The sequence below is a fragment of the Hakea prostrata genome, chromosome 4, assembly GCF_041222555.1.
Source record: "Hakea prostrata isolate BN-2017 chromosome 4, UWA_Hpros_2, whole genome shotgun sequence".
Classification (NCBI taxonomy): Eukaryota; Viridiplantae; Streptophyta; class Magnoliopsida; order Proteales; family Proteaceae; genus Hakea; species Hakea prostrata.
Window position 1 is genome coordinate 34,255,198 of NC_142603.1, and position 136,574 is coordinate 34,391,771.

Genomic DNA, 136,574 nt, shown 5'->3' on the forward strand with positions numbered 1-136,574 from the left:
CTCCGGATGACCACATCTTGCACACATCTGATCAACATAAGGAATTCTTTCCTTCAAATTTGCACCTATAGCAATTCCCCTGCTGTTGCCCTCCACATAAATGAACTAACTTTAGGAGTAGTGTGACAATTCCAGATGGCCTACCACACTGCTGTAGGCGTTGCTTGCCACTTGTTTATTCTTGAAGAGGAGGGCCAAAAGTTAGCTTCTAGAGTTTGTTCATCCTTCAACATGAGGTAGGCTGATTTAACAAAATATCTTCCATCATTTGACATCCCCCAGGTAAGCTTATCAACAACTGGAAAGTGGGGTAATTTAATTTTCAAAATTGCTCTAGCTGTTGTGCTATCAAAAATTTATGTTATCAAGTGAGTATTCCAAGATCTATAAGCCTCATTAATTAACTCCTCCACCCTTTCCACCCTACAGTCATCTGGCTTTTGTTGATTAACTTTAAACCTTGGTAATGATGGTACCCATGCATCCTCCCATATTTGGATTTGAGATCTAGTACCCACTAACCAAATTAATCCTTTTTTGAATACATTCCTCCCTTCTAAAATACTCCTCCAACCCCATGATGGGGACTGACCCAGTTGAGCCTCCAAGAAAGAACTACCTGAGAAGTAGATTGATTTCATAAAAATTGCCCATTCAGTATTTGGCTGTTCAAATAACCTCCAGGCAGCTTTTGACAATAGAGCCAAATTATGCAAGTATGGATCCCTCACTCCTATACCACCTTTGCTCTTAGGTTGTGAGAGTTTCTCCCATGCCAACCAATGTGCCGTACTTTTCGCTACATCACCTCCCCAAAAAAATCTACTAGCCTGCTTCTTTGATTTTTGGTGTATTGCTTGAGGTAACTTAAAGTGTGCAGCAGTAAAATTGGTTGTAGGGAGAGAAACTGACTTTAGTAATGTTTCCCTACCTGCATGAGTAAGAAATTGCTGAGACCAGCCCATCATCTTTGCTGAGCATCGATCACTTAAAGCATGAAACAAATTAACTTTATCAACTCCAATTGATGTTGGAAGCCCCAAATACTTAATCTTCTTGCTGTTCATAGGAATTTTCAGAATCCTACTAATCCACCTTCTGAATTTGGCTACCACATTTGGATTATACACAATTGCAGATTTTGTTACGTTAACCTATTGTCCACTGCATTATAGAAAGTACTCAAGCTATCTCTTATATTGAAAACCTCTTTAATGTTCAACGTGGTGAATAGAAGGGTGTCATCAGCAAATAGGAGATGTGTGAGTGGAGGTGCTCTGTCCCGAATCCTCAAACCTTTTATATTACCTGCATTTTCAGCACTAGATAATAAATTACTCAATCCCTAGGAACATATTAGGAAAAGTGTAGGGGACAGTGGGTCACCTTGTCTTAATCCTCTTGAAGAAATAAGACTACAAAGTTGTGCACCATTCACCATAATGTATATGAAACCATAGTCACACACAACATTGTTAGCTGAATGAACTTCTAGCAAAATCCCAATTTCTCCATCATTTTTTCTAAGAAGCACCACTCGACCCAATCATAATCTCGCCTCATATCAAGTTTGATAGCTAGAGCTCCTTTTTTTTTTTTGCTTTCTCCTGTTCTTAATTGCATGAAATTCCTCATGAGCAGTAAAGATGTTATCTAATATAAGTCATTGAGGGACAAAGGCTGATTGAGTAGGAGTGATAATGCCAGGGAGCAGCCATTTGAGTCGATTAGCCAAAAGTTTAGGGATAACCTTTGTTGCCACTCCAATAAAACTGATAGGCATGTATTGAGAGATTCCTTCTGGTTGTGCACATTTTGGAATGAGGCAAATTAAGGTACTATTGCTATCCGGAGGTAACACACCTAATTGAAAGAAATTAACCACAAAAGAGCACAACTCGGGAGCAATTAGAGATTTCTGAAAGAAAAGTGCAGATTATCCATCCATACCAGGGCTTTTGTTCGATCCAAGTTGAAAAAGAATGTCTTTAATTTCCTTTTGGGTAGGGGTTCTAATGAGCATATTATTATCTTCTATACTGATTTGCCCAAGTGTGTAAAATATACCTCATTCATAGCTTCCATATTCACCCCTTCCGATTGAATAATCTGGTTGTAGTAGGTTGAAATCTCCTCGTACACTTGATTTTCATTCGCTGTCCATGAGCCATCCTCCCAACGCAGCTACAGAATTCTATTTGAGCTTCTCCTCTTAAGGGTGCTGGCATGGAAGAAGGATGTGTTCTTATCGCCATGTTTGAGCCATTCTACTCTGGATTTTTCAGCCCACAACTGCTCCTCACATGCTAAGCATTCAGCAAATTATGTTTCTATTAATTTTTCTTCATCCACTTGAGCTTGTTGAACAGCTTTGCCTTGTAACTTTCTCAAGCTATCCTCCAAACTTTTCATTTTATTTTCAATAAATTCAAAAATCTCTATATTCCAATGTGACAGTTCAGTGGCACAGAAAGAAAGTTCGACAATAAAGAAGTACCAGTGATGTGTGATGCCTTATGCCAAGTATCTGTAATTACCCACTGACAATCATGATGCCTTAACTAAATTGAGTGGAAACGAAACGGTCTTATACCCCTTGATGGTCTCCTATGTGTGTCAATTAGGAGCAAGCTATAATCTGATCCCAGTGCCGGTTGAACAAACACAGCAGCTTCTGGGAATTGTGTCCTCCATGTTGCAGTGGCCATAGCCCTATCTAGCCGAATTCGAATGTTCTCTTCACGATGTCTTCTATTTGACCAGGTGTAGATTGGTCCATGTGCACCAATGTCCATTAGTCTACATGCCTTTGCACGAAAATTATGGACATCTCGTGCTCCCACTTGATTACCTCCACTTATTTCCTACCAACTAAGAAAGGAATTGAAATCCCCACAACATAGCCACTTATCATCTCTACTTTGACCCAGCTGAATACGTTTTTCCCAAACTCTTTGACGATAATCTTTTCTAGGATCTCCATATACTCCGGTGAAGTAGAAGTATTCCTTTCCTATGGTAATATGACAATCAATAAATCTCTGTGTTGCTTGTAGGATAGTGAGAGAGACAGATGATTTCCAAAGTAGGCCCAAACCTCCTGCTTTCCCCACCTCATCTACAAAGAAGCATTCATTAAAGTGTAGCTTTCTTCATATACTTTCTAGTTTTACCAAATTGATTTTTGTTTCCATCAAGAAAACCATTTCCAGATTATCCTTTTTAGAGAATTTCTTCAAAACATGAACTGCCAAAGGCTTCCCCAAACCCTTGCAATCCCAGGAATATATCTTCATTGTCTCCCATGGGCCAGTTCTCCTTCTGGGCCCACAGGTTTATCTCCTAAAAAAGGACTGGCTTGGACAGTCACACCTTCTTCAAGCAATGCTACATCAGCAGCTTTCACATTCCTTCTCATCCTCTTGGTAGTAGTCTTTGGTTGCAAGTGTTCTCCTACAGTTTTCGGTTTTCTAACCCGAGTAGAATGACTCCTTTGCAGCACTGAGAGTGATTGGACCGGTTCCATGTGCAAAGGTTGGACAGGGGTATTAGGGGTAAGAGTTGAATGGTGCTCCAAGGGTTGGACTTTTTATGGTATGAGGGGTGAGAAGTGAATGGGCTAGGCTAACCAATGGATCAATTATAGATAGAGCCAAAGGGTTTGAAATTGGTGGTGCCTCAATCAGTTGGGGTTAAGGATTAGGCATAGTTGGTTGGTGAGAAAAAGATGTGTCACTTAGATGGGGAGAGGTTTGGAGATAAGCTTTGAAGCAGCGATAGGAGCACGCTAGAATCAGGGTTTTGCTGCTCATTGATATGGTTTGCTTTTTGCAGTAGTTGGGACAAAAGTTTTGTTACATGCAGCTGGTTTTGTTGGTTAGGAGCAAGTAGAATGTCTCCCAATTCCTTTTTGGATCCGGTGGCGTTCATGGATGGAGGTTGTGATGGGGCAGTAGTAGGAGTGGCAGTTTGGGTATGAGGCATCGAGTGAAAAGAAAATTATTGGTTTGATTTGGTTGGTAGGTGATTACCTGCACTGCAAATGGATAATGGCTACTGTACAGCAGTTGTCAGGTGTCCTGGTTGCAGAGATTGTCGCATTGTGGATATCACACGCGTGAGTGAAACTGTGGTCTCCTGGTTCTCAAGGCACTAATCTTTCCCATCTTCGACTCCGGCAGACGAAGAACTCGACCCAATCGCCGCTGATTTATCAGCAGCGGCCTTCTGCCTCCTTACAAAAATTTTTGAATCTATAAATTTTAGTTGTGCTACACCTACCAATAACCGTTGGTCTGTAGGTGGTGCCCGAAGTGTTGTGAAGTGTCGAAGGGGAGAGGCAGATACACGAGCTCCTGATTCATTACCTTCCCTTGGGACATCAAATAACATCAGACATCGGCTATCTTCATGATCTAATTTTCCACAAATAGAGCAGTGCAATGGCAACTTCTCATACTTAACAATAATCTTTGTGACACTTCCACACTCTCTACAGTGGGATTGAAGCCTTAAGAGGGCGCTGAACATCTATTATCACTCTATAACAAAAGTACTGGACCTTGTTCCTAGCTAGATAGCCTTGAATCTGAAAGGCAATAATCGATTCTCCCACTTTTAAACAAAACTATAATGCCAACTCTAGAGAAATTAGATCAAAGGGAACCCCATGTAACTGAATCCAAAAAGGTGAGTGAGTAAACAACCATTCACCTTCTTGCTTCCAAGGTTCTAATACTACCAGATTACCTCCCGCTGCCCACGGCCTTTCATTCATCACATTTTCCAAATCCTGCAGGTGGGGATGCCAAATGAAAGAATATTTCTATCCAAGATAGCATAGATCGACTAAAAACACCTTAGTATGATAATGACACAGTATGATGATGAACATATCTTCTTTAGGATCCATTGGAGACGAAGCGCAGTGGAATATCTTCTTTTGTCTCCCACTAGGAACGAACTTGAGGTGGAAGTTGATTCTATGATCAACTTGATGTTAGATCTTCACCTCTAGACTCCTCCCTATTCACTGGCTTGATGGTATAACCTCTCTGAACTAACATAGAGAATATTGTGATAATTATTACGGTTTAGAGGAGGGACCTAGCATCCTTTATATAGGCAAATCCGTTAGATCGTCCATCAAGATCTAACGGTCCCTATTAGCCCACACTAGCCAGTCCATATAAGAGTATAAGAAACCAAATCAAAGTGTAACACAATCAATGAAGCCCATCTTATATGGAATATTCAATTAATATTCTAACATTCTCCCACTTGGGCTATATTGATTGTGACACTGTTGAGTAAAACAAAACTTCTCTTTTTGTTTTAAGAAAACATTTAAAAAAAAACATGTTGAAAACATTTTGACCTTTTATGTGCACAACTTTATATTGGTCTGAGGATAATCCTAAAACTCAATCCCTTCACATAGAGCCTTAAGTACCGAATCATGGCAGTGATTACATCTTTTAAGCAACACAAGACCATCCATGGTCACAAATACTCTTAACTCTATTGAAAATGGATGCAATATGGTAGTGTAGCAACTAATGACACTTTATAGAAATCCTCATGTGTGATTTCGTTGTCAGTCCAAATCTCTCACTTTATGATTCCCACGAACCTGACTCAATGCCACGAGAGAATATACTTTACGGTTCCCAAGAACCTGTGACTCAATGCCACGAAAGTATGTACATTATGGTTCGAACCTATGACTAGATATAGACTTCCTTATTATTCACTTAATATTCTAACATAAACGACCATTCGCCTTCTTGCTTCCAAGGTTCTAATACTACCAAATTACCTCCCACTGCCCACGGCCTTTCATTCATCACATTTTCCAAATCCTGCAGGTGGTGAAACTTGAAAGAGAAGATTTGGGGTTGTAGTTCATCTACCTCCACTGGAAGACGGGTATTCCGTGTCACATCCCCCCAGTCGGTACCCTAACTGGCATACCCGAGTGTGTGATCCACAGCCCCGAAGATCAAGTATCGAGGAAATCATCCTCCCGCATATGCAATAACATAATCATGAACAGATAAAATCAAGTGTAATATTATAAATAAAAGATCTAATTAGAAACATATATCAGTGTAATTAGAGTGCAGAAAATGATACCCAGATGTAAGCACATCAAAAAGAACTAGAGTGAGGCGGAAACTCACTCCACAGTTACAGCGGAATGTAGCACGTAAGTCTAAAAAGAATTACAACTGGTTCTAAAGAAAAATAAGGAAAGAAAATCAAACTGAACTACGAGTTTTCTATCCTATAGATAACATCTTCAAAGTAATGGACTTCATCAATCCAACAGAGATGTTCCAACTCTACGTTACGCCTAATCATAGTACCCAACTTGATCGCTCGAGGGATCATCAGTGTGATCTTCATAGTTGCTAGTACTTTGCGTGTAGTACCCTTCATCAGCTTGCGCTTCATTGTACTGTCCTTCATAGTAGTCAGTACCTGTGGAATAATCTAACCAAAAAGATTGCACAAAAAGGAGTGAGTTCGAATGAACTCAGCAAGGCAAGTTAACTCATAACAACATAAATAACATACAGCAGAACATAACAAGATGCAATGCAATATGAAACAAATAATGTATGGTTGGGGGTTAAGTCACCACTCTCTCACATCACCATTGGTCTAAGTATTGGCGCATGTCAAGGTTAAGCCTAGCCCAATGCAAGTCATCTACTCAGTTACATCAACTCAGCTCCAGATACGTCCATTCCTCCCCTCTCAGGATCCTTTCCGGTATCCTTCACACTAGAGTCAGCGTACTCCCTCTCGGACTACGGACTCATCAACCCTATAGGTCATCCACATATAGTAAACGGGAAGCTCTCATGTCCTCTCACGGGTTGGTTACCGGTCTTGAGCGCCCATGAGCCCAAGTCTATCCATATGCAACCCTACCCATAAATGGCCCCCACAATGTGATTCTCGTCCTCTCATGGATATAACTCACCGGTCTCAAGCGCCCATGAATCCCCATTGCTGCCACGGGTCGTTCGGTCTCAATACCCTTCCGAATCGGGTCTGATATAATGGCAACATCCTAACCAAACACTGATAGATAGCCCTAGGTATGACAACCAATGATTCAGGAAAGCGTTGATGGGCATCTTCAAAGAACATCCCATACTATTCCCTCCGATGTCCAAGGACAGAAGTGTCAAAAGGACACCTCTCAATCCCAAACCATACCTAATCAAACACATTCTCAAATCAGTTATGACATACAAAATCAACAACTCATCATACAAAGAGAATGTAAAAGCATAATCCAATCATTAATTCATATAGAGTAATAAGCATTTCTTATAATCTTGAATAATGAAAAAGAAGACATAAGTGAAGTGCTACTGTACTTACAGTAGTACATCAGAAGTATAAAATACAAGAACAGTAAATAAACTCAGAGTTTCTTAAAGTAGAAACTAAAGAGTACGTGATCTATGTTATTATGAAATAACTGTCCTTACCTTGATTATCGTCGAAGATAATCCAAAGATCAAAGAGAGAGGCTCCAAACTTAGCAATTAAACCCCTAACAATCATAGATATAAAATTAGGAAAGATGCCTAAAATATCAGAGAGCAAACGAATCAAACTGAGCAAAAAACAAAGCTACTGACTTCATTGGTCGATTGATTGGTCTACTGACCCAGTCGACCAATCAGTCGACCAACAGAGTCAGTACAAAGCAAATACATGAATTCTGATCCAAAACTCAATCTACAGGGTTCAGAACTTCACGAAACTTGGAGGAAAACTATAGGATAGTATTCTAACACTAAGGGAGTAAAGATCGGGCACTAATAATGATAAAAAAAACATTACCTTCAAATTAAAATCATGGTTTCCCCAATTGGGTGAAAACCCTAGAATTCGATGAAAATAAACTATGGAACTCAAAGAAAAGACAAGGAATGATTTAGATCTCATCCAAGAAAAAGGTAATCAGAATCAAATACAAGTACGTCATGAAAATTAGATTCGGTCAGCTAAGAAATTAGATCCATAAGAAGAACTAGGGTTTCAAACGGATCTTACAAGAATTAGGGTTGAGATCTCTATGCTGATCATAAACCCTAAAGAAAGAATGAGATCATGGAAGAGATGGTTGCAAGAATGCATCATCTTCTTCCCAATCTCAGTCAAGAACAAGATCGAAGAAAGAATAAATTACAATACAGAAGAGATACTAACCTTAGACTGACAGATCAGAGATGAGAGGCTTCAGATCTTGCAGAGGAATCTTCGAAATCACCGAAGAGGTTTCAAAAGAGTCTTCCCACGTTCTCAGAGTGTTTTGGAGGCAGAGGATACTAAGAAACACGAAGTGTGTTTAAATAGAGAGTGAAAAACCCTAAAATTGGAGTTTCTCGGATTTAACACACCATTGGTCGAATGCTTGGTCGACTGGCTCAGTCGACCAATCAGGTCAGCAAAGTTCAAACAGGGAATTGGATGATCAAATGAACACTAAACCTCAAGGGCTTTTGCACACACATCAAGTGACATACCTAGTGTGTAGAAATGCCTTCGAACCAAGTCAGATAATACTCCAAGTCCTTCAACTAATCTCATCTTCAGATAGGTGCAGCTTTCTTTCCAAATCTGCATAGACTTTCAAGATTGGAACACCAACATCAACATCCATGGGTTCAAAGTCAAACTTCATATCTTCTACTGAGATGGCCCACAGTTGGCTTCTTCCTTTACTCCGGGTCTTCGAACCTAAAAACAACCGGGTTTCTGGGTCAAGGTTAGGGTTAGGATAGCGCTGGATTTCACATTCCAGATCCGAGTTAATTCCTCTATTACTGTCTGTTTTTTGAAGGGACAGCCTGGTAGAACATAACCAGCAAGAGTAAGGGAACGAGTTCTTGCTATTGTTGTCTCCAACACGTCATCTACAATCACCGCTTCATCATCGTCGGGAGGTTCACCCTCTGGCTAGATATGACTCCATGACCGGTTTTCTTCAGGTTCCATATTAGGAAGGTAAGGAACAGTAACAATGAAAAGGAAAGTTTAGAAACACTCACAAATAGGAGAAATCACTCATAACATTAGATATTCTATAGGTTCAATTTTTCTATAGTATATGTAGTTGTTTTCATCTGAAAGTAATTGAAACTTAGGTTAGTATCAACTCAAAGATGATATTCTAATTCCAAATTGCAGGGACTGGTATAGCATGGAAGGGAGGATGCATAGCAACAAAACATGGAGTTGTGTAATCTCATTTGGTTCTTTGTCATATTTATGATTCTGCTGGATAGATAACAATGTATTTGGATAAAAATTTTGTAATTTAGTAAGATTACTGGGTGAGAATTGTTCAACAAATTTACAAGGTCCTACTTTGGTCTGCTTTAAAATAGTCTGAAGTTGTGTAATCCATGCCTTTAGTGTGCAGGAGGAATCCTTACACCTAATTACTACAACATCTACATTAACTATGTTTTCCAATATCGAATTGTTCAATCTAATTTTTCTTTATCTTTAAAGTGCAAAGAGCTGTTAAAACTGATTAATAAATTAACTAGTTGTATTCCAATTAGCTGTTCAAACCACTTTTTTTTTGTTGCTCCTGCAGTTGAGGATGTCTACTTTCCTTGCATTTTGCATTAGATTTATAAACGCAATACTCATGGATGAGGCTCTTCCAACTCATGAAATGTACAAAGAAATATTGGTTTTCAGTTCATGCGCCCTCTTTCTCATTAACAACCTCACTAGCAACATCTATCTCATGGGCTACTAGGGTGTTTGTTGAGAAAATACTTGCCTTTCATTTTCTTACTGGCAATGGAAAGTTGCATCAAATTTCCCTATGCTTTAAAGTACACACTTAGATGTGATAATGTGAAGAATTAAGATGAAAAGACAGCAGAAAAAAAAATGAAAATGCAGCAGCACTTTTTTGACAGAATCCAATTTTATCCATAGAATACATTCTGTCAAAGCGCCTGGGCAATGCTCTTGAACTCCTGCAAGCAAGACTGAAGTATCTTCTAGTGCTTATGAAGGGATTGGTGTTCATTCTCAAAGGAATCAATTGCACCAGGTGCCACAAACATATCTATGAATTTATCATCATTCACAGCAAACAAATCCAAGTTTCAAACATGATGTGGTAAACATGGATGTGCCCATTTAACTATTTAAGGGCTTCAAAAATTGGTAGTTTTCAGCCAAGGTGAATAAGGAAGCAGCTTAGGAATTGCTAAAAATTCCATAATAAAAGAATGGGTTTCATACCATAACAAAGCCGAAACAGTATACTGAACTGTGCCATTTTTTCATACCGATTTTATACCATTTTCATACCATACCATTTTTTGAAATGCTTTTTTCATATCGTACCGTATAATTTTGGTACTGTACAGTTTCGGTATGAGGTTTTCAAATTCAATTCCGTACTAAATTACCGGTACCGTATTGAATCAACACCCTTACCTTGGGGTGCATCCTCTTTATTAATCTCCTGTCCACTTTCACTCGAATCATCCCCAACTAATCTTCCTGATCTAGTATGCATGTTGGCTTTTTTTTATCAAGTTTCCCATAGATTGGTGCCAATTGTTGTTCCAAAATCCTACTCGACAGTGTAAGTAAACGAACTTGCAAAAACATGTTCGACCGGATTGGTCGAGTATCGCCTCCGACAATCAAGTTAATGAAATACCCAACTTTGGATGAACAAAGAAGGTTGCAAATAGTAGGAAGCTAGTTGGTATGATTCAAACTCACACAACGTTCTCTAGCTTCATATAGAGTTTATCTATCATGTGCTGCTTGTGTTTAGGTCATCGAATCCAATTAGGACTCTTTAATGAAAACTCTTTCTTGCCATAGTCTTTTAATCATTACATATTTGATCGTGACTCTATTTCAAAGTCTTTGGAAGGTAGTTGAATTCTACAATGGCAAGCGTATCAGTCGTTTGTGGTCCGACCACACTTGGTTGAACCACATTGAACCTAGTCGGTCCATATCAACCCGGTTTGGTTACGATCAACTATAACACATGATAACCTAGTTAAAGTGATTAGTTTAGTTATTTGGGTTAATAATGCATCATTATTTATGGACTTCCTATGTTTAGAGACCCAAAACATGGTTGCGGATTTTTATGAAAGTTGAATATAATTACTAATTTTTATAACGGGTTAAATTAATAAGTAAAGATAACTACTTTCTCTTAAGTGTAGTTATATAAAGGTATTATGGTCACCAAGCCAAATATAATATTATTCTCTCTAACTCCCATCATTAAAGAGAAATAGAGAAATTCAAGAGATCTTATCAAACGGAGGATTTACATTCTAGGCTTGGAAGATCAACGATCTCTAGTAAATCTCATTCAATTTCATGGATCCATGTTAATTTTCAAACTAAATACTTTTTGATGATTTGACACGTTTGATTTTGTGTCAAATTTATATTTAACAATTTATCCCCAAACTGCTTTTGAAGAACAAACATACCAAATAAAGCACAAATTATATATACCCCTGAATCTACAAACTATTATGTTTACACCCTAAGAATTTATTTTATTGTGTAACACCATCTATGTTTTAGATTCTATATCAATTGCATCCCTACTACTAGAATAATATAATTAATTGATGACTAACCATTATTATATTTTTAAATTTCCCATTTACCTTCAAATGTGTTTTGATTTTCATGAGAAGAGGAAAGAGAAAAAAAAAAAGCAACAAAAAAAAAAAAAAAAAAAAAGAAAGAAGGGAGGGTGAAGATCAACAACAACTAATGGAACCTCTACCCTGACGAATAGAGAATTATGTTCACCTCACACCTCTAAAGCACTCATTTATGAAAGGGTCCACCTCTGAGAACTGACAAAGTAGACTAGAAAATGGGCATTTTCCTAAACATGTTGTGAAGGAGAATGGGAGAGCACATCCCTCTATCCTTTGGGGTAAAGAATCCCAACCATCTGATGATATAAAGAAATAGTCACCATATGTTAACAAATTTTGATGGAATAAAGTAATAATCACCATATGTTAACAAAATTTGATGTTACCCTAAAGTTTTGATTGCAAAATATAGATAAAATATCTAAAAAGAGAAGCCCGAGGGAAAACTCACTTGGCAAATGACCAACATTTTTGCAGAAGAAGTTAAAGTTCAAATTCCCTTAGAGCTAGAGGTAAAGCCTTGCCTTATATCTAAATTATGCATAATATGTAATGGTGTAAACGGACCGGATTTGGATTAGATAGTGGTAGTACTATATCCGTATCCTATTATTTTCTGACGGATTCAGATATATCCTATTGGCTTTTGGTGGATTCAGTCAGATTGGGATGATAATTGGATAATTATTTTCTTAAGTAAATTATTTTAAATGGGCATGACTACAAATTGAATACAAAATTTTGACTACCTATTTACATATTTACCATCTTATTTGTGAAAGCTAGGCTTGAAAAGAATTTAACAACTTTGGTAGCTATTTTAGTAGAAAATCTAGAAAATTAGTCTTGTATCATAAGTAAAAAATTTATAAAATAAAAAAATTAAATCTAAATAAATAACGTAATAAGAAAGGGTATTATCATATCTGTATTCTATTAGTAACCAAACAGGTTTAGATACCCTTAAAGGATGCTGATGCAAATTTAGAAGCAAATTTTAGTTATCCATTTACACCTTTAATAACTAATAACAGGTACATTAAGGAATAGTACCGAAGGTGTGTGCCCGCTTGCCTTAATGTAATTTCCCACCGAAAAAAAAAAAAAAAACTCTCAAAATAAATAGATAAATAGATAAAAAATATTTAGAAAAAAGAAAAGAAATAAGAGAGATAAAATCGCATCACGGCCTGTCTGACGTGTGTGATAATGCTCGTGACCTAGTCTGCATAAAGCCACCGACTCGTGAGCCCGATTTCTTTCTCCAAATAACTTCCCCAGGGGATCTCGTTTTCCTCTGCTTTCCTCTACCTTCTCCCCTCCGTTGCTCCGCACTACTTTCTTTCCCAGCGCAAGGCTAGTCTAGGTTTTCTGATACTTGACCAAATTTTGGATTGTTATTGATTGAGGTAAGTGGGTTTTCCCTTTCCTTTTATCGTTTCTCTTGTCTCTTCTCTCTGCAGCTTTCTGTATGTCCATCGATTGTTTGAACGGAACACAGCCATAGTACACCTTTAGTCTGTTGTTGCAATCAATTTGATCGATCAAGTGCTATTATTCGTTGTTGTAGAACTGTAAACCAAGCTATTTTTCTTTTGAATTAAAATTCTCGCTGTCCCATCTTCGGTGGTTATTTAAGATTATATTTTTGTATGTGTTTGTCTGTAACATTTTTTGGTAACCAATCCTTTCATTCAAAAGGGCTGGCAAGGGAACAAGAGTACAAAGTTTTTGTCTGAAAGTTTATGTGGAAGATTTTTGCAGTTGGGTTTTATGACTTCAGCTCGTACCTAGGGCAGTCGTGCAAATGTGTAATAAATTTGATTTTTTGTGAAACGTCTATTGACTTTATTTTAGTTGTGCATCACTAGCGACCTAATACGATTTTAACTTTAGAACATTAATGATAACATAAAAACTGGGGCACATAGGATCTCCAAGCTTCAACCTTGCTTATTTGATTTCCCGAAAGTTGATAGGAAATGCAATCTTTTATGTAATTAATTAAAAGAAAATTTCAGTCCAGAAATGCTCAGGCCTTCAGTAATGAGCTAATTGATCCGTCTTATGGATGTTGATTCTCAACTAATCCTATTTTAAGTTGGTCATACTTGCATGTTGGGTTTGACACTTAGGAGCTTCGAAGTCGTACTAGTAAACCTGCTGCTGGTTTTTTTTTTTTTTTTTTTTTTTTTTTTTGGTATCTCAAGCATGGAGGGCCAAAAGTTAAAAACAACCCAAAAGATATATCGGAGCCTTACCCAACACATCAAAGGAAATCCAAGGCATGGTGCCTGTCTAATATCTTTGCCTGTATGGTCAGCAATAGAGTATTGAGATGGGTTTGTACATTCCTTACCCGTGCTGCAGTTTTGCCATCCAGTGTCAAATTCTGGAAACCTTTCAGAATGATTAATGCATGTAGTCTCATGAATTCTAGATTAGCCCACTTGATGAGCCTATGAGTAATAGAAATGTGGTAATCGTTGGTATTTTCTTCCTCCTGCTCACTACGTCCTTCGTGTTGGAATTTTGGACATCTTTCTTGATGTTTTTTGCATGTAGCCTCATGAATTCAAGATCAGTCTACTTGATGAGATAGTGTTGCTTCCTGCTAGCTACATCCTTCTTCATGTTGGAATTTCGGACATCTTTCTTGATGTTTTTTGCATGTAGCCTAATGAACAGTCTACTTGATGAGATACTGTTGCTACCTGCTTATTTGAAAATTGAAAGTGTTTGAGGTTAAATGGAAGCAACAACAATTATGCAATATATGGAGATTGTATGGAATGTTTATTTTTAATTATAATTTAGTATGTAACTTCCCTTTTGGTTGTTGGTTGGGGCTTGCTTGTCAACTTGATTTTCATGTCATATGGCTCCATTCATTCTTTTTCATTAGCTAACTCTAAATCTGATTCCTAGAGCTTCACCAATCTGATGAATATGGCTATATGGGTAGTGCATGATATTAGGTATCCTCTATAAGAAACCTTGGAGGGTTCAAATTATAGGCTGATTAATTAGTAATGGTTCAACTGTGAGCATTTCTAAGGAATGATCGGGTCATTGACTGATTAACGCAGTATGTTGACCATATGCCATGGTTGTCAAGGTGAGGCTAGGCGATAGAGGGCAATGAAAACCAAGGCGACACCAAGCAAGGTGACACCAGGTTGCTTTGACCCAAAAATGGGCCTAGGCAACAGGGCGGAAGCTTTGACAACCTTGCCATATGGTTGATGACATTGTGCAGGATTATATGTGTAACTTGATACTTTGCAACTTGAGGTGGAAAAATGTGGGGTACAGACTAACAGAAACAATTTCTGCAATCAAATTGGACAAAGGAAACGGTGGAAATTTGTTCCAGTGTTTTTGAAGCTTGAATCTAGATTTGAATTACTTGAAAAGCCTAGTCAATTTTATTTAATTAAGAAATTAATGAAGCAAGAGGAACAAGTATCTTTTCACACTGTTTGCATAGCCAAAAAAGCGGCGGATAGGTCCTTGTTAAATTGTTTTGGTGCACGTACTAAAAGAGACTGTATGCTTTTTGGAATGGATGGATCAAGCAATCTAATTTGTTTATTTTAGGTTGGGATATAGCCGTAAAGTGCTTGTGACCTCTATTTCTAGTATGGTTTTTTCCTTGTCCTTGTAATTTTGGACTGTTGTAAGCTATATTTACAATGGGAAACAATTGTCCAAACTTGCAAAACATATCCTGATCACAGTTGGTCCAGAGCCCCTTCAGAAGCATTGTCCCAAAACTATGTGAATTTTGCACAACTTTTTCAACCCCTAATGGTTACAAAGAAAATGTGATAGTATCAACTTCATTTGTTGCATGTAGCTAATAAGTTTGTGTTACATTTATCAAAGTTGATGCATTTTATGTTTTTGCAATTTTTATTTATTCTGGATGTTGCTGTTTATGTTATTGAAATGTACAGTTCCATAATTCTTAATTATATAGGAATGTCTTACAAAGAAACAAATTTTCTTCTTTTCTTCAATAGGTGGTAGGTCAATGTTTCTGTTGATTAAGTGCTCTAGAAATAATCAAGGTACCTTGATCAACTCAAACATATCTCCCTATTGGCAAACGTGGCATGGTCGATGTTGAATGATTTTCCCAATGGATCTAAATGCCTCCCCATTACCTGAAGAAGATGATGAAGGGGTCTATGAAGATCTCGAAGATCGCATTGCAGGAGGACTTGCAGTGGAAGAACATGTAGAGACTGCGGTTGAAACCTTACGCAGGGTACTTCTCTATCTTTCTTTATCTTTGTGGAGATAGATGACATAATTATGTGTTGGGATGTTGAGTATGCCCAACTTCCTTCCATTCTGCCTTTGCTAATCTAAAAGTAAAAACTAATAGAAATTCTTGTTAAATGGCCCATTGCTTCAATGGTTGTATAAATATGTTTTTAGCTAATTATTGGTGAAATTATTTTTGTTTTTCTTTGAGGATTACTACTGTAGTTTAAACTTCCTGGCTAAAAGGCGAATTACTTTGTGGCATTGAATATATTCTACTTTTGTGTCTGTACTCTATAGTGGTCTGAAATATACAAGATGTTCCTTTAAAGTTTGTGCTCTACATTCTAGACCATCAGCTATTCATAAGATACGTTCTTTAGGTTTTCAAACTGGCTGTTGCTTTGATGATTTTATTAGTAGATTCTTATTATTGTTTCTATTACTGTTTTTTTTTTTTTTGCAGTTCAGTTCTTTTAATTGTTTAACTATTTCCGACACATGCCATGGTATTCTTCCTCTTAATATATTGGTGACACAGGATAAGGATGCTGATCACAAAATGATATACGGGGGAATTTTTAGACTTATACCTCAAAACAAAATGGAAATTAGGTATTTTACTGCATTAGTGGGGGGAAAAAAAGAGAAAGAAAAGAAATGGAAATATTCTCTGTGGCTCAAAAATATCTGAAACACAACTTAGAAATAGCAAGAGGAGATTGTTAGAAAGAAAAATGAGGAAAGAAGATTGTCTTGAGCCTCATAGAGATGTAATATTCCTATATAAATCCACCATTGGGGCTCCTTGTTCAGAAGAATCAACTATTAGTTTTAACAGCTGGATTTGTCTTTCAAGTCTGGAAATCGATAGAAATGGTTGCTCTCTTGATTTAAATTTTGGAATGATTGTCTCCTCCACCATGGGGCAGGAATAGGTGTCAGGATGGTATTTGGAACATGCTAAAACCCTAGAGGTGGTTTGTCAACCATAGGATGGTGGGTGAGCCGTCCTTTATGGGTAGAGAAACTCTTAGTCCATGACTTATGTTTCTTTATTGAAGAAACACGTGTACGTTGATGGGGAGGGGTGGGTAAACAACAAAAGAAAAAGGAAAAAGGAAAACATAATTGGAAAAAACAGGCTAGGATGTTTTCCCTTTGGATACTGGAATCTTAGAAGAATGAAAATTTCTTCGTCTCGTGATGTTTGAACACCAATATAGTTGCTACAATGGAATAAGAGCTCGGTTGGAACCAATCTAAAAGCTAAACCTACAGATTTCTCGGTTTGGTAGAAAACTGAAATGAGTTAAGAGCTGTAGTTGGATTTGACTTGTTTTCGAGCAGTTTTGACCAAATGTCCAAACATTTTGAGCAAAACACTTACATGAGTTCACTTGTGGAAACTGAGCAAACCATGACAGTCACTATATAAGTGTCATTTGTCCCTGTAGGCACTTAATTTTTGTCAAATATTATTACAGTAAATGTGTGTATATTTGAGTCTCATCTTTTAAATATTTCATGCATAAATAAGCAAAAGATCCCATGTGTATAAAAATTGTTAAAAGATCAAATTACTGAAGGATAGAAGGTCTACCCCTAGTTCATGAACAGAAACTGGATTTTTAGTGGAAGGTGGAAATTATAACTTCATGAAGTTGTGATATTCTTAAATCTAATAACTTCATGAATCTTAACATGGTAAAATGTTGCTAAAAACCTTAAGTGCAGTAAAATATTTATTCTTTTTGATGTCTAAAAAGATATCTTCGTCTGGAGTAACTTTGACAGAATTTGTTGTCGTTAGAATCAAATGATGAGCTTCTTTCTTTTTAAACATAAAGTCTACAGATGGTTCAGAAGTGATTTCATTTGTTTTATTCTCAGAGCCAGTTGAGCTAGGTGCAATGCCTATAACGATTAGGATATTTGCCAATTGCCATTGATTGAACATCTTCCTTTTCAATTTCCTTTTTGATGAATGTGATATAACAGGCTGGTCAATGTAGTGCTAGGTTGATAGAGGATCAACTAGGAGCCAGTTCTTCCAGGATCCAATCAGAACCAAACTCAAATTGGGAAAATCTGGGTTAGGGAGTTGTAAAACTGAAGAACTGGGGATTTGGAGTATTTGGTAGGAATTAGGGGTGAGGGTTTGGATTGAGTGTAGGGAAGGGTAAATGGTACGTAGACCCAAATATGGGCTGAAATTGATAATTGGATTGTGTGATTTGGAAATTTGGTGATGTAAGCAAGGCCTACCCCCATTCTCGAACCAGGTAATTGGCCCCAAGAACCAAGCCTATTGGCGCACCAAGTGAGCTGGCCGAACTCTACAAGGGGTAGTTTGGTCTCTTTCCCACCCCTTTTGAACTCTAAAATGGTCCAGTAATTTTTCCAACTTTTTTATGAGTCCATATCCACTTTTTTTTTTTTTTAATTGGGCTAGTATTTAGAATCCTACTCAGAGATGGAGTCCCAATTGGAATCAATTTTAAAGTAATATTCCTTTTGGATAATTATGTATTAATTTTGAAAGTAGTTTTTTTTTCCCTTTTTCTTTTCAAGATTCCTTTTTAGTGGTTACTTATTTGTTGAGTTGTAAAGGGGATCCTACTAAGGAGAAGTCCCTAGGTGAGTCCAATTTAGTTTCCTTGATTGAATCCAAGTCTTTCCCTCCAAGTGTACTGCTATTTAAAGGCCCCACAATTCAGTTAAAGATTAATAATAATTCAAGACTTGGAGTCGTGGGAAGCTAGCCACGACGTGGGTTGAGGAATTGAGTTATTCAGCATGGTTCTTCATTTTTGTGAGCTTAGTGTCAGTCCTCTTCAACTCAAATTCAGAAGTCAGTCTTTCCCCCACAAGTTCCATCCCAACCCTCTCGCCAACCCAAATCCCCTTCTGTACTCCATCATGGCCCCCTCCCCCCTTATATGAATCTTGTAGCAGTAAGCCCCCACCCTTCTCCTTCATCCTAGCCATTGCGGCAGCAAGCCCCACCTCTCCCCTCCATTGCCTTCCCTTTCTTGATCTCGGGGCAGAAAAGAAAGTCAGAAAAGAAGAAAGAAAGAAAAGGAAAAGAAACGAAAGAAAGAATAAATAAAGAAAGAAAGAAAGAAAGAAAGAAGAAAGATCAAGAAAGAAGTAGTAGTTTCCAAGATCCATTCAAGAATTCAAGAACCCATTCAAGATCAGCCAAGAGCCTTAAAACACCCCCATAGCCTTATCCATTCATCCCTAAACCCTCCCTTGACCCAACTGTAGGATTCCCTTTCCCACCCAATCCTACCTAGGGTGATCCTATTACCAAATAAACATCCCATCTTGGGTTTTGTTAAAACCTTAATTTACCCTAGCCCTTTCCTAATTCACCCCATCCCATCTAGGTTTTGTTAATCAAACTCTCTCCATATCTCTTCCTGAAACCCTAACCAACCCAATTTCTATCCCATCTTAGTGATTGTTGAAACCCTAATCGTCACCTATTCCATCCCACATAATCCTCAACTGCAGTTGTTAGTCATTGGTTGTCCTGGATTAACCCTAATTTTAGGGTAAATTGATCAAGTGCCATATCCCTAGAATTTGGGTTACATCCGTACTACAAAAAATCACCCAAATTTTAGTGAAAATTGGCGATATTTTGATGTTTCTCTAAGTGGCAAGATGAAACCTAGGTCGAAAATGAGAAATCTCAAAAATCGCCAATTGATTGTTTGTGTCAATTTCTAGGCGATATATCTTCGAGGATATGATTATAAAAGGCAGCACAAGGTCGACATTTCGCTTCATTTGGGTGAAATTTCGACCTTGCCAAAAACAAGTCATTGATCCACTTAGGCACAATACTTGGTATTGAGATGATGGGATGACTATGTACTTGCCTACACTTGTGTAGTTGTACATGATATATACTTGACTACTTGTAGAATGAATTTTAGTTGTTTTCTTTTTTCTTGCTGTTTAATGAAGCTCTCTATGTTCTCCTGCATTATTTGCATATTTACATTGGTTTAAATTGATGTTCTAGACTTCCAGTTTCACCTGCGTACAATTGGGCATGTGCCGATCAAGAACACCACTTTAGGTTAGCTTTCAGGAAAAAATAACACTCCTAGAATGTTTATTGGCCTCAAATTAGGCTAGACACCAAAGAACCAGCCCAAAATGACCCTAAATACCCTTTAAAACTGGGTGGAGGGGGAAAAATTCCATTGAAGCATTTCCAAATTTTGTGACAAATTGCCGAAATTTTGCAGTTTCGGTAGTTTAGCTAGGTGGGATGTGATATGTTTCGCCGAAATGTCGCACTATGGTTACATCATTAGGTCTTCCTAATGAAAACTAGTAAATCCTAAGGTATTTGGTTTGTTTTTGCTTGAAATCATCATTTTAGTGGCAAACTTGATGCAAAACAGCATTTTGTTGGGTTACTGTGCCACCTAGAAGGGGTACATGTGCTATCACCCATCTACCAGGAAATTAGTGTCATTGCTCGGGAATTTGGGGCTAATTTCTCAACCTATGAACATGTTCCCTGGTAGGGGGAGTCTATAAGTGAAGAGATGCCTCTTATTGTCCCATTGTTAGATGTATATCTAATGGGGGGACATAATACAAAGAAACATATTACGTTTTGATGGCCTACATGGATGACAGTCAACACTAGGAGTGATGATGTAGTAGGCAAACTAGAAGCCTGTTAGGGGGCATATTTTAAAGTTAAAGGTCTGGAGAAGCTTTGAGAATTTCTTGGGATCAAGATTAATCATTTTGATCAAGGTCTCGTTCTCTCTTTTTCTGTGTGAAGAAAGTACACAAATGATCTCTTACCTGACCCTGGAAATTTGGGATGCAATTGTTGGACCAAACACTCATTTAACAAAAATGATGGAGGACCAATAGATAAGGGCTGATATCAAGGACTGTTTGGCTCTCTCATTTATCTGTCTCACACTTTGCCAGATATAGGGGACTTTTGGAAAGGTTTAGAGATTGTAACAAGGATCATTTTGTGGTCTTTATTGATTACAGGAAAAGCCTATGGTGGAGTCCCTAGAGAGTTAACCTGGCAAGTACTAGAGAAGAGAAATGTGTCGAGTAAATACAAAGACATAGTTAAAGACATGTATTGATGTGCCTCAATGGATTGAGGGCCAGCAACCAGGATCTAGGCAAGAACTGGTTTTAGACCAGGTGATGTAACACAAGGTCAGGGTTAGCCTTCCAGGATCCTCTTAATTAGAACCAGCAGCAAATTATGGTTTAAACCCTTGCTGTTTGGGTTGAAACCTCAGTGAACAGCAGCTGTTTTACTCAAACTACTGTGTGGATAAGGCTAACTCCTTGCTGTACTTCAGTTTCAGATGTGGGATTAGGTTTACGTATAAGGGGGCTTGCAGCTTGGGATCGGTGATACCAAGGTTCGGCTGCTGCTGTTTTGGACTTCAGAGCTGAATATATAAGTTAGGGCTAAAAGGATGCTGCTGTAGGCATGGTTGTCAAAGCATTTGTCTAGGCGACAAAGCGGTTTTTCAACCACTTAATTGACGCCTAATTTGCAAGGAACTTCAAGGCCCAAGGTGACAGAACCTATTTTTTGCTCCGGGGCGGCCCGGACCCCTGCCCGCTCACTGGGGAGCGAGACCCCCTGTGCCCGTTAGCAACAAATGTGAAGCATAAGCCATACTCAACATTAAGAATCAATGAATTAGTAAATGCCTAGGCGGACGCTTTGACAACCATGGTTTGATGAGATGAACTTATGTTTGTGTTCTTTTTTTGAATAATTTTTCATAATTATGATTCTTGAATGCTTTTTTTTTGGGGATGATTGTGATTATTGAATATTTGTTTAGCTTATTATAGAAAATAATTGTATTGAAAATTTTTGACCCAACCACTTTGGTTGCCTTATTGCCTCCTAGGTGTTGCTTTGTCGCCTAATCGCCCTGGCAGAGTCCCAATCGCTTTGGTGGCCTTGCTGCCTTGACAACCATGGCTGTAGTGTTTCAATTGCGCTTTGGAAGGGTCTGTAGTTAGATTGTTTTATTATTTCAGGTCTAAGTCTAATAAGTTTATGTCAGTCCTGGATGGATTAGGATGTGTTTGAAGAGTGCTATAGGGTTTGGGATTCTTGGCATTGAGTGGAGGAGAAGTGGTGGGGATGCTAATCCTGAAAAGGTTTAGGGTTTTTTGGTAGTTATGAGAGTCTCGGTGGAACTAGGGTTAGGGTTAGACTAGGGTCTGGGTTGGTCCGATTGGGCTGAAATTGGGAGCGTTGGTCACTAGGGTTAAGGGAATGATGTTCCCAAAGTTTGGGAGGGATCCAATGGTTAGATTGCCGTTGAATTTTAGGCCTAGGTAAAACCCGTATTGTAGAAAAATTTCTGAAAAGTATAAAGGGGGGGGGTGATAAGGGCATTAGGGTTATGGGTTTAGGGTTTGGGAGGGGTGGCTAAGGGTAGGCAAGGGGCTGGGTTGTGCTTGATGGGGAAGGACACTTGAAAGCTGCTATAAGTTTAAAAATCTTGGACTGCTGCAAGCTGGAAGAAGATGAAGAATAATTGCATAGAACTCTCAAATTCTACCATGGGCCTCCTAGTTAGACTGCGATTCCATTCCCTCAAGTTCAGATTCTTTATTAATTCAGCGCCCCCAATAATGGGGGAGGGGCAGGCTTTTATAGTCTTACAACTTAGGCAATTTGACTAAAGACTCAAACTGGGCACCTTATCTATGGAGGATTCCCTTTACAAAGGACTCAACTAGTTAATAACGAGAGGACTCAACTACTTAATAACGAAAGAACTCGACCAATTAATAAAAAAGGACTCTTAAAGAAACCCTAACTAGAGTCTTACATAAGATACCTTGAAGCATGGTTGTCAAAGCTTCTGCATAGGCGCGCCTTGGCAGCCGCCTAGACGTGTAGGCTCATCTTTGGATCAAGGCAACTTGGTGTCGCCTTGGTTTTCATTCCCCTCTATTGCCTTGCCTCGCCTTGTTGCCTTGACAACCATGCCTTAAAGGGTTCAAATGACGAACTCTGAGAAGGAGGCCTTTTTTTGAAAGTTGAACTCTTAACTCAGAGTCTTACGTAGATTGTGACTCTGTTATAACTCACAAACAGTAATCCCAATAAGAAAATAAAGATAGATCCATGACCTTTGGATCAATGGGTTTTTAGTGAGATCATTCTTGAGCCCCAAAAGGCCTGAAAAATGACCAAAATACCCCAGGGGCATCCAGCCAGCTTTATATTGGGCCTTTTGGGTATGGGTTTCGGGCCCAATTATAGGGGGCTCAACCTTGTTCCGATTACTTGGTCTACTTGGGATAATTTCACTCATACTTGTTGTGGTTTTCTTATTCTTTTTTTTTTTTTTGGGGGGGGGGGTGTTGTGGTGGTGGTGGGAGGGGGTTTTGTATTTTGCGATATGAGCTTTGATGGATGAAATCTGTTGTAAAGGCATGGTTCAAAATCTAGTAAATCCAAATTTTGCTCTAGGTGAACTCCTATAAATACCCCCTACAAGCCAGACTCTCATTTGCTTTTAACCAACTGGGGACTTGCATGACTTACCTAACCTTTTTAGTTCCTAAGTTGCCCTTGCCCTTTAATTGATATTTAGCTTGCAACTAATTTAATTCCTTGAAATATTTAGCCCAATAACCATATTTGTCAAGGCGTTGCCTAGTCCTCACCAATGCACTGCTTAGGTGTCCAGGCTGATTTACAGGGGCCTATACGGTTGGTGCCTTACTGTAGGCTGCCTTGCACTAGTTTAATTAGGGTGGGTACAAAATTTGGCATTTTATTTATGCCAAATATCATATAAGAGATTATTTTATATTTGATATTTCATTTACTTAAGATTTTGTTCATCGACAAGAAAATATTTCCTATTAGAATCCAATAAAAATGGTTCAAAAATAGAACTCCAAAAGATAAGAAGCTCGACCCCCCAGGTATGGTCTAACTATGTAAAAAAAGAAATGAAGGGGGAAGGGGCATGCACACTTATATCGCCATACTCGCCTCGACAATGCCTTAGGCACCTCTTTATTGCCTAACCGCTTCAACTATGCCAATGACCCGAGAAAAATAGATAACTTTAACTGAATTACTTCCATGAACATCTAAATAGGGTGGATGAAGTGGAGAGGTACGTCCAAGGTCTTGTGTGATCGGCTTATTCCATTAAAGCTTGAAGGAAAATTTTATAGGACCGTTTTTTGACTAGCAATGATTTATGGTGCAATGTGTTGGGCTATAAAAAAGTATCATATAGATAAACTCAATTTAGTAGATATGAGGATGCTAAGATGGATGAGTGGCAAAACTAGAAAGGATAAGATAATGAATGATCATATTAGAGTTGGTTTGGGAGTTGCTCCCATAATTGATAAGTTTCGAGAAAGTCGTTTGAGGTGGCATGCCCACATTCAACAGAGACCTATAAATGCCCTTGTATGGAGAACTGATATAATCCAGATTGAAGGGACTAGAAAAGCTAGGGTTAGACCTAAGATAACCTTAAGAGAAGTGGTGAGAAAGGATATGCATAGCTTAGGCCTTGTATCTAGCATGGCCTCAAATAGAACTGATTGGATGGCAATAATCCATGTAGCCGACCCCATTTAGTTGGGACAAGGCTTATTATTGTTGTTGTTGTATAACAGACTATCATCTAATCAATTTTTCTTCCTGTAATTAAAAACATAAATAATTTACCCAAAAACAATAAAATAAAAGCATAATAGACAAAACACAACTCCAATATCATAATGAATTTGTTGTAGGAAAATTCGGTAGCTGATTGCTTTGAAGTTAATAATACATACTGTCAGCATGTCCTCAAGAATCTAGAGGTTATCTCAATATGTGGATGCAATGCCATGCTGAATTTCAATTTAAGTACCCAAGATTTTCAAGAGGCTACTAAAAATGTGACGTAAACTTAGGATCTTGATCTGATACAATTAGAACAGATTCATAGAAAACATTGGAGATTGAGGTATTGAGAATGAACTGAAATAAGCAGGTAGCTAGAAAACCTAAACTGACAATGCAAAAAGCATTGTCACTAGGCATAATACTGCTAACCAATGAATACCAGAAGGAAGAATAAATCATTTAAGATTCTTATTCCAAGAAAAAAACCAAAAGATAAAGGGTTAATTTCCTTAGGCTCTTCTTGGATACAGTTTAAGGTTTATGATTACTTGACCTATAAATACAAAATGGATTATCTGGTATGATTTATGACGACTGTTTCTATTTAAAATATATCGATTTAACCATAAATTCATAAATAGATTGAGGGTTGTTTATGATTCATCACCATAAACTGTTTTGTTTTGTTTTGTTTATGTGGATACAATTAATGAACATGTGTAGATATACTACTACTTAAGCAGGGGTAAAATGATAAAATTACCAAAAATTAGAACAACACGTTGCTTTTTTTTTTCTCTCTCTCTCTCTCTCTCTCTCTCCCCCAACCTCCACGTTACTCCCATCTCCATTTCAATAATATTTTGAGGGTATCAAAACTAGAACAAACCAGTAAAAGTGAACGAAAACCAAAACTAAACCATAAACATACAAAAAAAAGAAAACAAAACCAGACCAAATATAAACTGATGATACATAATATATTATTCACCAAGCTATACCAACCCTATTTCTTATTATGTTTAATACCAACCCTATTTCTTGTTATGTAATATATTATGTTTAATAGTTATCAAATGATTATAGTTTATCACTCAAAAACCTATTATCACATTTGATCATTCATAAATAGGTTGTAAACATAAACATAAATTATGCCAGAGAGATTTTTATTAAAGATACTACTTAAAGATGTTTATACAGTTGTATGTATAATCCTGCTATTCGAAAATGTGTGTTGACTTTGACTTAGGGACAACATTCTAAAATAACTAGAAATAGAGTCTCTTTAATGATGGTGTCGTAATATGGATGGGTACAATATCATGGGCATGTTGGTACTGTTGCATTTTTTGATAGCTTATCAGGTACACAGGCACTAGAAAATTTTACATGTAACATGCAATAACCATGCACTGGGGCACTGGTTCTGTGATTTCTCACTCCAAAAACTGAATAGTTGGCTATTTATGCCGCCCCCCCGGATTTTTTTTTTTGCACAGATGCATAACTGGAGCAGTCATCAAATTATTTGTCTTCCCTTTTATTAATTGTTGTTATCTTAGTGCTTTATTGTTGATTTTGGTCTCATTTCTTTAGGAACGTGAAGAACGACGCCAAAAATTGAAAAGGGAATACCAGGATGAGGGCCCAAAACCCTCTTTTCAGCAGCCTATTATGGATCCAATTCAAACTAAAAGACCTAGACCTTATGACAGGTTCCAGCCTCCTTCTGGTAGGTTTATATTTTAATTATTTTTTGGAGATGTACCCTTCATATTCCTGTATGATTCCATAGTAAAATGTATGAGTGGAATCTTTCATGTTATTAATGTCTTAAGGAATATTTGATGATAATAGATGATTCAATGTTTTTGTTTGGACATATTATTGGATATAGCTACACATTGTCCATGTTTATGCTTGTTGCAGATTTTCTCACTCAAAGTTGAAACTGGTGGCTCTTGCTTGTTTAATTGTAGAATCTATATACATAGTGAGGTGCTAGAATTTGAAATGGATGGTTCTATATTTGCTTTCCCCCCTCATGAAACTGATGATTGTTGCAATGGGAAGATTCTATTTACATTGATAAGGGTGTTGGTGTCAGAATTGGATTCGGATATTAAGTTACTAGATCTGATAGAACCTATAGGTGGACAATCTAGGGACATTGTACAATAATTAGGAAAACGCATATGAGAACTAAATTCCTTGATTTATTGGATTGTCGAAATTTGAGTTGGATTCCAATTGTAATCACTGTACAAAATTCGACCGAATCATTCAAAAATTTCGCACTTTTGAAACCTTGAAATGAAACTTTGGGTGACCCAAAATAAAATCCCAAGTTTCGATCAAAACCATCGAAATTTTGTGAAAATCTGAGACTTTTTCATGCAAGTTTTGTAGGTTTCCCAAATTTTGATTTTTTTTGTTTCTTTCATGTTTCCCAAATACCACGACGAATACCCCCTCCATTAGGACATCCCTATCCAAATTGCATATTCCCTCAGACTGGTTATCTTAGGCATGTTGATGATTAGACTTGTAAAGCTACAATTGTTGATTACCTTGACAACCATAGGCATAAAATATCATGGGATGTTTATGTTTGTTGGTTGGAGAAGAGGATGTTATATCACGGAATGGATCCACCGTGGCACTCCTCTTGGCATTGAGTTGTACTTTCCTTTTATTGTCAGTTACTTTGTATTTGATGTTTTGAACTTTAGAAGTTATATATTGAATGTTATGTACTTAAGTAGTTTAAGTTTATAGTGTACTTTTAGGACAATTCTACATTGATGTTATGGACATTGAATGACATATCTACTTTGATTTTTTTAACAAAATACACGTGCCAATGTGTTCCTTATACTCTAGTTAGCTTAATTGCAGAGTCCCACCCTAAAATATTACATAAAACTTATTGAAATTTGATGTCGAAAATTGCACGAAAAAATCCTAAGTTTCCTTGAAATTTCTTAGTTTCCCATTTTCATTTGGTTGAAACTTGAGTTTCCCTTGAATTTTTTTCTATGATTGTAATGAATTGTTAATGGTTGATGATGCATATGTAGTGAACAAAATCTTCATTGTCATTGTTTAGCTTCTATCATTTATTTCATATTTAAATTATGAAACTGGTCAACATATCTCCTCTCCAGTTCTTTATCTACCTCAACTACTTTTACACTTATTTGCCTTTATTTTACAGGCTGGGTGGATTGCCCTCCTTTTGGCAATTGCATAGACAACATAATCCCTTCTAAAGTTCCTCTTGGCGAATCTTTCAATGCCTCTGTCGCTCCTGGTAAAAGATACTCCATCAGACAAGTGATTCATAAACAAAAAGCGGCAGGTAGAGAGGTAATGCAGCTGTTCTAGAGTGGTTGGACCAATATTTCTTGTTTTGGAAAACCAAGCCTAAACAATACCTGCTGAACCCAGCTTTCTCCACCAACAAGGGTTGATAGGTTTATTGGGGTTTATTTTTAACTTATATCCTTTTATTTTTTTACTTTTACTAGGTTATTTAGGAGGTGGAGTGTGATTTCATTGTAGTCTTAAGAGTTTGGCTAGGAATTATTGTTCCTTAGGTTCCTTTTCTTTATATAATTGGATGTAACCAATGAAGAGAATGAATCGAATGAACTTATTGAGTTGAGTTGAAGTACTTTGACATATTGGAGCCGAGAATAGACTCTGTGTGTTGCTTTCTCTCTCTCTCTCTCTCTCTGTATCTCTTTTCCATGATCAATTTCCTTATTGTAGTTTGTTTCTCTTCCTGTCCTTCCCTAGTGTTACCCATAGCTAACCATAACCACCTATTGAATTCCCTTTTGGCTTAGTTAGAATCTTCCTTACCGTGTCTGACCCTAACCTTGAGTATTACTCATAGAATCTCCACTGGTTCTATGTGTTAGTGCCAGGCCTAGTCCCCCTACCCCTCTCTTATCATCCTGGCGATTGTCATTGGGTCTCCATTGGTGTGTAATTAGGTGGTCTTTTCCTTATTGAACTACTCTTAAATTCTGGCACCAACAGAGATCTGGAGTTCTCCATTGAAGAAATCTGTTTTCTGCCTCAATTGTCTCTGGAGGTTGGACAAGCTTTGTCCCTATTTTAATGCCCTTTAGTATTTTTTACTGAGTTTACCCCTCCTTGTTAATTGTTATCCTTATTTCCTTTTTATTCGTTATTTTTTCATTTTCAATTTTATCCATATTCGATAAATGCTAATCCCTGCTGATGCAGATCCAGCACCAAATTAGCGTACTTCCCTTTGAAAACAACCTACAGTTGATAAGTATGGCGTTGGGCCTTTGGTTAATACATGTATGTGGTCATGGGCCTACCCTTTGGGCCGAAAAGTTTAGCATCTAGGTCGAGTACAAAAATTGAATAGTTTATTTATTTATTTGTGTGTGTGTGTGTGTGGGGGGGGGATGACTAGGTTAGTCTATTAGTTTAATTGGTGGAATTATGTTAAGTTCTGCCCAACTTAAGTTACAAGGGCAGAATAGTCTTTCTCTTATGTTTTATCAATTTTAATAGTCTGAATCAGTTTCCACTTTTCTAGTTTAAATTAGTTTTCAAGTCCTACTTTCAGTAGAACTTCTTATGTAAGGCTATAAATAATCCCCCATCAATTAGATTAGAGGCAGATTTCAGTATTGAATGATAAGCTTCCCTTCGAGCACTTTGTGTGTGTTTTAGTTATTGGTTCTGTTGATTAGTTTGAAGATCCTAGCATTTGGAGTTCTGGTTCTGTCTATTAGTTTGAAGATCCAAACCCTAGGAAGATTCTAGGGTACCCTAGGAAGATTCTAGGGTGAAATCAAGCCTACACACCTACAACTGGTTGAAGAACAGATTTCAACCTTCATTTTCCATCCTCAAGGCTTCATCCAGGTATCTAGCTGCCTAGACTCCATTTCCCTTCTCTAATCACATCTCTTTTCTATTTTTCTTGAATTTTCTTTATTTCTTCTAGTTCCTAGTACGTCTGAAATTTCAAGATCAGATCTTTGCCAACCTTGCCGTTAGATCTGTCCCAAACTTTAGGTGTATCATCCTCCCTCAACCTGACCCTACTGACCTTAGATCCCAGTTCAATCCCATTCTGACCATTCGATTTTAAGATATAAATATTTCTTTTTGAATTTTTGTACTTCCCTAAACCCCAAAACAAGATCTCTGTCTTCTTATTTCGCCATCCAAACTCAGCCAAACTTGGGCAATTATATCCCTATATTATTACCTACATTCCCTCCAAGTTCAGCTTACAATCCATTCTGACGCTTATAGACCCCACCTTCTCATCTCTGGGAAATTTACCTCATTACTGTCATGATGGGCCAATTATCCTTGATACCATAAATATCATTTAAGAGTGTATGATCTTTTCCCAAAAAGCCCTTACTTAACATTTTCTCTAAGAACCAAACTGAGGAAATCCATTCTTACCAGGAAAATCATCCCATCACAGCTCATATCACAATTAACCCCCCATATTCTGCAATCAAAATTTCAAGAAACCCTTTCTTGGTCCCATATGAGATGGTTCTCTTTAGACAGGATGTTGGAAGAAGTGCCCCTCATTAAAGTTGTGCATCACCTCAGACAGCATCAAAATCACACTTGAGGAAAAAAAATCTTACCATCAAAAGCCTAGCAGAGGTGAAAGGATTAACCAGTTTCCTGTAATACAGTGTCCTAAACACCAGAACTGATACAATGGTTTATCAACCATTGGATGCTCTTGCATTGTATATAAAATCTGACATCCTGGGAATTGAGAGAAGATTATGCAATTGGTGACCCTCTTTCTATGGTTTGTAGTAACAAACTAACCAATGACTTGCAACCTTGTAAAATGGCAATTGCTTTTTGACCAAATAAGAATCAATTGCTTGAGAGAAACCCAACTTGTCTGTACCCAGTCTACCAGATTCTTTTTTGAGTTTTCTTCCATAAAAATTCCAGGACTTTCACTGTTTGCAAACCATTATGTTATACTGTTTCTGTACCTAGTTTTAGCTATGCTCAACTGTCCTGGCTTGTTTTCCTTGAGTATCTGTTAGGGATCACCCGATCCAGAAGATGCAGGGATCTAAAGGGGTTTAATTCAAGGTTGCTGATAATGGGTGATATAGACTAGTCATTTAGGGCTTATTTTAATGGAAATAAACCTTGGGGGTGGGTTATATGTAGTGGGACTTTAATTCTATGCATTTACTTTGTATTTGGCCAATTTAATAAATCCTAAACTACGGGTAGAGAGTAGGAACACGAGATTCACTTCACTAGTTAAGGTACAATCCTGTTATTAAATTTGTTTCTTTCATTTACTTTTAGTTTCTTAGTTATGTTTTTAGTTGTACTCCTAGTAGGCCTAATTAAAGTCTTGCTACGATTTTATTAGGAATTGGAATCTAGTTGCTTTTCTTTGTTTGTCTAGCCATTAGGCTATATATATGCAATCATGCCTTAGTCTTGTTCAAATTTTGAGTAAACATAATTAGAGTTGCTTTCTTTTGGTAAGTGTTTGTCCTGCGAGAGGATGGGCTGTGAGAGCTTGGACTAGGTGGTCAGATGATCCACTTATTTCCCCTTCCGTCATTTTAATAGACCCTCCATTCCATCCTTTATTATGTGAATTGAGTTGAGAACAAGTTGCTGCATCATCACTGGTTGCTTTTCTCCATTAATCATCTACTGTTACTATTGAAGATCTAAACCAGTTGCTTGGCTTTGTTTCTATTTTCCTGCTTCAACTTCCACTGTGGCACTTGATACTTGAGATCTTGCTAGTGGTTTCTACTAATATTAGGGGCAAAGAAACTTCTAGCAGAATCTTGTCCATCCAACAACAATTCGAGTCAGATATGCTGGTTGAGGTCCAAGGAAACCAAGGTCTTTAAGACCAACTTGTGGGACAAAATGGGTTCGGTTTTTGTGAGTTCGGTTTTAGGTTTATAGGATGGGCTTGATGGGGTGCCTTAGGGCTAGGTTGAAATAATAATGGTGTTTTATTGAATGAATTGGTATCAGAAGATGGAATCAAATGGGTTGATAGAGGTTAGAAGGCAGTCAAAATATAGGGATGGGATGGTTTATTGAGATGGGTGATATGCGATGAATTCTTTAGAATTAGAATTTTAGGGTTTATAGGTTTCAGAACAGGGTGAAACTTGGATCAAGTGCAGGGTTAGTGGTGTAGGTTATGCTCACCAAGTAATGTAGGTTTTCAAGTGGTTGGTTTGGGAGTATGGAGTATTTTTGTTTTAGGATCAGGTAATTTGGGTTTTCCACGAAGTGGTTGATGCAGAGTCATCACCATTTTAGCTTCCTTCCATAAAATATTGTGTTGGATTGGTTCATATATGTATTTGGACTTTGATTCCTTGGGTTTACTTTGTAATTCACCAATTCAATGGACCTAAAATATGGGTGGAGAATTAGTTATGGTATTTATTTTATTAATTTGGTTAAGTGTCCTATTTTAGATATTTCCTTTATTATTTAATTTTCCTAGTCAATTTAGGTTACTTGATAGGTTAAGGATTAGGTTAGGCCTTTGCTTTTAAGCATAGGAGTCTATTATGGAGTCGGTTTCTAATTTTGAGTTTTAATTTGAGTTTGAAACTATGTTAACCAATGGGGCTATGATTATAGATGTAATTGCTCAGTTGAACCATGAATTGATGAAATTAGTTTTGAGTTTTGTTTATTGCTGCTGGTGACATACAATGATATAACACATGTCCCCCTTCTCTATGTTTCCTTCTTATGTGATTTCCTATCTTCTCTCTCTCTTTTCTTCTCCCATGAATATAATTTCTCATTCAACTTGATGGTAAGTTCAGTTATCCGTAGCCCCAATTTTTCTTTATGTTCTTCTGAACTTCTAAATTCCCCAAGCCTAAATTTCTCTTGACATGACATAGAATATAACTGGACCAATAGACCCTGAGGAGGGGTGTGAAAATGGCCAAAATACCCCTTAGGGCATTTGGCCAGACTTGGCTGCCACATGCCCAGGGGATTGTTTTGGGCCTCCTTGGGCTTGCTGACCCTGGTTACATCACTAGTTCCACTGAAATTCTCATTACTCCCAAAGCCTAAACCCTTTTAGCAGTAGTATCCCCACCCCTACACTACCTTCAATCCAAACCCTAGCCCTAACTAAGAGTCCTAAACACAATAGAATACCAAATTTTACTTGGAAAAATTCTGCAATTGCAGATTGTTTAAAACAGAATATTTTCGTATGTTTTTTGACTTAATCCTGTCCTAAATATACAGCTAGACCTATCCAGACCTAGATCCAAGAGGTGGGAACCCAATCAGACCCAGCTGCATGGCTCCTTGAGTGTTTTGAGTGAAATTCAGCTGCTCTCCTTTGAGATTTCAACCCAAAACAGCAGGCTTTTAGTCCCAAAGTGCTGCTGGTTTTATTTTAGAGGATCCTGAAGACTGGCCCAGGCCTTGGGTTACATTAAGGGTAGTGGGGAGGTTGTGTATGAAGTTATGATGGACTTGAATGGGGGTTATGGAGATTTGGAGGGAAGTAGGGATCAGCCAGGGGTATTACCATATTAGGGCTTCTATAAATTGGGGGGTGGGGAAGGTTGATGAAAAGTGGGGTGCTTTGAGCTTACCTTGATGGAGTGGCCCTGTCTTTGAGCATGGGATAGGAGGAATACCAAGGTTCAAAGCATCCATGATACGATAGGATACTAGCCTATACATTCCATATTGCGTACAACTGATATGATACATATCGATACGTCTTCCTTTTTGGGCCCCCCCCCCTTTTTTAAAGGGCACATATTGGATTGCACTAAAATGCATTGTCAATATGATATAATACTTGATACGAGATGATATATCTCCTAAAATCACTTGGCTGATATGATATTTGATACTGATACTTTAAACCTTGATTGTAGGTATAATCCTTAGCCACAGCCGGATCTTGGATATCTCTCCAAGATCCTGAATTTAACCCACCTTGGATATTTATCAATCTTAACTTGATCAGTTAAATATCTCAAAGAGAAGCAGCAAAAGCTGAATGCAAATATCAAATAATTAGTGTATTCTTCCCCTCAATTTTTTTTTGTTGGGGGGGGGGGGGGTGTGTGTTGTGGTTTGGTGGGTGTGTTTACCTATTGGTGGCTGAAGATCCGTACATTGAGCCTCGTCCTTTGAATAGGACTTGAATAGATGACATAAATTGAAATTCCTAAACTTTTGACACTTTCAAACACTGATACAACCCCTAAATCATGGAGGCTGTTGAAGTTTGGGCCATTACTGTTCACGAGAATAGTGTTATGCCATTATTCCTTGTTTCCTTTTTAGATATGCTACTCTTTCTAATGTAGGAATCTTGCTACACAAGTTTTGGTAGTTTCTAGAAAACATAGTTTCTATTTTCTATTAGTTACTAATTTTAGAACTTTCATTTTTCAATACTTTCTATTTTAGACAGATTTTAGGAGTAAGAAGACTAGAAAATTCTGTCCGTAAGTTGTACTCTTTATTTCTTTTTTTAGAGGGTAAGATGGCTTGCTTCTCAAGTTGTAATCTAGACTATTGATATCTATAAATAATAGGCTGCGATTCTAGGAGTGCTAAGCTAGAATCGCAGGCTTATATGATTCCTATCAATTCTTCTTCTTTCTTCTTTCTTCTTGTTATTGCACTGTTTTGGTTGATTAAAGTTTATTTTCTAACATAGTATCAGAGCTTTTTAAATCAAAACAGTGTTGTTCTCAAGTATTCTCTTTTGAAATTCTCTTTTGGTTTTCCTTGGTGCGCAGCCACCTACTGCTGCAACTAATATATTGTTAGATCAAGTGTTAATGTAAATTGATATGCCCCACCTATTACCCATTTGGAAGATCCTAGAACTTGGATTATATTCTGATATTTTTTTTATCCCCTTCGTTAGCCTTTTGTTTTTGCATACTGCAGTTTTTTGTTCTACCCTATTCTGTTCTGCACTCTGCAAAATTTATTTTATGATTCTTCTTCAAGTTCTGGGTTGCTGGTTCATGAGTTTATACTACAGATTGTGGGATCTTTTGCTGGTTTCTGAAGATTTATTTGGGATGGCTACTGGTTTATATGGTTTGCTTCTTTGATGACTTATGAAGGACTCAAATAATACCTATCCATGCTATTAACAACCCAGGGAATCTAGGTGAAGATTGGCTGTAAGTTTTAGTTTGCAATCCTTTACATGATGGTTCCTACACAAGTTTTTTTTGGGGTCTTCTCTAAGTTTTGATCTACCTAATATTTAATCCTTGGGCAGCTGTTTCCTTTTTATATGATAAGGGATGTGATTTACCTATCTGGCTGTGTTTGCATCTCAACTACTGGTTTATAACCTACGATCCTATTCAATGTTTCATGCGAATCCCTGGGCAACTGTTTCCCTATTTCGTGGGTGGAATTGATTTTCTGCAAGTTTTTTTTCCATAAAGACTTGTGCCTACTTTGTTTGATGAGAGGCGACCCGTTGAAGCTAAGCTAATAGTTTCAGCCTCTTGTTGATGACTGAATTGGACCAGGCAACCAAGTATTCCAAATGATTTAAAAAACACAAGGTCCCATTAGGGAAGAATAACACATCAAGATTGACAACGTACATTGGTGACAACTTCTAATCTAGATGGAAACTATTACTGATGTCTGTATCGTTAGCAGCTCCCACACCAGAAGGTGCTACTCCTTTGTATCCTCTTGCTTAGTTCCTTCGTGGGCTACCTTTTACTCTTTCTCCTGGAGCTTATGTTAAAACATAACTTTCCCATGATGGTAAGGATTCTTTTCAAACGAAATGGACTATCAGGATGGCTGACAGGAAGCAAAGCAGGGAGAGACGACCAGCAGGAAGGGCTATTGACCAAAGGCACAAGTGATTAAATAAGTTATAAAATCTTTCTAACTAGAAGATATAGAGAGAGAAGGTTACGAGTGCAGTCGCTTATGCGATTGGGGACAGAGGTCTGGGTAGGGATGGAAAGCCTAGGCTGGTTCAGGTTCTTGGACTAGGCTGGGTAGGGTGGCTAAATACCTATTGGATTAGCTGAATGCCCTTTCGCGAAAAAGCGAGGTTATTCCAGTTGCTTCCTCCTTATGTTCGTTCGTTCTATTCTTTTCCTATTTAGGTTGCCAATTAACTCTGAGTCCCAATTTTCTTTGACTTGGGGCAGCTTAGCCCCAAATAACCCAGACAACATAAATTAAAAGTGGCAGTAATTGGTTATCTGCCATTGATCATCTTTAAATGTTGGTGCTAAAATTGCCGGAGGCTTTGAACCGTAATCTTCACACCAAATCACTCAGATCTGGATCGATTTGGTTTGCTCCACATTGAATCAATCTCTCGTTCTTGGAAAATAGAACACCAGTGAGAAACGGAGCCAATCGTCTTGATCGGCGTTGCGTCTCCGACGATCTAGTCAGAAATGAAGACAATGCTTCCGAGCTCGAAAGAGCTTCTGAGGTGCTCTAATGGTGTTGAATCTGAAAAATACTGGTGTTTAGATTGATCTGAGAGACTTACCTTTGACGAGTTCATCATCCCTTTTATATACAGATTTCCCGCCTATCTTGCTTTTAACTGTGACCGTCGGATAGTAGTAGCATAGGATTGAATGGCTATGATTAGGCCTTCCTCCAAGTTCTTGGGCGGACCCATAGATTGCTTTATTTGATTAATTAAAACCAACTGAATTGTCATTAAACCGGAGCGAACCGGCCTGAACTGGGATCAGGATATTTTAGTCACAACACGAGCCCCCAAACCTACTGATCAGGTTGAACTTGTATGAGACTCTGGTTAGGAGGTTTGAATCTTTCTTTCAAATAATTCCAGAATATTGTGTTTGTCGCAATCTCGTAGATTTCATCAGAATCATCCAACTAGAAAATCTGAATGTTCTTTTGGATGAGACTCTGAAGGATAAAACTTCTATGCTTGAAGACATACAGTCAGAAAGGAAAATATTTGAACTAGAAAAGAAGAGAATTCATGATGAACATCAAGTTGTCCTTAGTTTAGTTACCTCATCAATGGAGGAGGCAGGAGATAATCCAGCTTTCCTTGGATTCCGCAAGAATGTAGTGAAGGTCTGTTCTGATCAAATCTTTTCTGAGGTTCCGAAGATTTGTCCCAATTTTGATTTCATGCTACTTCCCCCAGAGTTCCTCCCATCCATAAATTTTTTTGATCTTAGGAATTTAAAGCATCCAGATTCTGAAAGTTTTTTCAGGAGATGCGAATGATGAAGATGATATGGACTCTGAAAAATAAGAAACTGCCAGCTCTGGTTATAGCTATTCCTCTAATGATGATGATGATGATGGGTCTCCTCCAGAAGGTGACAAGAATGCTGCCATTGACAACGATCCTCCAGTTGACCCTCCTGTTTAAGAACATGCTCCTCCTTGCTTTCAATATACCTTTTTATAAATCTTTTGATGTAATGGTCTTGACTCTATTGATTTTTTTTTCCTTTTTGATCAACAGAGTTTCTCTTTCTTTTCTCTTTTGTCCTTGTAACTTTGATTAAACAGTATTTTGAAGAGAATCTCAACAATCTTTAACTTGCTACACATATGAAGTTTCAAGAAATCCTCTTGACCAGCTCCTGTGACTATGATCAGTTAGGCTGCCTCGGAAGGCTGGCGAATGATCCATGATCAGCTAGCATAATCAAGCCTTGGAAGACTAGCTTACTAGAGCCTGACTTTGGAAACCGGGATCACCCTCGGAAGGAATGATCTTGGGTCAGCTTTAGAAAGCATGATCAGAAAATTGGTTCGATGAAAAAGACCTTTTGCGCAATTTGAAGAAGAATCTTTTGGTGACAACGGTAGATAGAAATAATTTCTTCAAGAATATCAGAAAATTCTGCTCCCTTTCTATTGATTATACTTCTTGAGGTGAATTACATTCCATGGCTGCCTCAAACAGCTTCCATGAACATCCTTGAGCCAATATGTGTTTTTGCTCACAATCTTTGTTATCACATATGGTCCTTCCCAGTTTGCGGAGAGCTTTCCACAATTTCTCTGGTCTGATGCTGATTTTTTCCTCAAGACCAAATCTCCAACTTTAAAAGATTTAGGCCTGACACGAGCATTATAGTATGCCGCTGTTCTCCTCTGGTACTCTATATTTCGATATAGAGCCTTCTCCTTAACTTCATCCAAAAACTCTAGATTCACCCTCAGTCCCTCTTCGTTAGTTACTGGATCGAACCTCTCTGATCTATTTGACCTAACCATTACCTCTACTGAAGCCAAGGCCTCGGATCCATATGCCAACTTAAAAGGTGTTTCTCCCGTTGGTGTTCTGACTGTAGTTCTATATGCCCATAACACATGAGGTAACTCATCAACCCATAGGCTGTTTGCTTCATCCAACCTTCTTTTGATTCCCTGTAAGAGAGTTTTGTTAGTTATCTCGATCTGACCATTGCATTGAGGATATGCCACAGAAGAGTTTTTGTATTCGATGTGGTAATTTGCGTAGAATTCCTTGAACCTTTCATTGTCAAACTGAGTTCCGTGATCTGTTAATAAGACTTTTGGCAGACCATATTTGAAGATGACCTTATTTCTGTAAAATTGCTCAATTTGATTTGTTGTAGTTTTGGCTAAAGCTTCTGCCTCCACCCACTTTGTAAAATAATCAATTGCAGCTATCACAAATTTTCTTCCTCCAGATGCAACAGGAAATGGACCAAGTAAATCCATCCCCCATATTGCAAATGTTATGGGATTGAGAATTGATGTCAGTTGTTCTGTTGGTTGGTTCTGGATTGGAGCATGAATTTGGCACTGATGGCATCTCCTTACATATTCAGTTACTTCAGCTTGCATCCGTGGCCAATAGAACCCTTGCCTCAAAATTTTATAGGCCAAAGCTTTTTTGCCTAGATGACTCCCACAGATTCCCTCATGAACCTCTGTTAAAGCATATTGTGCATTGGATGGTCCTAAACACTTCAAAAGTGGCCCATAAATTGTTCTTTTATACAATAGTTCATTTTTTAGAATAAACTTTGTAGCTCTTCTTTTCAACGTTCTAGCTTTTTCTCTATCTTCAGGAAGAAAATCTTCTTTAAGGTATTATATAATGGGATCCATCCAAGATACATCTGTATCAATTTCCATTATCTCTGGCTCCAAATGTGCCGGAATATCCAGCTCTTCGATATATACAGCTTGTGGTAGAGAAGTAAATTTGGCAGATGCTAACTTCGCTAGAGAATCTGCCATCGTGTTCTGATTTCTGGGTATTCTCATAATTGAGAATTGTTGGAACCACCCCTTACAATCTATCGCCTTCTTAAGATAACTGATCATCCTGTCATCCTTTTCTTCATATACTCCTGTAATTTGGCTGACCACCAGCTCAGAATCACTTTTAACTTCGATGTTTTGCACACACAAGTATTTGGCCAATCGCAATCCCGCAATGAGGGCCTCATACTCTGCTTCATTATTTGAAGCTCGAAAGTTGAATCGAAGAGCACTTTGAATTACAAATCCAGATGGACTTTGTAAAATCACCCCTGCTCCTGATCTCTGAGAATGACTTGATCCGTCCACATGAAGAATCCACCTAGTAGATACTTCACTGGAACTTCCCTGATCTTCCAGTAATGAAACACTTTCAGCAATAAAGTCCGCTAGAACTTGTACCTTTATCGCAGTTCTGGGTTTATAATCTATATCATGTTCTGTCAATTCTACTGCCTAGGACACCATTCTTTTAGCAAGGTTAGGTTTATGCAATATTTTCTTTAAAGGCCAATTGGTAAGAACAATAATTGGATGAACCTGAAAATAGGGCCTGAGCTTTCTGGCCGCTATTATCAAAGCTAAGGCCTGCTTTTCAAATTCTGGATATCTAGATTCGGCATCTAACAATGTATGACTTACAAAGTAGATAGGATTTTGGATCGTACCTTCTTCTTGAATTAATACTGCACTCACTGCCACCTTTGAAGAAGATAAATATATTTGCAAGGTTTCTCCTAATACCGACCGGGATAGAACTGGTGGACTGGTCAACCTTCTCTTTAATTCTTTAAATGAACTCTAACAGTCTTCTGACCATCTAAATTCATTAAGTGCATTTAGATTTTTTAACGCCTTGAAAAAAGGTGAACACTTATCTCCGGATCTGGAAATAAACTTGCTCAATGCTGCAACTTTCCCTGTCAGACTTTGGATTTCCTTCATATTGCTGGGTGTTGGCATATCCAGGATGGCCTTAATTTTTTCTGGATTCGCCTCAATACCTCTATGTGTGACCATATAGCCCAGAAATTTTCAAGATGAAACTCCAAATGCACACTTCTCAGGGTTAAGCCTCATCCATTTCCTTCTGGGTACATCGAAGCATTCTTTTAAATCAGTGAGATGATCAGATCTGAATTGACTTTTTACGAGAAGATCATCAACATAAACTTCCATGTTCCTCCCGATCTGATCAGCAAACAACTTATTCATTGCCCTCTGATATGTTGCCCCAGCATTTTTTAATCCGAAAGGCATAACCTTGTAACAATAGCTTTCTCGATTCGTCATAAATGCCGTGTGAGGTTGGTCCTCTTTCTTCATAAGAACCTGATTATAGCCAGAATAGGCATCCATAAAACTTAACATTTGCTGACCTGAGCTGGCATCAATCAGCTGATCAATTCGCGGCAAAGGATAACAATCCTTGGGACAAGCCTTGTTCAGATCAGTATAATCCATGCACATTCTCCACTTGCCATTATGTTTCTTCACCATTACAACATTTGCCAACCATTTGGGACATTCAATTTGCTCAATAAACTTTGACTTCTTGAGCTTTTCCACTTCGACCTTAATTGCATCATGCTTTTCTGATGAGAAATTTCGTCTCCTCTGTTTTACCGATTTAGCAGTGTTGTCAATCCAGAGACAGTGCTCCGCAACTTCCTTGCTTAAACCTAGCATATCCTGTGCTGACCAGGCAAAGACATCTGCATTTATTCGAAGAAATTCTTTCAACAGGTCCTTGTCTTGATTGGTCTGATCAGTTCAAATCATGGTTCCTCTGTCTGGATTTTCGAGATCAAAAGAGATTTTTTCTAATTTCTCCACTGGTTCTCCTCTCTGAATTTTTTCTTCGTCCCTATTATCCATAACTTAGCATATTTGATTACACCGGGTTGTCAATTTTGCAATGTTCGCCGGTTTGTTCATGATCAGAAATTTTAACAAATGATCGTCCGTCAAACCTCTGAACATAGCATCATAAGCTACTGCTTCATTCAAGTTCTTTATCTGAATTGATTCTTGATTGAATCTCTTCATATAACTTCGAACTGATTCCCCTGACTTCTGGCGAATTGCAGCCAAATTATCCACCGTTTTGCTACTTTTCATGCTGCTTTGGAATCTTGATAAGAATATTTTTGTCAAGTCTCTGAAATCTCTAATGAATCTGGTAACAGACTGAAAAACCAAGTTGTTGCAGGACCTTTCAATGACGATGGAAAGGATGGACACTTTAAAACATTAGAATTACCTGCCGACATCATAACAGAATTGAACTGAGCCAAGTGTTCCAACGGATCTGAGCTTCCATCATACATTGTAAACACTGGAAGTTTGAAATTACGCGGCAATGGTGCTGACATGATGTCTTTAGAAAATGGATTTTGATTCATTGCCTCTTCCACCTTTTCTCCACTGTCTTTATTCGTCAATCGCTGAATTTGATCGTCCAGGATACAAAATCTCTTACTGATTTCAGATCCATGAACTTCAGATCTTTGCTACCTTTTGATCGCCTTGTTTCTCTCTTATCTCTCTGATCTCCAAGAGTTTTACTCTTTTTACTTTGAATGTGGCTTAATCGATCATCCTTAGATAATCCTTGATCTTCCGATTCCAGAGGAATGTAATTTGGATCCGCACTTTCTCCTGATCCCTCCCTGAGAATTGATCTCCTTTGGCTTTCTCTTGACCTCTGTATCCGAGGATTTGGTACAGAAATCGCCTCAACTTGGGAAAGAGTACGAGATCTTTTGGCTAGTGAGATCAGAACTCTTCCTCTGGTTGAACTCGAACTTGCTTGATGAACGATCTCATCAGATTTTACGTTTCAAGTATTTGATGTTGCATACTCTCAAATTGTTCAGTGATTTGATTCGGATCTAGTTCCAAATGAGAAGCAGCCAGTGTATCTGCGAGTTGTTTTTCCTGTTTTTAAAAATCTCAGCAGGATGAGGTGAGCGATCTTCCGTCATTCTTTGCTTTTGCTGAGTCTGGCATTGTTGGAATTTGCAGTGTTGGAACTGTTTGTCTTGTTCTTCTCTTCGGATTAACTTTCCTCGGCTCCTTTTGGCTTACTTCTGCCATTTCAACCGGTAGTGTTTCTTCCCGCTCAGGCGATTGAGCCATGACCTCTGTTCTGAACTTGTTAAAGCTTTTTCCCACAGACGGCGCCAAATGTTGGTGCTAAAATTGCCGGAGGCTTTGAACCGTAACCTTCGCACCAAATCACTCAGATCTGGATCGATCTGGTTTGCTCCACATTGAATCAATCTCTCGTTCCTGGAAAATAGAACACCAGTGAGAAACGGAGCCGATCGTCTTGATCGGCGTCGCATCTCCGACGATCTAGTCAGAAATGAAGACAATGCTTCCGAGCTCGAAAGAGCTTCTAAGGTGCTCTAATGATGTTGAATCAGAAAAGTACTGGTGTTTAGATTGATCTGAGAGACTTACCTTTGACGAGTTCATCATCCCTTTTATATATAGATTTCCCGCCTATCTTTTTGTAACTGTGACCGTCGGATAGTAGCATAGGATTGAATGGCTATGATTAGGCCTTCCTCCAAGTTCTTGGGCGGACCCATAGATTGCTTTATTTGATTAATTAAAACCAACTGTAAAAATAATCTAGCGAGCAGATGGATCTCAAACTTGGATCAAATGGAGGACTTGGGTTGGTTATATTATTCTGTCAAGCTGAGGTGTATGTGATGGTTGGTTCTTCAGTTGGACTGCAAATAGAAAGTAATGGAGTAGAGAAGAAAGAAGGTTAAATAAAGATAAGGGGACGAGGATGAAATCTCAGAAAAATCAGTCTTGAAGAAGGGGAAGAAGGAGAAGAATACTCATAAGAAGAACAATAGAAGAGGAGAGACAGGGGCTGCAAACGCCCATTGCTAAAGCTTCAATTCATCTTTTCTTTGTAGTCAATAAGTCTTTTTTTTTGGGGGGGGGGCAATGTAAGGGCCTATTTATAGCTTGGCTAAAGCTTTACAAGAAATAAAAACTTAGTAAAGTGAAAATAGAAACTAATATCCTGGTAACTAGTGACAATATAATCTTATGGATTACCAAAAAAAGACAATAAATCTTAGGGAAATAGAAAGTAATTAAAATTAGAAACTACTAAGCTTTATATTTCAACCACATGCGTAAATAACTAAAATAGAAACTAAACTAAGGTCCTAAATCTCCCAAGAATAAAATCTTCCTAAAATCTGATCTTGGACCTCACAAATCTTCAATGAAGCATTATCAATATATACCAAATAAAGGAATGTGACACTGTTCATGTGAATGGTGCTTTGGCCTTTTCTCTTCACGTTTTCTTCTATTGTGGCAATCCTGGTTGACTGGTCAAAATTGTAGAGCAAGGGGACGTTCTATTATGACTAGTTGACTGGTTTGAACTGGCGTCCAATGTTGGTTTGAATTGGTCCTAGCTTGTTGTCCTACACCAGAAAGTTAAGGTCTTAATGGTGGAAAGGATTTGTGGAATTATGAAGGGGAAGGTGATATGAGATGGTATGAATAAACCCAACAGGTTTGTGGGGTGCAGGGGAAGAAGGGGTTTTAATCAGTACAAAAGATTTAAGGACACCTGTTCAAATGAGAGGTTCCAGTGGCAACACTAACACAGCTGTTTGAATAGAAGATGGTCTCAGCTTGAGGGTTCCCTTCCAGGAGCACAAACAATTCAATGTTGGCTTTTTCAATCAGCAACAGCAGTTTACAAGCTCCAGTAAAGGTAGTGCAAACAAGGGAAACAATAGGAAATCAACTTGGCTGACGGAAGGGATAAAGAAATTTTGTCGGCAAGGTTCCTCTAGCATAGGTGTTTACAACACAGCTAGGCCCTAGGCTTCTTATCACTCAGCAAGTACAAGAGAATAATCTCAAAGCAAAGCTTCGGTTATCAGTTCATCAAATTGTTTGCAGGTGGAGGTTAAGTTTGGTCTTACATATTATGAAGCTGTGGTACTCTCACTCCAAATGATGTAGGAAATAGGAACTACTAATTCTAACAAGGAACTCACTTTGCTGAGAAATAAGACTGATCATCAACACTTTTTAAATACTTATAGTAACTAGGACTCAATAATAATTGGAAAAAAAAAAAACAAAAAAAAACATTGACTCTTTAAGTCAATTGGGTTTCTTCAAATTTGGTTTGAAATTAGGGTCTCAAGAGCTGTGATTTCTGGTGCTTGGCTGGTGAAATTTTGATGTAACTTGGATTGAAGGTCAATGGCAGTGAGGGGGCTTCTGTGGCTGTAGTTTAGTGCAATTCTGGCAGCTGGTTATGCTTTCATGATGTTTCTTGATTTTATGCCAAGAAGGCAGTGATGTGTAAATCGTAGCATATAAGTGGTAACACCCGAATTTGAACCAGCCAACTGTTTCAGATTCAAGCCTTACCAAACCAAACTGCAGGGAAGTCTTTTACCTTTTTCCGTCTAGCTGAATACTGCATCAGAGAGAGAGAGAGAGAGAGAACATATTGCTGCTTTAACTTTCAAGCCAATGTGTGTTCATTCTCAACAGTAACTTACGTAACTGTTCTATTTATGTGAAAAATGAACTCGTTAGAGTGATTTCTTGCACACTTTCTGGCTTTGTTATGACACATTCTTTCAAATTGGAATCCAAATGGAAACACTAGTTAATAGTACAAGTTAATGTTGAATTGATTACTCAAGATTAAACAAACTATTGGTCATGGTAGAAGATCTCGTTCTCGAGCGAGATTTCGCCACTCTGAAAAAACGAGATCTCGACCATCTCGGAGAGATCTTGGTCGGGATGTGTGATTTTTTTGGCGTCAACTTGGTAGCCCATCTTGATGGGGTTTAGGGTCCCAGTTGGACTTAAACTTGGCATTTAGCCTATTTAAGGTCTTTTGAACACGTTGATGGCTTTGGATTTGTGAGGAAACAACTCTAAATATGATTTTTAAGTCTATTCATAGTGTGAAACTGAAATGTTGTAGGATTAGAGAATGCAAGATTATATATGCAATGTAGAACTTTTAAGGCATATAAATGAAAAGCAAGTGTATTAAATACATCAAATAACTTAAATGTCATCAAAATTCCATCCACATAAGTATCACAATCTCGACTTTCGAGAATAAAATAATAAAATTATACAACCATTAGAAGTTCTACATAAGTCATTAATTCATAAGTTCATAAAACAAGCAAAGAATGATTGATCTTCCTTTGATGTTGTAGATGTGCTAAGAATAGTTGCAAGTGAAAATTCAGCTGAAATCCACAAAAATTCCTACGAAAATTGAGAGTTCCAGTGAGATATGGCGAGATCTGGCAAGATATGGCGAGATCTTGAGCGAGATATCCCATTTCACTGAACTCGATCTGTATCTCGTCTTGGTTTATGAAAAAATCGAGATATCTCATGAGATCTCCCACCATGCTATTGGTAACCTTTGCAAAATAGGCCTTTAGGATTCCTCTTTCCACTTGAAAATCTAAATTGAAGGGACTGGCGGGAGTGGATCCTGCATAGGACCACTTGCTTTGCTAAGCTACAAAAAGATTGTTCATGTTGGCAACTTTGCATAAGTCTGACCTCTATTGCAATGCTTTATTGTTTTCCTTACTTCCAGGGGTATCTATTAGTGCTGTTAAATTCAGTCCACTAGTTTTCCAAAGTAAACTTTAATTATATTTTATTCTAAACTTCAATTATTGTTTTGCGATTTTTAATATTCATTTCATTCTAAACTTTAATTATTGTTGTGCGATGTCTAAGTTCCATTTCATTCTTTGTCAGTGCTCTTTTTTTGGGTGGCATATGAAAATGCTTTAGTAGCTTTCTAGGTATTATAGAAACTTTACTGACAAATGATGCCACCATTTGTTAACTGTTTTGAGTTTCATTGAAAGGTTTCTTTGTCATGTTAAATGTTATTAGTTATCCAGTTCACTTTGGGATTGGCATCTCAGTTCTGTTAACCTTAACTTTATTATGCTTTCTGCAGCTTGGTCTAGTTATTGATTTGACCAACACTACTAGATACTATTCACCGGCAGAGTTTAAGAAACAAGGTATTAAGCATGTTAAGGTGAGAATAAAGTGCTTTACAAATATGTTCCTTATTTTTATTATTAAATCTGGTCAATTTAACTGATTGAAGTCCTAAAATTTGTTTTCTCATGTAGATTGCATGTAAAGGAAGGGATTCTGTGCCTGATAATGAGTCTGTAAATTACTTTGTCTATGAGGTGAGGCTCTTTGGTCCTTGTGTTCTTTTCCTTCCCCCCCTCCCTTTATTTTTAATCCATAATATGGCCTATGTTTTGATAGAGCAAGATTTATTAGTCTAGGATCCAGTCCAGGATCTGATCTCTTGAAGGTGTCTCAGTTAGGGTCAAACTCTTGGGGTAAGAGTTAAGTTTCTAATATGTGTTTTAAGTCTTCCAGGGATGGCTACATCAACAAATAACAAGCCTAATTCTGCTGGACAAAATTGGCAGCAAAGAATGGAGGATTGATGGAAGTTAGGGTTATGGCTTCAAAGAGGGAAAACCAGGATTTCATGGGGTTTGGCTGATCAGAAAGGAAACACATTTTGTTTGAGTTCTTCACAGGGGTATAGGGAGGCTTGAACAGAAGTATTGAGGTCCTTTGATGGCTCTTTTAGGCTGTAGATGCTCGGACGGCTTAGAAAAGGTTTTTTTTTTTTTTTGGTTTGGTGGGGGGGGGGGGGTGTGAAGTGGTTAGGTTTGGATCTGATATAAACCTGTTGATGAGAATACTGACAGTAGTGATCTTGAATGAACAACTATAGGGAGCAAAGCAAATCAGTGGCATCATCCAGGCTTCCCACACCGATGCGTCAATTGGATCAAATGTCAATCCCTCAGGCCTCAATTGAGCACAAGACAAAATCTTCATGTGTTGACAAAAGTTGTGGGGCAGCAGCTTTAAGAGTAGTTCTCTAACGTCCTGTGAGTTAATGAGGAGCCGAGAAATTTGTTTATTTATTAGGATCAAAAGGCCCAAAGCCTATTCAGCTTAGGAGTTGAAGTGCCCTAACTAGTTCGCTTACCATACGCCGTGTCCCCATGAAAACCATGAGGAGTGGTAATGTGAATGTGGTTGACGCCCCCCCCCCCCCCCCAACCAATAATTGGGTCCCAATCTGGCCAATCCAAGTCATTTTCAGCCCCCTTTTTTTTTGTGTGTGAAGTGGTTAGGTTTGGATCTGATATAAACCTGTTGACGAGAATACTGACAGCAGTGAGCTTGAATGAACAACAATAGGGAGCAAAGCAAATCAGTGGCACCATCCAGGCTTCCCACACTGATGTGTCAATTGGATCAAATGTCAATCCCTCAGGCCTCAATTGAGCACAAGCATTTGTTGAAGGGCAGCTTTAATGGAACCTCTTGGGCTTCTTACTAACAAATAACTAGGGCTGTAAATGGATAACCGAAATCCGCTTCCGAATTTGTATCTATATCCATTTAGGGGCATCCGAATCCGTCCGATTACCAATAGGATGTGGATATGGTAATACCCCTTTCCCACCGATTATTATTCGATCAATTAAATTATCCAGTTAAGTTACTTTGTTGGATTTCTTTTCTTATTTTTATAAATTTTAACTTTAAAATATGTGAATATTTTTCTAGATTTTCTATTAAATAAATACAAAGGAAAATCAATAGTGAAAAAATGTAAGAAAATCGAAGACAAAAAAAGAGTAGACAAATGAAAGTTGCTATTTTATTAAATTTCAAGCCCAACCCTCATAATTAAAATGGTAAAGATGTCAATGGATAGTCGAAAACTTGTATCCAATGTGTATTTGTACCCATTTCAAATCATAGTTGTTACGACGACGAGGCAATGCGAGGCGGTTTAGGCTAGTTGAGGCGATGAGTCTACGAGGCGCCCTCTGAGGCGCTTGAGGCGCTTTTGAGGCGGTTGAGGCATTTTAAGTGAAATTTTTAGTGTACATCTCATACACTTTAATGCATTATAAATCTATAATATCTTATATAATAAAAAAAAACTAATATTAGGTTACCTCAAGTCATCCAACATACTACGGTTACACATAGTAGGTCCTAAATAAAGTTCTAGTATCATACTATCAATAACAATTGAATTCAAGAATCAAGATACGATAAAATGGGACTAAATAGTAAACACATAGATGCATAAGCAAAACAAGTAGACAACATACCTTCATTAAACGTCACCAACACCAGCACCACCTACAACTCCACCTCCTCCAGCACCTACAGCTCCACCTCCTCTACATTCCGCTCTAGCCAAATGTCCTCATAGTAGAAGAAGAAAATAAATAAAGCATATAGCCAAATATCTAAATAGAAAGTTTTAAATATTTAAGCAAACAATCCCACTTATATCTAAATTCTAAAGTCCAAATCCCAAAAATAACAAAATATTCATATCCAAAATTCCCAATAGAAAAGTGTAAGTCAATTAGTTATAATCATCATCAAGCAAATTGGTAGCAAGTGGGAGATCTTCTCGAGGTTCTTGTCCTAGACCTCAAACCATAATCATCTACAATGTTTTCATCATCATGCAAATCTTCCACTTCTTCCATGTCTCCATCAGACTCAGAGAATTATGTTCCTCAACCACCCTATCCAATGACCTGCGACGTGAGTAACAAATATTAACTCCAGCGGATGTTGATTCACTTGGTGACCTCTCCTTGGTCTGTTCTAGCCCTCAAGTTATGCAGATGCCCCCATAGGTTTATCAACAATGCTCTAAGTAAGATGACCCTCAGGATGGACTATATCATCAAGCTGACTAACCATCCACTCATTGCTCCAGTCAAGCTCATCAAGGAGTAGTGAATCATAATTTCTACTCTGTAATCACCTTTCATTGAACCTTTCTTGAAGATGGCAATTGTACTGAATAAAAACTAGATCATTCAACCGCTCATGTTCCATCCTATTCCTCTTTTTGGTGTGAATTTGAATTTATAAGCAATTGAAAAGAATCCCAAGGCATTCTTCTAGAATTTAAACTTAAAAGTATTTTAAATACTTAAATCACTTAATACTTACAAACTCAAATGTGCTCCAATTCCGTTCACAACCAGAGGAGGAACAACAAAGGCTTAGTATCCTGTGTGCAATTCTTTTAAGCTCAAAAGCATTTCCTCTATCTGTATCCCACCATGTAACTATAGTATTAAAAAAATAGATTAACATAAAAGCTAGAGTTATAAACCAAATAACTAAAACTAAAAATAAAAAACATATAAGTAAAAACTTACGAGGACTCATAGTTGTACGCTCTTTGATAGCCATACTTTTGGAGAAAGGACCTCATTTTCTTGTATTCACTTGCCTGGTGCAATACCTTATCTTATAGATGTACATCAGGCACTAGTCTTCCAACAACTTCATTGGAAGAAGTTTGGAGAGAACTCTTCAACTCACAATCATTTACAACATTTAAATTGTAAAACTTCCCAGGATTCAAAAATAAGGTTGCACCATATAGAGGTCTCTCCGTCTAACACTCCCATCGCCTATCAATTATTTGTATGACTTTCTTCTAAAGTCGTTCTTTGCCTCCTAAATTGTCCTTTATTCTTCTCTTAGCCTCTTGCATGGCTACAAACATTTCAGGCAAATGCGGGTCTTTCATTAGCATCTACAATCCTCAATACAATCATTAGAGGTTGTGATGCTCTAATGCAATCCTCCACACCATGCCAAAATGCTGTAGAAAATGTTGTTTCAGCTACTCTCTTCCCTGCTTCTATCTTGGACAAATTGGATTGTGTCCACTCCTCACAAATGAATAAGTGCCTTAAGTCATCCTTGTGTTTCAATAAGCTTTGCAGTGTCAAGAATGAAGTGGCAAATCTAGTTATTGCAGACCTCTCAAGATCCTTGCCATTTATCTTTTGTCTTAAAGCCTCCATCAATCTTGTGTGCCTATACATGAAAATGGTTATTCTCTTCCCCTGAATTGTCACCTTCTTATATTGTTTCAAATTCCCAATGTCCTCTAGCATCAAATTAAGACAATGGGCTACACAGGGAGTCCAATATAATGTAGTCCTCTTCTCTATTAATAATGCCCTTGCTGCTTTGTAATTTGAGGCATTATCAGTCACCATTTGAACTACATGTTCTTCCCCAATTTCTTCAACTTTGTTATCCAATAATTGAAAGAACATTTTTGCATCTTGCACATGATTAGGTGCATCCACAGATCCAAGGAAAAATGTTCCCTCTGGACAATTGACAAGAAAATTAATGAGGTGCCTACCCTTTTTGTGAGTCTACCTATCAGACATGAGTGTGCATCTAAATATCTTCCAATACCTTTCATAACTTTTCCTAATCTCCATTGTTCTTTCTTTTGCATTCTTCAATAAAGGCACCCTGACTTCATGGTAAGTTGGGGGCTTATACCTAGACCATGTTGTGCGACAAACTCGATCACCACCTTAAAGCTTTTAGCTTTAATTGCATTGAATGGAATGCCACATTAGTACATCCAATCAGCGATGTGGTTATCCACTCGTTTCTTTTCTTCCTCAGATCTCATTCTATTCAAGATTGTTGTTTGAGTAGCACCCTTTGCCCTCCTTTCATCAACAACTTCTTCAGGAGTGCGTCTAACATGCATATCCATAGGACCACTTACTGGTACCTTATTGAGGCCACTTTTCAATCTCTTTGATGCAGTCCCAAAGCTTGGTTTCTTGGAGCACATCTTAGACCCAACACTAGGAAATGTCCCTCCTTTAGTAGAGGCAAGAGTAGGATGTTCTTATCCAATTACTTGTTGAACTTGAATATCATCATACTCATTATCCCAATCAGTAACAATTGCCCTCTTTTTATTTTTCATTAGCATTGCATTCATCTCTTGGGCAATTGCTGCAGTGGTCTTGGTGCACTTCACAACATCCCCATATCCACCCACTAGAGTTGCTTCAATCTTCTAATTCCTCCTTTAAGATCTTTGTTGCACAAAGTGCACCTGAGTGTATTCCTTATCAGTCACATCTGGCCAATACCCAACTTCCACCCTGGGTCATTTGACTTGGCCTTTCTTTTTGGGTCTTTCGAGGGATCATAACTAGCTTCACCCTCACTAGCAATAGCCGCCGAATTATTAGAGGCCATTATAAATAACTTGGAAATATCTACAAATAAAAAACATGAAACACATACATATAAATAGCAATATTCTCAATGTTATAATTAGAGGAAGAGAATATAATTGCACTCAGAAATAATGTGTACTAATAAAAACTGAAATTTCAGCTTCTAATTAATCTGACAAGAAAACAGAATGTATATATCATGTACTACACACCATATAGATCATGAACTCAAGTAGTTAAGTACACTACTATTGTGATTTTGCTCAACAAAAAGAGCAGAAAAGAGAAAAATTATCACCTTTTCAGACAAAATAAAATGAGAGAAATACAAGCTTACGGATTAATTTCAAGCAACAGGAATCAGAACTCAGTAGAAGCTTACAAGATTGTCTCTTTAGTTGGTTATAAGTTATAACACTATTAATGGTGTTTAAAGAGAAACATAGTTAAAAAAAAAAGGAGTTCGCCGGAGACATACCGTCGCCTGAGAAGACGGTGTACAAACACCCAAAAGTCGCTGGATTTTATTGCAAATGGAGTACTGAATCTACTGATTTTGTTAAGGTTGTTAGCCTTAACAAAATAAAAAAAAGGAAAAGGAAAGGAAAAGAAGTAGAGTTAGAGAAGTAGTGCCAACCTTCGTGGCTTCTCCTGAGATGAATAGTGCCACTGCAACTTGAATTAGTTCACTATGGTAGTTTGGTGCTGCAACTCAAGCTACGGAGGGAGGTTTGTACAAGTTGGGTAATGAAAATTAGTTCCGTCAGCGTCAAAGGAAGAAACAAGGAGAGAAAAAAGAGACACTTACTAGTTATTGCATGCAATTGGAGAGAGGGATGGTCGCCGACGATTGCAGAGAGGGATGAGAGAAGCCGAGAGGATGAGGAGCTCCATTTGTTGCTGTGAGATTATGGGTTCTTTCGATTGTCTTAACTTTGCAATTTTTGGTTTTTATTTTTTTTCTTTCAACCAAATGGCAATGGATATGATTCCATGTATCACAGATTCACAATATCTTTTAATTGATGTGTAATCTAATCAATGAAGACCTTTAGATTAATATCAGATGTCTTTATATTATAGGCCATTGATTTGGCATCTTTTTTTACAAAAATAATAATTAAAAAAAACCAATAAGTCGGTCGCCTTGGGGTCTAAGGCATCCGAGGTGCCTGAGGCAATGCCTCAGACATTGAGATGACCAACTTATTGACTTCCAATGAGGCGACGTTCACCTTATAGCCCTCGAGGGTGCTCGGATGCCTAAGCAACGCCTTAACAACTATGATCCAAATATCATCTGAATATGATTAATCCATCCAATATTGTCTGAGTCCGTACAATGAAGTGTCATCCTAATAGGAGCTATGACCATGTCGGTGCTGCTTTCCCTTTCCCTCCCCCTTCCCCATCCCCCTTTTAGGTGTAGGTCATCGGGCGGCCACGCTGTGCTTCCCCACTATGATCCGCATCTTATGTGGCATACATAAAGTGACTCTCCCCAATGTATCTCTGGGGACAACTATCTCTGGTAATGAAACCGGTATATGCTCTTGAAGGCATCTTCCTGTAACACCATGACTATTGTCGTTGTCGCCACCATCATCCCCATCTCCTGCAATCTCATTGTCATCCTTACCATCAACATCATCACCACCATCATCATGATGTGTTAGACTTGGAGCAAGGGTGTTATTTGGATCCTCTAAACCGAGTGTCAAAGGCACAAACTCATCGTTGTGTGTGCTATGGGCCGTCATCTAATCCTCATCCACAATTGGCTGCCTCCTTTGTGTGTGCCTACCCATCGTGAGATGCCATGAATGCATCGACATCACCCTTGTCCTTCACCAATCAATGAGGGAATCCTCACCATCTGACTCCACCTTGAAGATGTTGGCGAGGTCGATGATGTCTTGCAACCCCTTACCTTCTGCTTGTTCCTTGGCTTGCTGCGGCTTCAACCTAAGGTTGTAGTGGATGAAGACTAGATCATTTAGGTGCTGGCTCCCCAATCTTGTCCTCTTCGAACGGATCAAGTTGAATGTTACTCCAATTTCTTATGCACCTAGAGGTGGAGCAAGTGTGGGAGAGGACCTTGATCACCAGTCTCCTAAGGTTTGCTACACTCAGAGCCATACAAAACCCACCACTCAACTGCATTATGACAAAAACATTAAGTTAATACTTAACATGTAATCTATTAATTTGAGAAATAATAATAATTCATTTAATTTGGGTCAGTGTTATCCGATCCCCTAATAACAGTATCTGAACTAAAGGACCCAAATGTGTCCCTAAAAATCTTTATCTATAATCATTTGTAATGATGGTTAGCTAAATTCTTTCAACAATCAAATGCAAGTCCAAAGTCTTGATTCCCTACTATCTCACCGCATTGTTACATAATAACTGGAGCATTGAATCCGGCTCAAACTTCGCAACACCTTGCATCACGCCTCAAGCAGGTCCATGTCCAACCCTAAGGGTCTCTGTACTGATATTTGGGGTTGAGATAATAGGTTGCATAATTCATAAACTCGTTGCCAATGAGGCAACAACCCACGATATTTACTTACTAGCCTTATGTAGTGGATGCATAAGATGTTGGGTCCATTGTTTATCAATGATGGATAGGAAATCCTGGCAGCCTCTCGTGTTTGCTTTCTCTATGGCAGTCTTCATGAGCTGAATGAGTGCATATAGGTGGGGCATAGTGGGCCCCTTCTTGGAGGAGTGCACCATATGTAAGACCTTTATAATGGGCTCCATAGTCTGCAAAACTAGCTCCACCTGTCTCCAGAAATCATTCGATGAAATGGTGTGTTGTGCAACATGCACATTTTGGATTATGAATTAGACAAACACGTTAAAATTTACTTATCTAATCTGGTTCCTCTTCAATCAAACCTCTCTTGGGATGCAAACATCATTCTGGGCCCTGTCGTCTTCTCCATTATACTGTTGAGGGCATAATTTGTAGAGAATCTCGTCAGATCAGGTCGCACTAGCCACCCTCGCTTGTTCACCTCATCATGCTGGGAGCGTAGATATGATTATATATGAAATTCGTAATCTATATTGCCTTTTCCACTATGCCTTAGACAATTTTGTCCTTCCCAATATGCTTCAACATGAGTTGACACAGTGGGCGTAGACCATTTTGACCTTCCCAATATCCTTCAACATGAGCTGACACCGTGGACTCCACAAGGTGTCCAAAATAGATTATACTCAGTGACCTCATCATCATCTTTCCCGCCTTTTTAAAGTTGGATCCATTATCAGTGACAATTTGCACAATATCCTCTTGCCCAATCTCCTCCACCATGTCCTATAGGAGTCCAAAGATATATATGTGGTCTTTCACACTACTAGTAGCATTTAGAAATCTGAAGAATACAATCCTCCTATCACAATGCACTATGAAGTTGATGATGAAATTTTTCTTCGGACCGGTCCATCCATCAGACATAATGGTGCATTTGTATGTCTGCCAAAAGAGTCCCATATCCCTAATATATGCCTCCAACTCCTCTTGCTGTGCCAGGAAGGTGGTCTTGACCTCTTTAGGGGTGGGGCCAGCGCATCCAGGGCCTGCCGATGCAATGGCGTCTATCATTTTCTTGTAGGGCTGAAAAAATCGCCAAAATACCCTTGGGTACTCAGCCAGCTTTGGATTGGGCCTTTTGGGTCTGAGTTTTGGGCCCAATTATAGAGGGGTTCAACCTTGTTCATCAGTTGGGTTTTCTTCTTTCTAATAGCATGTATTAGGATGACAATTTGAAATTGAAATATGAATTGCGTTTATGGTTTGAGAGAGCCTTTGTGGTTGTATGCGAGTGCACTCTTCTTTCCCCATGTTCCTCTCCCCCTGCCAAAACGACAAAAGTAAGAAAGTGGAAAAAAAAATCAAAACCAACTGCCAAAAAAAAAAAAAACAAGGTGGAAATTTTTGTTTTTCAATCTACTATTATGATTTCCGTCTTCCATTCTTCTAAATTATCCTTCCGTTGTGAAAGCCCATCATAGCAGACTCTTCGAAGTTCTGAACTAGCTCTCCCTCTTGGGGATTTGAGTGGATTAGCGTAAAAGAAGATAAACTTTGCTCCTAGTCATTCCAATGCCATCCTCATCCCCAAGAGAGCATTTTTTGGGGGCAACAATGTGCAGATTCATGGAAATTGAGGCAGAAACAGCAGCAGTGGTGGTGCTGGTGGTGGAAACATAGGGTGTGTTAGATTGAAGTTGAAGAAAAAGTTTGTATTGTAATTTTATATCTGTTGTTTTAGTATAGGCTAGTGTTTTCCTTTCTGGCAAAAATGCAACAGCAAGCTAACATGGTTTTTAGTAATTTAGCTAATGGAAGGAGTCCAACTGCAACTTTGTCAAATTTCAGGGGGATTATTATTACTTGTCCCAATATTTTTATTATAATAGACGTTAGATCTGATCATCCTATTCATATCCAACGTAACGTAACTTGGGGTTATCTCTAAAGCATCATGGTTAACTACTGCTTCAGTTTAACGTTACATTTTACCAAACTTGTGCCCTTCTAACATTTTCACTACTGCTTCATTTTAATGATATCTGATCATCTGAGTATTTGGAATTTCTATCAGGTCTTCCAGTTTTTTTCCCGCCAGAAACAATCAAAAAAGCGGCATATTCTTGTCCATTGTACTCATGGGCATAATCGGACGGGCTATATGATTGTTCATTATCTTATGCGTTCACAACAGATTTCTGTTACAGAGGTAAGCGACATTTTTTTCCTTCTTGTTCTTTCTTTGCATATTCTGTCGATAAGTATGTTTTTTTAACGATTTGAGGTTGCTTTCTCTGCAGGCAATACAAAGATTTGCTAGTGCTCGTCCACCAGGAATATATAAACAAGACTACATTGATAAATTATACACTTTCTATCATGAAAGGAAACCTGAAACGGTCATTTGCCCACCAACCCCAGAGTGGAAGGGAGCTTCTGGTTTTGACCTGAATGGTGAAGCCATCCCAGATGAGGATGACGATGGTGCTATAGCTGTTTCTTTGCATGTATGCACTATTGATAGATTAACTAAGTTCCTTTTTCATTTTGTGCTTTTATTGGAAGTCTCAGTTAGGATGGATAAACATATGCGTTTAATAATGTCAAGATGTATTTGTTTATTTTATTCTTGTTAGAATTTTAGCACCAGTAATCAACCTAGGGACTGAACGAAAACTTAGAAAAGAAGAAGTATAGAAGAAGACTGAAGAAGAAGAGAAGAAGGGAGAGAGCTTGCATGTATGTTCTGGCTCTCCCTTGGTGCTTTATTTTTAGTGTAAAATCAAGTCTTAGTTTAGGAAAGTTTCCTAAATTGAGTTACAGCAAAAAGAGAATTACATGTTGCATAGAATCTCCCAAATCTACTAAAAAAGAATCTATCCTAGGGAGATTACTTGTTAACCAAACAATAAGAAAAATAGAAAGTAACCAATATAGAAAGCAACTAAAATAGAAAGTATGAAAATTAATAATAATCTGAAAATAGAAATTAAGTAGAAAAGTAAACTTTGATTCTCCAAAACTTGTGCACCGAGCTTACTTTGCAAAGTAGAAACTTGTGCACTAAGGTTGCTGCTCCATAACTTGCACACCAAGGCAGGAGATCCATAACTTGCACAAATCTTAACACCTGTAATCAACCTACGGACTGAACGAAAACTTAGAAAAGAAGAAGAAGAATCGAAGAAGACTGAAGAAGAAGAGAAGGAGGGAGAGGCTTGCATGTATGTACTGGCTCTCCCTTGGTACTTTATTTATAATGTAAAATCAAGTCTTAGTTTAGGAAAGTTTCCTAAACTGAGTTGCAACAAAAAGAGAATTACATGTTGCATAGAATCTCCCAAATAATACTAAAAAGAATACTTCCCTAGGGAGGTTACTTGACAACCAAGCAATAAGAAAAATAGAAAGTAACCAAAATAGAAAGCTACTAAAATAGAAAGTATGAAAATTAATAATAATCTGAAAATATAAACTCTGTAAAGTAGAAACTTATGCACTAAGGTTGTTGCTCCATAACTTGCGTACCAAGGCAGCAGATTCATAACTTGCACAAATCTCGACAATTCTTTATGCATGTACATGCTTGAGATGTCGAAGTAACTATATCTATCAATCTATGCATGAAATCTTCCAAAATAATTGTTTGGACTTGTGGAAATCAAATTTATTAATCATAGGTGAGATGGCAAGTGAGTGATAGTTTTTTGTAAGTTGATTTTCTATTAAATAATTCATAGGTTGGTGTTGGGAAAACTATGTCAAACATAGAAGGGCTATTTAAGCCGTGAAAGCCAATGGACTGGCATTTGCAGTTTATCCGTTTCTTAAGGTTGCAAACTTCTTTTAAGTTTATACAATTTTACCAATTGATAATTATTTCTTTATAGTAGGACGATCACGTAGAAAGTGAAGTAATGACAAGTGATGATGTCCTTGGGGATGCAATACCCGCAGACCAGCAAGATGCAATGCGACAATTCTGTTATCACACTCTCAAATTGGTTGCTGGGGTAGGCCCTTCTACGATTTCTGTCTTTAACTTGTTTTAGTTTGTAGATTCAAGGATTGTGTTGTCAGTTATTTCTTCTTATGTTATTGTTTTTCTCTGGGGTGTTTGTGGCCTGGTGGATGGAATGTAATTGGCCCAGCTGTTTGCCCATGGCTGAAGCCTTTTCCTTTTGTCTCACTATTATTCATTGAATCCCATCCCTTCTTCAGCATCATTCACCACCATAATTGTATTACTTTTTGTGTCCAGTTGCCACCAGTTAAGACATATTTCATCCTATGATTTGTTAACAGAATGTTTGTTTGATTGCTACCTATGTTTATATATGCTTCTTCTGATCATTAGGCAAAACGGATGTTGCAATTTCCAGGCTCGCATCCAGTATCTCTTAACAGGTTTGACTTTATACATCCTTATTTGTTATGATGATTTACTTACTCAGTTTTGGTGACACGAATTAAATTTCATGTCTGGGTCGATATGGCATTTATTACAGGCAAAATGAGAATGGTTGGTCTCTGCTTATATTTTGGATACTGTTTAGTACAATATATATTAAGTTCTCCTTTATTCACATAGTGGAACTCATTATTCATCTTTTGAATCCAGACTTTAGCTCGCTAATCATTCATCTATTGATACTACATGTTTGATATGTGCGATTTAGCCTTTTAGATGCACACATGCCATTTGTTGATTAATTGTAAGGAACTTCCTAAAGGGTTGTCCTGGTCAAACTTGAGGAATTATTTTCTCTGTAGTGGATAATACTATGTATATAGCTTTAGTTGTTTGAGTCTGCCTGCTAGTTTCTTGCTAATGGATCTTTGTTTTACCACTACCCCAGCGGAACCTTCCTCACCTAAGAAAAGGGAAAGCAAAATTATATCCCATGGCAAATTTTTTTTTGGGGGTGGGGGGAATTGAGAAATCAATATGGAATGTGATAGTTTGCATTAACGAATTAGTTTGAAGGGGTAAAAGTAGTTTTTTTACCTTTTTTTTTTTTTTTTTTTACTGTCAGTTACTTGAATGTCAAGCTAGATGTCTCGGGTTTAAGATGGTAATGATATGTTTCTAAGTTTCCTATATAATTAGTTCCAGAAACATGGATATAGGTCTGACATGTTTCTATTTTGTTATATGATCAGTTTAGGATAGTTCCCAAAACTGAACCTGTTGTTAATATTTATGTGATGCATGTGGAGGAGATCTGCAATTCTGCACCTTTTCCATCTCCTCACTTATTCTTCTCCATTCTCCCCTCTCGTCCCTCCATCTCTTCTTTTTTTATATTGTATTGTTGGTTGCTGTTGTATGGTATCAGAGCTTTGAAGTCTGAATCTCTGGTCCTGTGTCAAGATAGCAGCCCGAAGTTTTGAGTCTTCTTTTGGTTTTTCTCCTTTTACCAATGGCAGCAGTTGCTGCTTACTGTTATTACTTCTGAATCAGGCAGTAGAAAATATAAAGAAGTGAAACTTCAAGGTCTGGTTCTGTATCTGCCTTATGCCTGTGACAGTTCAATCTATGATTTTTCTTTTTTTGAAACCCTGCTCTGTCATCGAGTCTCATCATGGTGCTGAGATTTGCTGAGTTTTTTGAAGGCTTACTCTACTACATGTTGGAACTTGGAGGAAACCTAATTTAAGCCGTGTCTTACTCTGAATTCTTTTCAAGAAATACCACCCAATAACCCCTGAAAGTTTGATGTTCTTCTGCAGTCTGAAATCTGCATTCAGGTGCCATTATTCTGGCTCAATGAATTTGTGTTCTTTGGGATTTATTCTTTTACTGTTACCGGTACTTTGCATTTAGTTACTTGGCTATTAACAACCTTTGTTGGTTTAGTTGTCTTTGCATTGCTTCTTCCCGTGTTCTCTGATTTATTTCTTCTAGGTCTGCATCGTCATGGCTGATTCAAAGTCCTCAACTGATATGGTGAATGTGCAAATTACCTCATCAAACTCAGTGGTGTATCTAGTTGACTAATTATCTATTATCGGCCCATGCTATTAATGCCGATACTCATCCAAAGGGGAAAATTAAGTATATAAAGGAGAGTCCTCCCAAACTTGATCTCAGGGATATGAAGACTATTGCTTCTTATGATGACTGGGTGCGTGAAAACTCTATCTTTAAGATCTTGTTGTGGAACAGTGTTAACCTAACATTTAAGGCTAATGTGACGTTTCGCACATTGGTTAAGAGAGTCTAAGAACATCGTTATGAAAGTTATTTACAGGACAAAGATACTACCCTCCCCTTATGAACTCTATGAGATTTTGTTTTTCAGTTTTCTCAAGGGAACAACTGTCTTAATGATTATTTCAGTACTTATAAGGAAGGGGTACCTTGAGGAACCATGGATGTATCAGCCCGACAACTAAACTCAACCGATTGAAACAACAATCAGCAGAATTTTATGTGGCAAAATTTCTGTGTGGTTTGCATCCTAATTATCAAGGAGTGAAAAGCCAGCTACTTACTGGAGAGAAGGTGCCTTCCCTCAATGAGTTCTACTCTCAAATAGTGCGAAATTTCAGCAAAATTTTGGGAATGTTCTGTGGTTGAAATCACCCCCCCAATGTTTTGGGTGGGTATTTGATGTCCCTTTTGGCTGGTTTTTGGTGTCTAGCCAATTTGAGGCCAATAAACACGCTGAGAGTGTTCTTGATCGGCACATGTTTGGCTGTATGTGGGCGAAACTACAAGTCTAGAACATAAATTTAAACCAGTTTAAATATGCAAATGATGCAAGAGAAGTACAGAACACAGAGAGCTTCATTAAATTGCAAGAAAAAGACCTAAAATTCAATATACAACTAATTATACAAAAGTAGTCAAGTATATATCATGTACAACAAGTACAACTATACAGGTGTACAATATAAAAGAAGAATAACCTAAGCTATTTTGCTACCTAATGTGCTATGGTGGCTCCACCTCCACCATCTCAATGCCAAGTTCTTTGCCTCAGTGGATTCATCCCCTCTCTTGAGACCAAGTGTGTTGCTATGATGAATTCGTCCAATCGGTTTACTAGTCATCCCATGACATGTTTTGCTTATGGTTGTTGAGGTGGTTACAAACTGCAGCTTTGTAGCCCACGCCATCTAGAAGTGCAAGACAAGTTCAATCTGGAGGGAAATGCGAATAGGGATACGGAAGAGGCTTTGCTGGGTGTGGTGGTGGTGGTGCTGGTGCTGGTGCATATGGTGGTGGTAGACCCCATCCGAAGTACTCCACTACTTCAGATGTCCCTGAGGCCGAGCCCAACCCATAGATACTTCAGATGTACCGTAATGTCCATGACCGAGAGGGACACTAGCCTATAACCATAAGCTCCATAAGTAGATATGGAGCCTCTAGAGTTATCCAAGCTCATGGATCCATCACAATGCCCATAGTGTGAACTCTTGGAAGACTTACTTGTACCATCATGTCCATGAGTTGGAGGGACAACATCAGGACCATAAACCCAACAAGTAGATGTGGAGGGTACAAACTCATCCAAGCTCAAGGATCCCATTGCTCCCACCAAGCTGTCCGTTGGGTTTATAGGACTATATGATCGGGTGTCATCACCATAGCCATGCTTGTGCGGCTTCTCCTGCTCGTCCCCTTCCGACTGTAGGTCGTTGTACAACCACGATGTCCCTCTCCACCATGTTCCTGATCCTAGGTGGCATATGTGAAGTGAGACACCCTAGTGAATATCGGGGGGGGGGGGCAGCATTATCTTTGGTAATGGAGCAAGCAAAAGCTCATGAGGTCCTCCACCACCATGACCACATCATCATCCCCATCATCTCCAGTATCATGATCCTCATCATCACCACCACCACTGCCATCATCATCAGAATGCCTTTGAGTTAGATTGGGAGCATATCATATGGGTAATCGTTGCGCTTGCCAGATGCAATCATCCAATCCTCATCCACTATACCAGTTGCCTCGTATACATGTGCCTGCCCATTTGGAGATGCCATGAAATCATCCACATATACCCCTGCAACTCGGGAAAGCTTTGGGTTAGGCCTGCCTTTAGGCTGGTCCAACACCGGCCCACCCCTGTCCATCAACTTCGTGAGAGGATCTTGATCCTCTGCATCCATCTTGAAGATATTGTTGAGGTTGATGTCCTGCAGCCTATTCCCTGCCGTGCTGTATCTTCAACCTCATGTTGTGGTGGCTAAACAGTAGATCATTGGGGGCACTGACTCTCTAACCTATTCCTCCTCTTGGAGTGGATCATGCTAAATGTACTCTAGTTCCTCTAGCACCTAGAGGCAGAGAAAGTTAGGGAGAGGATCTAGATTGCTAGTTTCCTGAGGTTGGCTGCACACCACTCAACTGCATTATCACAAAAGCATTAAGTTAATAGTGTAATACTTCACTTATAATCTACTTAGCTGTAAATAATAATAATGTATCTAACTTGGATCTGCGTTTTCTTATCCCCTAATTGAAGTGTTTGAATACCCAAATGCGTTTCTAAATGGCCAAGGTTGTCAAGGTGACCAAAGTGGTTGGGGCTCCGCCTAGGCGGCAATAAGGCGACCAAAGTGGTTGGGTCAAATTTTTTCAGTGCGACTACTTTTAAGCTTATATATTTCTATTATAAGCTAAACAAACATTCAAGAATTACTTTCATCTAAAAAAAACAAGCATTCAAGAATCATAATTATGAAAGATCATTCAAAAAAGAACACAAGCATAAGTTCATCTTATCAAACATTATAACATACAACTATAAACTATATCAAATTATAAGTATGAAAATAAAAGTAGTATTTTACATTTTTACTTATCTCTATGATAGTGTGTGGCTAAATAAGTGCCTTATTCATTTAATGATTCATTGATTCTCGATTCCGAAATGACTAACTATTAAGTTTGTATACGACTTTGTAAAATAAAATTTGATTTTTAAAAAAATCAAGAAAAAATATTATTATGTACAAAATGTCAAAAAGGTGGCCGTTTTGGCGTCTAGGCGGCAATAAGGTGCACAAGGAGACAAAGCCGTAGCAATTAGGTGAAAAGCAGAAAAAAGCGCATGCTAACAAAGGGGTTCAAAACAAGGCGGTTCAAAAACCTCGGATGCTTTGACAACCATATAAATAGCTTTATCTACAATCATTTGTAATGATGGTTAGCTAAATTTTTTTCAAAAGTCAAATGCAAGTCCTAGGTCAAAGTCCTTGGTATCTCATCTCGTTGTGGCAAAATGATTGGACTATCGGTCGGTTCCAACTAAGTAATCACCTACATTATTGCATTGAGCAGGTCTGTGTCCAGTTCACTATACTGATATTCACAAACTTACAGTTAGACTTACGATTTAATAAATTACCAATACCTGCAACCAACAGCCCATAATAATTAATTATCGGCGTGATGTAGCAGATGCAAAAGATGATCGGTCCATTGTTTATTAACAATCCTTAAGTAACCTTGGCAGCCTTTGGGGTTTGCTCTCTGTATGGAAACCTTTATAAGCTCAATGGCTACATACATGTGGGACACGGTGGGCCCACTCAAGGAAGAGTCCATCATACACAAGACCTTTATTATTGGCTCCAAGATCTGCAACACAATCCCAACATTTCTCCAGAAATCGTCAGATGAGATGGTGGCTTGTGCCTCGTGCCCATTTGGGGTGCTGAATTATGACAAACACATTAAGTTAGTACTTATAATTTGTAAAATGAAATAATTATATGTGATTTACTTATCTAACATGGGTCCAACCCAATCAAAGCACTCTTGGGTTGCAAACATGGATCGTAGGCCTGATTTCTCTCTTATATGCTACTAATGGTGAAGAAATTCGTATTGAAACTCGTCGGACTGGGTCACACCAAGTCACCTCTACATGATTGCCTCATCATGTCCAAAGCTAGATTATGATTATAAATGAAATTTTGTACGCGTCTAACCTTCTCCACTACGTTATGGACAATGTTGATCTTTCCAATGTCCAACATGAGATCAATACAATGGGCTGCACAGGGTGTCCAAAAAAGATGATACACAGGTGAACTCATTAACACTTTACTTGCCTTCTTAAAGTTGAAGCCATTGTTTGTGACAATTTGGAAAACATTCTTCTTACCCACCTCATCTGCCACATCTTGTGGGAGACTAAGGATATATTTGTGGTCTTTCACATGACTAGTAGCTTCTATAGATCTCAAAAATACTGTCCTCTTATCACAAAACACTATTGATGATGGGCTTTCTTGTCAGACCGGTCCATCCATTAGATATAATGGTGCATCTATAAGTATCCCAGAAGGGTGTTATACCCTTGATGTATTATTGCAGCTCCTCCTCCTGGGTGAGGTTGGTGGTCATCACCTCTTCAGGGGTGGGGCCCTTATATCCAAGACTTGGCTCTGTAATAGTATCTATCATATGCTTGTGGTGTGGACCCTGAGCTTGGTTTGTTGGAATGGAATTGTAGAGCATCCATTTTGCCATTGCACTTTTTAATCTTTTTACCCATGCTCTTCTATGCACCTGTTATCTTGGCTACTTAGCCCATTCTTCCTGAAAACATCAACAACTTGCTTTAGGATCGGGTCCCAACGTCGTGGATAATCACATGGTGTTGGATCTACTAGAGGAGTAACCCTTTGACTCTGTGATCTACTAAACATGCCATAAATACCATCCCTTCCCTTAGATCCAAATACTCCAGCCTAGAGGGACCAACTCCTGTTGCTCTTGCTCTAGCCCTCTCCTGCTCCTAATGGTGCGATGCCTTGCTCTCTATCATCGCCCACCTCAACTCCCTCTCCTCTAACTGGCTGCCAACATCAGCGGGGTTAACATCCTTATCAAATTTCGAATCAACCCTATGTGCTGAAGGTTCCTGACTGCCTCATCAAGTGCTCTTGACTCTCCTCTTCTTTCTTCTTCCGCTTCCCTCTTTCTATCTCCTTGACTGCCTTCACTACCTCTGCATTGGTCTTAGTGCATGTAGCCACATCCTTCCAACTCCTAGTGATGTGTGCTTTGAACCTGTTGATGCTATTTGATTTAACCTCTTACATAGAAATTACATTATGTTTTGTTCTTGTTTCATCAATGACCACACAATATTGTTATGCGTGGTCAACCTTCTCTTTTATTGCCAGTCTTTGTGGTTGTCCCTACTGTCCACCCTATGAACCACCTTTCCTCCTACTCCCACTTGCAAACTTGATAATGGTTGCTTCCAAAATGATTGTCCATGTCACTGAACAACAACAACAACAATAAGCCTTGTCCCAACTAAATGGCGTCGGCTACATGGATTCTTGCCTTCCAATCAGTTCTGTTTGAGGTCATGCTTGATACAATTTGGATTATATCACTTCTCCGTACATGGGCATTTATGGGTCTCCGTTGAACATGGCCGTGACACCTCAAACGACTTTCCCGAAGCTTATCACTTATGGGAGGAAGTCCCAGACCAACTCTAATATGATAATCTCTTATCTTATCCTTCCTAGTTTTTCCACTCATCCATCTTAGTATCCTCATTTCTGCTACACTAAGATTATCTATATGATTCTTTTTTAATAGTCTAACATTCTGCATTGTACATGATAACTGGTCGAACGATGGTCCTAATAGAATTTTCCTTTAAGCTTTAATGGAATACGCCGATCACACAACACCCCAGACGCACCTCTCACCGTCTCAACTTCATCCACCCTATTTTAATTCTTTGGGAAACACCATCCTCTAAATCACCTCTTTTACTTATGATTGAACCTAGTTACCTAAAACATTCACTCTGAAGGATCTCCTTATCATCTAGTATGAAGTATCACCACCTCATCGTCTACCTGATCATGACTAAAGTTACAAACTAGATATTCCGTCTTTGTTCTATTTGGTTTAAAGCCTTTTGATTTCAAAATTGCTCTCCATGATTCTAATTTGGTATTAATTCCCACAGTGTCTCATCAATCAACACAATATCATCAGCAAAAAACATACACCAAGGGACCTCATCTTGAATGTCTTTGGTTAATTCATCCATGATAGGACCTTCTCAAACCTGAATCTGAGTCCTATCGTTAGCTTACTATTGACGATGGAAGAATACAGAAACAATACAAACAACAATAGTATATAACTCTTATAGATGATCATTCATTGTTTCAGAACCAGTAGAACAACAGATTAACAATGGAGTTATCGCTTGGTGAATACAAAATACTACTAATACCTATTGCAACTACAAACTGAATAATAACCTAAGAATTAAAGCAAAGGCTAGGTAACATAACCAGCTGCATAACCAGAGCTTCCCGAGAAGTCTTCCTTCTCCCACAAGCACAGCTTGTCTTTACTAATTTTCTCCTCCCCCCTCTCTACTCTCCCTCATTACCCCCATATATCCCTTCTTCCATTCTCTCAAACAAAGTCTAACAAACTCTCCTCTCTTATCCAATGTTCTGTTGCCACCTGGCCTGTCATTTCTGTCCCTTAACTCATAACAGAATGGTGGTGGCTGTCTACTAATGGATTGCCACTTGTCCTTCCCCTGTACTGGTTGCTGGTGTAGCTACATTCTCCCCTGTTTCAGCCGATGCTACTGCTGTCTTCCCCTGTTTACCTTGGGTTTGTATACCTGAATAACTAGGGTCTTATCAATCCATTACAAGTGCAAGTAGATATGGGCTTAAAGTTGATCCTTGATGTAAAACCTTTTCCCTATTTTATATAATTATTTATATTTTTTGATAAATATTTTAATAATTTTTTTAAAAAATAATTATTTATTGGGTGCAAAAATATTTGGACTCTGTGAAACTGTAGAAAGGCTAATGGAGTTCCGCATATATATATATATATATTCCATCACCATACAAAACATATATCATGTAAATCTGTTGTATATTTATTGCAGGAAAATACAACTTTTGATGCCTGAAAACAAATAAATTACTTTGTGAAAAAAATTCTGGCACCATGAGCTCGTAGATTGGCCTGCAGTCATCCAACACCATTGTAGCATTCATTTTGTCAAAAATAAGTTTGGAGTAGAGTGGTTACCTTTGAGATGAAGATGTCCAAGAATTGAGCGAAACATTGCTTGATCGATGCGATGCACATTTTTGCCGGCAAGAATCAAGCAAGGACCACCCCCAAATGTCGAAGATTGATGGAAAAATGGCATGAATCACCAAAGCTCTGGGAGCACTCTTGAATTTTTGGCAAAATGAACTAGAAGTTTGTCGAAAACATTTGGGAATATTGGTTTCACCACTTACCGAAATATCGCCAAGTTTCGTCGATTTTTCATACCATGTTCTTGATTTAATCATTTGGTTACTACTCCTCCTAGGTCTTCTTTTGCTATCTTTGTTGCTGATCTAGGAAGAGGATCTCTTATAGACCGTGGATGGTCAAGTGACTGTGGTCATGATTCTAGTGGACAGGTTTTTGGTGTATAGCAATTTGATAAGTAACATAACTAGGAGGACACCCCCAACCCCCCGGAAGGCTGAAAGAAGGCCCACCATCCAGTAGTCTTTTGGTTTTTTACTTTTTATTCTCGCCTATGCTTTGGGAGGTATCCAGTAATCTTTTTGTTTCATTTTCACCTTTCCTCGCCCCCCCCCCCCCCCAAAAAAAAAAAAAAAAAAACCCACAAGAAAAAGGAAACAAATAATGATAGTTTTTCAATTAAATTGACATTTTTTATGTATCTACGGTTCTACATTGATATCTCATGTATTACTTTTTTGTTCAGATTCTGAGCTTATTTTACCCTTTAAAGAGGTTAAAGAAGTCAAAGAGAGTGGTTTTCTTTGTACCTTAAGCCCAAAAGGGAAGATCCAAGACCCAAGACCCATATAATTTTTTATTTGAAATAGGCTATAGCGGTTTGATAATGGTTGGTGATGGTCTCAAAATCGATCCAACTCGAACCCAAACCATTAGTTAACTCGAACCCAGCCGCATCAAACCGAAACCGAGTCGAAATCGCTCTTTTGCAATGGTCCGTGTTTGGGGTCTGGTGTTTTCAGCCGAAACCATTAAACCCATACCAAAACTGCCCAAACCTTGTTGACACCCCTAGTTTTACAGTTGCACTTGTGCTACATCTGTGCTAAGATTTAGGTTGAGTTTTTGTTTTGGATATGCACTCAATTCAGTTTCCTAATATAACATACTAATGCTCATTTTGTTACACTTATCTTTTTCTTTTGATTAATTTTCAAGCTTCTAATGTATAGTTGTGTTCTAATGATTCCCTGTAAATCAATCATGTAAGAGACATCTGTATATTTGAGTGATTTACTAGAATCTGTGCATTTGTTATATGTGATTCAGGGACAATTTACAGTTATTAAGGCAACGGTATTACTATGCGACATGGAAAGCTGATGGGACACGCTACATGATGCTTCTAACATATGATGGATGTTACTTGATTGATAGAAACTTCTGTTTTCGAAGGGTGCAAATGCGGTTTCCAACAAGAAGCACAAATGAGGTACTAAATTGATGGCCTGGCGGACTTAAATTTATGTTATGTAATGGAGAGTTGTGCCTAACATAACTTGTAGCATTTTCCTTTTAAGGGTGTAGCGGAGAAGACTCACAACTTAACATTACTTGATGGTGAGATGGTAATCGACACTCTTCCAGATACCCAGAAGCAGGAGAGAAGATACTTGATATATGATATGATGGCAATTAATGGGGTATCTATTGTAGAGGTTAGATATATCCATATAAATTCTCTCTGACAAATGTCTCTGAATTAACAAAGGCTGTTTCACAGGAATGGGTTTAAAACAGTAAATGGCTTTTTGAGTCTTGGTATTATGTAATTTAAGTGTTCTTTTCAAAGATTTCTCTCTTTCCTTTTTGATGATTATCATGTTAGCTGCTTTTTGTGCTTTAATTACAAAGTATAAGGTTTAATCCTCTAAATATCATGCAGCGGCCCTTCTATGAAAGGTGGAAGATGCTTGAAAAAGAAGTGATTGAACCTCGAAATGTTGAACGGCAGCATATACATCATAGTAGATATCATTACTACAGATATGACCTGGAACCATTCAGAGTATGTTGTAGAACCAGAATTATACGACCAACTGATGTGGTGTTCATTCCCAACTTTATCCGTTATTAATGGGGATTATTGACTGCCAATTGAATCAGGTGAGGAGAAAGGACTTTTGGTTGCTATCTACAGTTAACAAAGTTTTGAAGGAATTTATCCCCAGGCTATCACATGATGCAGATGGTCTTATCTTTCAGGTATTAATCATATATTTTGGCATCAATCAATACCTTGGTGTAAAATACATATAGTCATACATACACATATGTGGTCTGTAGGTGTGGATTAAGATTGCATGATCTATTCCTGTACACACAGAAATTGTAGCTCCCAGCTCATTTTGTTGCATGAAGACTGATTTCTGGACCCTGCTTTTTCATAATTTATTGAACTGCAATGTATATATTAACACAGATGTGGCGTTCCTTTTTTGAAATTACTACTCCCAGGAAGCGACTAATTTTGAACTATGATTGTCAGGCCCGATACATAGGCATGCATATTGGGACTTCACATGCCACATAGTTACTTTTGAAATTACTACAGCATGCTTGCTTTCCTAATCCTAGGATCTGTTTACATAAATGGTAAGGACTAGTATGGGATGAGGATATCAAGAAGAGATGACTAGTTTAGTTCTCTAGCTTACCAAATGAACATCAAATATAGTGGCTTGGAAGACTATACTATTCACAATGGAACCAATTTTCATACATATATGGGGAAAATTATGATGTCCAAAGCAAGGATTGTAGTTTCAATTTTGAGGCCCGTTTCGACCAAGTCGTGCAAAATTTTGGCGAAATGTTAGGTCTGGCTACCTGTCAAAACCACCGAAACCTTGATGTTTTGCTCGAAATTTAGGTGAAATCTGGGAAGGTTTCGGTAGGAGTTTCATCCCCCAGTTTTGGGGGGTCTTTGAGGTTATTTTGGGCTGATTTTTGGTGCCTAGCTTAATTTGTAACAAGAAAACACACTGGGAGTGCTATTTTGGTCTAAAACATCACTTAAAGTAGTGTTTCTTGATCAGCACATGCCCGGGCTGTATGCAGGCGAAACTGGAAGTCAGGAACATGATTTTAAACCAATGTAAATTTGCAAATGATGCAAGAGAACTCATAGATTTTCCCTTATTTGCAAAAAAAAAAGACAACTAAAATTCAGTATACACTAACTATCAAGTAGTAAAGTATATATGATGTACAACAAGTATAACTATGAAGGGGTAGAATATGAAAGAAGAATAACCTCAGCTATGCTGCCGCTTGATGTGCTATGGATGCTCCTCCTCCATCATCTCAATTCCAAGTATTATGCCTCGGTGGATCCATCCCCTTTCTTGGGACCAGGTGTATCGCTATGATCATCTCGTCATGTCAGTTTACCCATCCCATGACATGTTATGTTGATGGTTGTCGAGGTAGTCACAAACTGCACCTCTGTAGGTCGCGTCATTAGAAAGTGCAAGAATAGTTTTGGAGGGTAATGAGAATAGGGATATGGAAGAGGCTTTGTTGGTTGGGATGGTGCTGGTAACTATAGTGGTGGCATACTGTATCTAAAGAATTCCTCCACAACTTCGGTAGTCCTCGAGTCCTAGCCCGATCCATAATCATTTAAATTGCCACTGGAAGGGATATTCGTACCATTATGTCCATGATCGGGGGGGGGGGACACCATAAGTACCATAACCATAAGCCCCATAAGTAGACTCATCCAAGCTCATGGATCCATCATTGTGCCCATAGCATGATCTCTTGGAAGACATACCTGAATCATCATGTCCATGAGCAGAGGGACCCCATAAGGACCATAAGCCCCATAAGTGGATGTGGAGCCTATAGATTCATCCAAGCTCATGGATCCCATTGCTCCTACAAGCTGTCTGTCAAATCTATAGGACAATACGATCAGTATAATTTGTACGATTGAGTGTCAATCACCATAACCATTTTTGTGCTGCTTCCCCTGGCCCTTCCCCTTTTAGCAGTAGGTTGTAGTACGATAACGATCATACTCACCACCATGATCTTGATCTTGGGTGGCATGTGTGAAATGAGACTTCCCAGTGTATCTCAGGGAGAGGGGGGGGGGCATATTTGTCTCTAGTAATGGAATAGGTAAACACTCCTTAAGTCATCCACCACCATTACCATCGTCATCATCCCCATCACCTCCAGTTTGCTTCAATGGATGGATCAACTGCCTATGCTACTAGATTTGTTATTGATGCTGGGTAAACTGTTTAACCTATTGCATAATCAACAATTGATTCAACTAATGAACAAACTATTGAACCAATAAGTAGGTAGGCTCTTCATCTCTACCATGAGCATTGGGCTATTGATCATGCTCATCGGGTTGAGAATCTTCATCCTGAGTAGCGTTGAAAACCTAAACTCTATAGGGCGGTTGCCGCTTTCAAGCTTGCAAATTGTACAATCCTCATCATTGGCACCACCATCATCATCATCACTAGAAGAATGCCTCTGGAGTCGACTGGGAGCAAGCGTCTCATCTGGAGTGTCATCACGTGTGCCAAGTACCATCATCCAATCCTCATCCACTGTACTAGCTGCCTCCTGTGCATGTGCGTGCTCATCTTGAGATGCCATGAAATCATCCACATCAACCCCCACAACTTGAGAAAGCTTTGGGTCAGTCAGGCCTCCCTCTAGGCTGGTTTAACATCGGATCACCCCTGTCCATCAACCTCTGAGTAGGGGATCTTGATCGTTTGCATCCACCTCAAAGACATTGTAGAGGTCGATGTCTTGCACCCTGCCCTCAACCTATTCCCTTGCAAGTTGTATCTTCAACTTCATGTTGTAGTGGCAAAACACTAGATCATTGAGGCGTTGGCTCCCCAACCTGTTCCTCCTCTTTCCATAAAGAATTCACCATTCAGTTGTATTATCGCAAAAACATTAAATACTTAATTAACTTAAACATATAATATACTTATTTGTAAAATGTAATAATAATAATAATAATAATAATAATGATGATGATGATGCGTCTAACCTGGATCAGCGTTTTCTCATCCCCTAATAGCAACATTTGACCTGGACCCAAATGTGTCCTAAACTGCTTTATCTACAATCATTTGTAATGATGGTTAACTAAGCTCTTTTTCAAAATCAAATGCAAGTCCCAAGTTAGAAATCCTTGCTTTCTCACTTCGTTGTGGCAAAATGATTGGAACATCGAGTTCGGCTCCAACGTTGTAGTCACCTACATCACGACATCGAAGAGGTCCATGTCCAACCCCAAATTGTTTGCCATACTGATATTTGGGGTTGAGACAATAGGCTGCATAATTCACAAACTCATAGTTAGAGTTAGGATTGAATGAATTATCAATACCTACAAGCCAACAATCCACGATAATTGCTTCGCGGCTTGATGTAGCTGATGCGGGGGGGGGGGGGGGGCCCATCCCGCCTGTGTGGGGTGGGTTTTTTATGCAGATAAGATGATCGGTCCATCGTTTATGCAACATGGATCTCGGGCCCGACTCTTCCCACGACCTCGGGGCGGTGAATCATCGTGCACCTCTACATGTTCGCCTCATCATGTCCAGAGCCGTATTATGTTTGTAAATGAAATTTGTTTCCTCTCTAACCCTTTCCATTGTGTTGTGGACAATGTTGGTATTCCCAGTGTCCTTCAACATAAGGTTGATATACCTGAAGTGTGTGCACCCAATCTGTGCATTAAATGTATAATGGGTTGCATAGGGTGTCCAAAAGAGATGATACTCATATGAACTCATCAACACCTCACCCACCTTCTTAAAGTTGGAGCCATTTTCTATGAGAATCTGCACAACATTCGTCTTACCAACCTCATCCACCACATCCTGTAGAAGACTAAGGATATATTAGCATCCACAAATCTTAAATATGTTGTGGTCTTGTCACAATACACTATGAAGTTGATGATGGACTTTCTCGTTGGACTAGTCCATCCATCATACATAATGGTGCATCCATAAGTATCCCAAAAGGGTCTCATACCCTTGATGTATTATTGCAACTCCTCTATGTAAGGCAGATGATCATTACCTGTTTAGGGGTGGGGTGCTCATATCTAGGATCAGCCTTTGGAATAGTCTTTATCATATGCTTTATAGTATGGACTTTTGAGTTGTGTTTTTGCTGGAATTGTAGAGCATCCACTTTGCCAATGCACTTTTAACCTTTTTACACCCACTCTTCCATGCACCTATTATCTTTGGCTGCTTGGCCCTCTTTTTCCTAAAAACATCAGGATCCTGCTCTAGGATCTAGTCTTGACGATGTGGATAATCGCATGGTGTTAGAGTTGCTGGAGGAGTGACCCTCTAACTCTATGATCTACTAAACATGCCATAAATACCACCTCTCCCCCTGATTCAGATGTTGTAGCCCCTGCAACCCTAGATGGACCAGCTCCTGATTTGTTAATGCGATGCTTTGCTTTTTGCCATCGCTCGCCTCAAATCCCTCTCCTCCTGATCTCTTCCCACATCAACAGGTTCAACATCCTGATAAGATTTTGAATCAACCTTGTATGATGACAGTCATTGCATTGCATCATCTAGTGTTGTATCCACTCTCCTTTTCTCCTTTCTTCTTCCCCTTCGCTCTCTTTAACTCCTTGATTGCCTTCACTACATTTGGATGGGCCTCCGTGCATGTGGCCACATCCTTTGAACTCCCGATGATGCAACCCTTGAACCTATTGATGCCCCCCTGAGTTTAATTCCTTCCACATAAATTACATTTTGTTTTGTTCTTGTTTCCATCTATAGCCACACAATACTACCATTTTAGGTCAACCCTCCCTCCTACTGCTTGTCTCTATGGCTGTCCCTGGCCATTCTATCCACCCTGTGGTTGTGAACCACTTGACTTTGACACCCACTAGTTGACATGATGATTGCATAAGTCATTGATCAACACCAAAATAATTTTCTCTAGACAATGAAACAATCATGTACCTAGCTAGCGATTTTTTCCTTGCCCATGTATTTTTTTTCTTTTTAGTATAAATTGAATTTTAAAAAACTTTTGGGTAAGAAAATAGACTGCCCATACCAAAATTGGAGATGAAAAGGTCAGCCCTTGAAAAACACTTATATGGCTATTCCATAATTTTCTAACTTTTTTTCTCTATTTTTTCTATTTTTCCATAGTTATTTTTATTTTGTAAGTATTCTATTAATTATATATTGGGTGGAAAAATATTTTGACTCTGTAAAACCGTAGATCGGCCTATGGAGTTCCACATCTGTTTATTCCATTAACATATAAGACATATCATGTAAATCTGTTGCATCTTTAGTATAGGAAAATACAATTTTTGACGTCCAAAAAAAAAAAATAAGTTACTTTGTGAAAAAAAAAAAAAAAAAAGATTTTGACACTGAGAGTTTGTAAATTGGCCCATGGTGTTTAACATACTTTAAACTGATGCCCATCTGACAATATTCTAGCATTTATTTTATAAAAATAAGTTTGGAGAACAATGGCTACCTCTGAGATAAAGATCTCCAAGAATCGAGCAAAATGCTGCTTGATTGATGCGATGCACGTGATTGCTGGCAAGAATCACACTAGATGGCAAAAATACTAAGAATCACAAAAACCAGATGAGAGAAGCTTTGGATGCTTGAGTTGAACTATCACTAAAATGAGGTGAAAGTTTGACTAATGCTTGTATAAAAGGTGAGAATTTGGCAATAAAGTGCTGAAAAAAAAAATGAATAAAGGGCAATATATCGCCAAAAACAGGGAATGTCACTTTTGCTAGATAGTTTCGTGCTGCTACTTGGCGATACATCGAAATTTTGCCAATATTTCTTGCCATGGTTTCGACTTGGCTAAAAATGAAATTTCTTTGGTCGAAACTTGGTACTTTTCAAGCAAGGTTTCGATCCTAGGTTTTGGGACTTATATGGCCTTCATTTAATCTGATTTCTTGCCTCCTACCTATTTAAAGAAAAATAAACACAACGAAATTAGTAGTTTGCCCATAAAAACCATTGAAAATTTATCATCAATACTGGACAAATGACAGTACCGAGAAGTAAAAATTGTATTGTATGCAAGTATAGAATCATCAGCATATATAAATTGTTTGAATGATTACATATACAACAAGTCAAAAAAGTACAATGACCAACTAGCAACCACAATGTCCTAGACTTCAATTCTATGCTAAGTGCTTGCCTAGAACTGGTGGGTCTATCCCCTGTCTATAGTAGTACTCTGAGTACTGGATGAAAGCTGATCATGATATTTTGCCCATGAAGTTATCCATGAATTGAGGCACTGCATTTCTATGGGTGGAATGATCCACATACTGTAGATATTCAGTTGCATGAACTTTTCCCCCCTAAGTTCCGACAAATTTTCAGCCTTTTCCCCCACGTTTCAAGAAGTTTTGACAAATGAATTATTGATTTTGGGGTGAAACAGAGTTTGAAATCACAAAGTCATGCCAAAAAATGATTTGGTAGTTGAAACTCTAAGGGCGCAACTTGGCGGAAGCTATCAAAACGTATGCAATTTTGTAGATTTTGAGAGGTTTCGACCATTTCGGTGGAAATTTTGACCGTTTCAGTTCAAAACCTGGTTTTTTTTCCTTTTAATCCACCCACATTTTGTCTCTTTTTTTCAAAAACCGAAATTTTGGTCGAAATTTCTGTGATTCCGACTGAAATTTTTACCATGGTCCAAGGAAAAAGAAACTCTATGTAACATGAAAGTAGGCAAGACAAAAGTTCTATGTGAAATCCCCAATGGAACTATGGTAGACCTTAGTAAACCTTTGGGGTAACTTGGTTGACCAAGCTGTTTTATAAGATTATGAAAATGAGGAAAATGCCAAATGAATGGAGGAAAGCATCATGGCCTTATTTCACAAAAATTAAAAGTATGTTCGAAGAGGCAACAACTGTAGAGTTAATGAGTCATACCATGAAATATGGGAGAGGGTAACTGAAACCTGTTTGAAAAAAAAAAGAAAGAAAAAGCAAGAGCAGTACGGTTTTATACGAAGAGATCTACGATTGAATTCGTTTTCTTCATTAGGAGACTATAAAAAGGTATAGAAAGAAAGATCTTCAAATGGTCTTTATTGACAATTAGCCTAGGATAGAGTTCCTAAGAAGTTAATCTCGTCAGTACTGAAAAAGAGAAAGTTTTAAGTACGCAGCTAAGGATATGTTTGATGTTTCATTGGCGAGTGTAAGAACAGGTGGGAGCCGAAGTGGTGAATTCCCGAATACGATTGGGTTGCAACTAGTTTTAAGCCTTATATTTTATTTGCACGTATCATGGATGATTTTACCTAGAGACACTCAAGATGAGGTTCCTTGGTGTAATGTTTTTCTGTTTATGGGACACAAGTAGGGATTTTTGTTGAGTTAGAACTATGGACATTAACTTTGAATCAAAAGGTTTTAAACTAGTTAGAACAATTACCAATTTGAGCAAAGACAAAATTTCTAGTGCATTACTTTGATCATGCTTGAATAGTTAATGAGGTGGTGAAGGTTGATGAGAAGGAAATTTTGCAAAGCAATTATTTTAAGTGCCTTGGCTCAATCATAAACAATTGAAGTGATATAAAGGATGATGTTTCTCAAAAAAATTAAAATAGGATACATGATGTGGACAGGTGTGTCCAAGGTTGGTTTGTTCACATGTTCCTTTAAAACTCAAAAAGGAAAATTTTATAGGATTGTTGTACGACCAACTATAATGTATGATGTAGAGTGTTAGGCTACTAAGAAGCATTATATAGATATACTGAGTGTAGAAAAAATGAGGATGTTGAGATGGATGAGTGACAAAACCAAGGAGGAAAAAGTAAGCACTAATCATATTAGAGCTGGTATGGAAGTAACTCCAGTAGATGATAAGCTTCAAAAAAGTCGTTTGAGGTAGCATGGCAATGTCCACTGGAGGTCTTTAATGCCCCTATACGGGGGAGTGATTTGGGCAAGATTGAAGGAACTAGAAAAGGTAACAGCAGACCTAAAGTAACATTAGAAAAGTGGTGAGAAAAGATATGCATGGCTTAGGCCTCATATCCGGTGTGGCCTTGAATAGAGCTGATAGCTGATTGGAAGGTAGGGATTCATGTGTCCAACTCCATTTAGTTGGTGTGTATCATATAAATGGTAAGTTTTTACTTAAATGAACTAATGAAGAACAAACTTAGTAAATATTACGGTTCTCATTAAAGTCAAAAGATGTAAATACTAATGAAAGATATTGACGTAGTTGTATTAGAGACAATGTTCTAGTATGGCTGTGTATGTATAAGTTGAGAAGTCCACTATAGAGCAGTAGGCATTGGGAATGAATCTGGGTAGTTATATTATTGATGGGGCTTTAGATTTTATCCTGTTTCGCTCCTATTAGCCTAACTTCTTAGCCCCTAAAATTAAAACAAAGGAGTAGATGTTAAGTTGTTGAGTTTAATTAGGACATCAAATAGATTGCAAGAGTTCTGTTTGGATAATGAATTTATTTACATTATCGAGTCTGTGTGGATATGTGTGGAGTCTTTGCATGAGCCAGTATTGGAATTTTAGGTGGTCTTTAAGTGTTTGATGTCCTTCTGATACATTTGAGGTGATTTGTACAAGGAAAGTGTTTTTTAAGAATTCTGATGTAGTTGACGCTTTCCTGGGCCTGATTAGTTTGTCCTAACTGATACAGGGTTAAGCATATCTCTTCTCTCTTGATTTTAATTTATAATTTTGTATCTAAGAATATATATCCTTTTGTGTCCTCCCTTTTTCTTCTGCCTGAGTTCCGACTCCAACTAGGAATTTTCAGAAACTTTAAATTTAACCATTATACGTCAATTTTATTTCCACCCATAGCAATTGATCTCTTCTGTGCACAGTCTTACAGAATTTTGAAAACTCTTTTTTCTCTACCATAAAGTCTGGTTTCAGTTTTAGTCTTTTCAAGTGCTGATTTCCTTACTGAAGCTATTTAACCCTTTCAACTGAATTCTGTTTTGATCTTCGATTAGTCCATCTAATCTGTAACTTACCAATGTTACTCGGTGTCCCTGTGATTTGTATCTTATGAGACACAGTCCATTCCAGGTAATATAAAGGAGCATGTCCTGGAATGGTTACAAGATAAAATTACCCTTGTTAGCAATTCTAGTGCACATATTTCAACTTTCCCCCTCCCTCAAGTTGGGGCATGGATGTCACACATGCCCTACTTTGACACATTAAACAGTTTATTATCTAAACCTTTAGTGAAGACATCAACTAACAGATCTGCAGACTAGACAAATGTAATGCAAATCAGTTCCTGATCCAGTTTCTTTTTGAGGAAATGGTGTTCAATCTCTACATGCTAGACTGAATTGTTAGCAATACTGAGTGAATTTGTTATCACAGTAAATCACCATAAGAATAGTAAGGGTAGCCAGCTCTTTCAACCATTCCTGAAGCCAGATTAACTCATAGATGTCATCACAAATGGCGTGTGATTCAGCTACTGCGCTTGACTGAGCAACGACAGGTTGTTTATTGCTTAGCCAAATAACTAAGTTACCTTTCAACGAAAGTTTTGTAACTAAATGTGGACAGTTTAGCATCAAGAGAGCTGGTTCACTCAGAACCAGTGAAGATTTCCAGTTCAAGATGATCATGAGCTAGTAGAAGGGTAGATTTCATATATTGTAATATAGAGTTAACATCCTCTGACTGTGAAGTATAATGGTCATGCATCTTTTGACAAACGATGCTAAAAATAACAGAATGTCCAGTCAAGTGGGGATACAGTGAAATGGAGCAACCGCTGTATTCCAGTTATTACAAAGCTTGAAGTCACAGCATCTTCATATTGATTGTTGAGATCCTCCAAATGGTTTTGAAACACATATGGAGAATAAGGTAGATGATAGTCTCACAAACTCATTGTTCTTTGGACCAGTAAATGATTAAAGGTTCGTAACAACAGGCTTCATGTTCTTCTTTGTCAACTTCCCTGCGCATGGTTCTTCAAGTGAAAGCCAAAGCAAAGGGAAAGAAAATGGCTTGCACACCTTTAAAATTAGCTGGGGAACTTTTTTGATACCTGGGAAACTGAGTAGTTTCACAAGCAGGCAGAAGGCACCCGCAATCTAGTGGATCTACTACTTGGGAAGTGATAGATGTAGGGAGAGTTTTTCATAATTTTGTTTTGCATGAATGCATTATTGATTTTTGTTTTGGGCTAAGAGTGCATATTGGGAGTCTGATGTTGCTCTGTAGTCCTACATAGACTCTATCTACTGTGGAAGCCCCATTTGGAGCTCATGAGGTTCTTGCCCTGCATCATTGGACAAAGCGTAGCTGCACTGAGTTCAGTTCATTATTTGATTCCTCCACTCCTTTTTTTCTTCTAGACACGCTGTGGACGGTAAATGTTTCTTTCCTTGATAAATGTTCTACCTTATTGAAATAAAACAGGGATTTATGTCACAAAGCAGCATAGTGCAGGTAGTGCGTTAATATTCAAATTCTGTTATAACTTCTGGATGAGTACTTAGTTTTCGTTGCCTCTTGCTATTTTACATTACTAAGATGTAGTAGACTTTTGACTACTTTCTTGGATTGCAACTTCAATTGTCACAACTAATAGTTCAATTCAATACTAGAGATTACTAGAGCATTCATTAAACTTAACCCTTTGTTTGGTTTTATTGTTGACCTTCTCTGCCAGGGATGGGATGATCCTTACGTTCCTCGTACCCATGAAGGTCTTTTGAAGTGGAAATACCCTGAAATGAACTCGGTTGATTTTCTTTTTGAGGTTTGTTCTGTTGACCTTATCAAGTTATGCTCAGCATTGCTCTGGGATAGACAGTTCACCTCTCTGTTTTATGTTGCCTAACTATAAAGAGGTTCATGTTTGGACAGGTGGAAAATGAAGATAGACAGTTACTTTATCTTCATGAACGAGGAAATAGGAAGCTAATGGAAGGAAATCGAGTTGCATTTGAAGGTGGATGTGAATTTTCTTCAATTCCTTGTAATTTTTAGAAAGCAAGCTTTATATAGCTAAGAAGATTGGTGTTTATGATTGACAGCATAATATGTTTCTCTTTGTGGACTCCCGTAGCTAATATTCAGCTTCATTCCCTGTATATTACAGGTGAATCAGATCCCTCTGCATTTTCAGGGAAGATCATAGAATGTTCATGGAATTCTGAGGATAATGTGTGGGTATGTATGCGCATTAGGGTAGACAAATCAACACCAAATGACTTCAATACCTATAAGAAGGTACATAACATCACATTTTCTAAGTTTGTATGTTAAGCATGACTTGGGTATTGCACTAAGCTCTGCTTGTTTGGTCAAGGACAGGTGATGCGAAGCATAAAGGACAACATCACAGAAGAGGTCTTGTTAAATGAAATTGGTGGGATTGTTCGCCTACCCATGTATGCAGACAGGATTCGAAATGATAGCAAAGCTGCCCAATTGCACCACCAACACTCAAACTCAGCTCGTCGAAGATGAAAATTGAACAGGATTGGTATTGCAGAAAATAGTGACGATGCTGCACTGATATAGAAAAGTGTAATTAGTATTTCAATTTATACCCCTAGTTGTAGTCTTAAGATGTGCGCTCACGCTGGTGAGTTGCTTGCATGATTGGTTACAATGCAAGCCTGATTGTTGTCCTTTCCTGTTGGTGTGTTTAGATTTTGAGCTAACCTTTCTTTCAGTAGTGATGGCGATTGCAAGATTAGTTAAGAATCTGTTTCATCAATTAGCATGAAGTCTCGGTTCTGTACGTCTCTCCATAAAAAAATATCTATGGTAGGAAGACGTTTCACGCAACCAGAATAGGCTTCCTGTGCAGCTCACCTTGTGTACGTTTTCACAGAGAAGGGTGTGGTTTTAGACAAAAGTGGAATTTGTTTTTCAAGAGTTTGTGCATGTTTCACCACTACCTCAAATGATCTGTCGCAGCAACCTATGGATTGAGGTATTGATTTTGCCAATCCCTGGCTGATTAAGATCGGGTGTTGAATCAAGGATCACTTCTGAAAAGCATTCGTTTACCAAAAAAACAAATTCTGAAAAGCATTTCCAATTTTAATAAAAACTATTGTCAGAACCGAATCATTGGAATCATTACAGGCGGATTTGAATTGGTATTTGCATCGGAGCTGGTAGTTAATTTCTGATAGAGGTTCATCTCTCTTTATACTTCTAATAGACGTCCATGCTTGTACTCCAAATTTGTTGAGAGTTGTTAGATTGGAATGATGTCAGCTTCCTTACATGTTTTCTGCTCTCTTGGTATGACTAGATTTCATAGATTGATGGTTATAGTTCAGGCGTGTAATAGAGTGTATGGTTAAACCTGTTGTCTTAAGGTTAAAATAACTTGAGGAACTGTTTTCCCTAGATGGTGAATTTGTATTACAAAGAAGGAAAACCCTACTATGAACGGGTTTCAATTGTTGTGTACATGAGCGTGACATGACATGACGATGTTTGAAAGAAGATAAGAGCAGACTCTTTTCACTTCCAGCATGGCCTTGTCATAAGGAAGAAGAAAGAACTAATATACCCAAACATCAGCTTCGGTTGCTATGATTGATTAGATCTGAAATGTCACCATTCTCACCTTAAAGCATCGCCTTTCAAATATTAAGCTATAGGAGGGAGTTTCTTCAATTTTTTTTTGTTTGATACTGAATAAAAGCTTAATATTAGTTATAATTGCAAATACACAAAGTAGTAGGATCTATTACAGCTAGTGTCTTCTGATGGGATGCTTGTTTAGGTGAGCCATGCATATTTAGTAAACCCTTTAGCTATTTCTTCTATTATAGTTCATTGGGACGCCATTGCTAGTGTGGTTTGAGTTATAGAGTTGGCTTGCTATCAGTCCTTCTCCCCATGGCTGATTGGCTTCTAAGTCCTCAATTTATGAGTTGCCAAATAGTTTTTGTTGTAATAACTTAAATATTAGTTTAGGAACATTATTGTGTCCCCAGGTGGCGTTGCACCATTTGGGTGGACTGCAAATTGAGACTTCCACACACTGGGGGTGAGTGTATTAGGATGTGGTATCGCTCTTATTTGTGATAGGGCTTATTAGCCGCATCCACTTAGTTGATTTGTCAAACCCGCGGCTTGTGAGACACAATGAATCTCCATTACTTGAAATTTTTTCACCATTCACATGAAGGATATCCACCACTGCCCACAAATCTCGCATAGTGGAGACACCGCCATGGCGAGCTTCCGATTGGTCCGCATTTATGAGTTGCCAAAAGAATAACTTAAATTTGAGGTGGGGGGTTGTTTTTAAAAATTTCCCCCCGGGAGTGAGAGTTTTGAGGATGAGGTACTCCCTATTGAGGTGATTCGATTGATGTTGTCACATTTAGGTTGGAGATAAAAAATTGAGGTTTTGAGGGAGGTACTCCCCGGATTGAGTTGATGTTGTCACTTGGGCTATTGTTGAATTTCTCTCCCACATCTTTGTATCCTGCAGTTGATAATTTCGGTGTTTTGGATTTTTAATCCATGGGTCAAACCAAAATGATGTATTCCTTCCATTTCCTACCTTCCTCCGTACCATTTTCTCAAGTTCAGGTAATATTCCGCAAATGTTGTTCCATGTCCATGACCCCTTTCTTTTCATAACCTTCGGATCGAACATTGATGTGTTTGGGAAGTATTTTGCTTTCATGGTCTGTACCCACAAAGTGTCTGGATTCTTGAGCGTTCTCCATCCTTGCTTGAGTTGCAAAGCCTTGTTTATGTCTTCCATTTTCTTAAATCGCAACCCTCCATTTTCTTTTTGTTGACAACACCATTCCCATGTGTTTTTCCTTTGTCGGATTCCCTAACCAAAATTTTTGGCATAGTGAATCGATTTTTTTACATAGCATTACTTGGAAATTTGAAACACTGCATGTGGTATAGGGATTGTGTTTGAAGAACAGATTAGAGCAAGACTCCTCTTCCTGCAAAAGATAGACTTGACACCTTCCACTTGGCCATTTTTTGCTTCATTTTGTTGATGATGAACTGAAGATTTTTTGTTTTGGATTGGCCATGAATCAATTTGGTGCCTAGGTAAATTGAGTCATTTCTCATCTCATTGATTCCCAATGTTGATATGATCACATGCTTTTCATCTGAGGGGACATTTCTACTAAAGTAGGCCCCACTTTTTTCCAAGTTGATTACTTGATATGTGATGTCGGAAAAAAGTTCAAGCACAGCCTTAAGGGCAAGGCATCTTCCTTTTCCACCCGAAAGTGTCGTCAGCAAAAAAAAGATGAGAAATCTCAGGAGCTCTTCTAGCAACCTTGATACCCTTAAAGAGATTGAGGGCTTTATATTCAGTCAGCAGTCTAGACAAAATCTCAATAATGAACAAAAAGAGATACAGACTTAGGGGGCATCCTTGATGCAACCCTCGAGTTCTGGAGAACCAGAAGTACAGGTTGGCATTATGTTTGGAAAAAGAAGCACTAGAGATTAGAAATTGAATGAGTGAACACCATTTCTAGTCAAAACCCATAAAATAAAAAAATTTTGTCAACACATTCCATTCCACCCTATCATAAGCTTTTGACATGTCAAGCTTGAGGGCCACATACCTAGTCTTCTCTCTCGTTTTTCTCATGAAATGGAAAATTTCTTGTGCTAACATAATGTTATCCGAAATTTGTCTGTTTTCCACAAACACTCCTTGACACGGGGAGATGAAATTATTCAAAATAGGTTTCAGTCTTCGAGCCAAGATTTTTGCTACAACTTTGTAGCTCACATTACAGAGACTGATAGGCCTAAAGTCACCAACTAATCTTGCTCCTTTTTAGGAATGAAGCAAAGGAGTGTGTGGTTTGCTCCGAAGGGAAGGGAGGAATTGTTAAAGAACATTTTGACAAAATCAAAGAGATCATTACTAATTAAATCCCAATGCTTTTGATAAAAAAAAAAAGAAGAAAGCATTAAACCCATCCATTCCTGGTGCTTTATGAGGATCTAAGGAAAAAACAATCTTCTTGATTTCCTCCAAAGATGGGGTCCTCGAGATCCCATCCAAAGTGACACTACTGGTCATATTCGGAAAGAGGCATTCAATAAATGATGGGTCCAAGGGTTTTGAAGATGTGAACAAGGTTTGCATGTAAGTAGAAAATGCATATGCAATTTCAAAGACTCACTAGTTTACCATTGTGTTCAATATTCACAATTTTCCCCTATGGATATGGATTTTCGAGGAGAGGTGATAGTACCTGATATTTAGGTCTCCATCCATGATGTACTTGCCTCTTGATTTTTGAAAGAAAAAATGTTCCTCTGCTTCAAGTGCCCTTGAAAGAGCCTGCTTTTTGGCTATGATTCTATCCTAGTCTGGTTTTGGTAGATTCTCCATAACCTCAGTTTCCTCAGAAATATTGTGAAAAATGTTATCAATATTCCCAAACACAGATTTATTCCAATGACGTAGGAATTGAGACAAATTAGCAAGCTTACCATTAAAAGAGATATTACCTTCACTTACCCATGCTTGTTCGACTGCTTGTTTCAAACTGGGGTGACATAGCCATGCATTTCGGAAGTGAAACAGTTTCCTTCCTTGAGGAATCGGGTTATGGTCGGACCTAGTTGCCGATAATTTTTTCAGGCTGGCATTGGGAAAGAGGGCAATCCATGAAGGGGTAACCCAACATCTATCTAATTTTTCTTTGACTAGATGGGGTGGTTTTTGTTTATTTAACTATGTGAAGAACGGGCCTAGGGGTGCAATTTCTTGTAAATCCAGGCTGCAAAGAAGATTTTGAAGTGCAGGAAGGGCGGGGGATGGTTTGAAAAGGCTTCCCAATTTATCCTCCGGATTCATGACTTCATTGAAATCTCCTAGAAGGATTATCGGTTTGGACACGGATTGGATAAATGAGTGAAGAAGTTCCCAAAACATTTTTCCAGTGGCATAGGTAGGAGGGGCATAGACGAAAATTGTAATCCACTCTTTCCCCTCGAAAGAACAATTGATAGCCATAAAAGAGCTTTCTTTATGTAAGAGATTGCATCTTGCTCCCACCTTCAGCAGAGTCCAGATACCCCCTTTTAAACCTTTCACTCCTTGGCTATCTATGAAACCAATGGATGAATAATTCTTGAGGAACTTAGCCCTTTTTTGAAATAGGGCTCCATGATCCGAGCATTTGGGTTCACACACAAAAACCAAGTCAGGCTTGTTCTTGTTAAGTAGCTTTGATAGACATTGTGTGGTGAACATCCCATTGAGGCCTCTCACATTCCAGGACATGATCTTCATACTTCTTTAATATAAGAGAGGTCAAAATATTTTTTGCTTCCGATGATGATGAAATTAGAACAAACTGCGGTTTCAACTATAACCCTCCACAGAAAAAGAATAAAAAGAAAATAACCAAGAATTAAAATTATCATTAAAGAAAAGATAAGATTGGTAACAGTAGGCCCAGCAGCACTAAAGATGGAGCCTAGATCTATTCTAGAGAAACCGGAATACAAAATTTTGAATAAAGTAACAACAAACAGTAGCAGATGTAAACTACTTAATTCAAACTAGATACAGAGAAGCCATCACATTACAGCATTATGTAAAGTTAAGCAGATTTACGGTTTGGGCCTTTGGTCAATAAACAACAGTTTTTAAACCAACTAAAGAGGATTGCAAATAATAAAATGAAGTAAAGAATGCACTGGTCGAAGAAATTACAGTAAAGATGATATGGGAATACATGGGGGGGGGGGGGGGGGGCAATGGTAACTGAAGTCAAAATCTCTGCCTGGCTTGATTGGGGTTGAGTACCGGTGTGGCTTGTTTAGTCCTGGTCACCTCCCATGGTTTTAGGAATGTTCCCACTGTTGAGATTGCTGAGGTGTTCAAAGATTTGATGGCAGGTATCCATCTCACTCTTGAATTGGTAGAAGACAGTTAGCAATTATGAAGTGTGTTATCAAGGTTAAGGCAGAGGGAGGCCACAACATTTTGAGTTGGAGTTAACTCGACTACCCTTCTTCTTTTACCTGAACTAGCACCCAAATTCCTGGAGGATACCAACCCACACCACTTCCAACATAATTACCAGATTCAGGGGGGAGATGTTTTCCTGAGCCTTGGCTGCTTCCCTGAAGTTTGTTGTTGCAGAGTTGGTACTAGCTTCCTTTGTTTTTTCATCACTAGTGTTGGTTGTTTTTGAAATTCTCTTTTCAATGCATTCTATTTGCTCCATCAATTTTAGAAAGATCATGTTGCCAGACTCTTGTTCACTCATCATTTTTTTATTTCTGAATTTCTTTTGGATCTCCAACTGATTGTTTATTATTGCTTCCGATTCAGTCTCCCTTTCAATAATGCTTTGCAAGTCAATCAGTTTTTCTTTCATCGTCTTCAACGACAATTTGTATCCCTTTTCCTTTGTCCAACGACTTCTTACCTTCATCACCGCATTCATTTGTTCTGCTTTGTATATTGCCTTTGGTCCCCAAGCTCACTTGATCAACTTGTGACATTCCTTCCTTTCTTGTATCTTGCTGTTGGTAACGATTTTCTGGGATACAGCCTTTCCCAGAATTTGATTCCTCCACTTTTGTTTCGCTGTTTGATGACTCTTCACCTGCAGAAATAGCCACTCCTTCATTAGTAATGTGTAGCTCAAGTACCAGCTGCACACCCACCATGTCATCTTCATCTTCAACACTTACGTTTGTTGTAGTCTACATTGGTAACATCAGCATATTGCGAATACATTCAGTAGACAATATCCTTGAGAAGCCACCAGCCAGCGGCTCTGTAGTAACTCCTTCAAAGACTCTTAGCTTAACGGCATCTACCACTTGATGTGCTTCATCAGTTTCATACTTCCAGCAGTATCCTGTTTGGTGAGAGAGTTTCCCACAGCGTAGACAGAGCACCTTCACTGTCACACCCCATCCGCTGGTCTCGGTTATCCACCCGACAACCCGTGGGAGTGATCCGTCACAGGATCCACGGTTCTAGTCTATCAATATAATAAATGCAAGTAAAGACAATCACGAGCAAGAAAATGTTCAATAATTAAATAAAAGAATTACAGGAGTCCAAATACTCCAATAAAATAATCAAGGAAATAATAAATAATCAAAATGTAAATGAGTTCAGCGGAAGCAATTCAAAAGGTTTAAATAAGTTTCTTTCCGGTTTCTTTTTCTAAAGCTAAAAACTTAGACTCAAGTTTATCAAGATGAGGGGTTCTCCAATTCTCCTCCATACGGTGAGCAACCTGCCTGGCGACTTGTCTCCTCCACCCATCAATGGGTTCTATAAGCACATTCCATGCACTCGCAAGAGCTCCCGCATAGTCTATCTCCATTTCCCATTGTCAGTGCCACATCTTCTTCATACGGGAAGGTTCCTTCATAGGAAACCAATCCATCTTCTTGCGTATTTCCTCCATCTTTACAAGCTAATAAAACATAGACAAATAAAGGAATGAGTTCTGGAGAACTCAGTAAGAACAAACAATGATTCCCATCCATATGTCAAACCAATCAGAAATGCATAAATGATATGTATGAATACAAAATATGAATACCGCTAAGATCTAACCATGCAAGTCTCTAACAACTGACATGCTTTAAGATATACACCAGCCCTCCTCTGGGTAGGTCTAGTCACTCTGATCCAGCAAGGACTGGTTACCTCTGTAGGGATCCTGGGTAAAATGTAAAGTCCACACCTGGCTCTCAAACCATGGCTAGGGTTAAGTCAACACTCTCTTACCACGACCATTGGCATGAGTACTGGCGCATGTCGGGGTTTCTAATCCAATGCAGGTCATAATGGTAACATTCTACATGAAGTCTAGATACATCCCCTATGGCACCAACCAACTCGGTTCAGTATCCTTCGCAACCTAGGAATGAGAACCCTCACGGACTGGCTACCGCTATTGGACTCCATTCCATAACCCTATGGTCATCCACATATTGTTGGGGCAGAAAGCTCTCATGACTCCTCATGACACCCGATCCATTCCTTGGACGTCCATGAGCCCAACCCTAATATATGCAACCCTACCATTTATATGACCAAAAGTGGACCATCATCACATCATTGTCATCATGGGTCAGCCAGCTTCAATTCCCTTACCGAAAGGGTAGTAGCATGTGGGGTACCTAGCCATGCAACTCTAGACTCTACCTAGGTATGTCATCCAGTAGTTATGATAGAGCTAGAGACATCAGCAAGCATGTGGCCCATACCACAACCCTCTGATATCTCAAGCTAGGATATCCCAATGGAACACCCCTTCCATCAGAACCACAAACCATCAACCATTATCATATCATATTCATAATCAACAAAGTATAAGTAAAGACAATACAAACAACAAGCATATAATAAGATCAGCATGCTAAACAAGGTTACAACAACATATGAAATGAAAGAACAGTAATAACAGACATTGGACTAGCATGTTTAAGTCATTTCATAAAGATAGGATTGTATGTCCTTACCTGTAATTATGCAGAATCCCTCTAACTTGCAATCCAGAAACTATTATAAGACTTTTATTTGAAACGGAGAACACCTATATACAGGGTTACAATAAGGTATAAGTCGAATGAATCAAATCAGATCAAAACCAAAAGTCATTTGGTCACTGGAAACCAGCCGGTCGCTTAGGTTGAGCAATTGCCACTACTGACCGCCCCAAAAACATAGAGTTTCAATCCAAAACTCAGGCTTCTGATCATCCGATTTCAATCCGAATTTGGAATTATCATAGTCCGAATCTCAAATCTATCACTCCCATAACCACGGGTGATACTATACCTAACCAAAGACACCAAATTAGTTATCCAGAATCCTCCCTCTTGATTAGATCAGCCCTTTTCACGAAAGCAGGGTTTCGTTTTCGAATCTGATCTCACCAAGATCATCACAAAGGTAGACAGTGCAATAGAAGGATCAAGAACAACCAAAGGGAAACACTAATCTACTTTTATCATAGCAAGTGGTGAAGTATGAGTGAACAGGGAATCACTTACCTCAACCAGATCAACTATGAAGGACAGTAGAACCTTCTGGGACTCTAACAACACTTCAGATATGCTTCCAGCACGTCTCCACAGCCGTTTAACCTCCAAAAACAGTAATCCCGAATATAATATTCGTAAAATAGGCGAGGGTTATTATTTATAAGAGTCTGGGGGCAAAATAGGGCAAAACCCCGCAACTAGGACCAGGCGGTTGCTTGGTCTAATCAACCGCCACTAGCAACCGCCCCCAAGTATATTGATATACAAGGGTGCTTTGCTCAGGGGGTTGATGTCCAAGTACAACCTAACCCTAATGAAGACATGGGGGAGGTCTTACCTTCATTCCGAACATCTCCAGACATCACTTGCCTTCCAAAATTCTATCTACCAAGCAAGGCAGGCTCTTCATCAAGAGAATCTAGATCCATGGTGTTGGTGCAACTTAGAGGGGGGTGATTAGGTTGCAACTAGTGGATTGTCCCAATTTTTCGGTTTGTGCGGAAATACAAGATAAATTGAGAATTCAAATGAATTTAAACAATGACAAGCAATCACAACACAAGATTTATAGTGGTTCGACTTTACAAGTCTACGTCCACTCCTCTCTTGGCCTCAAGAGAGATTTCCACTAATGATTATCTTTCAATACAATGGGTAGAGATCAAACCCTTACAATAATCTTTGTTTAGCAAGTAGGGCAAGAGCACCCCTTAACAATCTTTGTTTACGGGTAAGAGCACCCAAGCAATCTTTGTTCACGGGCAAGAGCACCCAAAGACCAATTCTAATCTACCTAGACTAGAATTGAAACAATTACAAATGAAGGATGTTACCTTACAAGAGGTGTGACACTTTACCTCTTGAGTGAATGTGATGCAATGTGAGTTGTATGCTCAAATAGAGATGTATGCACCACCTACGCTTTCAATCACTTCAAGCTTGACTTTCACAAGCTTACTTTGTACCTTGGTATTGTTCTTCAAGGTTGGGAGAGGGTGAGAGGCAAAGCACAAAGCTTTCTTGCAATTTGAGAGGTTAGGATCACTTGGGGAGAGGGTGATCAAGTGTGAGTATTGTTGCTCTCAAATGAGGTGAATTGGGTTTATATAGAACACCTTTGAGTGCCAAAACCCAATCCCCAACGGATAGAAAACGGACACATTTTAAGTCCACTTTTCAGCCCAGACGGACGTCCGTCTGGTCAGACAGTCATTTGTCTGAAAAGAGCCGTTAAACTAGCCGTTATAGGTTGTTTTTACACTAGACAGAATTCCGTTTGGGCAGACGGTCATCCGTCTCAGAAAAGAGCCGTTGCAAACTAGCCGTTATGGCTTAGTCAGGCCCAGACGGACATTCGTCGCCGCAGTCGGATCCATCCGGCTCGGACGGCCGCGGGACGGAATTCGGGGCTCTCCGCTTTCGTGATTGAAAACACAGAAATGCTAAACCAGACGGGCATCCGTCTGCCTAGACGGTCATCCGTCTAAGCCCTATTTTGCTGAATTAAGTTGTGGCTCGGACATGGCTTGGGTTTTTGGACTTTTTGGTCAACCCTAAGCATTGTACACCTCACTAACATGTCCTAGGTCACTCTAGTAATATGAATTACATATAATTGATGCATTTACATGAATGTGTATGCGAGAGTGTCCTAAGCCCTAATTCAGCCTAAGTCTTGATCTTCGACTTGATTTTGTGCAACGATCTTCAATCTTGGCATGGTCATCTTGACTTAGACTTCATGTCCATCTTCATGTCCATCTTGGCATGATCTTGGCTTTGACTTGGAGTTGGTCCACGTCTTCTCATCTTGAACTAAAACATCATAACTCAATATAGCCATTAGTAATTCATGTTTATTATCATCAAAACCAATAGAGGCTGATGTGGCAAATGCTGACATGACATTTTCCAACACATGGGTTCAGGGTATGGATCATGGACTTCTATCCAGACACTCCACAGATTTACCCAGCTAGACCTTCGGGTTCTCGGACTTGCAATACAGATCCTGGGTTAGAAATACAGGGGTTGTTACATCCCTACCCCCTTAAAAGAAATTTCGTCCCCGAAATTACAACGTACCTGAAGGTCAAAAAAGGTGAGAATACTTGGACCGCATCTCATCTTCTTTTTCCCAAGATGCTTCCTTAAAAGAATGATTTTTCCATCTGATCTTCACCAAAGGTATAGACCGGTTTCTCAACTATTTATCCTTCCGGTCCAAAATCTCAGCTGGTCCTTCATACGTCAAATCCGCACTCAAACCTTCCGGTTCATGTTGGAGCAACTGCTCTGCGCTTGCTAAGCACTGCCTTAGTATAGATACATGGAAAACATCATGCACACCAGCAAGAGACGGAGGCAGAGCCAACCGATAAGCTACTGGTCCAACCTTTTCAATAGTGTCAAAGGGACCAATATACCTAGGGCTGAGCTTTCCTTTTGTGAAACCCGGCCCTAACCTTAAACCGGATACTCTATTGTCCGTAGGTCCAAAGACCCAAAGTAGAAGTGAAAGTCAACTATGGGCCATATCAGTAAAAGATATAGTGTTCGACTCCGAGCCTATGGAGATTGAAGATGATGCCCCATACTTGAAGACAATGTTGGATTTAGAAAAGAGACTACGCCTTGATGAAGAGAAGATTGGTTGATGACCTTAGAGCTTGGTGGGATATGATTCAAAGCCATTTTTCCATGCTAGGTAAATTATAGTATATGTGTTTAAAGTTTCGTTTGACTCCGAGTAGCGAAAGGCCCTCAAATCCTTGATTTTGGCTTTGCTATTAGCCTGGGTCGACTGGGCCAATCTACCCAGCCAATCGACCCAAAGATGCTGAACCTGAGCAGAATTTGCTGTTTAGGTTATCTTGCTATATATACCTCATGACTTCGTGATTTTAGTATCCCTAGCCTCCAAAACACTTAGAGAACAAAGGGAACTCATCTCCAACCCTCCAAAAGTGTTGAAGAAGATCAAACCTTGCAAATTTGCAAGTTCTCTCTCTTGTTCTTCAATCAAAGGTTAGTAATCTTACTTCTATGTTATTGATTTATTCTTTCCTTGATCTTTCTCTTCTCTAATATGAGATTATGAAGAAGATGTTGCATCTCTGCAATTGTATCTTCTACAATCTCCATTCATTCTCATACCATGATCATCATAATCCATTCTTACCATGAATCTTATGTTTTCTACATGCATCTATGATCATATTCTTATTTTGATTTCTTCTAGCATTATAGATGCCTCTCTATGATTATTCCTACCTCTGATTCATTGTATTCATGTACTAGAATGAGATCTCATCATCTCTAGTTCATCTCTTTCATTCATAGGATGTTTTCAATGAAAACCATGATTTTTACCAAAATAGAAAGTATGATTTCAAATTAGTAAGTAATGATTTTAATCATTGTTTGATGTCTAAAATATGCCTTTTAGTCTTAGACCACTGTGTTAGACATTCTCTCCAAGTTTCGTAGCATTCCGGATTGTATAGAATAGGTTTCGGATCAAAATACTATTTTTGTATTCGGATTACTCTTGGGCAGATTGCCTGGTTGACTGAATCAATCAACCCAGCCAATCAACCCGCAGTGACAGAATTGGATTTCTTCACCCGTTTTGATTCGATTGATGATCATTCTTTTAGGACTACTTCCTAATGACTGTATGATGTTATTATAGGGTTTATTTGCTAACTTTGGATCCATCCTCTTGTCCGTTCGGAATATATTCAAATCTATTTAAGGTAAGGACAGTTGTTACCATATTAACATAGATTGCATAGATTTAGTTTCTAATTTGGGAACTACATAGATTTATTCCCTTATTTACTTTATGTACTTGATCATGTATGAATACTTATTCATGTATGTTGCTTATTCATTTGGTCTTGTCTTATTATACTCTTTCATTCGATGAGATATCTGTCGTGGATGATATGACTGAATTATGATTGTGATTGTTTAGATATGATTTGGGATTGAGGAATGTCCTTTTGACATTTCTGTGCTTGGACATCATTGGGAGTAGTATGGGATATTTTCAATGTTGCCCTTTGACACTTTCCCGGATTATTGGTTGTCATACCTAGGACTTGTCTAGCAGTGTTTGGCTAGGATATTCCCTATTATATCAGACCCGATTCAGAAGGGTATTAAGACCGAACTACCTATGGTAGCAATGGGGATTAATGGGCCCTCAAGACCGATAACCAACCCGTGAGGGGGCATGAATCGCATTGTGTGGGCCATTTATGGGTAGAGTTGCATATGAATAGACTTGGGCTCATGGGCGCTCAAGACTGGTAACCAACCCGTGAGAGGACATGAGAGCTTCCCGTTTACTATATGTGGATGACCTATAGGGTTGATGAGTCTGTAGTCTGGGACTATGCTGACTCTAGTGGAAAGGATACTGGAAAGGTTCGCTTGGGGTGAGGAATGGACGTGTTTGGACCTGAGTTGATATGACTAAGTAGAAGACTTGCATTGGGCTAGGCTTTACCCTGACATGCGCCAATACTTAGACCAATGGTGATGTGAGAGAGAGGTGACCTAAACCCCCAACCAAGGAATGTCCAAGAGGGATGCAAGACCCAACTACCACCGGCAGACCCAAGATGCCAAGATGGCTGAGGGGGAGTGATTGACCTTCCTAAAGAAGTATGGTGCTATGACTTAAAGCATGTCTACCTATAGAGACCAGCATACATAGAGTTAGACTCATACATGCATTGTCTGTCTCATATCATATTATGCTTTGTTTATGCTATGATGTTATTTATGCTATTATGGAATAACTTGCTTTACTGGGTTTCTTTTGAAACTCACTCCTTTTGTACAATATCTTTTGTTAGATTACTCTACAGGCATTGATGACCGTGAAGGCCAATATGAGGAAGCGCAAACTGAAGAAGCGTACTACACGCAAGGTGTTGGCAACTATGAAGATTACGTTGATGATCCCTTGAGTGATCATACTTCGTACCATGATTAGCCCTACCGTGGAGTGGGAGCGTCTGAGCGTGATTGATGAAGTCTATGTTTATGAAGACGTCCTTTATAAAGTAGAATAGACTCTAGCTTAGTTTGATTATATATTTCTTTCTTGTCTTTAGAACCAGTTGTAATCTTCTTTTGACTTTCGATTTACATTCCGCTGTACTCATGGAGTGAGATTCCGCCTCACTCTACATTTTGATTATACATATCTATTGGTGTCATTTCCGCACTCTGATGATTATTTCGTTACTTTGCTTTGATTCATTTAAATAATATTGTTAACCTTGATTTAGTCTTGTTCTTGATTATATTATTGTGAATGTGGGAGTTTGATTTTCACGATACTGAATCTTGTGGACTGTGGATCACACATTCGGGTATGCCAGATAGGGTACCTGCTGGGTGGATGTGACACCTTCGATATTGAAACGCATGAGTCCCTTAATCGGCGAAACTTTCAAAAATGCACGCTCACCAACATGAAACTCAAGATCTGATCTTCTTTTATCCGCATAAGACTTTTGTCGAAACTGGGAAATTTTGATCCTTTCTCTAATCATATCCACCATGGTACCAGTGGTTTCAATTAGATCAGGGCCAAGAACATGTCTTTCCCCAACTTCATCCCAATACAGAGGAGTTCTACAAGTCTTTCCATACAAAGTTTTAAACGGGGCCATTCCAATACTAGACTGATAACTGTTATTGTATGCAAACTCCACCAAGGCTAGGTGGTCATCCCAGTTACCACTCATATCTATGACGCACGCTCTAAGCATATCTTCCAAAATTTGTATAGTCCTTTTCGATTGTCCATCGGTCTGAAGATGATGAGCGGTACTCAAATTCAACTGATTACCCAGGGCTTTCTGCAGAGTATTCCAGAAACGCGAAGTAAACCTCGGGTCTCTATCCGACACAATGCTAACAGGAACACCATGCAGTCTTACCACATTATCAACATAGAGTCGGATCAACTTATCCATAGTATAGGTGATCTTCATCAGAATGAAGTGTGCCGATTTGGTTAGTCGGTCCACTACCACCCACACTAAGACATTCCCTTTGCTAGTTCAAGGTAGAACTGTGACAAAATCCATAGCAAATCCATTTGTATGCTAAGACTCTTACTGTGATGACCATACTATCCTTTACTAACCATGGTCTATTTTCCTTTAAGACATTCCAACCCACACTTCCTTGCAATATACCCTATATGAGGCTCTACCCTTAACCAAGATCATAACAACTTCCTACTCCATCAGGTTCGGCGTAGTATTCTGACTTAGGTGCATCTCGTCATCTCACTTCCGCATCGAAAAAATAGCAATTGAGTTCTCCATATGATGAATTCGATCCAAGTAACTTTTGGTGTCGAAGAAGGTTCAGCCATTAAACATACTAGACATCCTATTCATTTCACCCCTAATCGTCATTTTTCATTAAACAATGTCTTTATGTTCCAAAAATCTGAAAAAAGAAAAAGAAAGAAAGAAAGAAAGAAAGAAAGAAAAGAAAAGAAAAGAAAATTATTTGTCCGTGAATAAGTTTACTTCTGACAGCAATGTGCTTTTAGAGTTCACACCACTTGTTGTGTTATGAAGGATCTTCACACCGGAATATAAAGATCCATTTTCCCACATCTGAGCAGCCTTCTTCTTGCCAGCCCCAATGTTTTGTTACAGTCAGGGTTCCCAATTAAGTTAAGTTTTGCATGACCGGCATAGGTGCAAGGAATTTACATAACGGTGCTTTTAAAATGCCGGGATAACTGTGTACGTACGTCGGCTTTTTTGTATAAAACAGCACTGCATGTATCACCACTTAAAATGCATGCCGGTGTTGAGCCATTTTCTTTTCTTGTAGTGCAGGTGAAGAAGCTTCTAGAAAGTGCTTTATGTGATTCAACCAAATGGAATAGCCACAAGTGATAGATTGCGATCTATCCCACCTATTGTGTCTCCTACCTTATTGGCAAATCAAGTTTCAAACTCACAGAATCCCATGTCTAGCTGTTGTTTCTATTCATTTTGATATATGCAAGCTTCCACCTGATTAATTACAGAGGTGGCATAGCATATGTAGTTTATTCAGTATTGGGATCCATTCCGAGAGTAATATATCTGTGACTGTGCTAATATCTTTCAATAATACATAATAGGTGAGGGAAGCTTTAGTTGTACGTGAGGCATTAGATGACTCTTGGGGTAACTGATACAAGTGTGACTGTGTGAGGTAATACAAGCACTCTATCATAGACTTCCTACAATAAAAGCCCGGACGTGTGATGGTAGAGAAACGTTGGAATTTGGAGGGATGTTCTACAACTTTCATCTTTTTTCAGTTCTTTGATTCCAAGGGAGCAAAACAGTGCCACTTCTCCTTAGCAAGGACGGCTTTGTCGTTATAGTGTGTGACAATCTGGCCCTTATTTGCTTCTTGGTTTTTGGTTGATTATCCAACCAGGTGTCTAACACATTAACAAAATTCAAAATTCAGTCGATTCCATTCTAAACAAAGAAACAATGACATATTCTTTTAAAATAAATAAATAAAAGAAAGAGAAGTTTTTGACTGATGGGGACAAACGAATATACAGAGAGGCATCTCTCAATATTGGAGGCTTTATATTTTAATAGGCATTGAATGATAAATTAGTAATGCCTAATGACCTAACACAAGAACCATATAAGACGAAGCAACGTTATTTTTTTGCCACATACGTCTGTGTGTGGCACTTACTAAAACCAAAATTGCTTATTTGATTGTATAGTAGATACAATTATATATTAGTCTTTCTCATTAAGGAGGATAGTGGCTGTCAGTAACGCTAATATTTTGACTGCATGCACCTTCAAATGTGTTTTACACGAGGAGCTTATGGATGACACTTTTTACGGTGCTGCTTAAAAAAAGAAAGAAAAAAGAAATGGAACTTAGCTTGCTGAAAGTGAGAAGCACAACCACCCCTCTATCAATAAATAGGGTGGCAGTTTGGTTGTTTGAAACACAACTACACATAGAGAGCAGTAATCTAAGTGTTGGGAGAATTGTGATTGGGTTAGAGTTTAGAGTAGGTTTGTAATCTCTTCTAGAGTTTGAGTGTGAGTTGAGAGGATTCACATCCTCTGTAATTCCTTTCCCTACAATTCCCTGTAATTCCCTCCTAGGATTGTGCCACGTGGCATTTAAGTAATCCAACGGTCACCCAACAAACTAGAGTTTAAATTTTTTTTAAACCCACCTATACATTTGAATTTTATTTAAACTCTAGTTTGTTGGGTGATCGTTGGATTACTTAAATGCCACAACGCACAATCCTAGGAGGGAATTACATGGAATTGTAGGGAAAGGAATTATAGAGGATGTGAATCCGAGTTGAGAGAGAGTATATAGGAGCATTTTACAACTTGTATAATTGCATCCTCATGGTGAAAATGTTCTATTACTCCTGTGAATGTAGACATAGTCAAACCATGTAAATTATTGTATATAGAATTTTATGATAATTATTTTTGTGTAATTCCACAACTCCACCAGTGTTTTGCTGCCAGTCCCAAGCTCAGGTAAAGGAGGAGGGTTGGTGCGTCAGGTCGGCAGCCGGCACTGGAAAAAATCTAGCCAAACCTTTTTTCATGGATTCGATCTTATATGATAAAAGCTATGCTAGGGCGTTCCCCGACAAAAGAAGCAACGCGCTACACTATGTGTGAAACCCAACCCTAACCTAACCCTGACCTTAACCCGGTAACCCGGTTGTTTGTAGGTCCGAAGACCCGGAGTAAAGAAAGAAGCCAACAATGGGCCATCTCAGTAGAAGACATGGTGTTTGACTCTGAACCCATGGATGTTGATGATGGAGTTCCATACTTGGAAGTCTGTGCAGATTTGGAAAGGAAGCTGCACCTGTCTGAAGATGAGATTAGTTGAAGGACTTGGAGTATTATCTGACTTGGTTTGAAGGTATTTCTACACACTAGATATGTCACTTGATGTGTGTGCAAAAGCCCATAAGGTTTAGAGCCCATTTGATCCTTCAATTCCCAGTTTGAACCTTACTATCTGCCTTGGTCGACTGATTGGTCGACTGGACCACTCGTCCAAGCACTCGACCAAAGGATTGTTAAATCCGAGAAAATGTAATTTTAGGGTTTTTCACTTATATTTAAACCCTACTTCGTATTTCTTAGCTACAGCAGCCTCCTAAACACTTTTTGAACGTGAGAAGACCTCTCCGAAACTCTCTCTGGTGATTCGAAAGACTCCTCTGTAGATCTGAAGCTTCTCATCTCTGATCTGACAATTCAAGGTTAGTAATCACTTCGACATTACGAATTTCTTTTCTTCGATCTTGTTCTTGATTGAGATCAGGAAGAAGATGCTGCATTCTTGCAACCATCTATTCCATGATCTCATTATATTCTTTGAGATCTATGATCATCGTCATGATCTTAACCCTAGCCTGATTAATTTCTTGAAACCCTGACCTTGTATGATCTTTCTGGAAACCTTTAGTAACCTCCCATGCGAGGGAAACCTCATGGGTAATATTTATGTTAATCTAAAATTTATCTTTCAATGATTTTCTTGTTATTTTCTTGATAGCAATCATTCCCTCTCATTCTGTGATCATAACCTTTTCATGGGAACCATAAAGGTTGAAACCCTAGTTTCTTGGGTCAAATCAAGAATCCATATTTTGACCATGACTTGATGATTTTACCTTCCCATATAGTTCTAATACATTCTAGGAAGTTCCCCTTTGAATTTCGGATCAATCCAACTTCAAACGAAGAAGTTATGACCAAATCCGTTTAACCAATTCCGTACTGACTCGATTGGTCGACTGCTTGGTCGACTGGGTCAGTAGACCAAGCACTCGACCAAAGGAGGCAGTAGTTTCGTTTTTCGCCCAATTTGATTCGTTTGCTCTCTGATCTTTTAGGTATCTTTCCTAATGTTGTATATATGCTTGTTAGGAGTCTATTTGTCAAGTTTGGTGTCTCTCTCTTTGATCTTTGGATTATCTTCGACAATAGTCAAGGTAAGGACAGTTATTTCATAATAACATAGATCGCATACTCTCTGGTTTCTACTTTATGAAACTATGAGTTTGTTTATTGTTCTTGTACTTTATACTTCTGATATACTACTGTAAATACAGTAGCACTTGTTTATGTATTCTTTTTCATTATTCGAGTTTATACAAAATGTTTATTACTGCTTGATCGGATTATGCTTTTACATTCTCTTTTATATGATGAATTGTTGGTTGTGTATGTCATGACTGATTTGAAAATGTGTTTGACTAGGTATGGTTTGGGATTGGGAAGTGTCCTTTTGACACTTCTGTCCTTGGACATTGGAGGGAATAGTATGGGATGTTCTCCGAAGATGCCCATCGACGCTTTCCCGAATCATTGGTTGTCATACCTAGGGCTGTCTAGCAGTGTTTGTCTAGGATGTCCCCGTTATATCAGACCCGAATCGGAAGGGTATTGAGACCGAACGACCCGTGGTAGCAATGTGATTCACGGGCGCTCAAGACTGGTGAGTTATATTCATGAGAGGATGGGAATCATATTGTGGGGGCCATTTATTGGAGGGTTGCATATGATTAGACATGGGCTCATGGGCGCTCGAGACCGGTGAGTTATATCCGTGAGAGGACATGAGAGCTTCTCGTTTACCATATGTGGATAACCAATAGGGTTGATGTCCGTATTTGAGAGAGTTGGATATGCTGACTCTAGTGTGAAGGATACCGGAAAGGATCCCGAGAGGGGAGGAATGGACGTATCTGGATCTGAGATGATGTAACTGAGTAGATGACTTGCATTGAGCTAGGCTTTACCCTGACATGCTCCAGTACTTAGACCAATGGTGATGTGAGAGAGCGGTGACCTAACCCCCAGCCATGGATTGTCCGAGAGGGATGAAGGACCCACTACCAACCGGCGTTCTGTGATTGACCTACCCAAAGAAGTACGGTGTTATAACTTAAAGCATGTCTGCCAATAGAGACCAACATACATAGAGTTTAGCTGCATACATACATTATTTGTTTCATACTGCATTGCATCTTGTTATGTTCTGATATATGTATTTATGCTGTTATGAGTTAACTTGCCTTACTGAGTTTCTTTCGAAACTCATTCCTTTTTGTACAATGTTTTGTTAGATTATTCTACAGGTACTGACTACTATGACGGACAGTACGATGAAGTGCAAGCCGATGAAGCGTACTACACACAAGGTGTTGGCGACAATCAAGATTCCACTGATGATCCCTCGAGCGATCACATTGCGTACTACGATTAGACGAAGTGTAGAGATGGAACATCTATGTTGGATTGACGAAGTCCACTATTTTGAAGATGTCATCTATAGGATAGAAAACTCTTAAGTTTAGTTTGTATTTCTTATTTTCTTTTGTTTTGGTTGTAATTCTTTTTAGACTTACGCTCTACTTTTCCGCTATAGCTGTGGAGTGAGTTTCCGCCTCACTCTACTTCTTTTGATGTGATTACATCTAGTATCATTTCCGCACTCTGATTATATTGATTATTCATTTCTTGATTTTAAATCTTTTGTTTATAATATTTAAACCTTGATTATTTCCTGTTTATGATTATGCTATTGTATATGTGGGAGGATGATTTCCTCGATACTTGATCTTTGGGGCTGTGGATCACACTCTTGGGTATGCCAGTTAGGGTACCGGCTGGGGGGATGTGATAGAGTGGTATCAGAGCCCAAAGTTCAAGGAAATCCTAACCACAGAAAACAATAGCAAAACATTCCTGAGTCATAGATCCAGAAGTGACTCATCTACTCTTAGAAGTGAATAATAGAACACTTGGATTAGAAACTTGTTTAATGAAGCATAACTGAATATTTCTGAATAATATACAATAATTATATTTGAACAGATGTCATGTAATGCAATAAAAGAAAAGTTCATAACACACAATAATAAAGTGAAACAAAAAGAACTTCATTAACTTTAAGAAAAGTTACATCTGAAAAGCATAAAGGGAAATCCTAAGTACAATCTATCTAGGTGATCTCCTCTGATCTCTGAATGCTTTGAAGTCCTCGGCCATCTGAGCAATCTGTGACTCTATCCGATCCTGCCGTGACTCCATCCTCTCATACATCTGCTCCTGTCTGACCTCCATCATCTCTAGCATGGAAGTCATCAATCTCATCTGAGCACCTAAATCAGAAGTCTCTGGAATTGAATGTGAAGGACCTCCTGTCTCGAAGTGTGGTGATCTAGGAATCTCAAGATACTCAAGATCAGCCTCATGCATCTCTGTATCCTCCTCTGCCTGATCATCAGAATCTGGACCAGCATCACCCTCATCTGCTAGAGCCTCAACCTCATCCTCATCCTCATCTGTATCCTCCTCACCATCTGGACCCGGAGACCTCACAGTCTAAGTGAGCCTCATCTGCCTGATAGTCCTAGTCCCAATGGCATATCCCGGTGAACCAGTAAGCTCCTCTGTGTCCTCCAAACTAACCCCGAAGTGACGGAAGATCAATGTCAGTAATATCCCAAAGCAAAGGTTCCTCATACTAGGACGTGCCACTAGATCTATCATTGTGAAACCCGGCCCTAACCTTGACCCGGATACTCTTTTGTCTGTAGGTCCGAAGACCCGAAGTAGAAGTGAAAGTAAATTATGGGCCATATTAGTGGAAGACACGGTGTTCGACTCCGAACCTATGGAGATTGAAGATGATGCCCCATACTTGAAGACAGTGTTGGATATAGAAAAGAGACTACGCCTTGATGAAGAGAAGTTGGTTGATGACCTTAGAGCTTGGTGGGATAGGATTTAAAGCCATTTTTCCATGCTAGGTATGTTATAGAATATGTGTTTAAAGTTTCGTTTGATTCCGAGTAGTAGAAGGCCCTCAAATCCCTGACTTTGGATTTGCTGTCTGCCTGGGTCGACTGCTTGGGTCGACTGGGCCAGACTACCCAGCCAATCGACCCAGAGATGCTGAACTCGAGCAGAATCTTCTGTTTAGGTTATATTGCTATATATACCCCATGACTTCATGATTTTAGTATCCCTAGCCTCCAAAACACTTAGAGAACGAAGGGAACTCATCTCCAAGCCTCCAAAAGTGTAGAAGAAGACCTAATCTTGTAATCTTGCTAGAACTCTCTCTTGTTCTTCATTCAAAGGTTAGTATTTAATCTTTTGTGTTCTTGATTCATTCTTTCCATGATCACTCTCATCTCTGAACTGAGATTATGATGAAGATGCTGCAACCTTGTAGTCATATCTTTACAATCTCTTTTCATTCTCTTATGCCATGATCAAAATAAAAATTATCTTAAAAATAATATAAAAAGTGAACTCATAGTCTAATATTATCAAAATGACTGAAGGTCAAAGTCGAGACTTATAATTATATCAACGTTAATGTGAAGATTAGGGTAAAAATCTAATATATGATCAGGGTCAAATTAACATTAAGACTAGAGCCAAAATTAGGGTCAGGGTGCCACCAAAATCAGATGGATGTTTACTACATTGGTAATGAAGATATAATTTATTTTTATTAATTTTTTTACAAAACATGATCATGTTTTTAAATTTGATAGGTGTCAAATATTCACCCATGTGGATTTCATCTCCATATGGGTGGAGGGTCCAAACTCAAATCATGCGCCTAGATCAGGGCCAAAATCATGGGCCTAGATAAAAGCCAAGATTAGGGCCAATATCAGGGCTAGGATCAGGGTCAGAATCAAGGCCAAAATCAGGCTAGAATTAGGGCCAGAATCAGGGCCAAAATCAGGCTAGAATCAGGGCCAGAATCAGGGGCCAAAATCAGGGCCAAAATCAGAATCAGGGCCAAGATTAGGGCCAAAATTAGGGACGGGCCGGGATGGGATGGGCGGGCTAGAGAGTAATCCCAGGCCCGCCCTTGGCCCTAGTTCAGGGCCAGAATATTTTGGCCCTAACCCGCCCTTAGGGCCAAAATCTTTAGCCCAAGCCCTATTCGGGCTCAGGGCGGGCTTAAGGCGGGTCAGGGCTGCCAGGGCCAAACTGGCACCCCTAGCTATACATATGTTGCCCTCAAGTCTTCTTCACCAAGAATAATATCCGATGAATTCTGAAATCCTTTCCTTATAAGAAAATGTACTTCTATATAAGGATAAAAGGATTGAGAGTTGAGAGTTTAGATTCAAAGCGGTGTTTGATGACCCAAAAAAGAAAAACTGAAATATGATCAATTGCATCAGTCTTTGTCATTTGATTCAAGATGTTGATTTAATTCTCTGTTTCCAAATATCATATTAGGTCATAAATAGTTCAATTAAAACTATGAAAATTGTATCAAATTTGAAAAAGTAAAGGGTAATCCTGATCAATCAAATTACCCAGTTGTATAAAAAAGTAAATATATATTGATTTTGAGAAACATGATCACTTACATCTAGCTAAACTTCTTATTGTTCATAGAAGTATTAGAAACTGGTCAATGGCCCATCCACTAACATGTAAGAACTATTTAAACTTCAAATCTTGAAAGTGAAAGTAGTAGCTGCTGTCAACTTAATCTAAACAGTGAGTAGTGTTGTTTCTCCAACTTTGGTTGTTAGTATATTATCTAGTTCTCAGAGAAACAGTCTTGGTTCAACCCATCAACTGGATTCTATCCAAGATTCTCATGTAATTCGGTTCAACATTTATAAATATCTTTGGCACTTGAGATCCCTTCATGAGTTTGTATACCAACAACTAACAAAGGTGAATCTGGCTGCTCTTTGTGGCACCCATTGCAGCGGTAACCCTCCATGTATATTCCATTTATGCATAAACACAAAAACCATCTGTAAATAACCACCAGGAATTAAGCTTCCACCCAGTGGAAAAGTCACGCATTGCATTGCCTAAAAATTGTGAAGAGTAAGGAGTGAGCTACTATGGAAGTCATGTTCAACTCCAGTAATGGAAGTCATGTTCAACTGCATCATTTGAACACCATCATTTGAACTCCATTTGAACTCCCTCATTTGAACACCATCATATGTTGCCTATGGAAGTCATGTTCAACTCCATCATTTGTTGCCTATAACAAAGAACAAGTACCTCAAATAATGCCACAACTGAAGCAGCAACCAAGTCTGTGTGCTTAAAGAGAAGAGAACAGTAGCAAACCTTAACTAATGCAAGAAAGCGAGACCAAGTAGCTACAGGTGCTGTAGATTTTAAGGATTACTGCTGTAAAATAAAGCAAGCTACTCAAGGAAATTATACACCCAAGACATGACATGTAGGATACACATCACTACTATATATGGTAGCAAATTATATACATTGTCCAAAAAAGGGTTCATGCAATAGAGAAGTTAAGCACTTCTTATGACAGAAGCCAAAAGAAAAATATCTAGACAAAAGAAAACAAATACATCACAAAAGCATCAAGTTAGAACTTAAACAAAATAGTTTATCCAAACAAGTTTCTGGGTAGATTTGATCCAGTGGCAACAGGAACCTGCTCATCCAACATTATCAGCTTCTCTTCATCATCATAGTCCAAGAAAACTTGGGCTTCAGCTTTGTTGTTGATGAAGTAAGTCTTGGTTGCCATTCTTCGACGAACATCGAGGCTAGGAATTGCTTTGAGTGCTTCTATAAGCCTTTTTGACATAGTTGGGAGATAATCCGATTCCACAAACATGTCAAAGGCATTAGCCAACTGCTTGAAGGGACTTACTATCTTATCAACTGCAATCTTGGCCTTCTTCTTCTTACTTGAAGATCCCTCAGCAGCCTCTGATGTTGGCCTACCTCGAGGTGTCGACCTTCAACCACTCGGGGTTGGTTGAGCACTTCCCTCTCCATCAGTCTCTAGTGTCATGTCAGCCAAGTCCACATCATCAATGCCTATGGTAGTTGGGTGACCCGCATCTTGACCTGTGGCAATTTCATTGCCAAACCACGTAAGCACCTCATAGTGGATGGGTAGGACTTGCGTGTCCTTCCAAAACCTTTTTTCAGTTTTCTACAAAAAATGTAATACAAACATGTTGATATGTAAATGTATTTCAAAAAACAAGTGTTTCCAATGAAACATATTGACTAAAAATCATAAGGTTCATACCTGAAAGGAAGCCCACATGTGCTCAGGTCCATCAAACCTTGATTCTTCGCCATTCCACCCAAGGCCGTTGCATTTGATGAGATCCATTAGGGCTTTGATTCTTGCTCTCCACACTCGATAATGGTTCTTAATTTGATCAGCCTCATATGAGGTTTGGAGTGTTGCATTAATCGTGTTTGCAATTTCTGCAAACCGAGTTGGCCTAAGACCATTATGTCACATCCCCCACCGTACCCTAAATGCATCCCAGAGTGTGATCCACCCCAGATCGTTTGAGAATCATCCTCCCACTTACATACATATCTACGATATCGGTTTAATATTATAACAAGATTCAAATCAAATATAACATTATCGTCTTCCTCCTTCGTCCTCCTCCCTCCTTTTTGTCTTTCCTTCTTCTCTTTCTTCTTCCTTGTCTCTTCTTCTTCATCATCCCTTTCCTTCCCGTTGCCTCTATCTGTCTTTCCTGGGTCTCTTCTTGTTTCGCCCCCTTCGTGTTTGCTTCTCCTTCTTCTTTCTTTCTTCATGTGTCGTTCTGTAGTCTCTTGTCGTATTTCGCTCGTGTTTTCCTTCTTCTTCCTCTCTGTTTCTTTTTTGCATCTCTCTTGTTGTGTCTTTCCTCTTTGTCTGCCCTCTTCTTTGGGTGTCCCTCCTCCTTTGGTGTGGTCCCTCCCTGCTCCTTCTGTTAGTCCCGCTCTCTCACATCCCCATTTGGTCTAAGTCTGGTGCATGTCAAGGTAAAGCCTAGCCCAATGCAAGTCATCTACTCGGTTACATCAACTCGAGTCCAGATACCTCCATTCCTCGCCCGGGCGATCCTTTCCCGGTATCCTTTCCACTAGAGTCCTAATAGTCTCGGACTACGGACTCATCAACCCTATTGGTTATCCACATATGGTAAACGGGAAGCTCTCATGTCCTCTCACGGGTTGATTACCGGTCTTAAGCGCCCATGAGCCCAAGTCTAGCCATATGCAACCCTCCAATAAATGGCCCCCACAATATGATTCCCGTCCTCTCATGGGTTGGTTACCGGTCTTAAGCGCCCGTGAATCACACTGCTAGTACGGGTCATTCAGTCTCAATACCCTTCGGATTTGGGTCTGATATAACAGGGACATCCTAGCCAAACACTGCTAGATAGCCCTAGGTATGACAACCAATGATTCGGGAAAGCGTCGATGGGCATCTTCGGAGAACATCCCATACTATTCCCTCCAATGTCCAAGGACAGAAGCGTCAAAAGGACACTTCCCAATCCCAAACCATACTTAATCAAACACATTCTCAGATCAGTCATGACATATACAACCAACAATTCATCATATAAAAGAGAATGTAAAAGCGGAAGCTAATCGTTAAACAATATAGTAATAAACAATTCATATAAGCTTAAATAATAAAAAGAAAACATAAGTGAAGTGCTACTGTAGTTACAGTAGTACATCAGAAGTATAAAATATAAGAATAGTAAACAACTCATAGTTTCATAAGGTAGAAACCAGAGAGTATGCGATCTATGTAATTAAGGAATAACTATCCTTACCTTATAACTCGCAAAGGAATCTTAGGGAATCAAGTAAGACCTTGACTAAACCTGAGAAGAAAGTCCTAAACAAGTGTATACAACATATTAGGAAAGATACCTAGAAGGAAAGATATCAAAACAATCAAAACAGACCAAAAATGAGGTTCTTCCATTGGTCGATTGGATTGGTCTACTGCCCCAGTCGACCAATGAGTCGACCAACCGAGACAGTGGCCTTCAAGAATCAGAATTTTGGGAAAATAGAACTGAATTTGGTGGTTCAAAAGGGTACAAAATCAGGGGAAAACTACAATGGTAGCATACTGGTATATAGAGGACATCAAAACACTAATCGAATCAAGTTTTCAAGTTACAAATTAGGAACCAAAAATTTACCCTAATTAGGTTAATCATGGATCATGAAGAAAGTATGGTATGATCAAGGATAAAGAACTAGAGGATGATAGGTTACAAATCTTGTAAAGAAAATACATTGATTGGATATTAACATGATCAAAATATGGGTTCTTGATTTGACCCAAGAAACTAGGGTTTTACCCTTTATGGCTCTCATGAAAAGGTTGTGATCATAGGATGAAACGGAATAAATTGTTTGGTCAAAAACAACAAGAAAATCATTCAATGATCAAGTTTAGATTAACATAAATACTGCCCATGAGGTTTCCCTCGCATGGGAGGTTACCAAAGGTTTCCAGAAAGATCATTCAAGGGTTAGGGTTTCAAGAAAATATTTGGCTAAGGTTAAGATCATGACGATGATCATAGATCTCAAAGAATAGAATGAGATCATGGAATAGATGGTTGCAAGAATGCAGCATCTCCATCCTGCTCAATCAAGAACAAGATTAAAGAAAAGAAATTCAAAGATGGAGAAGAAAAGAGAGCGTAGACATACCTTTGTTGTAGGAGGAAGGAGATTACTTGAGTTCTTGCGAGATATCAACCAAGGATGCAAGGAAATTGATTAGAATGAAGTTCTAACTCGTTCCAGAGGCTTAGGAGGCAAAGGAGGCTGAGTAATCCCGAGATTTAGACTTAAATAGAGTAGCCACGACCTAATTGCAAACAGAACCAATTGGTCGATTAGATTGGTCGCGGTCCAGCGACCAATGGTCGCCAATCGACAAGTTCAAACGGTGGTTTGAGGCTCAGATCAAGTCCAAACATAACGGGTTTTGCACACACCTAACTGACTTACCTGTAGGTAGAAATGCCTTTGAACCAATACAGAGAGCACTCCAAGTTCATCAACTAATCCGATCTTCACCAGGATGTAGTTTCCATAAATGGAACACTGACATCAACACTCTTGGATTTCAATCCCCACCAAGTCTTCTCGAAATGGCCCAGCGACTTCTTGCCTTCTCGGGTTGTCGGACCTACAAACAACAGGGTTTCCGGGTCAAGGTTAGGGTTGGGTTTCACACATTATCTCCTCCTTTCCCAGACCTATGGTGGGTGATCAAAGTCTGCAAAAACAAGTGCGAGCGTGGCTTGGACCACTTGGCCGTATCCCTTTTTCTTTGTTGAGTTGATTGGGATTGTGATTGTGATTCTCCCATCTAACAAACAAAAAAAGAAGCATCTTTATGGTAGATTAATAGATCAGTTGTAACAAAACAAATCTGAAATTTACAAGTGCATATTTTAGAATTCAGTAGCTATTTATCCAGTATGAATAGTATTAAATAGCAAAGTTCAACTTCTGTAATACCAAATGTCATCCATACTTTTCCCAAAAGACTTCATGTATTACTTGAATATTGTAAATACACACAAAAAGATTATCTATTATGTAAATACACAAACAAATCACATTAAAGTAGGATTTTAATACACACAAAAATTGACACTACGACTTTATCACCAATTAAAATTCCCTAATAAAACTGAAACTGTCAAAATTGTTATAGATTTGCTTATATAGTCATGCATTGTGAATCTTAAGGAAACTTAACTCAATAAAAGCATTTCCCTATTGTCATCTTCCTCCGAACTCTTTCATTTCGCACTGCTCAACCAGCCTATATACAAGATTCTCGATAGAATCAAAGTCTAGCTGATTTCAAATATCTCCTTTATAATCAAGTTTGAAGAATGGAGCCTGTAACTATTGCTACACTCATTGGGGCTGTAATTGGATAGATTGGGTTCATCATCTCACGTCTCTAGCCTATCTTTAACCAATCTGTCCATTTAATTAATTTCATCAAGGATACATCTAGGATCAACCAATTTGTTGGTAAGTTGAGCTCTATTCCTTGCTGAACAGAGAACATAGGAATTTAGCCCAACGATATTAAAGACCCAAGAGAGAGTAGGTTTTTGTGCCAATCAAAAGACTATGAGAGTTGAATCTGCAGAATGTAAGAAATGAAGGTTGTATCCAACCTATCAATCATCAACCTAAAGGACTTTAAACACCAATTAAGGAGGCAATCAGCCTAGAGTTGAAGCACTAGACAAGGAACTCAAACTGGAGAAGAAGGCAATAGCAGCTTACGAAGGAATTTCAATAATCAGATTTGTGTCTAATGAAGCACCCTATTAAAGCCTATATAAAATGCTAAAAAGTAGACTTCCATACTAAAAAGAGAAAGCCTAATGCAATCCTTAAATTATCAGGTAACGTAAATTGATTAAGAAACTATAATGGATGCATAAGACTACTAATTACAGTCATGTGCTAGTCACATGCAGACTTAAATTGAGCCACAATGCATGTTGTTCAATGGAGGAAGTATGCTAATTAATACAATTTAAACCAGATCTGAAACTGGGTTAATCAATTTGGCTCTTACCATGCTAGCTTTCCTGTTTGATTATTTAAATTGAAGTCTTCCATCTCTCACTTAAAATCAGCCTTTGACCTTATGCAGATGTTCAGTATGCCAGGGATATTACCAAGCTGAGGACAACCTCCAAACCCAAAAAGAAAAAAGAAAAGAAAACACCAATAATAATATCATATTGTTCAAAATTCAAAATTTACTCACAATGGTTGCTCTCTTTTAATGGCAGCAGTTTTGAATGGCTAATAACTTCAAACGGCAGGCTGATTCTAAACCAAAACAACTTAAACTATACTAGTTAAATATGTTAAGCTGATTAGCATCATGTTCTATCTTGGTTCATCTTAAGCTGGTAGCAACAAACAACCAGTTGGCAAGGAACCTAGGGGTGGCATCAGCTCGTGACGGGGCAGTGCCGTTGTGGGGAGACCAGGGAAACCATGGAGGCTGCACATAGAAGAATGTGGCACCCACTTGGGACAGCCAATACAATCTTCCAAAATGTGCCAACAAAGATAGAGGGGAGGGGATACAAAAGGATGACATAAAAAAATAACTAAAGAAATAAATAAGCAAACTGAATGCTTATCAAAATAGTCTAAGATATGCCATCTGTAGTAATTCAAAACAGGACACATCATTTAAGAAAGTTCATCCAAATCAACCCTCCATCCCAATCATCCCACATTGTTTGAGCAAAGTGATGACGAAAATGTTCTAGATCAAAGGCAATGTCATCGTGAACTTCATGACTGGTAATGGGAGGGTCTTCATAAGATTCTTCATCGGTTTCTTCATCGGTTTCTGGATCCTCACTTGAATTTGATTCTTCATCCTCTCCTTCAAAAGTGTTTTGACTAAGTATAAAATTATGTAGAAGAACGCAAGCTAAAACAATCTTCACTTGTGCTTTGAAAGGATATTCTGCTTGAACCCTCAAAATCTTGAAACGCCTCTTCAACAAACCAAAGGTTCGTTCAATGACATTTCGCACAGAAGAATGTCTCAGGTTAAACAGTTCTTTCAAATTTTTGGGTGATTCACGATAGTTCCTCCATTCTTTCAAATGGTATCGAGTACATCGATACGGTCTTAAAAAGCCCTTTCGATTAGGGAAGCCAGCATCAACAATAAAGAACTTCCCTTCAGGTACCATTAGTTGACTTGGTCCTTATCTATGTATGGCATCGTCCAAAACTCTTGAGTCCAAGGCTGAACCTTCCCAACCAGCTAGGATATAGGTGAACTTGTGATTGTGATCACATGCAGCCAAGATATTTTGAGTAACATTTCCCTTCCTATCCAATACCTTTTCTACTCGCCCATTGCTATCATTGCAGGGACAAGGGATCCATCTATGGCACCAATGCAATCCTTGAAGAAAGGAAAATATTTAGCTCTATATTCCCTTGTGCATGGAGGCTTCAATAGTTCCGGATGCAATTTTATTATTGCATTCAAAACAAAATTGAAGTGTCGACTCACAGTCTCTTCAGAATGACTAAATTGATGAGCAAGGTCACGATTTGAATGGTTGAGGCCAACTACTCTCAAAAACATCACCAATTGTTCCTCCAAACTGAGAAACCTACTATTGAACATGACACCCTTATCCCTCACCAATTGACACAAGTTGAAGAATGCCTTTCTACCAAGCCTAGTTTGCTCTCGGAAAGTACGATCAGACACCCCAATGATTCTTTCTGTTTCCTGTTGGCCACGAAGAGTCTCACCCCGATATGGAGCTCTACTTAGGAACAGTCTCTGAATCTTTTCCATTGCTAGGGCCACACCCATAATGACAAATATCACGGCTTTCCTCCGCCTTTGTCTCCTCAGTTCTCCACTCTGCCTCCTAAGGTGCTCATCATCCATTTTAATAGAGGTCTACAATCAATTTCAATAAAATAAAATTATATAGTATTCATATCACAATACCTTTCAAAGTAGTAATCATATAGTGACAGCAAGAGATCAAAGGAAAATGTTTCGTTGCAACCATAGTAATTACATATAACATAAGAGATCAAACAAAAATGTTACATTACAATCATAGTAGATTACATAGTCTAAATGCCATGGTTTCAATACAATATTAGGCATAACTACAATCCTTGATCCAAATACATACTATGATGTCCTAAATTACCATCGCACTCCTAACATTTGAAAAAATAGTACTACCCCAATCGAATTTAAAACATTTTGGATCAGTCCTAGCTTTTTCTCCACTTCTTTCACTCTTTTCTTCAAAGCTCTCATCTCCACCTTCACTACATCTTCTTCTTGCCTTGTATCCATAAGAATTGCAGGATTGGATGTGCTAACTTGCTCTAGTGGTTCACACCACTTAAAGAAGCCACATCCATTAGGAAAGGCTACACAACATTGATATAGCCTGTTGGGATTTCGTGATGACTCAGTAATCCTAACTAGAGCTTGCTTCCCACATTTGCATTTTGTATTAGTATACTTCAAATACGAACTTGAATTTTCGTTAACGCTAGAAGTTGACATCCTGTAAATGCACAAACAAGCAGGTATAGTAATACCTAAAATCTTTGTAAAAGAACAGATGCTATACTGGTGCAATGTAGAAAATATTATGACCTAACTTAGTTGCCTAAAATAACTAATACAACACTACTAATCTAGAGCAGCCAACCTGCTTTCAGGCAACTATATACGAGTAATATTAGCATTATGATATATGTACTAGCAACGATGCTCCTAAATGTCCCATTAAAGATGCTAGTAAACCTAATACAAGCAAAGGATAAATGTGCATAATCATAACAGCAACAAGGGAAAGAAGAAAAAAAAAAAAGAGAGAGAGATTTAAGATACAAACTTTAAAAAACCAAAATATTACACACACACAAATAGGAACATTGCCAAGCAAACTCTAACTTATCAGTATGATTCTCATGAGAAATGTGTTGTCCCACTGGTACACCTATGAGTCAATTTTAAGGAAATAATGGAATCAAATCAAACCAATGTTGGGTCAAAAAATTAAGGCATGTTCTTTAGGCAATCCATCTTTCACTACATGGTTAGTATATTGAATATACTATAAAGCTAACAAAGAATAGAACCTAAGTGAAGTTAGGTATGTGTAGATTACGAAAATGCCAACCAATGCACAACTATGCACAAAACAAGCACATAAGCATAAAGAAACATCAAATAGTTACTAAAGAAACCACTTAAAAACTTGCTAAACATGTAGAATATGATGCACATGGAACCAAATTATATGAGCGATGAAAAACCACAGAGAATTGTTGTACTACAAAAGTACCAAAATACCCAAAGATATAAACTAAGGAGAAAAAACATGCAAAACAAAGAGGGGAAGGGACCCCACATCAGAAATGGATGAGGAAAAGAAAGTTGTAGCATTACTAAATAAGCAAAGTACATAGATCCTAAGTTTGTGTGAGGCTTAGATCACTTCTACGGTTAACATTATAACTACTAATAGTTCTACTAGCCAAGCTGTTTAGGGAGTTAAGGAGTGCCAGGGATTTATAGTTACAAAATTCTGCATGACCTAAATTAGATTTTATGTCTACCAAATCAAATATTAGGTAGATGGGCCAGGGAAGCTTAGGAGGGTTAAGAAGGGCTCTTACTTACAACCTAATGTTTTATCAAAACTAAGAGTTCCAAGGGTATCGGTCAATAGTGAATTGGAAGGTCAACAACATGAGTAAAGTTGTCACAAACCAAGACTTGAGTCCACAATTTTGTAAATACCAAAAATTTGACACCATTTACTACGTGATGTTATATGCAAAATTAAATGTTAATTTTTGGATTTTCTTTGCTTTGGTACTTTTCATAACATGAATTTACACTATATTTTTCTTGGGATTTTGTTCATAAACCTAAGAATGAATGAAGTTCGGAAATTAAGTGTATTAAGAAGATGAATATAGCAGGCATGAATCAAATTGGTGGGTTGTTTTTCTGAAAATAGTGTCTTTGGTGAAATTAGTTGAAAGAATGTCTCAAACAAGAATATGCTTGGATAGTGAAGTTTCCTAGTAATCGTTCTCGGGTCTACAAGACAATTTATATTGGACAATTGGCATCTAATCAAAATTCAAGATATAATCAAGAGTCAGCTAGGACACATGGTCTCATCATTTGTGTTCAGTAGAAATCAGTTTCAGAAATGGCCAATGGAGACCTGCTGGATCAATGTTATTGATGTTTGGGGAGCATTACGGAACACTAAAAGAAATTGCCTTGTTCTGAATCTGACTAGGTGAGATGGAAGATTACCCTGCCAGTCTATTTTCTACTAAATTAGATCAAAACTCAGAAAGTTGAACAAGTGGACGTGGTGGTGTACTTACTGGAAATACTACAAGACATAAATCCACTACATCACGATGTCTACTGGATGCTTTAAATACCAAAGATCAACTAATTTGAAGGGAACTGGGTGTAAATTCTTTTTTTCCCTCTTGTTGGAAAGCCAGAATCAGTTGTTTTCAGAAAGCCAAACTTGGCTTGTCTTCTCCTAGAGCCTTGGGGTTTCCTTGATCTTGACCTTCCTTGTCCAACTTAGCAAAACCGGTAGTTGCAACAGAAAACACACATAAGAAGCACTCAAAACTTGAGAGAAATAATTAAGATTTGAACTGCAGGGCCTCCGTCGAACTATTTATAATTAGTCCAGTCCTATTCTGATTAGGGGTTCAAAACAGTCAGACTAAAATTTTCAATCGATGTATGAACTGAAAGTATGAGGCATATTATGATTCGAACTATGATCATGCAAGAGATTGAAGAATCAATAAAATGAAGCTCTATTGGAAAAAACATATGAAGAAAATGAGGGGGGAAAAAAAAAACAAAAGACAAGAGTTGAATAAGAAAACAAACAACTCACTTGGAATGTTGAACTGTTGAAGACTGCTGTTGAAAGAGATTTCGTTCAGACTTTTGAACGAGGATTTTGTTCAGACTGCCGTTCAAATAGATTTCGTTCACTCTGCTGTTGGAGACTCACTGAAGAGGACCTTCGTTCGTTCTAGGAAGCGAGAGGAAAAGAGGACCTTCGATTTTGGGAAGTGAGAGGAGAAGAGGAGAAGAGGACTTCGTTCGTTCAACGCCATTCGAGTTCAAGACACCGTCAAAATGAGAAATCTGAAATGCGCTCATTCAAGGGTATTTATAAACGATGCTGATCCCACTCATTTCACCCTAATTGTTGAATTCGACCCATTCACAATTTTAGCTTAAATTTTGAAACGGGTAGATTTCAGAATGGGCTCATGTTTTCCAACCAAACAGGGTTTTAATGCCCATTCATGAGTCCAGCCACGACTCTTAGCAAATGACCCGGGAATCGCCTTAGGCCGGACGATTGACATCACGGACTCACCAAAAACAGGCTCTTAGCAAATGACTCATTGGGTTTCTGACGAAATTGAAGAATATCATTTCTTATTTTATTTGTCTTAGAGAAAGGAAAGAATTTCTTCAAGAATAGGACAGTAAATTGTTCCCATGTGGTAATGCTATCCCATGGTAAGCCATAAAGCCACTTTTTGGCTTGATCCTTTAATGCAAATGTAATGAATTGTAGTCTTACGACATCATCAGTGAGTTGTTGTACCTTCATAAGGACACAAACCTCCTCAAACTCCCTAAGGAACAAATATGCATCTTGATCAGATAACCCATGAAATTGGGGTAACGTAGACAGATAATGAGATTTGAGCTCAAAATTATTACCCCTCACATCAGGTAAACGTATACAGGAGGGTTGTGCAGATCAAGTTGGATAAAATCTATCTCTAAGACTCTTTGGTGGAGGAGGTTGAGGTAGGTCTTCCATGGTCAAGGTAGACACTCGAACAATTCTATTTGTGGAATCACGAGTCCAGACACACATGCACTAACCACCTAATGCAATTAATGGCTCTTATGAAAAAATAAAATTTTTTAAATTTTTTATAATAAAGTAACTAAAGAAGAAAAGAAAATAATAAAAAACAAAAGGGAAAGTAGAATTTCCCACCACAAAGATTGAAACAATGATTCCAAAGCCGTAAGGTTGCCGTATAGTTGAGCGCTGTATAGGTTTGACAGCAAGGGAATCCGTATAGTCTTCTGAGCCACCTACAATCGAATCCTGGGGATTCTGCAGTAGAGTGGGGACTACTATAAATAAATTTTCTACTCAAGTTAAGAATAATATCTTTGAATTTTTTTTTTTTTTTTTTAACACTTTGATTTACCTAAGAATGATAAAAAACAAAATGGACTAATACCTACCCGGCAATGGCGCCAAAAACTTGTTTATAAAATTTAAAAGTAACCGCAAGCGCACGATATCGTGTAGCTAACGAGTCGATCTCAAGGAGATATGCCACTTAGAATTCAACTTCTGCGAGAGTGGAATGATTCAATTTTTTTGTTAACTAATTAAATAAATTAAACGATTATAATCTGTACATCTAATGCAATCGAATTGAAACGAAAAATAAATTAAACACAATCAATGCATAAATAAAAGACAGGAAAAAATGCGAACAATAAAAATAAAAGGTAAAGGGAAGTGATCCGAGTGTCAGCTCTAGATCGAGGGAAGGGGAGTATAATAATAATGACTTTGACCGTGGACCCTTTGCCGTAGCTTACAGTCCACCGATCGGGGGAACGGATATTAAAGAAGAAAAAAAACAAGTGCAGAAAGTAAATAACAAAGCAATAAACAAAGCAATAAAAGGAAAAGGAAGCCTTAACCAAAGAGAGGCACGGATGTAGGCATCTTTGATCAAAGATCCAGGGAAGGGAGAACAATAAATAAATGCTGAAAGTAAATCCTAAATTAAGAATATGGAGGGGTAGATATAGAAGCGGGAATGGAGGGAGAAGATTAATAAAGAATGTTACTTACTTGCGAATTGAACAAACGATTCGAATCTCATCCAACCCTAACAACCAAATCTAGATCTAGAATGATCTAAATCTGCAATTGCTAGATCCAGAGAAAAACAAATCTAGAAATTTGAAACTTGAACTTGAATTGTATTACATAAAAAAAATTAAACCTAAACATTCAATCTAGAAATTAAAATCTCACAAATGCAAGCAAAGAAAACTAGAGAAAACCTAAATAAACTGAAGAGAGAAGAAAGAATGCTTCTACTAAGCTCTAAAACACGTTCTTCTTTGATGGAGTATGCTCTCCTTTTATAGAGTTTACATGAGATATGAGACATGGCTGAATTTGAATAAAACTCAGGGTTCCTATTTGACTCAGCCAATTAAGGTTTTGATGTACTAATCGTGTCGACTTAGAGAGATCAGATGCACAATTCCACCGTTGGATTTGAAGATCAAGAAGTTGTAAAGCTCTCCTCCAAATATCAGCTCGATCGGACACCGGATGACCGTTCGATGAAGGGCTTGATCGAAACTAGAAAAAGACATTCAAAAACGGGATTTTTGCATCTTCTTTCTCTAAATATAATTCTTTTTCCTCTTTTTCTTTCTTTAATCAAATCACAAATAAAATATTGAGGTATGCAAGGACTCTTTCTCCATTTGGACTCTCTCAATAATATCTCTGTAGATTTGACTGCGTAGATCAAATTTGCCTTCATTATCTCTTAAATATTTCGGAGTTAGCCCACAATCACATCTCTAGCCCATCATGCTCCAGATCAGGCCCATTTTCGCATTTGAGAATTTGAATGGACCTTTTGACATGTAAAATTGCATGATTCAAGCCCAAAACTCCAAATATTTGCTTAAACTTGAAAGTCAAAACAACCATAAAACCCAAGGTAACCCTTTGATATGTAAAATTGCATGATTCAAGCCCAAAACTCCAAATATTTGCTTAAATCTTGAAAAGTTCTAAAATCTGCAAAAACAACATAAAACCCAAGGTAACTCCACTCTTAAGTATATAAAATGCATGCTTTATGCCCTAAGATTTCACACATAAATGTGCTCATCAGAGATCATGCATTCTCTTTGGCCACAAAGAGCGTGCTTCACTTTAGGGGCCAACTTGTGTTCTGACAGATGAAGGATTGAAGAAGGAAATTCTAAACAAAGCACACCAATCTTTGTTCTCTATACACCCTAGTAGCACTAAGATCTAAAGTCATCTAAGAGAACATTATGATGAATAGTGAAATGGAAGGACATGTGGTAAAACGTGATGCATGTTAACGTGTGAAAGCCATAAGGCAACCTCTACAGGGCCTTCCACAATCGTTGCCAGTGCCTAGTCGGAACTTGGAGCTGGGAGGATATCACCATGGATTTTGTCACTAAACTTCCTTGAACCAGAACGTGAATGGATACCACATGGGTAATCGTTGATGAGTTGACCAAATCAGCTCACTTCATTCCTGTGAAGGTAATTTGTTCCATGGATAAATTGGCTAAGCTGTATATTAACAATATTGCTATATGATGTACCGTTATGCATAGTTTTGGGTAAGGGATTTAAGGTTCACTTGTAAGTTTTGAGAAAGTTTACAACAAACCATGGGGATAGACCTAAACCTTGGTTCTCCACACCACCCGCAAAGTGTTGGACAGTGAGAGATGACCATAAAGATATTGGAGGACATGCTTTGGGGATGTGTGGTGGACATTGGTGGTAGTTGGAATGAGCACCTAACCTTGGTGGAATTTACTTATCATAATAGCTGCCAATCCACCTTTAGTATGACACCATTTAAGACTTTGTATGGGAAGGGTTGTCGAACACCTCTTTATTTGGTTGAGGTTGGAGAGCATTATATTTTAGGACCAAATCTTGTTGAAGCCATTTGAGCAACAATTGACCTCCGATGAAGAATTAAAGCAACCCAGTCTAAAAAAAAAAAGGCATATGTCAACAAAAGGATGATGCATTTTGAGTCCTAGGTAGGAGAAAAAATGTGAAATCCAGCCCAAACCCTAACCCGGAAATCCATTTGTTTGTAGGTCCGAAAACCCGAAGTGAAGGTAGAAGGCAATTGTGGGCCATCTCAGTGAAAGACATGGTGTTTGACCCAAAACCCATGGAGATTGATGATGGAGTTCCCTATTTAGAAACCTTATCTGATTTGGAGAAGAAACTGCATCTTGGTGATGAAGAGCTTGATAGATGGACTTGAGCCCTAGTTGGACATGTTTTGGAAGGTCCCTCAATGCTAAGTAAGTCACTTGTTTGAGTTGGGAGAAGCCCTTTTGGAATTTTGAGGTTTGGAGCTTGAAAACCCTGTTTATGGCCTTGCTGTCATCAGTTGGTCAATCACCTTGGTCGATCAAACTGACAGGCCAACTTGATCGACCAACAGAGACAAGTGATGTTTTGTAAATTCTGATTTTTAGGGTTTTGATGCTCCATTTATTAGAACTTCATGGTAATCAGCCCCATTATGTTCCTCAGCCTCTAAAGAACATGGAAAGCAAGCACTCACCTTGGAGTTTTGAAAGATCCTCATCAAAATCCTCAAAGCTTTTTGGTGAGTCTTCTTCCTTAAGGTTGGTATTCACTCCTACCCACACTTTATATACTATCCTATTGGATTTTATATTCTATATGATTAGGAGGATGATCTTCTGTCATTCCCATGACTGATCCTCCAATCCCTGTTGTTCTAGAGTGGATCTCCATACACTCTATGACTTTGTGAATTTGCACATGATGATTTCAAAAGAAATCAAGTGTGATCTTCATGATTGAATACCCATTCTAGGATTTTGATTTCTAAAGCATGCTAAATTCATTCTCATGATAATTTTTGACTATGATCTACTGTTCTTTTCTTTGTAGAGTGAATTCTCATTCTCTCTAGCCTTTCCGTAAAATTCACGGATTGATTTCGGTAAATCCTAGTTTTTTATTAAATTAGAATTCTACTCTAATGATCATTGTTGATGCCTAATCTATGCTAGATAATCTTAGTTTGTTGTTTTAGAGTTTCCCTTAAAATTTTGGAATGTTTCGAGTCCCGGAAGTTGAGTTTCGGATCAAAATTTAGGGTTTCTGTCTGTACAGAATAGGCTTGGTCAGTCACCTTGGTCAATCAGCCTAACAAACCAAGCTGACCGACCAACAGAGTCAGTGACAGCAAGTTTGGCCATTTTTGATCCGTTTCACTTCCAATCTTCGAGAGTTTGTTCCTAATGCTTAACCTATGTTTGTTTCGGGTTTATTTGCTAACTTTGGACCTGTCCTCATTCTTTTCTCCAGAGTTTTTCGAGATTAACTAAGGTAAGGACGTTTGTTCCCTATTAACCTAAAATACATGTTTGCTTGTATTTGATTCGGATTGCATGATCATACTACTGGTTTCATGACTTTCTTATAGTTACATCATTGTTGTAATTATTGTAACTACAGTAGGATTTGCTCATGTGATTCAATTGTTATTTTGATTGTGTATGATTGGTTATTTCCCTATGTGAATGATTCTTCAGTTGTGCTTATGAATGACTGATTTGGAATGTGATTGCCTAAGTGTAATTGGGGAATGGGGAATGTCCTTTTGACATTTCTATCTTTGGACATCAGTGGAGGTGGTATGGGACACTTCCCTATAGTGCCCCTTGACTCTTTCCCTAATTATTGGTTGACATACCTAGGGCTTGTCTAGCAATGTTTGGATAGGATTACCCTGTTATATTAGACCCGATTCGGAAGGGAATTGAGACCAAGTGACCCGTGGCAGCAATGGGGATTTGTGGGCTCCTTGAGAGGACATAAATCACAATGTGATGGCTATTCATTGGTAGGGTTGCAGTAGTAGACTTGGGCTCATGGGCACTCAAGACCGGTAACCAACCCATGAGAGGACATGAGAGCTTCCTATTTACTATTTGTGGATGACCAATAGGGTTGATGAGTCCTTAGTCCGAGTTGGTTGTAGCCATAGGATATGATGATACTAGTGGGAAAGATACTGGAAAGGATACCAAGAGGCGAGAAATGGAAGTATCTAACCCTAACTTGATATAACTAAGTAGATGAGTTGCATTGGGCTAAGATTAACCCTGATATGTGCCAATACTCAAACCAATGATAATGTGAGAGGGCGGTGACCTAAACCCCAACCATCGAATGTCCAAGAGGGATGCAAGTCCCAAGTACCACCAGAGAACCCAAGATACCAAGATGGTTGAGGGAGAGTGATTTGAGACTTACCCCGAGGAGTATGGTGCTATGACTTAAAGCATGTCTACCACTAGAGATTAGCATTCATAGAGTCAGAAGCATACTTGCATGACTGTTTCAAATCATATTGCATCTTGTATGTTGGCTAGCTATCATGATATATATGTTATTGAATAAATTGCTTTGCTGAGTTCTTTTGAACTCACTCCTTTTTTCAACAACTTTGCTAGATCTATCTACATGTACTTATGACTATGAGGGCCAATACTACGAAGCCCAAGCAGATGACTCATACTACACCCAAAGTATTGATTGTTATCACTACAACTACAAAGACTACCAGTACAAAGCTGGAGCTTTTCAAGATTAGTCCGACTCTAGTGTTGGTGTGTTAGCGATGGGATATCAAAGCTTTTACTTTTGGACATATCTTTTATAGATTTGAAGAGACATTAGTTTAGATTTAGTTGACTTTTCCTTTCATTTTGGAATCGGTTGTAATTTCCTTTTTAGTTTTGATCTACTTTTCCGTTACTATTGTAGAGTGATTTTTCCACTCTAAATTTGATTTATTCTTTTGGTATCATTTTCCGCACTCTGATTATATTGTAAACTGCCTTTGAATCTTCTCTTGATTATTCTATTATAATACTTAAACATTGTTTTAGTCTTGTTCTTGATTGTATTATTGTAAATGTATGACGTTGATTTTCTCGAACTGATCTTTGGGGCTATGGATCACACACTTTGGTATGCCAGATAGGGTACCGGCTGGGTGGATGTGACAATCATACACTTGGGTACTGCGAATAGGGTACTGGCTGGGTGGATGTGACAAAAAACTTTTCTAAAGGGTCCCCTACAAAAAAGGTGCTACGGCACAATGTAAGAGGGAAATTCAGCCCGAGGTACATTGGTCCTTTCAAGATCCTAGAGAAGAATTGGCCCAATGTTATAGGCTAGCCTTACCATGCTCCACATCTCCATGCTAAGGCAATGTATAGCTAACCCTGAAAAGTTGCTACCAAGGACACCAAAAGAATTAGATGATGATCTATCATATGAAGAATTACCTGAAGAAATATTGGAGCCAAAAGATTATAATTCACGAAAGTAGGTGTTTCCTATGTTAAGGTGCGATGGAGAAATTACTCACCCAAGGAGGTATCATGGGAGCAAGAAGATAAGAGGGTATGCCCTGTCTTTTTGGAATACTAGGTGATCAAATTTCAAGAAAACTATTTTTATAAGGGGGGATCATGTAATACCCTACTAAAACCCTAACTCAATGTCTTGTTGTAGGACCCTAGCCAAGGAGGAAAAACATAAATATGTTGTGGCCATCCAAGTGGACAACTTAATTTTCACATTCCAACCTCTCCAAGTGGAGGACGAGGACCTTGCTGACGGTGGTGTACTTGAAGTACATAGGAGAAAGGGCCCTTACATAGAGGAAATGGGAAGATGGAAATCATTTCTTAAGGGGATGCATCTTAATGAAAATGACAACTAGGTGAGTTAATTTAGTAAGTTACCTTGGCTACCCTTATCAACATCCTAAGATATAATGGAGTAGGTCATAGGTGGAATTGGGATTTGAGCACTTCATAATATGTGACTCCCTTTCAATTTAGGAAGCATGGGAACAAAATTCAAACCAGCTGATTAACATTAGAGGAACTACAAACAAAATAGGGTTCGGTATGCTGTTAGAAAAAGGGGGGCAATCAATAGGGGGGGACTTAATTGCCAATGACCACCTAGTGACACGACTAATGCGGTTGTGTGTGTGAATAATTATGACTGTATTACCTATGGAACTACCCTTAAACCCTACTCTAAATCCCTAATCTATAGTTAGAAATATCTAGGGACTGGAGAAGGAGAAAAGGGAGCTTTGAGCAATAGGATCTGAAATCAACCATAGGAGCACCAAGACTGCACGAAACACTATAATAAACCTCTAAATCAGGTATATCTATCATCCTTCTACCTCTATGTATGAATTTTCTTAAGTTTGGCTTAGATTAGGTAGGTTGTTTGATTGATTTGGGGTTAGAAAGAGGGATAGATAGAGGGGCTTTGGGACTTGACAAATGCTGGGTGATCTCCTTGGTAAGAGAAACCTAGTGAACCTCCAAATGTTGTAATAACTGAAAGCATAGATTTGAATCAAGCCTATAACAATATAATTTTAACAAAATTAGGCAAGTTAATGTAATCAAATGCAATGTGTAGGGAAAAAGTACTGGAAAACCTATAGATTAACAATTAATGCAAGGGAAAGCCTATTGGGATTAGGGGGAAGAGAAGCCCCAAGTTTTGAGGTACTATCTAAACAATAGAATAGGCAATCGATCAGCCGAGCGATTGCCAATGGCCGGTTGATTGCCTAAGGATGTGATTTATAATGTACTACTAAATATTTTGGGAAAAATTCTCTAGGGGTGGCACTCCAAATTGTACAAGCTTTATAACACAAGGTAAGAAGAATCAGATGCTGGCTCAAAGGTGCTTATCTTTACTTCTTTTATAAATTCCTGTATGTGAAATATGTTGATTGTGCACTTGAATATCTATTATCATGCCATACATTCATCTAGGACTATGCATAAGGGTGGGATTTTGAGCTGAAATGATATTGGAATTTATGTTTGGCTATGGCATTGATGTAAATGGTGTTGTTCATGTGGCTAGATTTGGTATTGATGAAATGGTATTCTATGTGAGGAAATGATATGGGGGAAGTATGAATGTAATATTTGATTATCGTTGGGGTTGTGGGCTATAGCCAAAACCTCCGCACCTTCATGCATATCACATGTCAATGAGCATCATATAGATTGCATGACTAGGATCTGTCCTAAGAGTGCTACTCCCCTACCAAAGGGGGAATTCAAATTGGGGCAACCCATGGTGAGGATTTCTTTATTTTAGTATGTGTGACATGACAGAATGAAAAATTGAAGAGTCTTGTGTATGTGTGTTGTTGTGATAGGTGTTTCTTGTGGGGTTCCCAAGAGCAACGTGAAACCTATGAGGGGATACAAAGTAACACCATCAGACCATTCATGGCAAACTGAGGAACACTCCCAACACAAGAGAAGACTTAAGGGAGGGTCACAACAAATGCCGATAGGATTTTTGGGGTGCTAACCCAACATGATAGGGGGACTTGAAATAAAAAGAAAATTACAAACATCAATATCCTGACATAGCCTTAAAATGTCTCCTAAAATAAGACTAACATCCCAATCTAAAACCAAATTGATGCTATTTAAGAAATGGAAAATTAATTGATTGAAGCTTTGTGCCTTCGTGATGCTCTTCAGGATGCAATTCGAAGTGTATATAGATGCATCCAGATATGTCCTGATAATCAATTAATTTTCCATTTCTTAAATGGCATCAATTTGGTTTTAGATTGGGATGTTAGTCTTATTTTAGGCCAGCATTTTAAGGACCCTGCATCCTTTCCCTCCCCCCCCCCTCTTTTTCCTTTCCCTTTTCTTTTCCTCTCCCTTGTTCTATGTCTTTGGATATTGATGTTTGTAATTTGTTTGTCCTTTCCCCTTTTTTCATTTCAATTCCGTCCCTTTTCTCTCTTTTTTTGTTTTTTTTCCTCCTTTTATCGTTTTTGGTGTTAGCCACCCCAAATTTATCCTCCATCGTCATCCTCTTCTGGTCACGCCTTTTCCCCTTCTCCTTTCGTCTTGTGACCCTCCCTTCAAGCCTGTCTTTCTCCTCTTCTAGTTCTGTGCCCTTTTTTCTTTTTTCGTGTTGGGATTTGTGGTGCTTCCTCAGGTTTGTTTATATGGTCTACTCTAATTGTTTGGGTTTGTCCCTGTGTTTTTCCCCTGCTTTTTCCCCTTATGGTGTTACTTTGTTCTCCCCTCATAGGTCTTCACGTGGGTCGTTTGGGAACCCCACAAGAAACATCTATCACAACAACACACATACACAAGACTTCCTTTACTTTTTCATTCACCCTCCTTCGTACCATACTAAAATAAAGAAATCCTCTCCACCTATGGGTTGCCCCAACTTGAATTCCCCTTTGGTAGGGGAGTAGCATCTTCTGTAGATGGAGACTTCATGGTAGATTTCACTAATCCTAGCCATGCAATCTATATGATGTTCATTGACATGTGATATGCATGAAGGTGCGAGGAGGTTTTGGCTAGTAGCCTTCTCTATTCCTTTCGGCGTTTTGCACGACTCCTGCTCAACGATAATCAAATATTACATTCATACTTCCCCATTATCATTTCCTCACATAGAATACCATTTCATCAATACAAAATCCAGCCATCATGAACAACACCATTTACATCAATGCCATAGCCAAACATAAATTCCAATATCATTTCAGCTCAAAATCCCACCCTTATGCATAGTCCTAGATGAATATATGGCATGATAATAGATATTCAAGTGCACAATCAACATATTTCACATATGAATGTATGGCATGATAATAGATATTCAAGTGCTTATCTTTACTTCTTTTATAAATTCCTGTATGTGAAATATGTTGATTTTGCAATTGAATATCTATTATCATGCCATACATTCATCTAGGACTATGCATAAGGGTGGGATTTTGAACTGAAATGATATTGGAATTTATGTTTGGCTATGGCATTGATGTAAATGGTGTTGTTCATGTGGCTGGATTTTGTATTGATGAAATGGTATTCTATGTGAGGAAATGATATGGGGGAAGTATGAATGTAATATTTGATTATCGTTGGGGTTGTGGGCTATAGCCAAAACCTCTGCACCTTCATGCATATCACATGTCAATGAGCATCATATAGATTGCATGGCTAGGATCTGTCCTAAGAGTGCTACTCCCCTACCAAAGGGGGGAATTCAAGTTGGGGCAACCCATGGTGAGGATTTCTTTATTTTAGTATGTGTGACGTGACAGAATGAAAAATTGAAGAGTCTTGTGTATGTGTGTTGTTGTGATAGGTGTTTCTTGTGGGGTTCCCAAGAGCAATGTGAAACCTATGAGGGGATACAAAGTAACACCATCAGACCATTCATGGCAAACTGAGGGACACTCCCAACACGAGAGAAGACTTAAGGGAGGGTCACAACAAATGCCGATAGGATTTTTGGGGTGCTAACCCAACATGATAGGGGGACTTGAAATAAAAAGAAAATTACAAACATCAATATCCTAACATAGCCTTAAAATGTCTCCTAAAATAAGACTAACATCCCAATCTAAAACCAAATTGATGCCATTTAAGAAATGGAAAATTAATTGATTATCAGGACATATCTGGATGCATCTATATACACTTCGAATTGCATTCTGAAGAGCATCACGAAGGCACAAAGCTTCACCCATTAAACAAGATGATTTTTTTTTGGATCCGAAATAGCATGCAACAAACTTCCACTTGGAGAAAGAAAAGCATAACCAATCCCATTTTGCTCTTCAGATGTTGTAAAACTTGCATCACTTAATACAGTAAGTACTATAGATATAGATTGGGAAGAAAAAAGAAGGGAAGACACCTTATTTGAATTGTTATCTTCTTGTAGAGAATCCACCATATGACCATCATTTCCTTTATTTTCATGCAATACTGCCAAGAATTCATCAGCAACCTTTTGTGCTTGTTGAACCACCACAATCAGATGGGTGTCTTTTTGTCGAAAGATCAACAAATTACGAGCAAGCCATATATGCCATGATATGAAACCAAATCTTGTACAGATTGCACGAAACTCCTCCTTACTCAATCACTTGAAATTCAACCATTCAAAAATAAAATTAGATAAAGAAGGAGAGGAACCGAGCATTGGTGAGTATCCAATTGAGCTGCCATACCAAATGGCTCGCGTAAAGCTACAACCCAAGAAAAATGACCCACGTACTATTTCAAGCTCTCCACAATGATTACATGATGGATCTAATGGGTCTCGTCTCTTTTGCAAGGCGTCTCCAGTTGCGATAGCATCCACACAACATCTCCACAACAATCTGTTGATTTTGGGCAAGGTTTCGCACGACCAAATGGTCTTCCACACTTATTTCGGAATTATAGAAATAGCACTTCTATGTGAGGAAGTCACTGCTGCTGCCCAACTTTCTTCTTGCAATTTTTTTAACATATGATAACAACTCTTCACTGAAAAAATCCCATTGTGAAATGCTCAACAACATTGTACATCTTCATGTTGGAAGATGCTCAAATTTATAGAAAGGATTCGGTCCACATCAGAGGGAATTATATGTTGCCACAGAACATCTTCCTGCCAAGATCTCATATCATGGTCAATAAAATCTTCAATAAAAGAAATTTTGGAAAAATAATCAAGAGGGGAAGCCGGTTTCATACCTCCATCCATAGGCAGCCAGTTATCAGTCCAAGGGTGAATTCAATCTCCCCTCCCTACTGACCTTCCCAAACCTTGAGAAAGAGCTTCTTCCCCCAAATTATGCTTCGCCATCCCCAACTAGCATTATTTCCCACTGTAGCATTTAGGAAATTTGTACGTGGAAAATAAACAGCCTTCAAAAATGAAGAAAGAAGAGAATTTGGATTAGACTAAATCTGAAATGCCGTTTTACAAAGCAGGGATTGATTATGACAATATGAATCTCAAAAACCCACACCTCCAGATTGTTTTGATTTGCACATCTTATCCCAATTTAGCCAATGAATTTTCCCTTGATTTTCTGAATCTCCCCAATAAAACCTTGCAGATGATCTCTTGATTTCTTTATGAATCAATTGAGGAAGTTTAAAATGAGAAGAAACATACGATGGTATCCCTACAACCACCGACTTGAGAAGAATTTCTTTCCTAGCATGGCTTAATAGTTTTGACTTCCACCCATTGATCTTCACATCCACTTGTTCTTTAAGATATTTAAACAACTTAGTTTTAGATCCACCAAGATCAATTCACAATCCAAGATATTTTTTTGGTCTTGAATTAAAAGGAATATACAACACCCCAGAGAAGCAGCGCTGCAGCCGAACTTGAGTGTTTGGGGAAAAAGATAAAGATGACTTTTGCAAATTTACAACCTAACTAGAACCTATATAGTACACCTGTAACAAAGCTTTAATTGCATGTACTTGTTGAAGAAAAGCTTTTGTAAATAGCAATGAATCATCTGCAAATAGCAAATGAGAAATACGTGGACCCCTATTCCGAACTCTAACCCCCACAATATCGCCATTAACCTATGCATGTTGAAGTAGACAGGTAAAAGCACGAGTACATAAGATAATCAAGGCTGGAGATAGTAGATTGCTTTGACGTATACCACGAGAAGGTTCATAGCTCCACGAGCAGCACCATTCTTGATGGATTCTTATAAGGCAAAAAAAAACTCTTCCATATATTTATTCTCCATTTACTCTCACTCCCCTTTCAAAGTTTCACGTCAATTCCCTAAACTGGTGAATTATTACCTCTCCTTCTCCTTTGACACTTCAAAATGGCCAAATTACCCTTATTTTTATTCTATTGGTTTATTGCGGTGATTTCTTTTTCTTTTCTTTTTTTTTCAATATTGTTTTCATTTCTTTCTTTCTTTTTTCTCCCTTTTGGAGCTCTTTTATAAGAATATAATATATTAATTAGACATAAGTATATTTTTTTATTATACTTTAACCCTCTTTTGTAGGGATTCATTAAACCAAACTATATGTTTCTTTTTATTCTTTTTGTATCTTTCCCTTTTTGCTCTCTTATAGAAATCCATCAAAAGAAAAAGGGGGGAAATCCTGTAAAAGAAGGAGAAGAGAACAAGTTAAAAAATATAAAATACATCTGATGACATAGAATAGATTCCTATGATAGAGGGATAAAAGAAAGAGAAAAACCAGATAAAAAGAGAAAATTACTTTATTCAATTAGAAGAGTAAAAATAAAGGGTAATTTCTCTTAGTGAAGAGATCATGGATTCAACTCACACTGATGGTATATGTAATATATATAGCATCCCCTTGTATATAAAATGTGCCTTTGTACACAAAGAATAAAGGATATATATATATATATATATATATATATATATATATATATATATATATATATATATATATATATATATATATATATATATATATATATATATATATATATATATATATATATATATATATATATATATATATATATATATATATATATATATATATATATATATATATATATATATATTTTTTATTTTTTTTTTCTTTTTCCCTCTGGGTGGGAGGAGGAAATATAGGTGAAACTTTAGACAAAGAAGAAAGAATAAATAAAGAGCAAGTACAGGGAGAGAAAGAAATCCACCCTTCTTATATAATCATGTTAATGGATTTGGAAAATAGACAAGGGAGAAAAATTAAAAAGAAAATTTATTTATCTAATCACATTCAATGAATTCATATATATAATTAACATGTGTGGAAAGCAAATTTTAAAAAATAAATGTATAAGATAAGTAAAAAAATTAAAAATAAAATAAATATGTACAAGCGTACAACTTATTCCTATAAAAGGAGAAAATGAAGAAGGTACAAAAATTTTAAAAAGAAAATCAATATAATTAATCGACTGAAGGGTAACACAGGTTAATTTGGCCATTATAAAATATTAGAGAAGATGGAGAAATAGTTCAATTTTTCAATTCATCAAAGGTAGGTGAAGCTTTTTAAGAGGAAAATAAGAGTATATAAAGAGTAAACAATATTTTAACTCTCTTATGTATGCACACAGGTTTAAATCTTGATGTTCTAGTGAATTTTTTTTTTTTTTTGGATAAACAATATTTTAACTCTCTTATGTGTGCACGTAGGTTTAAATCTTGAGGCTCCAGTAAGTTTGAGTGCATTGGAAACAACAACTATTGTAGGTAGGATTGAGTGATTCTTTTGGATCCTCTTAACCTTTGTATTAATATGAGTTTGTAAATATTTTTTATTTTAATACAAATGACTTTAACAAAAAAAAGAAAAAAAAAAAGCACTAGGAATGAGAAAGAAATTTTCCCAAAATAGCTAGGATATTTTGAAGTTGGATATTCTACGGCCACCTTGCATCTAATCTAACTTTTAGGTTCAAAGAGAAACAAGTACAAGAGAAGTAATCAGAAAAGTGTTCATTCCTGCAACCAACCCCACAGCTGTAGGATAATCAAACCCATCACCATATATACCAGCAATAAAACATGACCCATCTCCTGAATTCCTACCTTTCTTATACTTGATCAACTTTTAAAACCGATGGAGGTAATCACTCCAGTTTCCACCTATAAGCCCCTCTAAGTTTCAGTTCAAATTAAGTCCAGCCAAGCTTCATTCCTCAGCTATTCCCACTGTGTCTGTCCGTGGCAGATGGGGAGAGGGAGAGAGAGCTTCAATGGATTATATATCTTTACATGGATATATATATATGAAGAAAAGAAATAATCATCCTTAACTGTCCCACTCTCTCACCTTCTCAATCTCCTCAACTGCATCAGCTACGTCCAATCTCTTCTCCAAATCTGTTTCACAACATCTCAATGCAATATTCAGAATCTTCATCATTTCTCCCTCACCATCATTTCCTCTAATATCTGGGTCGAAGATCTCTGTCGTCCACTCTTCTTTGGGAACAGATATTACCCAACTTGCCAAATCTGGATCAGTCCCCCTGCCTTGTCTTAGATAGTTCATGGGGAGCTTACCAGTTAAGAGTTCCAACATAAGTATCCCAAGACACCATACATCGCTCTTCTTTGTCACTCTTCCTTGTTCTGCAAACTCTGGTGATTTGTACGTCACCATGATTTCTGAGGATTTATCGTTGTTGATCACAGGCACTAGACCGTAGTCTGTAAGAAGAGGCTCATAAGATTCATTTAGAACTACATTGGAGGACTTCAGGTGACCATGAGGAACACTCATGGTAGGCAGCTCTTTATGAAGATACGCCATGGCACTACTCACTCCTTTGATAATTTTGAGTCTTGTTGCCCAGTCAAGCACATGCTGGTCTTTCGTCCTGTTACCTGAATAACACATCAGATAAATTATATCATTATATCTATGATTAGGTCAGGTCAGGTCAGGTCAGGTGAGGGCAGGCCTAGTCAAGGTTGAGTATTTGGCCTAGCCCAATAGATGGAGTGAAGGTCAGAGTTAAAGTTAGCCAAGGTATTCTTAAAGCCAAACCACTTCTCTAATCTATTGAATCAGATACGGGATAAGAATTTACTTACTGTGAAGCAGAGAAGCTAAGCTGCCATTTTCAATAAAGTCAGATATCAGGAGCTTTTCTTCTTTCCTGTAGTAGTAAGCAACAAGAGGAAGCAAGTTAGGGTGTCTTAATCTACCAAGCCTTCTCATGTTCTCTTGAAAGTCTTCTCTTCCAACGTTGTTCATGTGCCTGAACCTCTTTACAACCATAGCTTTACCAGAAGCCAAAACAGCCTTGTAAGAAGATCCAAAAGAACCACTACCCAATACTTCAGCTGAGGCTCTGAGCAAATCCTGCAACTCAAACTTGTCGACATCATCTCTTACGAAGGACAGTTTCATATTTTCTGACTTCTTGCCAGAGGTGCTAGAGTGACTAGAGTGACTAGAGTTTTCTTGTGCTTCTTTATCATGAGATCCAGCAGTCTTCCCTCGGCCAGCAATCGATGAGGGTCGACCCAGTTGCTCAGTTTGATTCCCCCGGCGGGTAACAGTGACAAGTATAGCAAGAAGCACCAGTACAAATCCCAACACTGCTATCACAATGATGATGATTGTCATGAAAGAAGCTTTCTTCGTTGGGGTGGAACTGGAAGTAGAACTGGAACTGGAATTGGAACAGGCCTTCTTCAATGGTGCCCCACAAAGACCCTTGTTGCCTGCACAAGAACATGCATAGGGTGTCATGGCCAAAATTTGATGACTAAGAAGAATAAAAGTTTTTATAAATATTATTTTGTACAAAAAAAAAATAATAATAATAATAATTATTAAGATTAAAGCAAAAGCAATTAAATAATACATACAGGTGTTAATAAGACACCCATTAAATAAATAGAAGATCATTTCTATATCTACGTGTCTTTTCAACTTCTTTATGTATGGAGAAGTGAATCCAATATCTACGTGCTCATCACATTCTAATCCTTTTAAGATTTGAAATGAAAGACAGTTGGGCAGATTGTGATACATCTTGAACAAGATCAATATCAAATAGAATAATTATTAGGAACCCTTTTGCCAGTTGTCATGGCCTGAACCGAATTGATTTAGAGCACTAGTCAATACGTATTTGTATTGAATATAATGGTATATTTATATATTTTTCTTTTTTTCTCTGAAGAGCACATATCGGATTGCACTAGACAATAGATCTCTTAAAATCACTTGGGATTGCTAACCCAGCCAATCATGCATGAAAATGAATCAAACTTCTGAGCAAGAGTGTTAAGAAGGTGAATTACTCACCGGAAAATGAAGCTGAACCCATCTTGCTCAGACGTGTTGGAATCCGACCTTTCAAATTATTATTTGACATATTCACCGTCCTCAAACTCTTTTGCAGCAAATCTGGAATACTTCCTTCAAACTTATTTCCATCAAGCTTCAAATCCATTAGCCGAGGTAACTGAGCAAGCGATGAAGGAATTGTACCATTAAATTCATTATGGGACAATTCCAGAAACTTGAGAGATTTCATCTTTGCAAATGCATCATCTGGAATCTCACCAAAGAAACGATTATTCGATAGAAAAACCGATTTCAATGCACCCACTTTCCATAAATTAGGAATCTGAGAATGGAAGTGATTGTTCATGAAGCTAATCGATCTCAAGAACCGCAAACCCTTAAGGGTATCAACATCAATATTGGTTCCTGCCAAGCCCATGTTCTCGAGTTGCAACCCACGAACAGAACCGTCCTGGCATTTAACGCCAACCCAACTGCTGCAAGGCTTTGTGGAAGCATTCCAACTAGAGAGCGCGGTGGTGTTGGTCAGAGAAGACTTAAATTTCAGAAGTAAATCAGATTCTGAAGCTAGAGAAGAGGGAATTGATATTACAGCAAAGATGGAAATGAAGACAACTAGGGTTGAGAAACCCAAATGGGAGCTCTTAGAGACCATGAAGGCAAGAGTTGAAGCTTGCACAAGCTAAGCTTGTGCTCGCAGAAATGGAGATTTTGGAAGGTTTGGGGTTGTGATCAGGGGGAGGAGAGAAATGGGTTTTGATGGCGTTGGGTTTCGGCAGTTGAGAAGAAAAGAAGGCATATGAAGTTGTAAGTGCTAAGGATAGAAACAAGTCTGGTTGTGTTTGTGTGAGTTGGGATTACGTGTTAAATGAGAGAGAATAAAGGCCGGCCATTGAATTTTGTTTATAGAGAAGGGTTATTATTGTATTGGGTTATCAACTTATCATTTTACCTCTTGTTCTTTATTTTTAATTATTATGAGTTGGGTTGTCATTTAGGAAGGTTTAGCAGTTAATTTTAGGGTTACATGACAGGTAGAACAGCCTGCTGCTCTAATCATCAGATCACCTGTTTCAAATAAATAAATAAATAAAAAGATCTTCTTGATTTGGGTCAGCTCTTAAAGTTAAACTTTTTGCTTATACAAAATAATCTATATAAATACATGCATAAAATAGGCAAATAGGGTTACAAAACCATTAACAAGGAATCAAGGATATAAATTTACATATATACATCCTTTGGTTTTGCAAACTATTACGATTACACCCTTAAAATTTATTATATTACAAATTTCTCGCTGTTTTGATACCATAGGTTTTAAATATAAAACAACATATTTACCCTTTCTTTCTTCCTATTTCTTTCCTTGAAAGTTTAAATAGGTATAAGAGTAAATCAAGATAATTTGTGAATTTAAAAATTACATGCAGTAGATGAATATTGATATATATATTTTGAAACATAGATGATCTTAACATTATAGAATAAAATCATGGGAGTGTAAGTGCAGTAGTTTTCAAACCCAAGGAACGTATATAACTTAACTAATGCTTAACTAATGGAGCTTAATAGTAACAAGTATCATTGCAGGCTAAAGGTTCTCCTCGTCTGGAAACCTGGTTGTCCGAAGAAGAAGGCTCACGCAATGAAGAAAGTAGAAACAAGTAAAAAGGTTTCTATAGCAGAGGAATTCAAGAAGGTAGATGCAACTTTAGAGAAAGTATCCACAGTTGCATCGAGCCTCCCATTGGGAGAGGATAGTGCTGCTATGTAACTATTGTTATGAAGTTTTTCTTAAAGATCTTGATTTGGATGCATCTAGACGTCCTACATTTCGTTTCTGATGACTTAGTTGTTATCAATTATGAGTAGGAACCAGTGAGGAAGGGTGTATTGGGAGCAACTGTTGTTGCGGGTGAGCAAGATAGGTACTAATTGCTGTTTGTGATTAAGTTCATCAACTTTGGAGGTGGGCTCCGCCCCGTCTCCTTTTTGTTTTGGGACCTCCGTGGAGATTTTCGAGCGATTTTGGACGATTAGTTATAAAATGACTCTTTTAGCGAAAAAAAATAATCTGGGGCACACCAATAATTATCCCTTGTAAGATTGGGAGAGAATTGAATCATGTGCAAATAAATTTTTATTTAAGCGGAATCATTTCTCGTTTTGTGATGGAAGTTGCATTTTAATATTGAGAACGATAAAACATGTCAAAGTTTTTTACAAAAAGCCTTCTCAAGCATGAAAATTGAAGCGGTTCTTTTCCTAAGAATGATAGAATTATTTGATTTGCCAAACGTTTCGGCCATTTTCTGTATTATGAGAATAATAGAATATCAAAAATAGTTCTCTACCCCATTATCAAATGTGCCCTTAGGGCCGGTGCCTCTCTCCACTGTTCGGAATAATCAAAGTGCACCTAAGTTGGTCCAAACAACTCCATTTTTTATGAGTACGGCAGCCACAGTTGTGGTGTGGGATCCATGCCAAGTGTGCTTCTTATGGGACGGAAGACCTCAGTGCAATGGTAAGCTTGCTTCTTATTAATATGACCTGATAGTTATAGGTTTGAGTCTGGAAATAATCTATTTAATCAGGGAGACTCTCTATGTTGGTGAAAAGCTTGATGCATTTGTTACATCATTATGCCTGATTTGAAAAATAAAAGGAAAAACAAGAATGCAAGAAAAATACATTAACATCTTAATGAACTCATGAAAGTATGTTGGAATATATTTCTACCCTTGAACGTGGGGACTTTTATGAAATGAAAGGTAGAGAGACCTGTTCCTATATGCTATATATGAAGGTAGAGAATCTATATCCTCAAAATGTAATTGAAGTATCAATGGCTCCGCTACAAATTCTTTAGCTGAATATATTTGAAGAAGGCCTTTTTGGTATCAATTTCAGTTCTCATTTCCTAAGGGGTTTTTTTTTTTCATTTTAAATTTAAACTCCCAAAATTCATTTGGAATTTGTTAGGGTTTTTTATTAAAATCTATATTAAGTTTCAAAATTAGTTTTTGCATTTCTTTTATTTAATTATTTTGTTAGTGGATGTGACCCATGAGTTAAGGGTGGTAATGAGGCACTATGAGTAAAGGAGGTCCTTCATGACCTTGGTTATGATTCTTCATGACATTACTCATGGGTCTTAAAGGTCTTGATCATGGTGGTGTGGTGGGTTTACTTGAAGGGTGGAATTTACTTAAATTCTAACTCTTGACCATCATTTCCCATTTCAACTTCATGATCATTCATGGCCATTATCATGAGTGTGGTTAAGGTTATTGAATGGATTAAATCAAATTCATTGCCTAAAGAATCCTAAGGGGTGTAAGGTGAAGTTTGGGCCTATATAAACCCAACCCTTCCTTGCATGTGGTGTGTAATAGAGACACTCCTTTCACTCACATTATTTGTTTTACAAAGTTCATTTCTTTCTTTGAGTTGTCTAAGTGTCGTACTCTAGCTTTTGGCTCTTTGAAGGGACTAGAAGAACTATCTCATCTTCTAATTGGAGGTTACTTCATCTTGGAGGTGGTTGTGCGAAGAACTCTTGGTAGTAGGATGCATCAATTACCTTAAAGACAACACTCAAGGTGTGACTCAACCTCATTGATCGGTAGTTCGTTCAATTGCAATATCAAGCTCTCCGGATTGACTAAGGATTTTCATCTTTCAATTGTGTTGCAATTTCAATTTTTGTATTTTGTAGAATTTGTAATACAATTACCCCAACAGATTTTTTGCCTATTATGAATTCTCGGTCAAAAATTCATTCTATTCATTCTTGCACTAGAAAAACCTCCAAAACTCATTTCTGATAATGGCATGCGATTCCTGCATCTATATTAGCAGAACAAAGAAAAAATTTCAGCCCCTTCACTAATCTAATGCCCATATTATTAGAGGGTAAACATTTTTAATTGCATGATGGATTCAAATGATACACCAGCAGCCATTTCGTTTCCCCTCTTTTTCTTCTTTAGGGTTCTTTTTCACAGCTCTCCATTCTAGGCAAATTGGTGAATGTAATTGATATAGATGAACATTTTTTCACATTTAAGGGTTTTTAATCTAGTTTCAGCCAAGGGCTCCATCGTGTAAATTTGAAACTTAAAAGATACTCTTGAATGTAAAAAGGAAAAATTATAAATACACGGATTAAAAATGTGTTAGGGTATTTAGGCTCTTTTTGGTATCAATTCTCATCCTCTACTATGCATATTTAAAAGAAATAAGTACAATGAAAAATGGTTTGGTGAATTTTGTCAAAAATAAATTATGGAATGAAGAATAAGTTTGATATGTCAAAATAAAAAATTATTAAAAATGATGGTGAACAAGTGAAAAAAGAGGGGGAAAAAAGTATGTTATTTTATAAAAGAATGTGTAATGACTATTTTACATTCATCTTAACTATAATATTTTAAGTAAGCCTTTGTATAAATGAAGAGAATGAAATTCTCACCATAATCCATAATAAGCAAAAAGTCTATTATGGATTTTGGTGACTTTTCTATTATTTTAAATAAAAATAAAACTGATAATAGATGCCAAACAATTTAAAATAATAAAAATTTCTCATA

The 136,574-nt window shown here is 38.2% G+C and overlaps 2 protein-coding genes across 3 annotated transcripts; one reads left to right on the top strand and one right to left on the bottom strand.

Annotated features, from left to right (window-relative positions):
* Window positions 1–12,926: 12,926 nt before the first annotated feature.
* Window positions 12,927–81,514, top strand: LOC149018720 (uncharacterized). 2 transcript variants are annotated; one of them, XM_089152873.1, is made up of 18 exons: window positions 12,927–13,117; window positions 15,734–15,981; window positions 26,269–26,404; window positions 27,890–28,041; window positions 46,025–46,108; window positions 46,206–46,268; window positions 55,796–55,930; window positions 56,022–56,228; window positions 57,615–57,734; window positions 58,079–58,128; window positions 68,075–68,237; window positions 68,311–68,463; window positions 68,691–68,813; window positions 68,912–69,010; window positions 79,544–79,633; window positions 79,741–79,825; window positions 79,976–80,106; window positions 80,191–81,514. In XM_089152873.1, the coding sequence occupies exons 2-18, from the start codon at window positions 15,841–15,843 to the stop codon at window positions 80,344–80,346; spliced, it is 2,088 nt and encodes a 695-aa protein (XP_089008999.1). In that variant the 5' UTR covers window positions 12,927–13,117; window positions 15,734–15,840; the 3' UTR covers window positions 80,347–81,514. The 2 variants fall into 2 exon arrangements, with proteins under 2 accessions (XP_089008999.1, XP_089009000.1); XM_089152874.1 differs by having other exon boundaries at window positions 68,326–68,463; window positions 80,191–81,513.
* A 48,446-nt stretch (window positions 81,515–129,960) lies between these two features.
* Window positions 129,961–132,684, bottom strand: LOC149018721 (pollen receptor-like kinase 4). Its single transcript, XM_089153952.1, has 3 exons — window positions 131,974–132,684; window positions 130,749–131,384; window positions 129,961–130,538 (listed from the first exon to the last, which is right to left on the bottom strand). The coding sequence occupies exons 1-3, from the start codon at window positions 132,629–132,631 to the stop codon at window positions 129,961–129,963; spliced, it is 1,872 nt and encodes a 623-aa protein (XP_089010078.1). The 5' UTR covers window positions 132,632–132,684.
* Between the last annotated feature and the right edge of the window lie 3,890 nt (window positions 132,685–136,574).

Bases quoted from the DNA above. Each gene is read 5' to 3' on its own strand.
- LOC149018721 (XM_089153952.1), bottom strand. From the start codon at position 132,631: ATGGTCTCTAAGAGCTCCCATTTGGGTTTCTCAACCCTAGTTGTCTTC. The intron at 131,385-131,973 runs GTGAGTAATTCA...GTTCTTGTGCAG, and splicing joins GGGTTCAGCTTCATTTTCCG to GCAACAAGGGTCTTTGTGGG. The intron at 130,539-130,748 runs GTAAGTAAATTC...TGTGTTATTCAG, and splicing joins CTTAGCTTCTCTGCTTCACA to GTAACAGGACGAAAGACCAG.
- LOC149018720 (XM_089152873.1), top strand. From the start codon at position 15,841: ATGATTTTCCCAATGGATCTAAATGCCTCCCCATTACCTGAAGAAGAT. The intron at 69,011-79,543 runs GTATTAATCATA...CTTCTCTGCCAG, and splicing joins CAGATGGTCTTATCTTTCAG to GGATGGGATGATCCTTACGT. The intron at 79,634-79,740 runs GTTTGTTCTGTT...ATGTTTGGACAG, and splicing joins CGGTTGATTTTCTTTTTGAG to GTGGAAAATGAAGATAGACA.